We start from the raw sequence: 124,828 nt of genomic DNA on the forward strand, positions 1-124,828 counted from the left end.
CAGCTCCTTATATATACAATGGGTGGAGCTAGATATGGGAGTGGTGAAATATGAATACATTAAGTAGTGAAGAATAAGTTAACCCCTGATACCCTGGTCATGTACTATTTACATAATGAAGAATAAGGCATTTACTTGTGACAAATTTATTTTACTTTAAGTTCCTTGAAGTGATACCCTTAAAGTTTTGACTTTTTTAACCGTGTCAATTCATCTTGTCCATAGAACTCCTGCTTGGAAAGCAATTTGTAATCCAATTGGAATTTCACCTCTCTGAATAGCTTGATGTTTTCTTGGCCATCACCTTGAGTCTTTTATGAATGACTAAGAACATGGCTATTCTGATGTAAAATTTCAGTTGTCTGCCCTTTTTTCTTTCCTTCTGTTAGGACAACATTCAGTGTCTGAATGTCTTCCTTTGAACATTTTTCTTTCTTTTTTAAATCTACAATTAGAGAATGTAAACCAGTTTAATCCTAGGATGCCCATTAGGATCATGAATGAAGCAAAGAATATGTTTTACTTTCTTTAGAATGACGTTTAGCCAAACAATTCCAGTTGGGTCAAAATTCAGATCAAGAAAAACTGGAATCATTTATATGGTTTAGGATTTTGGCCAAATCAAATCCAGAACAGTTGTCAGGAGTTATTAGGGTAAAGTTGCTATGCCTTGCTCCTCCCTTTCCTCCTCTTGCAAACAGCCTGTGTGCCAACCTACATTTTCACACATCTTCCCCTTTACCTCCCCTCAGCCATCACTGTAGTTGAAATCAAGTCCACCCATTCCCCCGGCCCAGGCAATCTCAGATCTTCCTTTTCTACTGGGCTCCATTGTCTTTTTCCCATTTGAAGTAGCTCCTCTGTGATTGCACATTATGGACTGAGGGATTATACTGTTATTAAATTGCATGTTCTTTATTGTGAATGTTTTTAACAGGAGCAGATTGCAAGTCCCAATTACAGAGCTGAAAATGTTTCAGGTTCTTTAAATTATCAAAATATGTGCTACTGCATAGTTATCTGGAACAATGCTTTTTAAACAAGAAGTTTCTACAATAAAATCAGAGCTATGCAAGATTGTATGGGTGCAATCCATTATTAGCCAACCAAAATTAGCTTTCAAAATGTAAGTCTGCGCAACCAACCTTTTATTAATGGAGGAAAAAATGGAGCCAATATGAATTTCATATCGAAAAATGTTTTTTTTCCCTCTGCTCCTGATTCTCCTCTAGCTTTTTTCCCTGGCTGACACATCCCCATTCATTCGCCCTAGCCAATGGGCCACAGCCCCTCTGTCCCACATGCTTTGGTGCAGCCCATTCGACACCTCACTGTTCGTCCCGGGCTTTTAGCCTCCCAGGACGGTTAGCTGCCAGCCAATCAGCTAGTTGCCAACGCTGGCAGCCAGGAGCCATGGTGCGATCGACAGCAGGAGTGAGGGTGGGGGTTGGGGGTGTTGCTGCAGCCAAATGGTCTCAGGCGCTTGTTAGGAGAAGGAACAGGAGGATGGAAGCTCCCCTGCACCTGATTGTGCCTCCCTGATAATGAACGGGAAGGAAGGAGCGGGGGTGGGGGAGGCGGATAGTAAGCCGGCTTCATCCAAAGGAGTTTTTGTTTTGCATGGGTATCCTAACCTATGGGTATCCACCCTAGCCATGGGTATCCTAGAGAGAGGGAAGGAGGAAGGGAAGAGGGAGAGAGCAAGAGAGAGACAGAGAGAGAGAGAAGGGAGACAAGAAAGAAAAGAAAAGAAAGAATGAAAAAAGAAAGAAAGAAAGGTGGGAAGAAGGGTGGGAAGAAAGAAAGAAAGAAAGAAAGAAAGAAAGAAAGAAAGAAAGAAAGAAAGAAAGAAAGAGGGAGGGAAGGGGAGAGAGGGAGAGAGGGAGGGAAGGGAAGGGAAGGGAAGGGAGAAAGAAAGAGAGGGAGAGAAGAGAGAAAGAAAGAAAGAGGGAGGGAAGAAAGGAAGGAAGGGAAGGGAAGGGAGAAAAAGAAAGAGGGAGGGGAGAAAGCAGTGATGGGTTGCTACCAGTTTGCCCTGGTTCAGGCGAACTGGTAGCAGCAGCGGTGGGAGGCTCCTGCCCGGACATCATCAAAAGCATTCTGCGCATGCACAGACGTATTGTGAGCAAAGCAAGCACGTGCAAGTGAACTGGTAGCAAAGGTAAATGAAAGCCCTCCTGGGAGAAAGAAAAAAGAAAGAAAGAAAGAAAAAAAGAAAGAAAGAAAGAAAGAAAGAAAGAAAGAAAGAAAGAAAGAAAGAAAGAAAGAAAGAAAGAAATAACTCCCCCATCCCCCACCCCTGCGGTCGCACCGTGGCTTCCAGGGAGGCTAAAAGCCCAGGATGAACAATGTGGCATTGAATGGGCCGCACCAAAGCATGTGGGATGGAGGGGCCGTGGCCCAGTGGCCAGGGTGAATGAATGGGGGCATATTAGCTGAAGAGAGAAGCTAGAGGAGAATCCCCTAGGCGGAAGCCTGGCAGAGAAGTAGGCGCTGCCAAGGGTAGGAGGCAAAAAGTCCCATTCCGCTCTCTGTTTTAGGGCAAATTAACATGAGAATTTCCTTCTTATTTATCATTTTCAGAGTGAAAAATGGATAGGCTAGGAGAGCAAATTTGGTGTAATGGTTAAAACTCCAGGCTACAAATTGGGAGACTGTGAGTTCAAGTCTCTCCTTTAGCCGAAGGCCAGCAGGGTGATCTTGGCCAATCACTCTCTCTCAGTTCTAGGAAGCAAGTAAGAGCAAAGCGCTTCCAAAATCTTGCCAAGAGATTTTGTCCAGGCAGTCATCGGGAGTCAAAAACTGACTTGGAGGCACAAAAAACAAAATGTATAATTGAATGTTGATGAAGCTGCTTTATATGGGCTACACACAGAGAAGCTTAAGGTGCTCTTCTTGTCAATAAATAAAATAAGAAATTTTAAAGACCTTTATCCTGTGTTTGAAATCAAGAGTTCTTTCCACATGTTTGGATTCCCCAGGCTATGTATGCCCCTCCTTCCCAGATTTTCATTCTCCATCTCACATCCCACAGGGTTTCTGAAACCATTTTTCCTCCAAACTCCTGAAATACTTTTTCTCCCCATTTTCTGCTGATGGCTATTTTTTGGCACAGTAGGAACCAGACAGTTTGAGAATCCTGTGAGACAGCTTCTTGAAAGCAACATTTCTGTTAAACTTAGTGGAAAGCCTCTCCAAATCTCACTCCTCCCCAATTAGTTGTATGTATGCAGCTCTTGCAATTAAAATTGCTCAGTCAAATATTAGTTGTCACATTGTGTTAAAGGCATTCTCAGCATATTCCCTTGGAAGTGCTGGACTGCCCGCCGTCCCATCATCTGCTCATGGGCCCCAAATATACCCAGCCAGAATGTCTCATTGGCAGGTTTTGTGAAACAGCAACCTCTTCATTCTATGTGAGAAGACGACAAAACTTTTCTTGATAAGACAAAATATGGCAGCAAAATAAGAACTGGGGGTATAATAATTTCTAACAGAACCAAAATTGCATTTACTACTAAACATAGATAAACCAATTCAGTTTTCCCTAACTGGGTGCCCTCTGTATGGGTTAGCTAGCACTTCCTATCATTCTTCACACTTATGAATTAAAATTGCCAAACAAGATAAAAAGGAAAAGTTGTAATTTTAATATCATAATCTACTTAATGTACAAGGAAAGTGATTCTGTTAAGCCATCTTTCTCTTGAGGAATGCTGTATATGCATCACATAGAACTATAGTTTCTTTGTAGCAAGGAAAGTATAACAGGTACTCAACTCATATCTAACTATTGATATAGAAGAAGAATTCATTCTCAGGCCGTGAATAGATTAATAACATGTTGTTTTATATTCATGTTGCTTAATCACAAAATATTCCAAACATACTCTAATTAATGTATTAGGTGCTTGTTATATAACTTATATGTACAATCACTCACCACTTTGCACAGCTCTTCTGAAGGTATTCCAGGAACGTATTTACTTATTTTATTAGATTTGTCCACTGTCTGACTCCCATCAACTTCTTTACATCTTTTCCGAGCATAATTGTTTTATATGTTATTTATGACAGAGTCGCTTGATAGTGAGATGAGTAGCATATAAGTTTAATAAATAATAAATAAATAATGCTTCCACTAATATTGCCAAGCTTAATACATTTTTCAATACATGTTCCAGCTTTCATTCAGCCATGGCTTCTTCCAAGTTGTTCATATGTCCACATAGAGTCTTGTGCTGGCTCGCTGAAAAAAGAACTAAGATTAGAGATTTTCCCACAGGAGCTGGCATCAGAATCTTAAAATTACCAGAGGAACTCTTGGACCCAAAACTAGAAATGGGAGAGAATTAAAATGGAAGTGAGTTATGGCTGGCAGCTAAAATGGACCAAGATATTTCTGGCTATTGAAAGTTTATGATTTTAGTAATGATGGTGGTGGGCCTAAATGGGAGTGGGTAGTGTTACACTGCTGAAACTTTGTTGTTCTTTGAATTTTGCTTCAAGATGGGATTGCAACCCTCGGAAGTAGAGGAGAGGCAAGGATTGATGGGAACATTGGGAAGGGTGCACAAGGGTGTAAGGAGTGCACAAGAGGTGCTGCACAGATTGGGAAGGGTGTGTGGTGGTGACCAAGAAGTTGCTGTCAGAGGGGAAAAGACAATATTATACCTGAAACTACAGAACAGTCATGTCAGATATTGCCTGCATATGATGCACCAGAGACTAGAAGGGGTTAAGTCTTTACAGACATCACATGTGACTATATCAGCCAATGAACTCTCTTATTGGACTCTTACCTAGAAACCACTTGGATATCTTCCCTTTCTTTTCTCTCTCTCTCATCTATCTCTCAGCGAGACAACATGTGGACTTCTCTGTCCTCTCAACATCTGAGTCATACAGTTAGGGTAAAAATGTAACAGGGCATCCTGTTCATTATCGTATGCATGTATATATTTGTAAATAATAAAAACAACTTTTTGAACCTGAAGCTGTATTGAACAAATGACTTCCTCATAGAACCAAATGAGCACAACCATCAATATATATCTGATAAATGGTAGCAGAGGATGAAAAATTATTGCTCAGATCTATGATTTTTTTGTAAATTTTAAAATCATAGAACGATTTTTCCTAACATGGAATCCTTGAACCTGAACGAGCTATCTTTACAAGAGATTGATGCATTAACTGTATCCTTAACAAAACAGCACCAATCATTATCCAAAAGACTAAAAAAACTTTCTATTGAAGCTACGCAGCAAGTACAAACCTCTTTACGAAAGGACCCAACCTTTTTTTCTCCTCTTCACCCGAACACCGAAAGAACAGAACCATGCTTAAAACAACCTTGCTTCGATCTCAATTCTACTCCACCTCACATCTATCATCAAGAACTTCAACCTTCTGAATCCCTTGTATGTTCCAACCCTATAACTTCAGACCAACTTTTATTTTCTCAAGCTTCTCCAAAACAGCATTTATATCAAGCTTTATATGCAACAGGCCTATTAAATGCAGGCTGGACTCCTCAAAGAACTCTTGAACTGTTAAACACCCTTTCAACCTCACCAGACCTGGTAAGCGACAATTTTTTGCTTCAACCCATAGATTCCCAGACTGACTTTTTAAACACCCATTATATTGAAAATCCTCCCTCCCCACCTATTGACTTTATTGCTTCCAATATGGCTTCCACCTTCCCCGAAAGCATGGCTTCAAAAATGGCTGACAAAATGGCCATCCCCCACACTCCACCATGCGGTCCACAAAATGGCCGACAATTTATATGACCACACTTTAAACAAAATGACGTCTACCACTTGAGACCACAAGGTCTCAACCAACCCCCTTACCCCCATACATCCTACTACCCACCCCACAACTGGAGATATTCAGACTGATTCCCTACCTTCTTCATCCAGAGCACCAAGTTCGAATCCTCCCAATTTTTTTTTCAATTTTCAGAACTTTTCTATTTTTGCCGCCGCTGCAGACCTCCCCATCTATACCACTGCAGCTACAGTAGAAATATTTCTACTGCTATCAATATTGTCTCCAATGTAAAAAGATCTTTTTCAGTCTTTGCAGCCGCCGCCTCGCTCCCCCCTTATCGCCGTAGATGCCGCCGCTGCCACTGCCACTGCCGCCTCCAACATTACAGATGCCCCGTCCAAACAACAAATTCACACGATTTTTGCAGCCTTTGCATCAAAAGCCAACCTACCTTCTACAGCAGCCATCGCTGTCGCAGCAGCTCTTCCGAATCAAACAACAACCACCACCTCCATTACTCCTCCTATCATTGAATCACCTACAACATCTTCTCTCACACCAAACGGCTCCAATCAACAATCCGACGTTCAATTACCTATCTCTGCTGACAGTAACTCATTTCAGCCTCCTATTACTGTAAACTGTAATCATTTAAATATTGAAACTAATAATTCTTTGTCTTTATCTACTAATGTAAATTTATCTTTAGAAATTGAAACTGTTTTGCAACATTTTAAACAACATGGCCCATTACCTTTATCACCAAACTTCAAAAAATTACAAACCTCAGGTAATAATTTCCCTACTTGGGGACAAGGAACTCATTTACATCTTTTAAGAGAAGGCACATTTCTTATAATTGATTCTCCCCCTAATAAGCCTTGGTCATCTGACTTAACTTTTCTTCACAATAGTGTTTATGCCACTCTTATATCAACTTTAGAAAGTGATATTGTTCACTCTATACCTACAGGTTTTACTGCACAAGAAGTATGGCAATACTTACAAAAAACATTACAACAAACCTCGCCTGCAACTATCGCTACTCTTGCCGGTGACTTTTATAGCACCATATATAAACCTGGCACATCTATGGCCAAACATCTTTTCCACCTCGAATCCATGCGAAAACAACTGATTCAACGCAATCATCCTGTACCTGAAACTGCCATGATTGGTATCATTTTCAATTCTATTAAACACATCCCTGGTTGGTCAGGATTCATTAATAGTCTCCACTCCTTACCCCCCCCATATGTACACTGTCGCTGAAATCAAATCCAAATTAATAGATGAAGATAGAAGACTCTCTCATACTGATAGATACCCTACTTCTTTTGACCACCCTTTTTACCCTAAACATGATTCCCATCCTTCACATTCTTCACACAAACCCTTCTACTAAAACTGGCAGAAACACCCCTCTCAATATCACAATAATTTTAATTATTGTAACTATAGAGGACATTATCATACCTACAACTCCCATCCTCCACATGGTGACAACACCACCCACAATCATGATACAAGGGGATACACCCCTACAGACAAGACTAACAAAAGAAATCATATTATCAAAGAACATACTGAACCTAAAAGATCCATGCCCACTGAATTTTACATTAGAAAGGGTCCCACACACAAAGATTATAAAGACAGAAGGGGACAACATACTGAACAATCTATATATTCTAACTCCAAATCCCAAACATTTGGCATCTTTCCCAACACCCAACAATACCTGTGTGACACCACACACCTATGGGTCATCGATTCTGGAAGCATACACCATACCACCAATGACAAATCCATATTATATGATATTCACCCAACCAATATTTCTATTACAGCAGCAAATGATACTTCCAATACAGTTAAATATGAAGGATCTATCTTTATACCCGGTATAGGGGACATTAGTCCAGTGCTCTATACACCTACCTTTGGCCACAATATTTTGAGTACTTCAAAATTAGGTAAAATCGGTTTTAAAGTATCTCTTGATGATCAACACGGTTTTATAAAATCCAAACATGATAACACTATTGTTGCTAATATTTCTGTCATTAATGATTTACCTTTTCTTATTCCTTTACATCATCCACACCTACGACTCAACTACCTCAATCCTCATCGAGACCTGACCCTGACAATCATCCCGACCGTACCCTTGACACCCACCATGAAGGTACCACACCTCACCATACCAATACACATGACACTTCTGACTCACATAACGACCAACACACCACATCACACCTCTCTCCAATTTCACCCACATCACAAAACCAATGACCCTCAAAAAAAAAAATCATACTCATATAGGTGAACCTTTACAAGATAATTGTGCCCGTTTATTACACAGACGTTTAGCACATGCCAATACTGTTGCTGTATACAATACTCAAAATTTCTCCCAAGGCATATGCACTAAGGATTGCCCTATCCAACTTGACTGTGAGATTTGTAAAGCTGTAAAATCAAAGGCAGCCCCAATTCCCCACACCAGCACCAGACGATCAAAACACATATACGAATTGGTACACATTGACATTGTAGGCTCTTTTCCACTTTCTTTGGGCAAACACAAATATTTTTTGAACTTAGTTGATGATTTCAGTTCAGTCGTTTCGGACATATCTATACCCTTACTGAAAAATCTCAAGCCTTTCAAAAAATAAAAAAAATTTACACTCTCATACAAAACCAACACAACATCAAATTAAAGAAAATTCAATCAGATTGTGGAGCCGAATTCACATCTGTACAATTTCAAAACTGGATTGACTCCAAAGGCATTATACACTACATAACATCTCCTTTTACCCCCCCAGCAGAATGGGATTTGTGAAAGAAAAAATGGAATATTACAGACCATGATGCGCAGCACCATGTTAGATGCTGATGTACCACCTAGCTATTGGGCAGAAGTCCTTGCATATGTCAATTACACCTTTTGCTGCACATGGAGTAAGGTTATTAACCAAACCCCCTATTTTCTTGTATATGGCACTCAATCACACCTCACACATCTTCACGTTTTTGGCTGCTATGCATACGTCAATATCCCCAAACCACTCAGACGGAAGGGAAATGAGGTGTCCAAAAAATTACGTTTCGTAGGATATGCACCAGGTTTGAAAGCATATCAATTCATAAAAAACAACAACACAGTAATAACTTCCCGTTCAGCCACATTCATAGAAAACCACAACTGGACCAAAATACACTCAAATGACTCATACGTATTAACCCAAGAAACAAATACATCAGATACACCACAGAGAATTCAACATGTACAAACAACAACATCAAAAGTTACATCACGAACAAACAACACAGATACACAACTACCAATCAGAAAATCCAAACGAATTACACAAGGCATCCCACCTAAAAGATTTGACGTGAACAATGTGACACAGACAAACCAAATACCCATCACTCCAAAAAATTTTAAACACATGCTCCAATTACCGGAATCAGAACAATTAAAATGGTGGGACGCTATGTCCAAAGAAATGGACTGTTTAATAAATTTAAAAATATTCACAAAAACAATACCTCCGCAACACAAACACCCGATTGGCACTCGATGGGTTTACAAAATTAAAACACTCCCTGACAACACATATCTATACAAAGCACGCCTCGTAGCCCAAGGTTTTGCCCAACGCTTTCCCGAAGATTACGATGAAACTTACTCCCCCACAGTAAAACCAGAAAGCGTAAAAACGGCACTGACTTCAGCCATTGTCTCAAATCAAGAAGTCTACCAATTTGATGTCCAAACCGCATACCTCCATGCACCATTAGAGGAGGAAATTTATGTCAATGGGGCACCAGGATTCCAAGTTGAATTCGGCAAAACATGGAGGCTACACAAAGGGTTATACGGCTTAAAACAATCAGGCAAACTCTGGTTTGACTATCTTACCAAAACTTTAAAATCAATGGGGTATAATCAAATTCAATCTGACCAGTGTGTAATGACAAATCCTTATGAAGGGGGAAAAGAAATTATTTTAATCTATGTTGATGATTTGATTTATATCGGGCCCAACATACAATCCAGCGAACAATTTGCAAACAAATTAAGAGAACATGTTAATTTAAAGACCTTAGGTCATATAGACCAATATCTGGGCGTACAAATTTTTAAAATTGATAGAGGTTTTTGCTTCTCACAAAAGGATAAGATTGAAGACCTGTTACAAAGATGTGGCATGGAAGACTGCAACCCCACAGATACACCCATGCGCAGTGACTATAATAAAATTGCTTATCTAGACGGTAAAAAGCATCATGATAAAACTCAATATCAATCCATCATAGGATCACTCCTTTATATCAGCAGATGGAGTAGACCCGATATATCATTAAGTACAAATCTCCTATCTAGACAAGTAGATGAGCCTAAAGAACAACATTGGGTTGCTATGAAAAGGTTACTCGGATATTTGCATAATACAAAAGATATGATCTTATTATTAGAACCTGATGAAAGGTTCACCCAGAACTTATCTGTTATTCAGATGCTGATTGGGCAGGGGATGAAAAATCAAGAAAAAGCACATCAGGCTAAATGGTTGTCCCATAGACTGGCGCGTTTGTCGCCAAAACTTCATTGCTAATTCCACGGCCGAAGCTGAATATGCCAGTGCCAGTGCTTCTGACGCTTGCAAACTTCTCACATGGATATACGAATTAGTTTCAGATATTTGGACACAACCTTCACTACCTATCACTCTCCACAAGGACAATGAGTCCGTCATAACCTCTTCGGTCAGGGATGATGTCAGCTTCAGATCTCACCATATTGATATACGTTATAAAAATGTGAGAGACCTAGTTAAAAAAGGTTTTGTTGAATTTGTTCATTGCGATACCAAGGACCAAATTGCCGATTTCTTAACTAAACCTGTATCTTGTGAAATACATTGGAACCACTGCAAATCAGTTGGACTGTACTTATAATTTATTATACTTGTGTTTATTATTATTTTTGAACACTGTTCCATCACACTTGGCAATAGAAGGGGTCTGTCAGATATTGCATGCATATGATGCACCAGAGACTAGAAGGGGTTAAGTCTTTACAGACATCACATGTGACTACATCAGCCAATGAACTCTCTTATTGGACTCTTTCCTAGAAACCACTTGGATATCTTCCCTTTCTTTTCTCTCTCTCTCATCTATCTCTCAGCGAGACAACACGTGGACTTCTCTCTGCTCTCAACAACTGAGTCATACAGTTAGGGTAAAAATGTAACAGGGCATCCTGTTCATTATCGTATGCATGTATATATTTGTAAATAATAAAAACAACTTTTTTGAACATGAAGCTGTATTGACCAAATGACTTCTTTATAGAACCAAATGAGCACGACCATCAATATATATCTGATAAGTCATGGCTTTCCTGTCATGGGATCTCAGAATATTCTTATGTAAAAGGAAATACATGAGCTTAAATACATGAACTTAAAGGTGAATTCTCATGAATCCTGCTGGGATCAAATTTGTCATGGCAGAGCAAATGCCAGAAACAAAGTAGAGGTAGTACCAATAGAACAGAACAGAGTTGGAAGGGGCCTTGGAGGTCTTCTAGTCTAGCCCCCTGCTCAAGCAGGAGAACCTATTCCATTTCAGATGTGACTGTCTAGTCTCTTCTTAAAAACCTCCACTGATGGAATGTCCACAATATCTGAAGGCAAGCTGTTACACTGGTTAATTGTCCTCACTGTTAGGAAGTTTCTCCTTCATTCCAGGTTGCTTCTCTCTTTGATTAGTTTCCAACCATTGTTTCTTGTCCTACCCTCTGGTGCTCTGGAAAATAGGTTGACCCTTTCTTCTTTGTGGCAGCCCCTCAGATACTGGAACACTGCTATCATGTCATCCCTAGTCCTTTTTTTCATTAGACTAGATGTAAACAATTCCTGCAACCATTTTTCATATGTTTTAGTCTCCAGGCCTTTGGTCATCTTAGTTGCTCTTCTCTGAACTTTTTCCAACATCTCAACATATTTTTTGTAGTATGGTGACCAAAATTGGTTGTGGTATTCCAGGTGTAGTCTTATCAAAGGTTTTTTAAAGCGGTACTAATACTTCATGTGATCTTGATTCTATGCCTGTGTTTATACAACCAAGGATTGTATTATGATAGCTTTTTTGACTGCTGTTGGCTCATATTCAAGTGATATGAGCCGCGGTGGTGCAGTGGTTAGAATGCAGTACTGCAGGCTACTTCTGCTGATCACCAGCTGCCAGCAGTTTGGCAGATCGAATCTACCAGGCTCAAGATTGACTCAGCCTTCCATCCTTCTGAGGTCAGTAAAATGAGGACCCAGATTGTTGGGGGTAATATGCTGACTCTGTCAACCACTTAGAGAGGGCTGTAAATGTTTTAAACGTTTTAATTGGTAGTGAGTTTTAATTGGGCCAAATTTATATATCTTTTAATTGTTTTTTAATATTTGTCCTGCATGTTTTTTTAATTTTGGCTGTACACCGCCCTGAGTCCTCAGGGAGAAGGGCGGTATAGAAATTCAATAATAAATAAAATAAATAAAGCACTATGAAGCGGTATATAAGTCTAAGTGCTATTGCTATTGCTATCATCTACTAGGACTCCAAGGTCCCTCTCACAGTTATTGTTTTTGAGCCACGTCTCGCCTAATCTGTACTTATAACTTTGATTTTTCCTGCCTAAATTTAAAACTTTGCTTTTCTCCACATTAAAATTCATTTGGTTATATAGGACCCATTGTTCAAGTTTGTCAAGATCTTTTTGAATCCTTAGCTTGTCTTCTGAGGTGTTGGCTATTCCTGCCATTTTGGTGTCATCTGCAAATTTGATGAGTTCCCCTCCTATTCCCTCATCTAAGTAATTTATGAAGATATTAAAGAGTACTGGGCCTAAGACGAAGCCTTGTGGTACCCCACTGCTTTACTTCTCTCCATGTGGATATAGTACCATTAAGGACTACTTGTTGAGTACAGATTGTAAGGCAGCTATAAATCCATCTGGTAGTGATGTTGTCTATTCCACATTTTTCTAGCTTACCAAGACATCCTGGCACCTTACATATTTTAGAAAGTAAGTGCAGTCCTATCTATTCTTCAACAGACTTCTGCTAGAAATTTTTAATTAAAAATTTAAATTTTAAATTATATTATTAATATTAAAATTATAAAAATTTGCTAGATGGGATTGGTAAACTCAGAAATGGGGATCTTTCCTTATTCAGTTGTAGATAGGAATGGAACTATTTTTGCTTGTGATAAAGGAGAAAATATGCCATTTCCTTCCCATAGCTGCAATCTTATCTAATGAAGTAGACCTTTTAAGCTGCAAGTGCTGCTTGCTCTAGTTGTATACAATAAATACATCTATTAGGTAAAGTTACCTCTATTTTGGGATTTCTGGCATCTATCTCACTATGCCTTCTCTTCTAATATTATATGTTTCTTTCACAAGGTTCCCAGCTCTCTTTATGTGCTACAAAAATATGTGAGACATAATCGGCCTGAGCTGCCAGCAGGCAAGAGTCCATGACAAAGCCCTTGGACTATGTATGGTATTCCTCGTCTTGTGCCAAGGCATGGATTCACCTGTGTGGGACTGACAGTGCTGAATTGTTTTGAGCGAGCACTGTGCAATCAAGTGGGGATAGTGGAGGCAATGGGGTCAGGCCAGCTGCCTAGAATGTCTTTCATCTCAGACTTATATTGATGGCACATAAAGGGTGTAGGGAAGAGGCTGATGGGCAGGTGAAAGGCAAGCTTGTTCTGCTGTCTATCTACCATCTCTCTGAGGTCACCAGTTTCATTCAGGTAGCTCACTTCAAAGGCCTATGATGGAGCTTGATTTTTTTTTTAAGTTGGGGGATAAAAGCAAAGCTTTTGAAAAGCATTTTGCTCTGCAATAAAATCAAATATTTTTAAAAGCCCCGGGGTGGGCTAGCCACTTCAAGCAAAGGAGCTTCATAATGATGGCCAAAAGGAAGTCTGATGCTGATTCATAAAGAACCCACATTTTATTTCTCCTACATTATTAACTTAATTCAAAAGGTATCAGTGGCAGAAAAAATGGCATAAATAACTAAAATGAATATGTAGCAGATTCAAGTTCATTGTGTTTGCACCATTAAAGTCTTCCAAAGTGAAGATACCAGACTTCCGTTTTCCTTTTTCCATTATTTTTTTCTCCTAGATGAGGGGGGTCCCATTATTTGTGATTCCCAAGCTAGTATGCTATAGCTTGAACTCTTCTTTCCATTATTCTTCTTTCCTTCTTCATAGACATTTAGAGTGGAGAACTCTGCTACCACTCTCCCTTAATTTCCTCTCTTAAGCAAACCACATTTTTCTAACCTTCTTTGGGATGTTTAATCATACAACCTGCAGTACTGACAGATCTGATTGGGAATGCTTAACTTTTTAAATTCTTTTTTGTTTGATAGCTTGTGTAAAGAAGAAAAGCCAAAACAAAATATAACTGACATCTGCAGTCCTCCATCGAGAGTGCCCTTCCTTGCTTTCAGGGTTTCTACCTTTATCTGGTATTTCTCTTTTACAAATGGACACATTGCAATGGCAGCTATTTTGCAGAATGTCAAGCCTCCATTCACCCAAGCCTCCATTGACTCTAGCAGTCATAATTCCCCAAAAGTGTCCTCATAACTCAAGCACTAGCCCCAAAGTTGGGGACCCAGTCTTAGGTGATACAAACTGATTATGTGCCTGTTTAAGAATGGGATCTGCAGATGCTATAAATTTGCCTTTCTCACTGAATACACAATGGTATCAAAATGGAGCTGGATTAAGACATCAGCATGAGGAGAAAGATTAAAGAAATAGTCATCTTACCCAAATTGCTGCCCTAATCAAAACTGGAATCCTTAAAAAATATCCCAAAGTAGGATCATCGGAAGTTCCATCAATTCGGCTCATGTAGTTTGAACCTCTAGTCGTTTCTTTTTCTTTTTTGACCTCCAGCCCCCTGTGCAAAGAGGAGGAGAGGTAGCTCAGCTTCTTCCTTATTCCTCAAATGTATTTTTTGCCATATGGCATATATGATGAAATGTTTTGACTTATAGTTGAAGGAATGGCTTAGAAAAGGCAGTCCTGAACCTGAAAAGAATGAAGGCTGAGAAACCCTCTTTTATTCTGAGCTGTTCTTGACCTGCTTTGGTTCAAGAATTCCACAAAAAGAAATAACAGCAGAATTCTTTAGATGTGGTGCAGATAATATTTTAAGAGTCAGCTGCTTTCCTACATAAGTGATATAATCTATTGGTTACACCAAGATCAGGAACACTGATTCCATATTGTATTTTTATCTTTTGACCTGCACCAAGTGAAGTTTTTTAAAAATGTAAAGCATGTCTATTTTTCCTACAATTTATTGTTATATGCATGTTCTAAATATGATTTGTGAAGAAGTTTGTAAGAAGAGCCATGCTGGATTAGAACCAAATGTTTGTTAGGAAAGCCAAAATGAGAAATGAGAGCTCCCCTCCTCCTGCTGTTTTCCCCCAGGATTTGTATTCAGAAAAATATTGCTTCTGATTGTGGGGAAGAATATGTAGCAGTCATAACCAATATGTACCAATCATAACAACTGACATATATTTATGCATCCACACTAAAAGGGAAAATAATATTGATTTGGCTGTGTAAAAGTGCTTCCTGGGGTGGGGACAGAATCCAGAGTACTGTTTACACACCCATTTCTGACACAAGCAAGCCTTTCATTAATATATTTGAAATGCTGGTCTAAGCAGCATAATAGTACATCTGTCTTTCTGCCTGCCGATCATTCTTTTCCAGCAGGTGGAAGGGAAATTGGGGGGGGGGGACTAGCCCAATGCACCTGGTTTCATTTGAGCAAAGTAAGAATGCCCTACATTTTCAAATAGTAGCCTATGGTGATGAAAGAGAGCTACTGATTTGGCTCTGATGGAAGTTTCCCTATCCCCCTTGAAGACTTCTGTTTGACCAGCTACCTCCAAAGATACCTGTCCTCTAAAGGTTTCTATAGTCCAGGTTGTCTATAATATCTGGAGGAATGCTATGCTATTTTAAAAAAACACATGACTTGATCTATATGAATCTCATCTGAAGGAAGCATTTTTTGAGACAAAACCTAAACAGCCAAGCAAAATGTCCCTCTGTGGAAGTATTGAGGTCTTCTCCAAAGGGCTGCAACTCATGTTTAATGGTGCCTTAGCTTTGTACTTGCACTTTCGGCTGCCAATTTTTGGTTTTGTTGACTTCACTACAGGCAACTTCCCCATAACATGATAGTGCAGTCAAGGGGAATGGAGGAGGGAAAAGAGGTGTGGTTTTGTCATTGGCACATCTAAGTTTTGGTGAGGGAATATTTTCATAATCACATTATCTTGAAGAGAAAGTTTAAAAATGTGTTTCACAACATGCTCTAACTGGAGTATAGATCTTTACAGCATCGGACTTTCCTTTCACCACCAGATACATCCACAGCTGAGTGTCCTTTCTGCTTTGACCCAGTCGCTTCATTCTTTCTGGCACTACTGGTACTATCCCTCTGCTCTTCCCCAGTAGCATATTGGACACCTTCCGACCTGAGGGGATCGTCTTCCAGCGTCTTATCTTTTTGCCTTTTGGTATTGTCCATGGGTTTTCATGGCAAAGATACTGGAGTGGGTTGCCATTTCCTTCTCCAGTGGCTCACATTTTGTCAGAGCTCTCTGCTATGACCTGTCCATCTTGGGTGGCCCTGCATGGCATAGCTCATAGCTTCATTGAGCTATGCAAGCTTGTTCACCACAACAAGTCAGTGATCCATGAAAGGAAAAGAAGTACTATTAAATAAGAAATCTTCACATCTGGGTACTGATGAGTACTAAATAAGTTTATTGTTAATACTGGAGGTATCAGATAGCTTTAATACATCTTTGTGATTCAAGAGACAGATCAGATATTGTGTGCAATTGTTTTGCAAATTGTATAATGGCATAATTGTTTTGCAATCATATATGGAGTTGTGGCCAGAATTTTAATTTAGTCTTTGATCTATTAATGGATCATCATTACATTTCCAGAAACAATTCACTATCAGAAGTGGAATAGTCACTATACAAAGATACAGGAATTTAATTTACTTGTGACTTAGAGACAAATTATACAATGTTTGTCAGCTGCATATGACACACGCTCTTATTATTTTTTGATCCATAAGTAACTTAGTTGAGAAATGTTATATTGGTTCAGTAACAATTTCTGATAATGCTTCAGTAATAGTGTAATTTCATTAGCTTTCAGTAAGAAATAACGTTAGTTTGTTGGGAAAAAAGATTTTTTTCAGATTTGTAAATGTGAGCTTTGTCTCAAAATAATTTGAAATATTTATATAAGACTAATTCTCATTTCTTAGAAGAAAAAATATTAAGAACTATAAAGGAAAAAGAAAAGAAAAAAGGAAGGTTTAAATATTCATGCTAAAATATTAAAATTCATGCTTGGAACTGCATCATGCTTTTAATCTGTTAAACTGGAACTTCATCATTATAAGCTTTAAATGGTGACCATTAATTTAAGTGAATCATACGGTCATACTAGGAATGGGGGGAAACTGGTTAATTGCTAACTTCTTGACTGAAAGACAGTTATATAATCCTTCTAATAAGAGGCTCAATTCAGAGGGGCTATAACATAATTAATTATCATTTTATGGAGTTCTATTATGGTTATAGTCTATAATTTTAAAGATAGTCATGAAACATATGGGTAGCTTTTTGAATGGAATAGTTATTGTAAAAATTTTGCAGACTCATTCTCCTATAACTTTTCTGGAGATATATGACATGATTTAAGCAGTAACAAACAAAACTGAAGTTATGACGGATAGATGGGTGGATGGATGGATGGATGGATGGATGGATGGATGGATGGATGGATGGTTGGCTGGAGTGAACATACACCAATGAATCTGACTCCTGGATTGTTAGAAATACAATCTTTTGAAAACCATAATCAGAAGCTTCTGTAATGATGATTTTGAAAACAGGAAAGGGTTCTACAAATTATATTAGTCATCTTCCCATAATTTTAGTTAACTGAAATATGGGAAGACAACTCATATACCGTAATTTGAAGGGTGCTAAAGGTTTTCAGTGCTACACATTGTTCTGGTTTGTCAAAAACTCCTGAATTTTCATATTGTGCCCTATATTTGTGTTGTTTGAAAACTGATAACATTTTCTGATCTCCTTAATTATGTTATTTGTAAATATATTGCATAGCTTGACAGGGAGCCGTTGATGTTCATCACCTGGGTAAGGTTTTTCAGTCAGTTCTGTACCATCTAATTATGACAGGATCTAGCTGGTTTTCTTATATGTTCCTTGAAGCTGTCTCAGGTTAGCAGAAAACAGTGTTCCAATCTCATACTACTAGCACTTGGGAAATAGGCAGTAGTAGAATTAATAAACAGTCTTTCCCTGTCTTTTGACATTTTCTCTTCAGTTACATAACTCCCAATTCCAAGTCCTGTTTACTCTCACTGATCCTCAGTGAAACCATTCATTTAGATAGCTTTAAAATGCAATATAAGACAAATTCATTGGGGGATAAAAAAGATAGTATCTACTGACTACAATAATTAAAGTCAATACTGCATCCAGATTAATATTTTGAACACTAGTTACAATAAACACAAATAATTTGGATATGTATGTATGTATATAATTTATCTGCCACCCATCTCACCTAGAGGAGACTCTGGGCAGCTTATAAATATGTTGTTTTCTTGGCAACAGTATTCCCATTCTTGTTTTCAGGAATATTTTAACATGAAATAAATGCATACAACTATCATGCTGTTGTTTTTACTGAGATGACATTTTAATAACCTGTTTATGGAACACAAAAAGGCAAACCAAGTTGTTTCAGAGAGATAGGTAACTGACTTCCAGTGAATATGGCTGACTGACCAATTCAGAAAACAATTTTGCAGACCAAATCTTAGTTTTACAAAACAAGTGAACTGGATTCCCTGAATTTATACAATTCTCCTCAGAATCCCAGAATCACTCTTCAAGATCCTCCATACAGCGGCAGTTTGCAAAGGGACTCTGGAGCTCTGCTCCAAAGCAGCAGGTGAGCCATCCAGTCGGGAAGCAGGGCTGCAATCACTTCATTGTTGAAAAAGCAACCGTTCTTGAAGTTCAAAAATAAACAATTGTTCAAATGAACAATAAATCATGTCTTTCACTTCTGGAACAATTTGTTTGGTTACAGTGGTACCTTGGTATGCAGCTGCTTTAAAACTCATCTAATTTGGTACTCAATGTATTTTGACATGAAAAATTTGTCTGGATACTCATTGGAACAAGCTAGAACTTATCACTATCGGCTGCCTTGTGACTCACTACATTATTCCTTATGGAAAATTTTTGTTTGGTACTCATCATTTTTGGTACTCATCCCACCTCCTAAAACCAATTAAGGATGAATATGGAAGTAGTAATCTTCAACTTACAACAGTTCATTTAGTGATTGTTCAAAGTTATAACAGCACTGAAAAAAGTGACTGATGATGACCTTTTTTCACATGTACAACCATTGTAGCATCCCCAGGGTCTCATGATCAAAATTCAGACACTTGGCAACTGATTCATATTTATGACAGTTGCAGTGTCCCAGGGTCATTCACTTAACAATGTTACTAACTTAACAACTGCAATGATTCACTTAACAACTGGATCAAGAAACATTGTAAAATGGGGACTTCCGGTTTGCTGTTTGTCCCCGCCGGGCGCTCCTTCGGGATCGTCGAACCCACTGCCTGTAAGAGCCGCCTTTTTCAGCGGAATGGCGGCTCGAAAAAACTCCGTTTCCATTAGGAAACGGAGATAGAGCCGGCTGGGGTGGGTAGAGTCCTCTGCCTAATCCCAAAAGTTTTTTATTTACTTTTGGGAGGGAGCGGAAGAGACTCCCCGTATCCCCAGCCGATGCTCCGGGCCCTGGGAGATCTCTGCTACACGCAGAGCTAGGGGGCAAAAGCAAGCCTGCAAATCTGTTAAATTAATTAAAGAAGATGTGAGCTGGACCTCTGATCCTGAAGCGCAAGTATTCTTCTTATTTTAGAAAAGTTATTGAAGTTGTTTAAGAAGTGAAAGGAAAAAAGATTTTTAAAATGGCGATTGCTGCTGTGACTGCTGCGGCTTGAAGAGAGGCTGAAGGGGAAAGTCCTTCCGTTTTCTATTACAAAGTAGCGGAGTGAATACTTCTGGCTGTAATTGAAGGCAAAACCTCACTCTCACTCTTGTTTTTTTTCCTTTTTTTTTCCTGGGGATCTGATATTGATCTTGGTTGGAAAAAAGCTTTTTTTTTTTTCTCCTTTCCAGTAAATCTTGTCTGTGTGGAAAAATGGCACTGAGACTTATAAAGTTAGACAAACAGGCAGTGGGGGGGGGATTCCCCCATTAACAAATTACATCAACAAGTTCTAACTCTCCAGTCTCAGAAACCTGATTTTAATATAATAGAATTTCTTCTTGAGGAGATTGTAAGAAGGGATGAGATTGTGAATCAGCAACTTGAAAAATTTAAGCTGGAAATTAAAGAAATTGGTGAATTGGTGAAATCTAAATTTGACTTTTTGGATCGAAAGATTTTAAAAACAGCTAATGGTTTAGCAGACTTTGTGATTCCGTTGGATGCAAATATCAAATTATTAGAGTCTAAAATGAAAGAAACTGAGGAGAATTTGGATGACAAGATTCAAAAAATTAAAAAGGACTTGGCAAACATTCAGGATAATAGTTCAGAAGACAAACCTAAAATGGAGGTTGACCAAAAGATTGGTAATGAAGAAAATGTACAACAGAGGATTGAAAGAGAAGTTTTAATGATTCAATATAATTTTACAGAATATGCAATTAGACTGAGAGGTCTGCAGGAAAATGACGGAGATGATTTAAGGAAGATATCTTCTGAAATTCTGGCTGGGATTTTAAAGGTTCAACCTGATGAAGTGTTTTGCAGGATTGACAGAATTTATAGAATAAACTCCTGGTTGGCAAAACAAAGGCAATTGCCTAGAGATGTGGTGATTTATTTTACTGATAAAGGAATAAGAAATGATATTGTGCAGAACTCTTTTAGTTCTACTTTGCAATTTCGTGGAAGAAAGCTTTGGATTTTTAAGAAGCTCCCGCCCAAGATGTTAATGGAGAGGAAGAAATTTGGTTTTCTAGTGTCTGAGTTAAAAAAAAGAAATATCCTATTTAGGTGGGATGTTCCAGTTGGTTTAATATTCAGACACCAAGGAGTAAGATACCAACTGAACACTGTTGAAAAAGCGGAAGAATTTTATCAAAAAATCTTAAAAAAGAATTTAACATCTTTAGGCATAATACAGGACAAACAAAAGGAGTTGGAAACAAAGGGACAATATCAAATTATAGAGGCTGTGGTAGATAAATTGTCTTCGGACTCCCTGGATACCCCAGCTGGACTGTCTATAAATATGAGAGCAGTGTCATCTGATTCCAATGTGATGAATTATCAAGTTACAGACAAGTGCGTAAATCAACCAGTTGATATACAAATGATGGAAAAGAAATGCGAGATAATAAAACAAAACCAACAAGATCAACTAGCTGATACACAATTTGTAGGAAGGAAACCAGGATGGAAACTCAACCCGCAAAAGAAAAAGAAAAGAAACAGATCTCATAGAAATAGTAGTTTCTAAACTAAACAACAGCGAAGCCAGGGACTTTAAGAAAATGAACGAATATGTGAAAATAGTGGAGGCGAAGTATTGTTTAATACTATCTTGAGGATAGTGGCAGACCTCTGCAATGCCGTGATTTTGGGATGTGAAAAGAGCCTTACATTGTTGGATTTGAATTATCTATTTTGGATTTCTTTTACCGATAAATATATTATAACTATTTCGAGTTACAAGGCAAGAGAGTCATGCTGGGGCATGCAGAAGATCTGGCTGTTACCCACTAGGATGATGGGAATTAATAATCCTGATGAAAACCACAATTACAACTATATGGAATATAATCATAATGTCACTCGGGTGGTTGTTTTTACTTTTATATATACATGAGGATATTCATTACTGATGGGGGCAGATGATGATTGAAGATTTTGAACAAACTGTTGCACCAGGATGTTATGTTACCCAATTATGGATGATGGACTCAACAATCCAGTGGAAAGACGTCAAAGAAGATATTATATGGATTATAAATTTAAAGTTATTGTCTTTTTTTCTTTTTATAAAATGGAATGTATACATAGATATATGTATATTTTAGCAGAGTGGGCAGTGGTTCATATTTAGAATTGTAGTGCATGGTAATTTTACGGGAAACTGGGTTGAAATAGGTTAGTTTACTGATTGATTAGTTTAAGAAAAAGGATTTTTAAGTCATATATTTAGGGGAGTGGAGGAATTGGATAGAATTGAATAAATGTTAAATTTGGATGTGGGGAGAAGGCTGCTTCGAAATGTTATATTAATATATATAAAAGATTAAATGTTATGTTGTTGTAATAATATACTATAAGTTTGGGGGAGGAGAAAAAGGGCAGACTATTGCGAAAGTGGGGGTTATAAGAATATTATGCTAAGGGTCAGTATTTTGAGGAGGGAGTAAGGGAATGCTAAAATATTATGTAATTAGTTATGAATTAGCTTAATGTTGTGAAGAAGTCACAGGGGGGGATGGGTGGTGAGGGGGGGTTAGGGAAGAGGGGGGGGAAAGGGGGAAAAAACTTGTATTTGAAAACTTTTTCAATAAAAAAAAAAAAAAGAAACATTGTAAAATGGGACAAAACACACTTAACAAATATCTCACTTAGACCCTGTCTTATATTTTTTGAACCCCGAAATAAGTGCTTGGGCTTATTTTCAGGGAGGTCTTATTATTTTGGGGCGCATGGAGCAAGATGGGGATCCACTTGCTGTCTTACCTGATTTTCATCCTTGTCTCCCTAACCCTAACCAGAGGAAATGGCAGGGACTGGCTGCACATGCGTTTAAATATTTTTGGGGAGGGCTTATTTTCAGGGGAGGGCTTATTTTCAGGAAAACACTATATTTTTTGAAGATCTGTGCCATTTTTGGCATTATTATTGTTGAATACTCAGAAGGAGAATTTTCAGAGGTGAGCTAAAATAAGGAAGTGTGGGGTATTTTTTTTTCATTTTAATTTTTATGAAGAAACATAAGGATTTAAAAGATTGTGGTTTTATTTTGTCATTTTCATAAATTTGCCAACTTTATCTGACATAGGAAAGTAACATTTGCAATTTTGGATTGTTTGTTGTGGGAGGCCAAAATCTGATTTTAAAAAGAAATATTTATTTTTTGACCACAAAAAGGAGCTAAAGAACAGACAAAGATGAAGAAATACCAAAGGCATCTAAGCCAGAATGAGAATGCAAAAATTATTTTGGACCAGTATTTAAACAAAACAATTTGCTTTATAGATCAACTATGTTCCAAAAATGTTACAAAAGAGGAGCAAGAGGAACAAATCATTCAAGTAATTAGAAGAAAGATGAGTAAACCAGAAATTCAACCAAGTTCAGAAAGTTATCAAACCACTAAGGCTACTACACAAATATTTGAAAATTTAAAGGACATAACTGCAATTTTGAAATATAAATCTGACACCAACAGTTAACAGTTATTAAGATGAATTGAAAGAAGAAGCATTGTAATTAATCTACAAACCTCATGAGAACAAATCTGGGATCTCCACTTTAAAGTGAAAATGGAAATTGACTGTTTGTTTTAAAAGTCATACTGGAGAATCTCTTGAGAAAAAGAGAAATTTATATTCATTTAAAAGACATTCTGAAGAAGAAAATGATTTTATTTTATGAAGACAAGTTGAAGGGAGTGACTTAAATTCAATAAGTTAAATGGAGTTGTTATTATTATTATTTAATCTTCAATTCGATTCACAGTCTGGGACTGGTAAAAACTTAATAGTTCAGATCCTAACCAAGGATCTAAGAGCTGTTAAGGTAACATATAAGTATATAGGCAGTTATGAGTAGAGTGATATTTTTGCTAAGTCAGAATATTCAGGTCTAATAAGTTTGGGATTTTCATGTATCTAGGCAGCCCTTTGGGTATTGCTCCAAGGGCTCCTATTACTATTGGTACAACCATTGATTTCTTCCTCCACAATAGCTCAACTTCAATTTGTAAATCGGGACATTTTGTTATTTTTTCTAGCTGTTTCTCTTCAATTCGTGCATCACCTGGTATTGTAATATCAATGAGCCAGTCTTTTTCTTTTCCACAATAGTGATGTCAAGTGTGTTGTGGGCCAGATATCTGTCTGTTTGGATCTGAAAGTCCCACAGGATCTTGACTTGCTCATTTTCAGAAGAACCTTGTCAACTTGGTGTTCCCAGTAATTTTTGCTACATTTGAACCCAAACTTCTGGCAAAGCTTCCAATGTATGATTTTGGCAACTAGATCATGATGTTGTAGATAATCAGTCTGTGAGATTTTGCTGCAGCCACTGAAAAGGTAATCCACTATTTCATCTTTCTCGTTGCATAAGTGACATTTGCTGTTGTTGCTGACATGTTGAATTTTTGCTTTCATGGAATTGGTCTGCAAAGCTTGTTCTTAGGCAGCCAAAATGAAGCCTTCAGTTTCTTTCTTCAGCACTCTTGATCTCAACTAGCTCCATGTTACCTTTCATTCAATGTCCTTCAGGTATTGACTGTGCATAGGCTTCTTTTTTCAGTTAGGAACCTGATGCTCAATTGTTTCCTTTCGATTGTCAAGGTTCCGACTAATGAACCCAACCAATTCAGCACTCTGAGACTTTCAGCTTTCTCAAAGAACTGTTTTATTGAGTACATCATTTCAGCACAAATGAAAACAAAACCACCTCTAAATATTTACCATGGTTTCAGTATAATTAAAGAATAGATAATTCCCTCCCTCATGGTCACAGGTCACATTGTGCAATTAGGTGTTCTGGCATCTCTCCTCTCAGTCTCTGGCCAGCACCTGTTGAGATGACCTTGGTTCCCACAGGATCTGTTGTCTGGTCTGATATTCCAGACTTCCCACCCTCCCACACTGTGTGGCAAGCTGAGAAATGGAAAGATGGCTGCAACAGGCCTGATCCGTTTCGAAGTTGACATCAATATTCTGCTTTCAATCTTGTTTTCAAGAAATTTCCCTTGTTCACCTCCTTCAGCAGAGGCTCTTTTGTTTTTTTTTATGTAGTCATTTAAGCCGTGTTTTTCCTCTTCCATGGTTTGTTTCACCTGTAAGAGTTCTCTGCTACCCTGAGATCTTGGCAAAGTCAATCAGTATCACCTTTTGGGTGCAGAGCATGGTGCATTGTCATTAATTTTCTTGCCTTTCAATCCAAGTCATCAAGTTCTAGCTGAGTCCAAGCCAGGGGTGAAATGCTACCGGTTTGCTTTGGTTCGGGTGAACTGGTAGTGATAAAAACTACCGGTTCGGGCGAATTGGTAGTAAAAAAATGCTTTAAAAAGTAAAAAAAAAGGTTCTGACGATCACAGCTGTGCCACGCAATTGTTGGAATCTTTTTTTTACTTTTTTTTCCTCCATTCAGCTTTGATCTCAAGATTTTCCAGACTTGCTTTATGTATTTTGTTGAAGTAGCTTCCTTGACTTTGGTTGCACAATAGGTCAGAAGCTTCCAAAACTCCTAAGTACTTATACCCTTTTTCTGGAGTTACTGTTTTTATCAAATTTTCTGGAGTTACTGCTTTTATCAAATTTTAACAAATATCAATTTAAACATTATCAAGTTTGAATCCATAATCTTTAACATTTTTTCCTGTTTTAACAGCTATTTTGCACATTTATCAAACCAAACTGCTTTCCAATGTCCCTGCTAAACTACTCAGTGCTTTTCAGCAGTGAATTCAATTCAGCTTTTGTTTTTCCCAAAAAAAATTAAATCATACATGTAGAGCAAATGGGAAATTTGCAGCAATTTTTCTATACTTTGATTCACTTAGTCATTCAAACTTTGTTTTTCTTCTACAGTTTGATAGATTTGCAATAGCCCTCTACCCCAGTGGTGAAATGCTACTGGCTTGCACCGGTTCGTGTGAACGAGTAGTGATAAAAACTACCATTCGGGGGAACCGGTAGTAAAAAAAAAAAAGCTACCAGTTCCTCCCAACCAGTATTTCCGACAATTAGCTGTGCTGCATGATTTAAAATCTCTAGAAAGCAGGAAATCCTGCTTTCTAGTAAATTTAAATCGCGCAGCACAGCTGATCCCCCCCTTGCTGCTCTACTTACCTTCCCAAGCCTCCTTTTGGCACGTACCGTGCATGCGCACATGCACAGGACACGTTTGGTGTGCAATGCACATGTGCGTGCACACAGCACGCATTTGGCACACACAGCACATGCATGCACACAGTGCATAGTTGGCACACTGCACATGTGCAGCCAGCAAACCAGTGGCAAACCGATTCAGATTTTACGATTGCTCTGCCCACTATTCTTGTTGGCAGGTACAACCTGTCTATATCACTTCATGGATGTAAAGCGTGGTACATATTCAAAAGTTTGCATGTTTTCCGGTCCAGGTTTTCCAGCTCAGCCAAAGTCCAGTTGATAATTCCAGCTGAGTAGTGTATCACTGGAACTGCCCACATAAATTAATGGCTTTAATTATGTTTCCAGCATTCAGCTTTGGTTTTAATATTTTGCGGACCCTCCTGATGTATTCCTTTTGGGTTGACTCTTTGACTTTTCCATTCAAGATGTTATCTGCTTCCAATATGTCTAGGTATTTGTAAACGTCATCCTTTGCTAATGCTTTCACAATACTTCGATTTCCCAGTTCTATTCCTTCTATTTTTTCCATTTTTCCATTATTAGTATTAGTATTATCCACATATCTTGCCATAGGGCAGTGATGGCTAACCTTTTTGCCATCGCGTGCCAGGAGGGGGGGGTCGCGTGCGCACATGCCCACACGCATGTGTGCGCAACCCCCTCCCCCTCCCCCCCCCGCTCCTGGCACATGATGGCCTGGTAGGCCCGTTTTTCTTTCTTACCTGGTTCCAGATCCTCTCTGTGTATCTGGGAAGGGCGAAAACAGCCTTTCCTACTTCCTTGGAGGCCCTATGGAGGCTCAAAGGGCCCATTTCCCCACTCCCGGTGGGACAGGAAGTGACATTTTTTCCTGTCCCCAGCCTCCAGAACCTCTCTAGGAGTCTCTAGGAGCCTCTCTAGGAGTCTCTAGGAGCCTCTCTAGGAGTCTCTGGAGGCTGGGGACAGGAAAAAATGTCACTTCCTGTCCCACCGGGAGTGGGGAAATGGGCCCTTTGAGCCTCCATAGGGCCTCCAAGGAAGTGGGAAAGGCTGTTTTCGCCGTTCCCAGATACACAGAGAGGATCTGGAGCCAGGTAAGAAAAAAAACGGGCCTTCCCCACCCCCCCACAGGCCCTCCAGAGGCAGGAAACAGCCTGTTTCCCTACTTCTGGTGGGCCCAGAAGGCCCGAAAATCAGCTGGCCGGCGTGCGCATGCGCCCCAGAGCTGAGCTGACGTGCCCACTAATATGGCTCCACGTGCCACCTGTGGTACACGTGCCATAGGTTCGCCATCACGGCCATAGGGTATCCATAAAAATGAAAAAATAAAAAGAAGGTTAAACAAAGGAAAAGTAAATAACTAGAACAATAACATAAAATAATAAAACAATAAAACAAAGAAAAAGAAAAAACAACAACAATATGACTAGTAAAAAGATGGGTGAGTGGGGAGCAGAGAGCAGTGGGTAGAATCTGCTATCAATCTTGCCACCACTTCCAGAATAGAATTCCTCCATTGGGTCCCCACATCAACTTGCAGAGCCAGGTCTTTAGCTTTTACCGAAGGAAAGCAGATCTTACCCTAAGGGACAGATATTATCCTGGAGGGCAGGATGTTCCTAAGGGCGGGTGCTGTGGCAGAAAAGGCTCTTCTTCTGGATCCTGATAGTTTTCAGTAGGCACTTTGATCTGGACTTGGAGCAGACCTGTATGCAAAGCAGTTCATGGAGCAAAGGTGTAATATGAGCCATCCTAGAGGCTCCAAAGACTACTCCCAGTGCTGTGCTTTGCTCCAGTTGAAGCTTCTGAATGAATTTCAAAGGTAGCCCCAAGTAGAGCACATTCCAGTAATTCAGATGAGAGATTACCAGGGTTTTAGCATAGGGAGTCAAAAACTAAGAAAGGTCACAAACCTGAAGGGTACAAAAGCTCTCCTAGTCACCCACCATCACCTTCTCTTTGAGCAGGAGACATGAATCCAGGAGAATCCCTAAGTTGCAAACTGGATCTGAATGGGGAAGTGCAACCTTGTCCAAAACCAGAGATGATAAAAACTCAGATCCTGAGGCTCCATGCACCCAAAGCCACTCATTCTTTCCAGGATTCAGTCAAAGGCTATTCTTCCCCCATCCAGGACCCCACAGCCTCCAGGCATCACGAGAGGACAGAAACAGCATCACATGGGTCACCAAGCATAGAGTATCATCAGCATAATAATGATATCTCAACTGATGATGACAGATGATTTCACCAGTGGTTTCATGTAGATGTTAAATAGGAGAGAATACCAAGCCTTGTGCAACGCTACAAGTGAGTCATCAGGGTTTAGAACTTTTGCTTCCTATCAACTTTCCTTGAGGGTCCAACCTCAAGGAAAAGACCTGAACTAGTTTAAAACTATGCCACCCAGTCCCAATTCATGAAGCCACCCAAAAAGAATACCATGATCAATAATCTAGAAGGCCACTAAAAAGTTAAAAAGAGCAAGAATGATTGCACTGGATTTTCTATTAGTTTGATATATGCAATTAAAAGAAACAGGTGAGTTTCAGCAGGTTCTGACCAGTTCTGGAGAACCAGTAGCAGAAATTTTGAGTAGTTCGGAGAACCGGTAAATATCACCTCTGGCTGGCCCCGCCCCCATCTATTCTCTGCCTCCCGAGTCCCAGCTGATTGGGAGGAAATGCGGATTTTGCAGTAACCTTGCCCTGGAGTGGTGTGGGAATGAAGATTTTACAGTATCCTTCCCCTGCCATGCCCACCAAACCATGCCACACCCACAGAACCGGTAGTAAAAAATTTTGAAACCCACCACTGAAAAGAAATGCATTGCTTTGTGCTTATAAAGTGGGTTTGAAAATGATTATTGAAATTAATTTTGGAAAGTATTTATGTTCAAGAGGGAAAGAAAAAAAATTGATCTTTATTTTCTCTTTCTTTTTATATATAATCCTTGAATAATTCCTAAAGTTTCTAAAATATTGTTGAAAGTGAATTTGAAAGTATGTATGTTAAAAGGAAATTTTAAAAGATGCATTAGAATTAATTGATTTTACTTATAAAGATGAAATTTCTTAAGAAATATTTACTGTAAGAGTCTTAAAATGAATATAAAAGTGTTTTTCATTTAAAGCTAAAGAATTTGAAAGGGTATAGTGATTTTTGTTAATATAGATGATAGTTTAGAACAAACATGTCAAACACAAGGCCTCCAGGCCAAATCCGCCCGCAATGTGGTTATATCTGGCCCGAGGGACTGCCCTGGAGCCAGTGAAGGACCAGCCTCCAGTGTCCCAGCCCAGCCCAGCCGCGCACTGATCTATAACTTGATGGCAGCCATCAAGGGCCATGGTTAGCCTTAGATCCGCGGGGCTGCCCTGGAGCCAGTGAAGGACTGCCTCCGCCCTGCCCCCTAGGTACATGCTGCCAGCAGTTTGGGGAGATGAGGAGCTTGTGGGGCACCGAATTGTCCCCACATCAAGTTAGCCATTGAGACTTGTTCCATCCCGACCCAACTATCCTGAGTCAGCCACACCCAGTGAGCAGTGTTGAGCAGGCCACACCCACCCAGCCATGCCCACCTAGTCATAGCGACCTGGCTACTGGCCCTTTGAGAGCAACCATACTGCTAATGTGGCCCTCAATGAAATTGACTTTGAACCCCTGGTTTAGAAAGTTTAATAAATGTTAATAGAAATATATATCATTCCCCACAACAGGGGCAAATGGATTTGGTTAAGATAGCAGTGTAAACTGTTTTAAACAAATATATTTTATTTGGTCTTGTTCTATTGAGATATTGCTTCTAGTTTTTATACATAAAAGAGGGGGGGAATGAAAGTTAGAATTTAGTTAGAAGATTTAACAATTGTGCAGTTATAGTACTGGCTTGTAACAATTATAGATAATGTAAAACATTAAAGGTTGTTAATATATTAGTATTTTATTGTATTGGAAGGAGTCAGAGGTCAACACCTCTTTTTCCTCTCTTTTCCCCCCTCATCCTGTACTTCCTCCCTTTTTAAATCTTTATTTTCCTTGTATTTTATGCTATAATAAACCTTAATAAAACTATAATTTAAGAGAGAGATAGGTAGCTGCACCAGGTAGCTGCAACCACGTTCAGCTTTATGATACACACTTGTATTTTGCTGTTTATAATATCAATGTATAAATGTGTCTATATTAACATTTGATTAGTAATTAAAATATATATAAAAAGAGCACCCAGAGCATTTATAGAGATGAAGATAATTTATTAGGAAAAACAATATTGATATAACTAACTGGAATGTATTTATATTTAGAGTTTTCAAAGTTCTTTATTGTTTCATTCTCCAATGAAAACAATTTCCTACACTTTTAGATATTTCTGTTCCAATGGCAAACATACTTCAATTTTCTATAACTTTGTAATAACAAATATAGCAAAATCAACAGAAACTGGATACATTTCTATTATCACATCAATTTGTAATGAGAATAATAAACTGAAAAGCAGGATTATTGATGATTTTTTTTAAAATTTGATTTATATGCCGCCCTTCTCCGGAGACTCAGGGCGGCTTATAATGCGTTAAGCAATAGCCTTCATACTTTTGTATATTTATACAAAGTCAGCTTATTGCCCCCACAAACTGGGTCCTCATTTAACCTACCTTAGAAAGAATGGAAGGCTGAGTCAACCTTGAGCCTGGTAAGATTCGAACTTGCAGTAATTGCAGGCAGCTGTGTTAATAACAGGGTGCTTTAGACCACTGTACTACCAAGGCTCTTTTCTTGCTTTTATATCTTCAAATACTTTTTACCAGGGTATGATTAATTGGGTATTGTCCTGAAAGATGATAAAATGCATTAGTTTGCTTAAAACTACATTACTACAATTTTCAAATGTAATGTGCTCATTTTAAGATGTTTTCACTCAATGAGCCTGCCTCCATGCCTCATTATCCAAATTTTCTTGAACTGGCAGAAAAGTATATCACTTTATATCAGCCTCTATAGCCTCTGTTCTGTTGATGATGTGATTCCAGAGGTGTAAGGAGTATTAAGCAAAGTCACTGATTAAACCCTCTGGTTTTGCTGCCTCCACTTTTCTGATCATTATCAGCCAGTGGGAAATAATCTGTCAGCAATTATCCATACCACCCCAACCTATTTGCTAAAGTGGGCAGCTCCTCAGCTCAATGATCAGTTGTCCAGTAGAGTAATTGCAAGTGTGATTTTTGTGTGTGAGGGCTAAACTCATACTTGGTACAAGCACACTTAACAGCTGGTTGTCCAACCTTATGAACAGCTGCTGAGTTTAACAAACTGGGATAACGTTAGAGAGCCTCTCCTGCTTTATTAGACAGTCTCCATCACTTTATGGATCAGTTGAAAGCCTGCTGCAGTGCTGATTAATTTGATTGTAGAGGTTGCACAGTAAATCAGGTGAGGTTCTCCCCCTTTACCAGGCAAAGTTATTCTAGGTTATTGGAAGGAGAGCTAACTTCCTCCTTATCGTCTTGCTCCTCAACCACTGGTCAGCTGTGGAGAAGGCTGCAGAGAGCTACTGCTAGAGTAGCAGCTGGCAGTTATACCCCATTCTCTTTCCTCGGAAAAAGAAAGCATGGAAGCAGAAGAGAATGATCCCAGAGAAATGCTGATACCAACTGGAGTTGACAAGAGATGCCAGCTTGTTTCCACCAACAAAACAGTCAATGAAGCATAGGTGATGCCCCTGCATGGGTTGCTACCAGTGTAAGCAGAAAGCTTCAACATTAAAATGGAACAACTAAGAATGTCATAACTCTGTCATTCATGGGCTGAAGATAAGATGAAGGCAACATCATTGAGTCATACAAAATAAAAAGATTACTAATTTGTTTGCTCTTTATCATACTGTGTGCATGTCTGCAAAGCCCAATGCTAACATTCAACTAATTTCATTAAAAAAAATCATTCAGAATAGAAAAGAATATTCACTGCTAAAGTGAAAAGAATTATAGAGGGACTTCCTGGGCATAAAAAAGTGGCAGTATGGAAACCCCTATCCTCCACTCATTCACTCATTCACTCACTACATTCGTAAAGTATGTGGCAGTGCTACTAATATGCAAATAGTTTGTTGCGTAATGATGCATTATGAAGCAGCCTTTTTGCTTCACAATATTACAGTACTGCCTATCCATTCCATTACTAGATAACATAGTTTCTTTCAGCTTTAGCTTTAATGATGTCTAAATGAGCACTCCAAGCAGCACTAAATAACTTTAGGGATAAGTGCATTGTAGTTTAAAAGTGACTGAGTATCTTCATTGCTGGAATCTTTGGTCAATAATATTGCATCTTAATTAGATAAAGTTCACTCTCAGGCATACTTTTCAGCACTGATTGGCAGCTTCTATAACTTTCCTGGGTTTAAACAATGGAAGCAGGAGGTCAAGCAGCATGTCATCAATGCACTGATGAAACTTTATTTCATCTCTATGAATGTTCTCTTCTACAATTTCATGCAAATGTTAAAGAGCATGGGAGACAAGATGGATCATTGAAGAGTCCCATTCATAAGCTTTTTTTACTGCCTTGTAAATTATGTTATTTATTTCTGAAATGCATCAATTCAGTTAAATTTAATTGTTGAAAAACAATTATAAATATAAAATACTATTACCTGATTGTGCTACTGGATGGAAGGCTATTATTTCAAAAATTAAGAAAGAAGACTACCTTGGTTAGAATATTTAAAATTAATCTTTTAATTCCTGTGCTACATTTCATGGACCAAGAACTAGACACACATTTAGAAGAAATGAATAAATCTTTGTGCATGTTGCATCCATCTTCTGCAGACAAAGATCTCCAATCACTCAGAAAAAAATATTTTAAATCAATTGGGCATTGAAAGGATGGCAAGTTATGAAATATGATAATAGGGAATCTCCTTAAGGACAAATTGATATGTACATTGTTAAGCCCTGTCCTTTTAATGCTGCTTTTACTTACCTATTGCTTTGTTCTTGCCATCTTGCACTTTGCTTCCACTGACCTTTTCCCAAGAAACAGGATCCTTGTGAATATACAATGTTTCTTCTGTCCTTGGGGTGATATTATCAGGAGAAACTTGGCCTAGGGTGCACAGTTAGACAGCAGTTAAACTGGACCGGCTGAAGCAGACAAGCTAAAACAGAACCCCAATCTCCATTCAAAAAGGACACAAGGGTTTGTGAAGATATTTGAAAGTCAATATTGTAAATTGTTAGTATATTAGGTTGCCTCTTCTGAAAATTGTGTTTAAATTTATTTAGTGTGATTGTGTGAGCAAAAACATGCCTAGGCATCCATGATGGGGGCAGGTGGCAAGTAATAAAATTGGAGTGTGACATCATCACACAAGAGGCAAGACATAAGTAATTTCTTTTATGTTCATGACACTATCATACCACACATGTTGTCAGTTTGATACCATAATGTCTATGACACAGAAAGAGATGGTTATAGTATTGTTTGACTTCACCCTGATAATGCAATTTCCTAATAGCCTAGGGAAGTGATGGCTAACCTTTTTGCCATCGCGTGCCAGGAGAGGGGGGGGGCGGGAGAGGGTCGCGCGCGCACATGCCCACGCGCATGCGTGTGCAACCCCCTCCCCCCCCGCTCCTGGCACATGATGGCCTGGTAGGCCTGTTTTTCTTTCTTACCTGGTTCCAGATCCTCTCTGTGTATCTGGGAAGAGCGAAAACAGCCTTTCCCACTCCCTTAGAGGCCCTACGGAGGTTGAAAGGGCCCATTTCCCAACTCTCGGTGGGACAGGAAGTGACATTTTTTGCTGTCCCCAGCCTCCAGAACCTCTCTAGGAGTCTCTAGGAGCCTGTCTAGGAGTCTCTGGAGGCTGGGGACAGGAAAAAACGTCACTTCCTGTCCCACCGGGAGTCAGGAAATGGGCCCTTTCAGCCTCCGTAGGGCCTCCAAGGGAGTGGGAAAGGCTGTTTTCGCCCTTCCCAGATACACAGAGGGGATCTGGAGCCAGGTAAGAAAAAAAACGGGCCTTCCCCACCCCACCCCCAGGCCCTCCAGAGGCAGGAAACAGCCTGTTTCCCTACTTCTAGTGGGCCCAGAAGGCCCGAAAATCAGCTGGCCGGTGCACGCATGCGCCCCAGAGCTGAGCTGGCGTGCCCACTAATATGGCTCCGCGTGCCACCTGTGGCACGCGTGCCATAGGTTCGCCATTACGGGCCTAGGGGCAATCATATTCAAGTGCCATTATATAGAAATCACCTTCAGGCTTTCCTGATCAATGCAAAATTTGGGATTGAAGGATGGGAAGGAGATGCTGGAGATGGACCCATTCCTCTGCTTCCTGTCCTGGACTCACATTGTCATTCCTGCATCAAGAAAACACCTGCAGAAGGCTACTATTTGCTGATGAAATACAGGTAGGTGCAACCAATCAAGATAGCAAATTCTGGCCTGTTACCTAAATAAAAACATTGTTTGAACAAATTTCCACATTTGTAAGTAAGAATAACAAAAAAAGGTTTCAGACCACAAATAAATCTTTTACCCATTTTTCTGTCATTTTTGCTGAGAATGATAAACAGAACATACTTGAGGCTTGGAGTGGCACATTCTTTTAACAATAATTTATTATTTCCATTACATTTAAACACCTTACTGTAGAGATGGATTTAGGAGCAAACTACATAGACTCAGGTGCTATATATACACCAACTCTTTAAAAAAATAAAAGTTGTTAATTTTCTTCCTAAAACTAGTGACATTTAATTAACACTACAAATATTGTGTTAAAGGTCATTTTAAATACTATTCACAAAGAAGTGTATAGTATTCAACAGCATGAATTATTTTAATCAGAACCATGAATAATGATTATCTTAAATTGATATGCTAAGAAAATTGAACAAGGGTGCCATTTGATGTGTGGCAGAGCCGCTGCCTTTTCATCCACATAAAAATAAACATTTGTTAGCTCTTTGTGCCTTCCCTTCTTACCCTGAGGTGAATGGGCTGTGTGAGAACTGATACTCAAAAAGAAAAATCCAAAGAAACAGATGTGAAAACTGCAGGAGCTATTAATTAAATGATAGCTCCATCTCCTTTAATAAGCCTGTTTGCATTTAAAAGCATTCTGGAAAAAGTGATAATTACTTGATTGATGGTAATTTCTTTTCTAGTGGAAGGCTAGGTTATGGTGCCCTGAAGACTTATCAGTTAAGAAAGTAGTTGTCAGGCTGAACTGTAAGAATCATTTATGAAACAGTACTTATTATTTAATCAAGCTTTTCAAAACTGCCCCGTAATCATTCAAACTACCATTAATAAAATCAATGCATAAACATCACATAAAATTGGCAAATAGCCAAGGGGAAAATACCAGAGTAAAAAGAAAACACCTTTGTTTTTAAAAGAGGATTATACTAGAAGAATGAAATATTTTAGAAATATTTAAAAAGGCAGAATATTATATTTCCCCTAAAAGAGAAATGGAAATCTTAAGGGAGACAGAAACTCAGCCCCAGCTCCCCGCCCCCAGCAGATATCTGGTGCCCATTAAGAAGGACTGGGCCAGCCTATCTACAAGACAAAAGACATTCAGTTCCAGGGTGATGGGATTGAGATATGACCCTCCAGAACTGTAAGAAGAAATATCCATCTGGGTTCAGCTCCAAGTGGAGAAAAGACATTGGAAACATGGAGACTGCTTGGAAAGATGGTTTAATGGTAGACAGGATCACATGGTTTGAGTTCCTGGAACAGAAAAGGGGGTGAGATGCTGAGCGTGCCTTGGTTTTATGCCCTCTCTGGCTTTGAACTTCCTGGGGCCCAGGAAGAGTATTGGTTGCTGATTGGTTGCTGCCAGAAGTCATAGCTAGTCCTTTAGGTTGTCTGTGTGCCAAGTTTGGTTGAAACTTGGTGGGTGGTGCAATAAAGGGGAATTAAATGGCTCTGCCTGAAGGAGGTAGATCTTTGTTATGTAGAATAGACTGGCTCAGGCCTTAATGGCCCATTAACAAAAGTGGGGGGCTGAGTTTCTGCTTCTCTGAGTTTCTACTTCTCTTTTAGCAAAAATATTCTGCCTTTTTAGTATATCCTAAAATATTTCATTTTTCTAGGAGAGGGGTGAGTGCTAACTTCCTACAGAACATAATAGGATTATCTATCAACAGAGCTCAGCACACGGCACCATCACTGGGGGCATTGCATCACCCTCCAGGCTTCAACCAAACTTGATTCAGACAAACATGACCCCACATGGCCCCATGGGTAAGGTGACCAGATTTTAACATTGGTAAAGCGGGACACCCACCATTTTGTGGGTGTGGCTTGGAGGTCATGTGACTGGGTGGGCATGGCTAGCTGGTCATGTGACCGGGTGGCCATGGCTATGTGTATAGAAAAAAGTCATTTATGACAGGTCCTCGCACTTTTGACTGGTCCTCACACTTATGACCATCCTCACATTTATGCCCGTGCAGCATTCTTAACAACCATGTCACTCATTTCACAACTGCTTCTCTTCACCATGGTGATAAGATAGGGCAAAAACATAAAATGTGAGGACAGTCGTAAGTTCAAGGACTGGTCAAAAGTGCGAGGACCAGTCAAAAATAACTTTTACAGCCCTCTGAGTAGTCCATATGCATAAAAGGATACAGCAATAGAGAGGGATGAAGGAAGGAAGGGAAATTAGAGTAGGAGTGAGGGTAAGAGAGGGAGGAAGAGAGGAGGAGAAGGAGAAAGGAAGAGGAAGTAGGGAGGAGAAAAAGGGGGGAAGAGAAAGTAAGAAGGAAAGAAAAGAGAGAGGTGGTAGGTTTGAGGAGAAAGATTGCTGTACAAAAAAAAAAGATGAAAGGGAAGAAAGCCAACCCCAAACAAATATAAAGATATTCAGATAAAGAATGAATTGTTAAACTTTAAAAAATAAAAGAGAACAAATATGAATAAATAGCAATAATTAGAAACACACATACAAACATACAATGTATTTTCTTTGAACAGAATATTTGGCTGGTTCACAAATTTAAACAGTGTTTAGTCATTTCAATTAAATTTACAATTTCTATATTTTCTTTTTGCCACATTTATTCCTCATCTATTTTTTAAAAAAACTAATATTACCCTTCATCCAATATAGAATTAATAGTATCTCAATTATTACAATTCCCTAGTTAAATAGAGCTTTTTTTCTTTTGTGTTTTAAAATCTTGAACTCTCCTCTTTTGCCCTAAATTTCCCATTGTTTGCAGTTGTGCACCTACCTGTTTTGGTAAGGAAAAAGAAAAAGAAAAAGAAATCTCTCTCTACCTCATTTTGTCAAATTGCAGCAAAGACCCTGCTTTACTTTCAGTTTTGCTTTTAAAGCATAGTTAGGGGAAAAAAATCTGCAGCACTCTGCAGCTAGCAACTACAGAGCCCTGAGCAAAACAGCTGAGAGCAAATCAGCTGAGAGTCGGGAAGCCGATCTAATCAACTTGTGCTAATTAACCTATGCTGAAGCTTTAAGGGGCTGTTTTTTCTATTTTTGCAGGCATAGGTCTACTCATTTGTTTTCTTTTAATACTGATCAGCTGTAGGGTGGCCCTTTGAAGCCCCGCGGCAAGAGTTTAAACAGTTTTTTTCCCTCTAGCCATCAGCTGGGACTCAGGAGACAGCCGGGAGCAACCCACCATGCGCCGTGCATTCTTTCCAAAAATCGGGACTTTTTTAAAACGCCGCGGGATGTGGGACAAATTGTTCAAAAGCAGGACTGTCCCGCCAAAAGCGGGACGTCTGGTCACCTTACCCATGGGAGTCTGACTACAGCCAATAGAATACATTTCTGGCACAGGAACAGGAAGCTCAAGGGCAAGGCCCAAGAGAAGGTATAAATAACCCTCATTATCCATGGACCACAACTCCATGTGGGCAACTGCCCAGGACCTCAAACCCATATGGTCCTGTTCATCAATAAACCATCTTTCCAATCAGTCTCCATGTTTCCAGTGTCTTTCTCTCCACTTAGAACTAAACCAGATGGATATTTCTTCCAACACTGCTATTTTCAGAAAGTCTCTATCTTCTTTTTTTTTGTGATCAATATTGTGCCAAAATAAATCTATGAACAGATTCTTTCCATTCATATTATGATTCTATTGTGCCAAAATCCAGGAATCAGTGTGCACGATGAATTGTGCACAGTGAACAATAGAGATGGGCAAATCAAAGTCTGCAGATCACATCTGGCGCTCATCTTTTCTGGGAGGTGAGTGGGCATGTGCAATCTCTTCAGCCCTTCTGTAAATGGGAGGCTTTAAGAGGCAAAACGGGTGCTTTACATAACGCATAGTGTGCTTTTCTTCCCTTTCTGTTTTTCTGAGATGCCTTACATAATTTTTACACTCAACTAAGTCCCAAAGCAGAGTTCTATTCCAGTAAGGTGAAATTTTGATTTGGATTTTTGATGTTTTCATAGTCCTCAGATAGCATTTCTAACCAGAAAAATATCCAGTTAGTCTGCAGATCCTCTTTAGGGTCAGCACTGAGATGAATTCAAATGATTCCATTCCTAAGCTTCAAATTCTTAAGAGGTAGCTTAAAATATATGGTTAGTTTGACTAAAAATTTAAAATATTTATTTCCATATTATTTTTCTGTCTTTGTTTTTTATTCATATGATTTATTTATTTGTTTTTTATTATTATCATCACAAGTGAGCTGGGGAACGGAGGAGAGCATACGATTTTAAAAAGATCATTAACTAGAACTCCTGGCACTCAAATTCTTGAATGGACCTTAAGAAAGAAGAATACTCCTTGCTATGTAATTATCTAATACATATTCTTAGCAGTGTGAAACAGTCATACAGATATCCACCCACATGGGATTGTTCTACTTTGTCTATTGCTATTTTCTCGTTCATTCCATTCTATCTTTTGGTTAGATGCTCTATAATTTTTCAATTAATATAATATCAATCGGAAAAAAATAAAAAAAATTGCTTTTTCCTTCCTATCAGCAGCATCTAATCAGCATCCTTACCTGATCATCTGATATTCTGATGATTATTACACAGCTTCTGGAAATAATGGAGTCTTTGTTCAATGTTATAGCTGACACAGAAAGGTCAGAGTGCCCTCCTCCATCCTTCCTTTTCGTATGTTTTTGGTGGGATGAAACAGAAGGCAAAAGCTATGTGTTGGTGGAGACTCAAAGCACCCCATATTTATATGTTAGCTATTCTGTAGAGAAAATAGTAATAGAAGGGAAGCACAGAAAAAGTGAAAATACCAAAAAAATACCAAAAATACCAAAATCTATTATGCATTGTTATTTTCAGATTTGTATGGAACATGCAGAAGATTCTAAGTGTGTGGGTGGGTGGGTTTCAACTGGGCACAATACCCAAGTAGAGTGAGATTAACATACAATTGTTTGTTAGAATCAATAGGATAATACCTGCTTCACTCTAATTCTAGACCTCCCAGAAGTTCATTCCAATCTGTTCATTCCAATTCTCTGAAACTACAGGTTTCTCAAGATATGGCCATAATGGAGCCTGCTCATTAGGGTCACATGTCTCAATGGTTGTTAGGTGAAGCATCTCACCTAACATTCCCCCCCCATCCCTGCTCTCCCCAATGAATTGTTAAACAATTGCTGAGTCATTAAGTGGAGCCCAGGGTGCATCAGGCATGGGGAAGGCCCTTGGAGGCCTAGCACAGGCACAGGCCCACCTCCCGGCCCACCCAAGGCCTCCTCCACCAGAGGTCTGCTTCCCACCCTTTCGGTCCCCTCAGGCCTTAAGCCTAATTCCCACCCCACCAAGCCAATCACCCTCCTCGTCACTTACCTTTTGAAGAGCTCCGAGGCCTTTCAGAGCACCAAAATGGATTGCTTTTCTTATGCAGCCACATGGCATGGTTACAAAAGCATCCATCATTTTGTACTACCTTCAAAATGATGGCAGTGTTCAGTTCATCTCCACCAGCTGGGAGACAAACTACTTTATTTTGCTGCCTTGTCAGGGTCTGCACAGCACTGCAGAAACTTTCTGCAGCATTCAGAAGCTTTTGCAGTGCTACGTGGACCTCGTTAAGGCAACAAAACAAAGCAGTTTGCCAGCCATTTTATCCCAGCCCACAACAGGAAGGATGAAATGGCAGCCTCATTCGGGTTGCTCTGTGCGGCCCAGGGACATATGGACTGCCCTCCTTCCCCAATATGAGAACCAGAAAACTTCCAAATGTAAGTACAATGGGTGATGAGTATATGGGGAGCAGGCACAAGCACTGCGGCATCCTGGTGGGTTGGGATGGGAGAAGAAGCAGCTCTGTAGCATCACTATGGTTGGTCATAAGGGTGAATGACTTCAGGAGCACTGCAGGCATCATAACTTTGAAATAGGTCATATGTTGCAACTTTGAATGTTTGTTAAGTGGCCTGTTGTATCTCAAGGACTAACTGTACACTGTAATATGATATTCCCATGCCACAAAGAAATTTGTGGTGAAAGCAGGAAGGAAAGAAGGCTGGATTCATTGATCATATTGATTCATTTTCAGTTGGTGAAAGTCAACATTAGATTCCAATCTGCATTATGTGGTGGAGGGGAGGAAAAAAGCCGACCCTGAAAGTGTTTCTTGCATTTTATTCACTTTGTCACACACAGTTTCTCTTCCTGAGTGGCTGTGAAACAGTGTCTTATTAATATTTATTGCTAGGTGACATTTATGAAAAGGAGCCACAAATAATTGTTATCTGCAGTTGGCAACAATAGTCTCCACTGTATTCAAGAGTGTCAACCATCACATTACAAATGCTTATTCTGTACACATAAAATCTGCCTATCCTATTTACTGGAAACTTGGAATGAAAAGTTTCATACATAAAAGTTACTATCATTGCACATATTGTGCCAGTTTATCCCAAAGCAAACGAATTACAGACTGTTTAAAAACAGGTTTTAAATAAGGATATCTCCAAAACCTTGCCTTTCATAAAAATCTGGCATTTCATATTATAAAGGCATAGAAAATAAAACAACAATATATAGATATGACTTCCGGTTTGGAATAATATTGACTTAATTCTATGGCCATCTGGACCAGAAAGGATCATGATTGGATTAGTTGGTTGTGCACTTTGTTGATACAAGCTTTTCTAAAATTATTTGTTCTCCAATGGCTTCCACTATTTAAACTCTAATTAAAAACAATTTGCAAGACAATAACCAATTCTATAATCATTTCAAGGAAGATTTTAATGTCTATTAGTTTTAAGTAGTGTCTGGATTTCTCAGTATTTGAGTTCTAGATTTTCAGAAATTTAGATTTTACAGTAAGTTTTATGAAATTGGCATGTAAGAGGGATCAAATTAATTAATTAAAGAAAATATTTCAACAACATAAATGAAAACAAAGTAGAATGAGAGAGGATCTAACCATGTAAACCAGATGGATTATATCCCAGAGTTCTGAAGGAGCTCGTAGACATAGATGTGATCTTGGAAGCACTGAACCATAACTTTCAAAGATCCTGGAGCACTGGGGAACTATCAGAGGACTGGGAAAGAGCTGATGTGGTTTCCATCTTCAAAAAAGGAAAAAAAATTGATCCAGGAAACTACAGACCAATCAGCCTGACATCAATATCTGGGAAGATCCTAGAAAAGATAATCAAGCAACAGACCTGTAAACACCTAGAAGCAAGCAAAATTATAAGGAAAACCAACATGGGTTTGTCAAAAACAGATCTTACCCAAACTTGAATACTGGGCCCTATCTAACAAAATGAAATTCAATGGTGAGAGAAGTAAGGTTTTATATTTAAGCAATAAAAATCAAATGCATAGGTACAGAATAGCTTAATAGCTATAACTATGAGAGGGATTTAGGGGTCCTAGGGAATAACTGCTTAAATATAAGCCAGCAATGTGCTGCAGCCACCAAGAAAGTCAATGCAATCCTAGGCTGCATTAACAGAGGATAGAATCAAAATTAAGATCACATGAAGTGCTAGTGCCACTTTATAATGCTTTGGTAAGACCACAGTTGGAATATTGCAACCAGTTTTGATTGCCACAATATAAAAAATATGTTGAGAGTCTAGAAAAGAGTGCAGAGAAGAGCAACAGAGATGATTAGGGGGTTGGAGGCTAAAACATATGAAGAATGGTTCCAGAAATTGGGTATTTCTAGTCTAATGAAAAGAAGGACTGGGAGTGACATGATAACAGTGTTCCGATATTTGAGGGCTGCCACAAAGAAGAGAGAGTCAATTTATTCTCCAAAGCACCTGAACACAGAACAAGAAGCAATGGATAGAAACTAATCAAGGACTAAAAGACCTCCAAGGTCCCTTTCAATCCTATTATTCTAGTTCTATGTTCATGTTCCCATTTTAGTTTGGGAAAAATGGCATTAACTTTGCTAATATATACAGTGTTGGGAAATCATTAAAATTTGTAGTGGAGCAAATTCCAAGCAGTTCAATGAAAAGCATGGGGCAAGTCTTTTTGAATGTTATTCTACACTGCCCATTTAGAATTGGACTAAATCTTGAATAGCACAAAGGATAGAAACATGTTCTCCCAGCCATGCTTTGGCACTGCACACTTGGATCTAGTTTGGATAATCAGGCTGCTCCCTTAAGGTAATGAGGTCCTGAATAAATGAGGTCCCAACATACAAGCTCCCTTGAATCTCTTGCTATTTTTTCTGCAAACATGTTTAGATTAAAAGGGGGAGATGGTCACAAAAAAAGGTGAGAAACCTATTTCTAACCCATCAGTTACTGAGATGTGGACTGGTCAATATGACAGCCATCCCTCAGTGTAGTGAACAGTTCTTACTCACCTCTCCCCTATATTGTAGCTCCACTTGTTCATTATTTATTTGATTTATAAGACACCTCACTCCAGAGGCTTTAGGGCAGGGGTGTCAATTTCAAAACTTAATTTCATTATGGGACGCATCAACATTATGGTTGCCCTCAAAAGGCAAGTAGCTGTCCAGTTGTTTTGGGACCGCACCCAAGGCGCCTATTACTATTGGTACTACCCTTGCTTGCCTTTGCCATAGTCATTATATTTCTATTTGTAGGTCTTTGTCTTTTGCTATCTTCTCCAGTTTTTTCTCTGTCAGTGGCAGTGCTATCTCCAGGCACTGCCACATCCACTATCCAGACTTTTTTGTCTTTTTTATTGACAACTGTTATGTGGCAGGTGCCTGTCTGTCTGGATTCTGAAGTCCCAGAGCAATTTAACTTCTTCATTTTCTATTACTTTTTCTATTTTACGGTCCCACCAGTTCTTGCTTACAGGCAAATGATATTTCTTGCAGATCTTCCAATGCACCATTGTTGCTACTTTGTTGTGCCACTGCTTGTAGTCAGTTTGTGCAATCTTCTTGCAGCAGCTTACCAGGTGGTCCACTGTTTCTTCAGCTTTTTTGCATAGGCAGCACTTTGTCAGTCTCTGTCTTCTCAATTCTGGCTTTGTATACATTTGTCCTTAAGGCTTGGTCTTGTGCAGCCAGAATTAATCCCTCAGTCTCTTTCTTTAACTTTCCTGCTCTTAGCCATTGCCAGGTCTTGTTGTTGTTATTTAAAAAAACATTTGTAAAATGTTTCAAGAAACTGTTATTACCAACAAAGTGTGCTCTATTTTTGTAAGCAATTCGCCCCCCACTCCACCTCAGTGACAAGTGTAATCTCAGTTATAATACAAGTGAGCAGGGCCAATTCATACAGGTTAGTGCAGATCCTTGTATTAAGAGATCCACTCTTGATGCTTGGCACATACATGTCAAAGTGCCACCTTTCAGAGCAACCAGCAATTTATTCTTTCAACAAGATCCATGGTGAGAATGATTTCTACCACTCGGGGCTGCTGGATACTCATAGCAAGTAAGGAATCCCTTGCCTGGAATAATTCAGGCTTACAGAAACACTGCAGCATGATGACCCAAGGAAGGCCAAGAAAAGGCTAAGCCATCCCTTAATAGTTTATTCACTATTCTACATATACAGGCTCATGGTATTTCAACTTCAACCACTTTGAAATCACATGTTATGACTGTAAAACAGAGCTTTACAAACACACTAATGGCGATATGTTACATTTATTACATGAAAATCTACCACTCCAATTTGTGCACTGTATTTACCTCAAAAGAAAACAAATATGAGTTTATGATGATTTGTTCCCCAATCAAGAAAATGTAAATATAGGCAAAAATCTTTTGCAATACCCAACTTCTTTTATTGTTCAGCTAAGGATTTAACGTTTGCTAATATCAATTCTGGAGATTTCCCCACTTCAATAACTGTGTGCATATGACACAGTACAGTAATACAGTAGTGTGTACATTTATGTATATCTGTATACATTTGTCAGAAACTATTCTCCAAAAATGGGCATGACAAAAAGATGCATTAATATTTGGTATAGCAGTAAGGTAAAACATCTTTTATACAACGAAGAGTCACTCACAGAAGCATTTCCCTTTCTAGAATGTATAGAGCAGGAGTTTCAAACTCACATCATCACGGCGGCATCATGTGATATATTGGGACATTTTTTCCCCTTCGCTAAACCAGGCATGGGCATGGCCAGTGCGTGATGCATCTGGCCCATGGGCTAGGAGTTTGACAGCCCTGGTATAGAGGAAGAAGAAAGAGCAAATACCCAGGGAAGGGATAGTAAGAAGAAACAAAAATTGGTGATGAGATATGAAGTAAAGAAAACTGAATAAAGTAGGAAAGAAAAGAAAAGGAATTTCTGTTTAGATGTCAAGAAAAAATCCTCCCAAGGAACCATTTGCACCTCTGCCTATTTATTTGTTTTCAATCAATGTTACCTGTCTATTCCTCTGTCACAATCCTCCTATTCCTACACAATTCACTGATAATTGGAGAGGATTTATCATTTTCCTATTGATATATTTGAATGTTTCTATCTGGCCCAAACTATAATCTTAAAGCCCTTACTGATAAACCAGTAATCCAACTGTACGTAACACAAAGAAGGGCATAATAGTATTAAAGGTCTTCAAGAATTGATAATTTTGTTAATTTTTAGGCACTTTTAGATAGTAAAGAAAGTGTTGGTGAATAATGTAAAAATTTATATTAATTGATATAGTTTCCAATGACGGTAGACTGAAATATACTATCTTCTATGTTCCAGAGAGGTAGTACTGCTTGGCTCCTTGGCTCTCCAGTCTTTTTGTAATAATGGTGGCAGGTCAGAGATAGTAGCCACATAGTTGCAAAGGAGAATATGTTTTGACCATTCAGGTGAAATAAATATTACATTTCTCAGTTAATAGTGGCACATTCCATTCTTCCGAAGTCAAAAGAATTAGTCTTATGACCCTTGGAGTTCAACTGGATTCTGAATTCTGCGAGAAGACTTGGGCTTGCATATACATTTTGTCAATTCTCAGTTTGTAATTGGCTTTGTCTAATTAACTTTCCCTTCCCTTATTAATTACCAGTAGTAATGGAAGATAACTGTTTGAAATCAAATCTTGCTCTTAATCGATGATAATAGTAAAATTTTAAGTTCTCCATGAAACTTAAATCCCCACAACATGAATATTCTGGAGTTTGAAAATTTTCCATTGCTTTGAAAATTGCACTGATTTAAACATAGGACAATTCCTATGTTTAAGGTAAGTCTTGCCTCACTTTCCTGTAGTGCTTTCTCACAGAAAGGAATCCAAATCTCATTATAGAAAATGGCAATGCTCTTCTTGATTTTAATGAAGTTCCATTTTATGTATAAGTATTTATGATTACCCTGACATTACCATTTGAAAATAAATTTTAAGGAATTGGAAGTATCAAATTTTCTCCAGATGAGAATGGTAGGCTCTCAGCTTGCTCAATGTTCACAAAAATCCATTTTCCCATTCCATAAATTAAGTGCATTGAGCAATTCCTCAAATATGATTCACACAGAAAATAAAGTTATTTTTGTTGTACATTACTATTCTATTGTTAAGGATAAACCTGATGCAATATTAGGCAAGTCTGTGCCTTAAATATATAAGCATAACTTACCCCAAAATTTATGTATTACAAACTTAGTCACAACTTTATTTTATTTTTTTTTCATGGTAACTATTTCACATATTAAAGTTCAAAAGCTTCTAGTTTGCAATCTCTGTACCTGCATGAACAAGCAATGAGTGTTGTTTTGAACACATTTTTAGCAGTACTTATTTATTTCATTTTTGTTGATTTGTCATTTCTTATGAAAGGATTCACTTATTTGTATACATTGTTCTTCTTTTCCTTTGGCTTCAACAGTTATGATAAACCACGATACCAAAAAGTATGTAAAATGATGAGGATTGAAAAGTATATGCATTTATGGGGGTGGGGGGAGAATGTTTTACTTCATCAAAATTGGTAGTTTCAAGTCAAACTTTAAAACTAGGGAAATATCTTGTAGATACAGTCTCAATAGAAAATGTTTTTTGAAATTCACATTAGATACATCTTAACTTCAGAAGAAAATATTTTAATTTTTTCCATGCATGGCTTCTATAAATTGACTTGCAAAGGGAAAACAATTCTGAAACTATTCTTTCAAATATTCCTGTTTTTTGCCAAATTTTCCAAATGAGAAATGAATTTTAGAAAATTCAAATATGTGAAATATTCATGTGAATTTTTTTGCATTCTGTGCCTTCCTGATGAAAAAGTAAATCTCTTCCCATTTTTTCCTCCATATGACTTCTGTAATGAATCCAGCATTCTGTTTATTCATGACCTCAAATTCCTCAAGCTGTAAAGTAGGAGCTATGCATTGAGTACAGGTTATCAATGGGATTGCCCACTCTTGATTGTAAGGGTCCAGGTTCTGTAGATGCTAAGAAACAGTTGCTCTGGTTGCTGAAGGAGTTGTCATCGCTATCCATCTCACAAAAAACGGGCTCAGAACCTTCACAATAGAAAATAAAATGGTTAGTTGTAGCATCATCCTTTGAAAGAGACAAGTCATATTTGGAGCCACAAAAATGAGTCAAAACTATTCAATGCAACTGTACTCTAATACAATTTCCATATATTTAAATAATAGATAGAAAAGTTGTCAACCATTTCTGAATATCATGGCTGCTAGATGTGAAACTGCAAAAATCCATCTGATCACTAAATGGTGGAATTTTGTAGTATAGATCTGTTGGGACTATAAGATAAGATACTCAAACTGGCCTAGATTTGTACTATAGGTTGGAAATGTCTAATGATCAAATTTCCAGAAAATTGATAAAATGAACTCATACATATTTATTTATTTATTTATTTTATTCAATTTGTATACCGCCCTTCTCCTAGTGGACTCAGGGCGGTGCACAGCCAGAACTAAAACACATAACAATACAAAATTTAAAATTATTAAAAGAATTACATACTTTGGCCCAATTTAAAATAATTCGAATTTAAAACCCATTGACAGATTAAAAGCTAAAAAACTAAAAAACTAAAAAAGGGAGGGGGGGTTCACGCCAGCCCTGCTTGATGGAAAAGAAAAGTTTTCAGGGCACGGCGAAAGACCCGGAGATCCAATATCCTTCTTATCTCCGGGGGCAAATCGTTCCAGAGTGCAGGAGCTGTCACAGAGAAGGCCCTCCCCCTGGGGGTCACCAGCCGACATTGCCTGGCTGACGGCATCCTGAGGAGTCCCTCTCTGTGGGAGCGTACTGGTCGGTGGAACGCTATCGGCGGCAGAAGGCGGTCCCGCAAATACCCAGGTCCTATGCCATGGTGCGCTTTAAACCAACACCTTGAAGCGCACCCGGAAGACCACTGGAAGCCAATGCAGCTCACGCAGGAGAAGTGTCACATGGGAGTGCCCCCTCGCTCCCATAATCCCCCGCACGGCCACATTCTGCACCAGTTGGAGCCTCCGGGTACTCCTCAAGGGGAGCCCCATGTAGAGAGCATTGCAGTAGTCCAGGCGGGAAGTGCCGAGTGCCTGAGTGACTGTGTGTAAGGAGTCCCGATCCAGAAAGGGACGCAATTGGCGAATCAGGCGGACCTGATAAAAAGCCCCCCTGGCCATGGCTGTCATATGCTCTTCTAAAGACAGCCGTGCACCCAGGAGGACGCCCAAGTTGCGAGCCCTATCCGTGGGGGCCAATAACTCGCTCCCAATAGCCAGCGATGGCACCAGCTGGCTATATCAGGACGCCGGAAGCCACAGCCACTCGGTCTTGGAAGGGTTGAGTCGAAGCCTGTTACTCCCCATCCAGATCCGCACGGCCTCCAGGCATCGGGACATCACTTCAAGGGCATCGTTGGGATGGCCTGGGGTGGAGATGTACAGCTGCGTATCATCAGAGTACTGATGGAACTCCACCCCAAAGCCTGGATGATCTCACCCAGTGGCTTCACATAAATGTTGAACAGAAGGGGCGAGAGGACCGACCCCTGAGGCACCCCACAAACAAGGCGCCTCGGGGTCGACCTCTGCCCCCCTGCCAACACCGACTGCGACCGGTCGGAGAGATAGGAGGAGAACCACCGTAGAACGGTGCCCCCCACTCCCAACCCTTCCAACCGGCGCAGCAGGATACCATGGTCAATGGTATCAAAAGCTGCTGAGAGATCTAACAGGACCAGAATAGAGGAACAACCCCTAACCCGAGCCCTCCAGAGATCATCCACCAATGCGACCAGTGCCGTTTCTGTGCTGTGCCCAGGCCTGAAGCCGGACTGGAGCGGATCCAGATAGACAGCTTCATCCAGGTACCCAGGAAGCTGTCACGCCACCACACTCTCAACAACCTTCACCAAGAAGGGAAGGTTGGAGACCGGACGATAGTTAGCCAAAACAGCCGGATCCAGAGCAGGCTTCTTGAGGAAAACCAGTTTGGTGTGGTGGCTGAGGTCCTGAGTTAGAAACCAAGATGTGTTGCCCAAATTTATTATTATTATCTTATTTTAAGTCAACATAGTAAAATTCATATTCTGAAAGATACAGTATAAACCAGGTGTGTCCAACCCGTGACCCAAGCGCAGTATGAGGATCTAGACAGCTAGTAAAACAGCTCCACAAGATCATAAAAGTATTTTTTTTAAATAAAGGAAGTTCATTATTCATATACTACATATTTTGTTTGGCCCAAGACAATTCATCTTCCCTTATTGAGACCTAAGCAACTCAAAAGGTTGGACAACCATAGTATAAATTATTATAGTACAGAAATAATCATAATGAATAGGAATGGTTAGTTGCCTCTCAAAAAAAGAACAAGAAAAAGAAACCTAAGGCAGCCAGGAGCTGGATAGTACTCTCAAACCATCTGGAAATTGTTGTAAGATAACCTAGGAAGCCAAAAAATAAGGGGTCCTTGGTGCTCTCTGAGCTTGCTTGTTTTCATACAGATATTTCATTACCCAAACTTGCAGAAACATCTGCAAGAAAACAAGCAAACTCAGAGAGCACCAAGGACTCCTCATTTCAACCCTGAGCTACAAATATTCTCCTTTATTAGAAGCCAAAAAATGTAGCAAAAATGCAAAGGCAAACTATTTAAATATTGCTGCCAAGAAAACAACATGGAGAGTCCATATACTGTAGCTACCTGGAATTAAGCTCAAATTGAGGGAGTCTTGTCACATCACTTTAAACCTGGCTGCCCAAATTTAGCATAAATGTAGTCTTAAAGGGTTAGACATAGTTGTTAACTTTGGAGAAACTGAATTTTGAGCTTCTAGGAATTTAAGGATACTTCATGACATCCCAACTGTTAAGAGTTTCCCTTAGTTCAGGTGATACATTGCATCTACTTATACAGAAGAGGGTATAGGTGCTATCTGAGCTTTTCCAGTCCTTACCATAAGGATGCATGTGGTCCCCTGGCATCTGTGGGGGAGTAAGCCCTTGCTGGAAGGAGTCTGAGTTATAGACACTATGATCAATAACCAACATTTGTTGTGAGGCTGGTTGCAAGGTTGTGTATGAATTCATGATTCCTTCAAAATTAGTGCTGTTGCCATTGCTTGTCTGAGCTGGAAGACAAGGAAGAATGAAAAGTTTTAAATTTTATCTCACCTTTAATTTTGATCAACATGAGGTAGTGTACATACCTAATATTCCCATTTCCTATATTCCACACAACAACAATACTATGAGGTAACCTGACCTGAGAGAGAATGTCTGACTGAAAGTCATCCAGCCAGCTTTCATACCCAAGGGAAAACTAGAACTTACATCTTGGTTTCTAGCCCAGCACCTTAGCCACTACGCCAAACTGGTTTCATATGTATGCATTCATTTTATCAATTTTCTGGATATTTGATCATTGGAATTTTCCAACCTATAGGAGGTATCTAGGTCAGTTCTGATCTCTTATCTATACCCCTAACAGATCTGGATTACAAAATTTCAGATAGCTTCTAAATATCAGCAACAAAGTAGAGTTTTAAATATGTTTTTGCTACTATTTAGTGATCAGCTAAAATTTTGCAGCTCCCATCTAGTCATGATATTCATAAATGGATGACAATTTTTCTCTTCTTCCATATGTTGAAGGCTAGGGTAGCCATATTTCCTAATTCCTAATAATGACTTCTTAGGTAGATTACAGAATTTAAAAACTAAGGTGAATGGCATGAAATATTATGGTCCTCGGATAATCTAACAACATCTCCAACTCAAGAAGTTAGTTTTTATAAGAATAACAATGACAAAAATAGTTCACAAAAACTGAATCTTGGGTGAATAACAATCAAGTTAATAGCAACATAGTGGAAGAGAAACAGAATGAGTATCCTGGTTTATATTGTCTTTCTATGGCTTTCAACAAAGGGGAAAATATCCTGCTACCCACCTCCTGTCATCTTCTGATGTATAATAGTGTGTGTGTGTATGTGTGTGTGTGTGTGTGTGTTCAAGTCAGTGTTGGCTCCTCGCAACTGCCTGGTCATGACCTTTTGACAAGGTCTGATTCAATAAAGAAGCAGTAAAACCTGCTGTCTGGTAATTTGAATATAGCTTCCAAAGGTCCCATCTCTACAACCAGATTCTTGTGAATCCATGTCCCTCTACAACAGACCTAGGCATTGTACAGCCCATGGGCCACATCCAGACTGTCCAGGCTACGGCAGCATTGAAACATTGGCATGGGACAGGGCAGCGTCAGTGGGGGAGGGGGCAGCACTAGTGGGGGACAGGTATAGTAGCAGTGGCCCTCCATAACAATACCAACTTATCATGTGGCCTTTTGGGGAAATTAATTGCCCACCCTGGCTTTATAAACTACTGAATTTTCTTTTCTCCCTAAGTTCTGTCTTCCTCTCATCAGCCCCTGTCCTCCATCTGGATCCACATTGGAAATGTGGGAATTTCCACAAAATTTTAAAATAATCTTAATGTCAACTTGCAAAGCTTTCCAGACCAGTATCTTTAGGGCATCTTTCGGAAACTTCACACTTTATTGAACTCATGAAACTAAATCCTAATCTGTCATTGTGAGGAAAAATAGGAGGAGGGATTACTATATGTACTACCTTGAGCTCCTTAAGTAAAAACAAAACACATATCTACAAGTATAGCAGGGGTGAAATCCAGCAGGTTCTGACAGGCTCTGGAGAGCCAGTAGTAGAAATTTTGAGCAGTTTGGAGAACTGGCAAATACCACCTCTGGCTGGCCCAGAGTGGGGTGGGAATGGAGATTTTGCAATATCCTTCCACCAGGAGTGGGGTGGGAAAGTGGATTTTGCAGTATCCTTCCCCTGGAGTGGGGTGGGAATGGAGATTTTGCAGTATCCTTCCCCTGCCACGCCCACCAAGCCACACCACATCCAACAAGCCACGTCCACAGAACCGGTAGTAAAAAAATTTGGATTTCACCACTGAAGTATAGGTATGTACTACAGGCAACTCACTCAACCTGAGAAAATAGATGAACTCTTTGCTGATAAATACCAGAGGACTGGAAAAGAGTTGATGTGGTACCAATCTACAAAAAGGGGGGAAATGGTTCCAGAAACTTATAGGACAATCAATGTGACATCAATACCTGGGAAAATTCTGGAAAAAACAATCAAATGGTGAATTAGTGAGCACCTAAAAGCAAACAAGATGATTATGAAAAGCCAGCATGGATTTGTTAAAAACAGATTATGCCAGACAAAATTTATTGAACCATGGTGTCACAATGGTTAGAATGCAGTACTGCAGACTACTTCTGCTGACTGCCGGCTGCCAGCAGTTGGCAGTTCAAGTCACACCAGCTCAAGGTTGACTCAACCTTCCATCCTTCCGAGGTCAGTAAAATGAGGACCCAGATTGTTGGGGGCAATATGCTGACTCTGTAAACTGCTTAGAGAGCACTGTGCAGTGGTATATAAGTCTAAGTGCTATTGCTATTGCCTTTTTTGATAAAGTACCTAAATTAGTGGATCAGTGAAATGCTATGGATTTCAGCAAGGCATTTGACAAAGTAGATCATAACCTACTTCATGGTAAGATACAATAATGTGGGATAGACAATACAACCACCAGAAGGATTCACAATTGGCTGATCAACCACACTCACTGGGTAGTCCTCAATGGAACTACATTTATATGGAGGGAAGTATGCAACAGGATACCTCGAGGTTCGGTTTTAGTAGGTCCAGTACACTTCAACCTCTTCATAATGATCTAGATGAGGAGCTAGAAGGGGAACTTATCAAATTTGCAGATGACACCAAGGGGAGAATTGCTAACACTATGGAAGATAGGTTCAAGATTCAGAAGGACCCTGACAGACTTGAACACCGGGACCTAAGTAACAAGATGCAGTTCAGTGGTGGGAAAAGTAAGGTCCTGCACCAAGGCAAGAAAAACCAAATGCATGGGTACAGAATCAGTGGTATTTGGCTCAACAGTAGTAAATGTGACAGAGATCTAGGTGTCCTACTGGACCACCTTTTAAGTATGAGCCAACAATGTGCTGCACCTGCCAAAAAAGTTAATGCAGTCCTAGGCTGCATCAACTTAACTGCTATTTCTGTATTCTACATACTTGTCTATAACCAAATAAAGATTTGAAGATGATGACAAGAAGTGATAGTACACAACACTGTTGAGACAACACTTGGAATATTTCATCCAGTTCTGGTCAACATGATACAAAAAAGATGTTGAGACCCTCAAAACTGTGCAGAGAAGAGCAATAATAATAATAAAGGATCTGGAGGCTAAATCATATGACAAATGGTTGAGGGAGCTGGGTATGTCTAGTCTATCCAAGAGATAATTAGTAATTGATAATTACTTGAGGGATGTCACAAAGAAGAGGGGATTGACTTATTCGTTACCGCACCAGAAGGCAGAACAAGAATTAATGGCTAGAAACTTGTTAAAGAGAACTCCAACCTAGAAGTAAGGAGAATTTTTCAATGGAATAGCTTGCCTCCTGGGGTTGGAGATGATCCATTATTGGAGGTTTCAAAAATAGACTGGAAAACCATTTGACTGGGGTGGTATAAGGCTCCTGCCTTGAGCAGGGGCTGGGCTAAGACCTCCACTGTCCCTTCCAGCCCTATGATTCTATGAATGCTAGATGACTCATTATGATTTACGACTGGTCCTCATGTTTACTATCATCACAGCATCCCCACATCATCAAAATGGCAATCGGCATGCATTTATGACAATTGCAGTATCCCAGGGTCATGTCATCATCATTTATGACCTTCCCAGTTGGCTTCTGAGAAGCAAAATCAATGGAGGAAGCCAGATTTGCTTAATGACTAAGCTTAACAACTGTAGCGATTTGCTTAACAATCACAGCAAAAAAAGGTCACAAAATTGGGCATCTCTCACTTAACACCTACTTTTCTTAGCAGCAGAAATTCTGATCCCAATTATAAGTCGAATATATGAATAAATATTTTGCAAAGAAAGAACAAATTGTGTATGTATCTGTGTGTATATGAAAGGAAAAACAAGAGTATGGAGTATGCTTAAAGAGTGTGTATATTTCTGGACATGTATTTTCAGGTTTACATATCCTCAATAGTAAAATCTTCTCCCTTCAGGCTAGAGCTGTCCTACCTGGTTGTTTGTGACTCCAGTACAGTTGCCTGGAACTCATTCAGGCTTTGGCTGAAATAGGTTAATCAAGCATTGTAATAAAATATATACAAAACCTGAATTTGTAAGGAGAAACAGTTCTAATATATTTTCCTTTCTTGATTAATACTTTCACTGTAAAGAATTTATATCTTACTTTCAGAATGGCAGCAGGTGATGCATTTTCAAGAGAGAGAGTTTCCATGTCAAAAGAAAATTAGAGACCAAATCTTACTTGCAGTGAATCTTTGTATGTTTTGCTGATCTTGCTGTTGCTGTTGTTGTCGCCTTGCTAATTTCTTCATCTGTGAGTAAAATAGGAAGAAAATTCAGAACAACATAATAACTCTCCTTGGTTATCTTGAATGGTAGAATAACCTCAGAGAAAATTGATGAATAGTTAAACAACTTGGATGATTCCTGGTGATGTTACTATGGTACTCTGATATCCTTCATCTGTTGAATTCTATGAAGGATTCACTGGGAGAAGCTCACAAGCTTCCTACACTTATAAAATGATGAGACATTCCTGCCTCATGTTTATTCATGTTTATTCAATCATCTTTACCTTTCTACATAGAGATAGCCCTCGCTTACTGACCACTTGTTCAGCAACTATTCAAAGTTACAACAGCACTTCATGAATGAGGGGTACTTACAACAAATCCTCAAAGTTCTGAGTGCTACAGCACCCCACAGTCATGTGATCATAATTTGGGTACTTAGCAAAAAGCTTGAATTTATGTTCGTTACAGCATCTTATGGTCCCCATCTATGCTAGTTTCCTTAAGCAAAGTCAATTGGAAAGCCAGCAAAGAAAATCACAAGTTGCTCTGTAAGTCCTACCACCGACCTTCCAGCACACCACATCACACATTCTTTCTCTGGGCTTCCCTGCACTCACACACATCCCCTCCCCCAACTCTCATGTGGTCTCTGCTATGCTCCTTACCTGGACTCCTGAGACTTCCCAATTGTGGTTACAATAGCAACTGAGGCTACCTGAATTGACCTTTCTAAGTGATACAGTCACATGACACCACAATTTATGACTGCATCCCAGTTGTTGCTGTAATTTGAGTACTACCTGTACTCTTAGCTCTGGTACTGCCTACAGCTGCTGTTCATTTTTTGTACTCATCCAGCTCCCCTCTCTTTGTATTAATATTAATATAGTACAAAAGAAATAATTGCAGTCAAATTGAATAAACTCTTATGTAGCTTTGTCCAAAAAGTTAATGGAAATATAATTTCCCCAAAGCACCTCCTTCTATGTATACTCCTGTCTTGGATAATTTCCTATACTAAAGAATATACAAAACAAACATTTCCACACCAAATTTATTTTCTGTAGAAATATCAGTCTTAGATATTTTCAAAAGTTAATTTAAAAATCATACTGAAAGTTTTAACTTTTTATATACCAGGTTCACAAACTATTTTTATGTACAAATACACTACTTTAAAATTTTTAGCTGGAGCCTCCTCTATGTTATACATTACTTTTTTACCTGACAGAAAGAAAAACTAAATGAACAAACCATACACACACATCTGCCCCCAAATCTCTTAAATAGAATGCCAGTCTGGTCTAATGGTGAAGATGCCAGGTCAGAAACTGGATGACCATCACTTCTTGTCCTTTTTTAGTTATGGAAACCAGCTAGTGACCTTGGGCCAGCCACTTCAAATCACTTTCTCTAAGCCCAACTCACCTCACAAGATGATGTTGATGAAAGAGGATTATTAGATATGTTCACTGCCTTACATTATTTACAAAAATAATACAGGCAGGATTTTTAAAAATTGTTTTTCATTCCTCAAACTTTTCTGGCTCCTCTTTTTAAACCCTAGACGTTTCATAGCTATGGATACATCTGGGATGTATAATTTTCATATAAATTGCTGAAGAAATCTTGACAAGGGGAGTGGTGAAAAGATCTACTTGCCCCATGTATAAAATTGAAGATGCCTTTTTCATAAAATCCTTCTGAAAAAAATCTTATTTCTTAGTTCCAATTTCCATGTTGTATGTTGTTTGATTACTTTTGCCACCAAAAATTGGAAATCTAGAAGGGGGGAATTTCCTCAAATAGGAAACACTACTCTGACACAAAACAAACCAATTGAGAACTTATTAATATGAAAACTTTGAACCTACTGACATAAAATTAGGAAAGAATTCATATGTCATCGAATTCTTCCAAGAAATAAATATTCCCTTAGTTAGGCAAAGCTTTGCAAAACTTGCACTGAGTAGAAAGGTTTTATTGTTTTAAAAAAATCCTTAAAATTATAGCACTAGATATTCTTTTTTTAAAGCGGTATTTCCCTAATACTCTTTTTAGAGCTGGAAAAACTTTTTATTAAAATATTGACAAAAAAAAGATAGTTGTATAACTTGAGCTTACCATAAAAGTATTAGTAACTTTATGCCATTGTTTTGAGAATGTTGGAACTTAATGTTTTTCCTGTGCATATTAAGTATTCTGTGAGGTATGATAGCTGAATTGTCAGTTTGCACAATACATATTGGAACTCTAGTCCATTAACTCCTATTTCTGACATTACTGGGGAAAGGGTATACACGGCTGATTAGATAGGCATCCTCTCCTAGCAAATATCATAATATTTAATTATTAATGTAATTATTACCTTAGCTCTTTGATTCTGGAACCAGACCTGTACAACTCGGACACTAAGACCTGTCTCAGCTGCTAATGTTTCTCTTACCTTTAAAAATGTAGAACATGTAATTATATTCAGTATCATAAGACAAATGATCAGCAAAATGTAAAATATGTCTGTTTACATAACATTTTCCGCTTTCAACCTGCCCAGTATTTCAAAATGTCCAAATATATTGCAAGGTCTCTCAAAATGTGAATGGCAAGAATGTTTTGTAAACCTGTGCTCATTTTAAATTAAAAAAATAAATTTAAAAGCTCCATAATGCCTTAACTTTTCTTTCTACTGTAAATGAGGTGTCTGACCACAGCAGTTCTGTTTTATTGGTAACCCATTACTCCAGATCTCTAGCTATCTAGGTGGTTTTCAGGGGCTCTGAAAAATATATATTATTGCCTGCAAAGTAACTGCCATCTGCATTCTAGAAAAACATGACAGATGAATCCCATTATGATTAGCAGATCAGCATTTGCCCTAAACAAAATATTTTTTCCTGATTTTTTTTTTCTAGAGAGTGATGGGAGAATGGGGTTGAATGTTAGTGTTTGGCATAAGAGTACTTGGATTATTTTTTTAAAATAAATCTGTTTTTGAAATGTTTAATGGCTCTTTAGGTCTTATTTATTCTGAAGCTGGGTTTTCTTCAAGTCAACATTGAAAGTTTTGGAACAGACAGGAGTGAATGAGTGAGTCAATAGTCTTCTGGTAGTGAAGAGACTGACCCTAGAACTGGTATTTTGGATGTGCTCATCATGTTTCCACCAGGGAAAATGAGGCCCAGTTCATTGTGGTGCTGGAAACTTACATAAAATTCTGCTACAGTTGACTAGGATGAGTCATGCTGGAAGGGAAGCAGATGTTCTTTATGATATTGTGGTGGAGAGACAAGGTAGTGGGTTCTGAATTGGTTGGGGGTAAAAGTGTCAGACTTGTCTGAACATTGCAGCTGAGCATAGGCCCCATAAATACACCTAATGGTTTCTGCCCACAGGTTCCACGCTGGACAACATTTTCCACTTGACAGCTTGCAGAGCTTCCCTGCTGGACTGGTCATGTGATTCATAACTAAGATCTTTGACTAGTTTGGTATTGCAGACTAGAGTATATGATTTAGTATTATTCCAGCAGCTGATACTGATGGAATTAGGGGCTAGAAAATGTGTCAGAGATGTGTAGGATAATAGTAAGAACGAATGGGGATCTTACCTAAGAATCTGGCTTTCCTTTGTCTGCTGAATGCAGAAGCAGTGTGGGAGCCTGTTGTGACTGATGGTGGGATGGAATAATTGTGAGTTGTTGAGGGTGTTTCGAGTTGCATGGTCCCAGAAATTGGGGGAGAAGGGATGGGGGAGGGGTGACAGAGGGAATAGGGCAGGCAGTTCCATCTGAGTGGTGATCAGCAGAGAGAGATATGAGAGGGAGCTGGGAGTAGACTATACATGGGGAAGACAGAGTCAATATTTAATATTGATGTCACCTTCCAGCTCCTAAAAATGCTTTTTCAAAATGGAAACTGGACTGTTTTTTCTTGAGAAAGGAGAAGAAGATGTTTCACTCTTCTTCTTCAAAACTTTATCAGTTATTATGGTGGGGAGATGGAAGGCTAGGTTCTGACAGGATGGTGCAGGGGGGATGGAAGGATTGTATTTCTTTGCAGTCATCTGGTCGTTAGCACTCTCTCAGAGAGCCATTGAGGCCACTTGAGGGATTATTTGTGCCATCAGGATCACCTGAATCAGAGTGATTTGATTAAGGCCCAGTTAGAAACATCTGCTATAAGACAGCACATTAGGCAACAGAACTAACCTCAGCCCAGATCACATATGTGCCATGTTGGTAGTGGCCTAACCACTACCTATTTTAAATACAATGAAGGTTTCTACAGACAAAAACCCGGTTGCACCATGGGTTCACCTGTGTTCCCCATTGTGGCCAATCTCTATATGGAAAAGGTAAAAACCAAAGTCCTAAAACCCTTCACAGGTTTTCTACTCACTCACTGGTATACTATACCAGTGGTATAGGTATAAGGACCATACTTGGGTCAAGTTTGAAACACAGGAAGTGGAAGCCTTCACTAAACATATCAACTCGGTGGACATATACATTACGTTCACATGGGAAGATGTCAAAGAAAACAGTCCTGCTTTCCTGGACTGTGCAGTGCACATTAAAGAAGACAAAAGCCTTAACTTTGAAATTTACAGAAAACCCACACATAAATCAGTATTTACATTTTGATTCTCACCAACCACAGGAGCACAAAATGGGAGTGATCAGAACCTTACACCACTGGGCTGAAAGTCTGCCCACCAGTTAAGAGGGAAAAGAAAAAGAACTGAAACACATTAAGGAATTCCTTAATTATCCTCATAATTATATGTGTTTATTCTAACTGGGCCTTCATCAAATCCCCCCCCCAAAAAAAAGACCCAGCAGGAGCTCTTCCATTACAAGGAAGAGAACAACACACAAAGCAACTTTGTCATTCCATACTGTTGCGATATTTTCAGGATCAGACTCAATAAATTGTTCAAGAATTAAGAGTTCAAATATATCTCTCTTTATTTACATAAGGCATTCTATATTCACTGAATATTCACAGATAGAAGCACAGAATGAACGTATGCAGCTCCTTATATATACAATGGGTGGAGCTAATTATGGGAGTGGTAAAGTATGAATATATTAAGAGGTGAAGAATAAGTTAACCCCTGACACACTGTTCATATATTATTTACATAATGGAGAATAAGGCATTTACTTGTGACAAATCCCCCTCTAAATGCCGATTCGATATATTACAACAATTACATTCAGATTCAGAACAATATAATACATGTAACTTGGAAGTCAAATATTTATGTTGCTTAGATGGCAAAGGCTTTGTTAATATATCAGCTATTTGCTCTGATGTTTCGCAATGAACTGCTTTGATAAATCCATCCTGAGACAACTGTCTCACGTGTTTAAACTTTATATCAATATGTCTGGATCTTTGTCCAATAGCATCAGATCTAGATATTTCGATAGCAGCTTTGTTATCTTCATGCATGATAAAAGGTAAAATGGGTTTTTTCCAAATGTCAGAGAGTAAATCATTGAACCATACAAGGTTATTTGCTGCCTTAGATAGACAAACATATTCTGCCTCTGTTGTTGAGGTAGCTACTAAATCTTGTTTACCGGTATACCAGTACACTGGACAGTCATTGAGAAAAAATATATAACCAGATGTGCTTTTCCTACATGAGGTATCTCCAGCCCAATCCGCATCGGCGTAACATGTGAGGATGGGCTCTTTAACATTTTTAGGCTCCAACAATAAACAAAAATCTAAACTATTTTTCAAGTACCTTAATATCCTTTTGACTGCTTCCCAATGATATAGTGATGGTTTGCTGACGTGTCTGGACAATAAATTGAGAGGCAAAGCAATATCAGGCCTAGTCCAATTGGAGATGTAAAGAAGTGAACCTATGACAGACCTGTAAAATGTATTATCTTTGAATTCAGGAGATGATTCTTCTGTATTCTTCAAAAAATCAGTTTGCATGGGAGTGTCACAGGGCTTAGCGTTACTTAAATTACATTTATTCAAGAGCTCAATGATTTTGTCTCTTTGAGAGAGTTTAAACCCTCTTCTAGTTTTACTAATTTGAACACCAAGATACTTATTTAATTTACCCAAAGATTTCAATGAAAAATGTTCATTTAGTTTTGTTACAAATGCCTCTTTCCTTTCTTCATGTTTACCTATGTATAAAATGTCATCCACATAGATTAATACAAATTCCAGGGAATTATTATCCTTTTTAACAAAGAAGCAATTGTCAGCAGTAGTAGCATTGAAATTCATAGTTTTGAGAACTTTTACTAAACAATCATACCATTGTTTACCAGATTGTTTCAGCCCGTATAAACTTTTATTTAATAACCAAGTCTCATTTTTGTTTGTGTATTGACTGTGGGGTGCTCTTACATATATTTCTTTATCTAACTTTGCGTGTAGGTACGCAGTCTGTATGTCATATTGAAACACATCGAGGTTGAGTGCTGATGCTATAACTAGAGCTGTTTTGACACTCTCTGTTCTTACTGTGGGGGAGTATGTGTCTGTATAATCCTCGGGATATTTCTGTGCATAACCTTGTGCAACTAATCTAGCCTTGTATAGAGTATTGCCTCCTTCTAAATTCTTAATTTTATATATCCACCTAGTGCCAATGATGGTTTTGTCCTTTGGTGCAACTGTAGGGGTGAACACATTTAGCCTTCGTAAACTATCCATCTCTTTAGTCATTGCTGCTTCCCATTTTTTCTTTTCTTCAGGAGGAAGTTTTAACACTTCCTCATATGTGTTAGGTGTTGATAACTCTCCATTCATATACATTACATAATCTTTGTATTTGTTTGGCATTTGATTTCTGCTACTTCTGATTGCTTTTTCTGGTTTACTATCATTGTCATGTAAATATCTTGCTTCTTTTTTGGTTAATGAATCTGTCTTTATTTTATGTTGACTGTTTGTCCATGTTCTAATTTTATTTTTATGTGTATTGTTACTGTGCTCTTCTCTAATTCTTTTTTCTTGGAGTTTGGTATCTGGATTGGTGTTTGGGAATATTTCATTAAGATGTATTTTTGACCAGTTGGCCTGTTCATGGAACACAGCTGTTCTGGAGACTATAAATTTGTTATTGTTATCGATAAATCTGTATCCTTTTGTACCTGTCTCGTACCCCATGAATCTAAGTCTCCTGGATACGTTCTCACCTTTGCGCCTTAGTTGTTTAGGTATGTGTACATCTGCAGTGACTCCAAATATGTGCATGTGTGCTAATTTTGGTTTCCTATTATACATCACTTCGTATGGTGTCTTATTTATAATGCTGGACCAAGTCCTGTTTTGTGTGTAATTAGAGTATTGTAGGGCTTCTGACCAGAATTGTTTACCTAAGCCAGCATCCTCTAAAGTGCATCTAATCATGGTTTGTAATGTTGAGTTCTTTCTCTCTACCACTCCGTTCTGGAATGCGGAAAATGGACTGGATGTGTAATGTAACATTCCTCTGTCCTTTAGCCATTGGGAGAATTCTTTAGACATGAATTCACATCCCCTATCTGTCATGATTTGTTTTATTTTAATATTGTGTTGTGTCTCTATACGTTTGTAAAACTCTTTAAATTTCTGAAAAGTTTCATCCTTATGTTTTAATGTGTAAACAAATCCATAACGGCTATAATCATCCACAATTGTTAGAAAATAACGCTTTTTATAAGTAATTGATGGCGTTAGTGGACCAACTAGGTCCATATGTACCAAATCAAAAATTTTGTTGGTTGATCTCATTGACTTTCTAGGTCTGGGACTAGTTTTGAGCTTTGTAGATTTACATACTGAGCATTCCAAATAGTTTTCACAATTTTTTATTTTAACACCTTCTGCATGTTCAGTCATCTTTTGTACTACAGGAAAACTGGCATGTCCTAATTTCCTATGTAAGATATGAGCACACTCATCATGAATTGGTTTACCTATCTTAGGTTTTTTTTTAATGTGTGTATCTTTGTGATTATGGGTTACCTCACGTTCTTCATTGTCACTATTACTATTGTCTCCATTATCTACTTCATTGTCATTTTCCATATTTGAATCAATGTTGTGTAACCATTCCTCCTTTGTCATTAAGTAAGGTAGACCTCCTTTGGTTATTACTGTACCTACGTTTATATTGTTTTTTTTCTAATGTTGCTTTTCCTTTTGAGAACACAATGTTGATGTCAGAATCTCTGCTTAGTTTTATAGCACTAAGTATGTTATGAGGAATTTCAGGTATTAGTAATACCCCCTCTATTTTTCCTAGGCCAGGCAAGGTTACATTCCCTCTACCTATAACTTGAACTTTTTCTTGGTTAGCTACCTTGATTACAAATTTATCTTCTACAAATGAAGATAATATATTTTTATTATTAGTAGTGTGATTAGTTGCTCCAGAATCAATAAGCCAATTATTGTTCTCTGGTTGTGGTGTGTTAATGTTGTCATGTTTGTTTAGCCCATTCAGTGATCCAGATTTTCTATCCTTTGAATTATCTCTACCCCCTTTATGTTCTCTATAGTTGGGTGGACTTCTATGCCTAAGTCTATCAATGGAAGACTGTCTGTTTTTGTACCTATTTCTATATTCTGACCTATGTCTTTCTCTTAGAATTTTGGGACAATCCCTCCTGTTATGTTCTTTGGACCCACAATTGTGGCACCTAAATGTTTCATGATATCTTTCTTGAAATGCTACCCTTTTAAATTGTTTGTGTTCTATTTGGTTGTTATAACGACTTCTCCTTGAATTGTCTTCAGCTATTAACTTATTGGATAGACTTTCTATGGATAAGTATCCTAGATTGATTGTGTCTAAGTGTGACATATAATTATCCCATGATGGGTCAAGTGAATTGATGATAACACTTTTCATCATTTGATCTGAAATCACCTCCCCCCTTAAATGCAGTTCTGCTCTAATCTTGTTTAAAGATATTAAATGTTCACTTATGGTAACCCCTGGCTTTATCCTAGAAGAGAAGAAATCTTTAGACATTCTTGTGGTAGTGGCTACGCTTTCACTGTGAAACAAATTAAACATGCATTGAATAATTTCTGAGACAGTCAGATTTTGCTTAATACTGTGATACATGGCAGGAGACACACTTGAAATTAATAAGAAAAATGCTCTATGATGTAGGCAATCTATCTTTAGAGTCCAAGGTCTTTTTGGGGGGTTAGTAATAAAAAACAGTAAGTTTTCTTTCATAAAGACAACCTGGAGCTGCTGATACCATTCTTGCAAATTAATGCCATCTATTCTCAGCTTTGGGAAGTCATTGGGTAAATTCCCAACATTGTTGGGTCCATTACTTACAACCGGGGGTAGTCCGTGGTCTTGCAAATGTCGAAAGTTGCAAAACGGCGTGGGGATGCTCGCAACGAGTCTGCATGGTTCTCTCTGTATCTCATGTCTTCCTGGGTTGTCTGCGTAGTCCCGCGCATGCGCGTTGCTCATTTCGTTCCTGGAGTCATCGTGAGAGGTTCTCGCTGCTGCAGCTCCCTCGCTTCGTTCTTCTTCCGATGAATCAGTCTCCGGTTCGATCTTGGGAGTCCTGGCGATAGCAGGCATTCGTCTTTTTTTGTTGAAGGCGCTGTTTCTTGGATCAGTCTGCGGCGTGGGGTGGTATCTGCAGGGCTCTCTGGGTTCAGGTGTCGGTGCTCTCGCCGTCTGGATAGGAGCGGGTAGATTTTGAGGCGTTGGCTCGCTTGCTTGTCTTTTTGTTGATTTTTTAGTAATCTTCAGTTTCGGTCCAAATGCAGCAAAAAGCGTTTTCATTGCTGACTTTACTTGCATGTCCATCGAATCTTCTTCGTTCTCTGTTTCTGATTCTTCTGAGGTATATACTTTTTCATTTTTTGTATCGAGTAAGGCTTTTCGCGCCAGACATTTTGAATCTTGCTTTCTGATTGGCTCTGCTTCGCTCATCTTAGGAGTCTGTTGAAACCAAGATGGCTGCCATTCGAAATTTTGCGCGGGATTGTTGGTTTTCTTCTTCGCTGCATTTTTATCTGTATTCATATCACTTACTATTTTTGAGTCTTTTGGTTTTTCAGTAGCGATGTACTTCTCTCTCGCTGCTCCGTTGTTTTTTAGTATATCTTGGAGGTTCGCGATAAGACTATCATCGCTCTTTTGGCTTTTTAAGAGTTTTAGTATCTCTGACCTGAGTTCGTTGTTTTCTATTTCGTTTTCTTCTAGGTCATCATCTTCATTTATTATTTCTTCGTCTTCTGTGGTGTATTCTTCGGATTCTCTCGAAATTGCATTCGTGGACTCATCTATTATTTCTTGATCCGCTTCCATTTCTTTGCTGTATGCCCTGGTGTTGGGCCTATCTCTTTTAGACATATTTAAGTTTTTATTGAGTCAATTTAACCATCCTCTGCTACCAGAATGTTGCGATATTTTCAAGATCAGACTCAATAAATTGTTCAAGAATTAAGAGTTCAAATATATCTCTCTTTATTTACATAAGGCATTCTATATTCACTGAATATTCACAGATAGAAGCACAGAATGAACGTATGCAGCTCCTTATATATACAATGGGTGGAGCTAATTATGGGAGTGGTAAAGTATGAATATATTAAGAGGTGAAGAATAAGTTAACCCCTGACACACTGTTCATATATTATTTACATAATGGAGAATAAGGCATTTACTTGTGACACATACATTGTAGGAATATCTGAAAAACTCAGGAGGATTTTCAACCAACACAATATACATGAACACTTTTAACCCAAGAACACACTAAACTTATCCACCCCAAGGATAAAACACCCAGATACAAACTGAGCAATGTGATATATGCAGTACAATGTAGTGAGACATGCGCAGAACTGTTCATTGGTGAAACAAAACAACCACTTCACAAGTGCATGGCGCAATATCAAGACAAGATTCAGCAGTCCATCTGCATTTGAAAAACAAAGGTCACTCTTTTGAAGACAGCAAAGTCCACATTTTTGATAGAGAAGACTATTGCTTTGAAAGAGGTAAAGGAGTCCATCTATGTTAAAACTGAACAGCCCTCTCTCAACAAAGGTGGAGGAATACGACACCACCTATCTCTAGTCTATAATGCAACCCTTTCAGCAGTTCCAGGAAGATTCCATAATCATTTGCACTCTGATTCAGATGACCCTGAGGGCACAAATAAACCCTCAAGTGGCCTCAATAGATCTCAGAGAGAGTGCTAACAACCAGATGACTGCAAAGAAAAACAATCCTTCCATTCCCCCCCACCACCACCACCATCCTGTCAGAACCTATCCTTCCATCTCTACACCATCCAGTCTCAACTGTCAGTACCTATCCTTCCATCTCCCCACCATTATAACTGATGAAGCTTCTTGGATGAGGAGCGAAATGCCTTCTTCCTCCTCAAGGAAAAAACAATCCAGTTACCTTTTTGAAAAAGCACCTTTGAGACAACTATGACCTGGATGACTGAGAATCTCCATAGACATTTTCCAGTTCCTAGTATCATCCTGTTGCCAGGTCATTAGATCCACAGTGGTCCTGTTTAAATGCCAGGTTTGCTGGTATGTTGACTACTACTACAAATATGTACCAATAATGACTTATATTTGGCGAATGACAAAACCAAAAAGGTGGCTTCATTCTGGCAATTTAAAGTTTGATCTAGACATAGAAGAGACTCCTAAAGAGGTAGAGAGGTTCTTTGAGACTGTCAGTAAGGCCACTTATTTATTAGATCCATGCCCTTCCTGCTTAGTTAAAGCCTCCCAGGAGGTGATGTATGGTTGGATCCATCATTCTTGAGAGAGAGGTGGTTTAATCTCCTTGGTGCATCCCCTCGTCAAGAAGCCATCATTTGATCTATTTTAATTCAATCTCCAATCTTTCTAGGCAATATTGAGGAAAAGGCAGGCAGGCTATAACTCCAGATGACTGTTAAAGAATTAGTTATTCTACTTATCTAAATAGAAAATCTAGACCAATTTTGGTTGGGTTTCAGATTAATGTGGAGGAGAACTTACTGCATTTTTAATGACTTCTTATGGAGCCAGGACAGAAGCGGTGCATTAGATTTAATTGCATGCTGCCCAGAGTCTGCGCTGAATGGAGTGACCCTTATAAATTAAATTAGAAATATAAAGAAATATTGTTTTTGGATCAAAATATGCATGAGTTATGGAAACATCAATCTCTATAAGTATCTTGGGATACAAAGACCTTAGTTAGTAAAAACTGCCAACAATAACAGATCCTACATATAGGATTCCAATCTCTTCTAATTATTAAAATGTACCTTTCTACATGGCTTAGAAGATACTTCAAATGATGCTTTAAATGCTCGGCGTTGCTGTGTGGTTAGGATTGTCCGGGGCCGCTTGGGCCGTTTATGACCCCTGATCTCCTCAGATGCTTTCCCAGTCTCTTCCATTTTGCAGAAGCTTGCTTCATCATCACTTTTACCTTATAATATGAAAACAACCCATTGCAATAAAATTCACAAATCGTTATAATTAAAATCTTTAGCTTGAAAATGTTGCACAATAACTTTAATAAATGAACACAGATGTAATTTGGGAAGCTACTTCCAATAAAGTATTGTGCAGTACATGTTGTGTGTACATGTTGGTATGCAGCCGCCTCACAGGTGTGTTGTTGTCAGGGAAACAGGAGGAAGAAAGAGTATTAAATATGTTTATCATCTTATAAATCACTTTGTATTATGACTGATGTCTACATTCAGAGAATGTAGTTTTAAACAAACACATGACACATTCAAATTTTAACTCCAACTTGCAATCTAAATTGAGTACATTCCATTGTACCATGTTAATATCACTTTAAGTCTATGTAGACAAAGTCTGCATGGAATCAAAAATAGCATTGTAAAAATTACAGAATATATGAAAGTATTGGTAAAATGAGATTACTGTTTTAATTTTAAAAAATAGCTTTTTAAAATGTGTTTTCAGACATTCAATTTATTTTGAATGCAAAACACAGAACAACATGAGGCAACTGGAAGTAAAAGGAATTAGTGGTTTTTCTCTTCCAATTCTTGATCTTGAAGAATTACATGGCAGCCCTACCAGGAATAACTGGATATATCGCATTCGTTAAATGAAGGTAAATAAGAATTTAAAATTAAGTTGCATGTTAGGATTAGTGGCTCTTCTAATTTGAATTTAGAAATGCATACACGTGTGGAAACTTTAAAAAAAAACTGAATTGCACTGAAATCCCTTTTAAAAACCCCAATGCAAGGCAGGGATAATTTTTTGAAGCAAATGGCTGTAGGTAGGAAGTTTATTCTGGCCTATTTGCATACAGTTATCTCATTTAGGGTCATTTACTTTTTTAAACTCCTTCTCTTTTAAACTCTTACAAACTATTTGCAAGTTTGTAAATGTGTTTTTGGGGCTTATCCTGTAGCTGTTTTAATACAATTACCAGGTTTTAAAGTAAAACAAATAAACACTTATCCTCAGTATTCTTTTAAAAATTGGGCTTTATTCCTGCTGTATTTCCTTTGTCCAAGCTTATTACCCTGCAACTGTGCTGATTTGGAATTCCCATCACTCCCAACAAGCCTAGGAGATTGTTGAGAGCTGGAAAATGGAAGATTGAGGAAGCTCAACTCAGAGAATTAGAGTGATAAAATATTTCCCACCTCTGACTGCATTTGAAGCATGAAACAGAGAAAGTTTAAAATGACCAATTGGAAAAATGGTGCTGAGAGAATCCTGTCCAAAGAAAAAAAAGTAGCTTCAACACCCCCAAACACCTGCTTACCAAATCCCCTCAAATAATGGAAAGTTGATTCTGCTTTAACATAAGCAATACTTTTAATTAACTCTGTCTTTCAAGTCCTCCTCCACAGACAGGGCAGGAATTAATTAATCTTTAAAACTCCTCCTTATGTCACATGGAAAAGGACAACAGGCGGTGTACATTGTCTGCACTGACCTCAAGGCTCAATAGGGGAAAGCAATGAAATACTGGATTCATGAAAAAGATGAAAAAATTCTTTGGTTTGAGAGAATTAGGGGAAGGAGAGATGTTAGTGCACTTTTAATTGGAAAGAAGGTGTTTCTTTCACAGGCCTCTGTTTGCTTAGGCTTGGCCACTGGGGGTCAGAGGAGGGAATCATTGAACGAGGGGCTTTACAGATTATGAACATATGGCTTCCAGTATTTTGTGCTTTATCTTCATTTTCTCACAAAGATGGTCCTGAGTTTTCATGCTGCTACTTGATCCCTTGGTTTCAAAATGGGATTGTAAAGAAAGATGCTGACCAAGCAGGAATCTGCTGTCGTATCATAGCCTGGGGAAGCTGACTAATCATCCTGGAGAAGGTCTATTCTTGCTTGCAGATATGTGCATTCCTACTTTGTTTTGAGTTACAGTCTGCTGCTAAACTAAATGTGCTTTCAACAGTGTATGCAACAAAATAAGACAATCTGTGGAAATGCTGAGCCTCATACAGGAATCTGGAAAATTCCAAGAAGCTTTCCATTTAGAACCTTAGTGCTTTAGGATTTGTTAAATTATATGCAAATAATTCCAAAATCAAGTGGGTATTTTTAAGTAAAGAATACCAAATTGGCAATGGTGACATACTGCATAAATTGAAATCAAAATTCTATCCAGTGGGCTGATCTTCCACAAGGATGAGGGAATACCCGGTGAAACTGGGAATGATGGAGATCAATGGTTGTTTATATTATAATAACAATGTTGTTTCTGATCACAAGCACAAAGATGAGAGACTCTGCTCAATTATTGTGAAAACTTTTTTTATTTGCATTGCATTAATTAGCATAATTAAATCTGGATGGATTTTATATAAAATGGCAAAGTAATGGATAAGACAGTAGTATCATTAAGAAAATCCTTTACCTAATATGGAATAGGAATATTAATGCTGGCCCTAAAGACCAATGAAGTGGTAAGATGTTACAGTGAACATCTTCACTCTAACAAGTAGGATGCAATTCCTGTTCAGAGTTGGCAAGAGATGGCTTGGTACAATTGTATTAAAGTAATTTTTAAAGTAATTTAAAAGTTTAGTTTTAAAGTATTTTTTGCAAACCAGGCTACTAGCAACTGAAAGAGTCTCAGCCAGCACCGGGGGGAAATTATTCTATTTCTTCATTGATTTTTTTTTTTAATTTTTAAGCTATCCTATTACTTTATTTTGATAGCCAGAAAACTACATATTTGCCAGAAGATGGCAGTATTTTGCTGATTCTGTTTTAGATGGGACTATTATTTTCAAATAATGCATTCCTGTTAAAACTGGCATTTCCAAAGTAAGCAATAAAACACAACTCATCTAAAAACAGGAATCCATATTTACACTTTCTTTAAAATGATTCCAGCTTTGCTGAAAAGCTTCTATTGACTACGAGACCCAAGTTTTTACTTTGCAGCTCTTAAAAAAGAATATGCATCTTCTTATCTCCTCCTGGTTTCCCCTTCACCTCTTAAGATCCTAAACCAGAGACAGAATTCTAACATAGGGGTGAGTAGGAAACTCAAAAGGATGACAGGCAGTAATAGGAGATGCAGATGATGGGTGTGGCCAGCCTCTAGCATCAAGTCCAATAGCTAATAACATCTGAACAGGAAAGCAGCTCTAAATCAGATTCTTCTTTCATGGGATTGAAATACTTCACATTAACATCTCAAATATTTCCAAAGTTACTTGCAAATCTGTCAATAAGGAATTAACAGTGAGGTAATGGGGTGATATTTCCAGACTCAGAAGTCTTTTCCTTCTTGTCTTCTGTGCTCCATAGAAAAGAATAAGTTACCCAGAAGGGGGCATAATGATTTAGATAAGTACTATCTAAATTAGATAAGTACTCATCAAGAAAGCACCTGATTAGTTCAAGAATCTAAAGAACCATTTGTAAGACTGAACTTCCTTTGTCCTTTGGCTCATTGTATTTTGCTCTTGAGGTTTGTGTCACACAAATTGTGTGGATATATAAGATTTATGCCCTAGAGACAAGCAAAGTTATAATCAGAAGCCAACACGAGTTTGTCAAAAATGGACCATGCCAAACAAATCTTATTATATTTTTTTGACAAAGTGACTAAATTAGTCAACCAAAGAAATGCTGTGGACTTCAGTAAGTCATTTGGTAAAATAGACCATAACCTACTACTTGGTAAGATAGAAAAATGTGGGTTAGACAACATCACCACCAGATGAATTCATAACTGGCTGACCAACCGCACACAACGTGTAGTATTTACAGGAACTATATCTATATGGAGGGACTGATACAGTGGAGTACCTCAAGGTTCTGTCTTAGACCCAGTATTCTTCAACATCTTCATAAACAATTTCGATGAGAGGATAAAAGGGAAACTCATCAAATTTGCAGGCAACACCAAGCTAGGAGGAGTAGCCAATACTCCAGAAGATAGGCTCAAGATCCAGAAGGATCTCGACAGACTTGAACACTGGGCCCTATTCCACAAAATGAAATTCAGTGGTGAGAAAAGTAAGGTTTTACTGTTAGAAAAACTAAATGTACAAATATGGAATATGTTGTACTTAAGCTCAACAGCAGTAACTGTAAGAGCGATCTAGGAGTCCTACTGGACAACCACTTAAATATGAGCCAGCAGTGTGCTGTAGCTGCTAATTGGTAGCATTAACAGAGAGACAAAATCAAGATCATGTGAAGTTTTAGAACTGCTTTATAATGCTTTGGTAAGACCACAATTGGAATATTGCATCCAGTTTCGTTCACTACGATGAGAAGAGCAACAAGATGATCAGGGAGGCTAAAACATATGAAGAACAGTTGCAGGAATTGGATATGTGAAGTCTAGTGAAAAGAAGTACTAGGGGTGAAATGATCAAAAATATTATTTCAACTACTTCTGGTAACTTCTTTGCCTCTAGAAATGTGAATTCAAGGAACTGATGTCTTATTTATAAGATCAGAGCTAAAAGCAAAAATTCTGACAAACTGTATACAAGTACTGTATGCTGACATTAACAGAAAGAAAAAAGAGGGTGAGAATGTTATTTGCTTTATTACCAGCCACCAATGTGCCTTGGTAAGACCACATTGTAGAAAGTTTGGAATTATTGATGGATTAAGCAGGTAAAGAATTAATCATACTTTAATTTTAATCACATTTTAGGCATGAAAACCAGTTGGGTGACTTTGGGCCAATCCCTTTCTCTCAGCCCAACCTACTTTATAGGATTGCAGTGGGGAAAGTAGGAGGATGAATTAGGTGCATTGGATGCCTTGAATTGTTTATATATAAAAATAAGGTGAGATAAAAATAAATAAATTTTATCCCTTGGTTTTAATTCTTTCAAGTGTTGTTTCCTTAAACTACTAGAATAATATGAACACCTTAATAAAGCATACTTTTATATTGTGGTGAGATCTTTAACCTCAGGGACAGCTATTTCTGGGAAATATTAAAACCTTATAAACAGCATGATACTAACAAGAAACTTTGCTACCTCATCAATGCTCCAACAAAATAAGTGGTTCTGCCTTACCAGAATCTGATGGGGCTGGACTTCCAATGCTGAGCCTTTCACGTTCCTTCTCATAGTCATTCCTGCACAGCAGCTGGCCATCCTTAAGGACAAATTCATCTCCCTTCTGAAGCTGTTTCTCACAGACACAACAGCAGAAGCAGCCTACATGGTATACACTTTTCTGAGCTCGCATAACAAACTCACTGGGTGTAATTGCTTCCAGACAGTTATTGCACTTCACTGCAAAAATCCTGTGACAAAGAAAATCAAAAGTAGATAGGTCAGAATTGTGCCTTGATTATGTTGATTGCTTAGGCAATCAGTTAGGAGCCCGGTCTTGATGACTTCTACTACAATTGTATACTTTACAGAGGTAAGCCCTCCTTAAGAGCTGTGGTGGCACAGTGATTAGAATGCAGTATTGCAAGTTACTTCTGCTGACTGGCAGCTACAAGCAGTTGGGCAGTTCGAGTCTCACCAGCTCAAGATTGACTCAGCCCTCCATCCTTCTGAGGTCGGTAAAATGAGGACCTAGATTGTTGGGGGCAATATGCTGACACTGTAAACTGCTTAGAGAGTGCTGTAAAGCACTAGGAAGCGGTATATAAGTCTAAGTGTTGTTGTGTTAAATTTATCTTTACCGACAAAGAAATAAAGGGAGATTAGTATAGCTCTATTTCAAGCTATTTAGCAGGAAGTGGAAGCAGTATGCTCCATCCCATATTTGGGTAGATCAGGTTGTCCTGATAAAAAATATCTAAGTGCTATTGCTATTGTATTGGTAATGAAATACAGAAATTGTTTTAATTTCCATTTTGTTGTTTGGGAAACTATAGTCATCTCTACTATATACATGCTCTGGCAACCTCTTTTTTCTTCCATACTCTTCTGATTCATGGCATTGCCTTCATCTCATCCCCAAGTCATACCTGGGACAGCCTAAAGTTCTCCTTTACAGTATTAGTCACTTTTTTCCTTTTAAGTAGCTACAAGCCATGGCAATTTTGATGTTCATCACCAACTTTTGATTAGGGTCAGAATCAAATGCTTAAGGAGTTGTGATCCTCAGAACACCTATTGGCCATCCTAGGCTGGGGTAGGCATTCTCCTCTCTTTCAGTCCCAAGGCACTTTTTTCCAGACCATTTTTGCTTTGATCAATGGGAAGGTCTTTCAATGGAAGAGGCCAATTTGAAAGAAACAAGCCAATCTCTGGCACAAGTATTTCACACAATTATCAGCTGATGAACCCATGAATTACCCATGAAGAATACTTGTACCAAAGCAGAGCAAAATTTTACAGATGGATGGCACCAACTACAAATCCTGGTCCACCAAGTGCAGTCTCCTGTTGCGCAAAGGAGGGCTATGGGATGTAGTGCAGAATCCACCAGATTCTGCACTACAGATTCCTAGAATGCTGAGGATGCCAGGAAGATAGCCAAGTTCCAGAGGAAGAATAGAGTGCATTGTGTATTACTGTAGACAGATAGGTATGTCTACAATGGGAGCAGAGTTTTCTTGTTTATCTTTGTTATGTACGGATTTGATCAGTATTAAGCAGCTGATGCTAGATTTGGGAATAGATATATAAGATCCTATAATAGTATACGAAGATAATCAGGCAGCGATAAAAATGGCGACAAATATAGCTGTAAAGACTAGAACAAAACATACAGATCTTCGGTATCTCAATGTAAGAGAATGTATACTGAACAAGATGATAGAACTTGTATATTGTGCATCAGAAGACAATGTGGCTGATCATTTCACAAAAGCACAGGGAAGTTGGAAACATATAGATACATGTGAACAGTATGGTTTAAGATTGTAAATATATTAGTCTACCCAAGGGGAGAATGTTGAATGCTTATCCTACGGTTGGGTAGATAATATATAGAAAACTATGTTCTGTAACTTTAACTGCTACAAGATGACTAATTGGCTGTGCTAAGCAGACATAAAAGAAGGCAGGAAGTTCATTCACTTCTGCTCCTGCTATTAGAAGGTTGAACTGCTGAAAGGAACTGTGTCTGTGTTACTGAACTTTTTTTTTTTTACTTTTTTTAAGCATTTTTTTACTACCTGTTCGGGCAATAGGTAGTAAAAAATGCTTTAGAAAAGTTTTTTAAAAGGTTCTGACAATCAGCTGTGACAATTAGCTGTGCCATGAGATCCTCGGAACTTTTTTTTAACTTTTTAAAGCATTTTTTACTATTCCAGGAGGCTTCCCTGAGGCCTGCTAGGCCAAAAACGGGGGTGGGGGGGTGCTGGGAAAGGAAGGAAAGAAGGAAGGAAGGAAGGAAGGAAGGAAGGAAGGAAGGAAGGAAGGAAGGAAGGAAGGAAGGGGGATGGGAGAAAGAAAGGGAGGGAGGGAGAGAGGGAAAAAGGAGAGGAAGGCAGGACCACAAACCTGGCACTAGATGCAACTTCAGAGGATACCTTGAAAGAGCACAGCAATCCAGTGCTGGAAGGGACCCAGAGGTCATCTAGTCCAACACCCTGCTCCAGCAGGACATTGTTAAAGTGAGTTTCTGTCTTTTGATCCCTCAGTCACATGACTACATAGCCATTCCCACTAAGCCCACAGAACCGGTAGGGAAAAAAATTAGATTTCACCACTGCCCTGCCCCCTGGGAGTCTGACCACCAATCAGAGTGTGTTTCTTACACAGGAATAGGAAACTCTAGGGTGGGGCCCAGAGAGGGTATAAAACCAAGGCACTCTCAGCATCTCTGCCCTTTCTGCTCAGGAACTCAAGCCATGTGATTCTGCTCCGGAACTCAAACCATGTGATCCTGTTCATCATTAAACCATCTTTCCAAACAGTCTCCATGTTTCCAGTGTCTTTTTCCCTACTTGGAACTGAACCCAGAAGGATATTTCTTCCAACAGTTCCAGCAATAAGAACACAGTAGCTGCATTATCACCATACATTGTTTCTTACTTTCATTGCAGTTTGAGTTTCAGAATAAGAAAACATCAGGGACAGGAACATTGTAACCCTGGAGATGAGATCAGCCGTCACCCTCTTGGCCTTCCAAAAGTGTCTCAAGACCTGGCTCTGCCAAGTAGCCTGGGGCCCTGATGGGGGATGTGCCACATTGGAGGTGGTTATTGAACTAGGAAGACGAGCCCATCTCCACCCCATTGTATTCTGGTTCTAAGCTTATCTAATTTTTGTTAATTTTAATGTTTAATGTTTTGTTTTGCATTTGCATTTTATCATATTGTCAGTCATCCAGAGTCGTGTAACAGTGAGATGGGCGGCATAAAAATTTTAAAAATAAATAAAACAAAATATCAGACCAGCGACAGGTTAACAGGATAAAATGAGGCTGCTATAATCTAAATACAGCCTTGGACATGATTTGAGAAGATTCCACATGTTTTTATACATATGTTTTCTTTAAAACAAAGAAATAATTCTTAGGTTTCATAAAAGGGCAGCTGAAGGGCACCAAACTCCCTCTCCACCCAGAAGATAAAGGAAATTCATGATCACTGGCCATTACGGAATGTCAGAGAATTCTATGGCCGTCATTACTTCAGTTTTTGGTGGAAGTGGACAGGAATATATCGTACTGAGAAAAGAAGTGAAAGACTTTACACTCCTGGATCCATATTCTCTCAATTCACCCCCTTCCCTCACAGGAGAAATCTCTAGCCTGGAACTGATAGATATGCTTTATTTCTTTTGAAAAAATGTAAAAGGGGTCATAGGAGGGGAGAAAGGAGTTGCATTTCAAACACCACAAACATTATTTTTCATCTTCTTCCTCCACCTGATTACTCAGTTCCAGGCTCTTCACATACCATACCTCACTGAAGCAAAACTTCAGTTTGCCATTATTGATTACCTGCAAAAGGCAATAGTATATCAAATAATAGAATGGCCTGCAACAGAAGAATACAATGTCACATTTTAAATTCTTCCTTTTATTAAAATATTTGCTTTCTATTTATAAGGAGGTAATTGTGATTTTTGTTTAACAAAACAGTATTAAAAATGAGCTGTCCTACAAATAGGCTGGCATCATTCAGTCCATTTTATCTCCCTTCCTCCTCATGCAGATATGCTTTAGTGTTGTATCGATCTATAGCAGAGGTGGGTTTCAGCAGGTTCTGACCAGTTCTAGAGAATTGGTAGCGGAAATTTTGAGTAGTTCGGAGAACTGACTGGCCCCGCCTCCATCTATTCTCTACCTCCCCCCCGATTCCCAGCTGATCAGGAGGAAATGGGGATTTTGCAGTAACCTTCCCCTGGAGTGGGGTGGGAATGGATATTTTACAATATCCTTCCCCTGCCACGTCCACCAAGCCACGCCCACAGAACCAGTAGTGAAAAAAATTTGAATCCCACTACTGATCTATAGGCATGCAAGTTCTTTATTTTTAATTAATGTGGTTTATTACCATTGATAGAACTGACCTCCTCCATGGATTTATCTAACCCTTTTTGAAAATCATCTGGAGGCAATACTCTGTGCAATGATTGATCACACGACGAAGCATTTTCTTTCATTCATGCATAATTGAAATTCATGATAAAGTGAGGAATATTCTTTTCTACATCACGTATTATATTAAATTATGAACCTTATTCTTCCTTATAAATACACGGCCCAATGAGAAATGATATTAATATTGCGCAGCTGAACAATTTTAGATAGTTTCAACTGGACTAAAAGCATTCCCATTGAATTAGAAACCTATTCAATCCTTTGTCACAACACACAGTATTTAATAGTGGAATGCATCTTTTCATTCTCCATTAGTTTTGGAAAAGAAAATGGATATACAGTGGTACCTCGGTACTCATCATTAATTGGTTCTGGGAGGCATGATGAGTACCAAAAATTATGAGTACCAAACAATTTTTTCCCATAAGGAATAATGTAGTGAGTCACAAGGCAGCCAACACTGATAAGTTCTAGCTTATGCAAACAAACAATGAGTACCAGGAAAAAACGTTCATGTCAAAATGTGTTAAGTACTAGAATCAATGAGTTTCAAAGCAGTTGAGTACCAAGGTACCACTGTGGAAGAGGAATTACACTAGAATTCAGTTTCTAGTCTCTTACTCTTCAGAAATATAGAATATACAGTGACCACTGGAATGGAGGCATAGGATCACATTCTATATTTGTCCTAACAAACATTCACTAAGTCTGTACAGTCCCTATGATTAAATTAACTTTACTAGTATAAGCTTGGTCCTAAAATTCAAAAACTCAAAATAAGTTTTTTGAAAATTCCTGGTTAGATGTATATTATCTGATATATACAACTTGTTTGTATAATTATATGAATAGGTCAGAGAAGCTACACAGTATCTTTCAAAAATTCAAATTAAAGTTCATAGCCTAGTTACCACAAGGGGGCAGTAGAAGGTAAAACAGAGAAGGATTTACTATGTGTGTCCTTTCTTGGCTATGACTTGCCTGCTCTTTGTCTAAAAGATGGCCAATCTCAGATCACTTCTTTCTGCACTTCTTCCTAGGCATTCATGTGTTCTTGGATGCTATCTAAAGGTCCTTCCTGTAAATAAGTCTTCCTATCATAACTATAAAACCGTCTCACCAATTAGGTCAGGGTCCTACTCTCAGGAATGCTTGGCTGCACACCCACAATGCTTCAACTTCCAATGGTATCTGCCACCAGCAGATGTTCATCACTTATAGTGCAAACATATGAGGACACTGTTTTTCTTAAAGTGGCCCTAGACTCAGGATGGACAAAGAAGCTGTAAAATTTAGTATGGTGAGATTTAGTCACGTGGAGATTCTCAATCATCCAGGTCATGGTTGTCCAAAAGGTGCTTTTTCAAGAGGCAATTGGACTTTGTTTTTTCTTTGAAAATGTTTCACTTCTCATCCAAGAAGCTTCTTCAGCTCTAACAGGCTAGTGGGGAATAGGTGTGGAAGTAGGAATGGATTTCCAGATGAAAAAGTAGTCTGCAATTTTTCAACTGTCAGAGCTGAAGAAGCTTCATGGATGAGAAGCAAAACATCTTCAAAGAAAAAACAAGAAAGTCCAGTAACCTCTTGAAAAAGCACCTTTGGGTCACTTGTATAGGGGTTTGTTTTTTTTCTAAAATAAAAAACAATTCCTATCAGGTTCATTAGATGGTGTTTATTTACTTCAATTCTTCAGTAGAAAATTCTGAGTTTTACAATTAAAAGTTCAGTCTTTTAAATCTTTATGTTTTCTTTCTATAAATAAAATATCTTCATTGTCATCCATCATTTGAAAAAAAGACCTTGTTTTTGGTGTTGTATGCAAAGTCCTTTCCTCTCTCTGCTTCTTATCAGACACCCCACCTCCCATCCCTACACAGTGGTAGACAAGAGTTAGTTTTACTGCCTGGCAACCAAGTTGGGGCTAAGCCTACTAAACTATGAGTGGTTTTTTTGGCTGGAGTACTGGAGGGCCTGCAGCCCTACCGAGAGAGAAAAATTAAACACCCCATGCCATGGCTCCAGAAAGGGGAAGAATTAGGTTTCATACCGAGCAGGCTGGACCATGGCATTCTTTAGCTAATGCTTAACAAACCCCTTGACAAAAGAAACCAACTTAGCTGCATGTTTGTGAAATGTATTCACAGCAGAATTAGGCTTGTCAGAGAATGCTGTGATCTCCTGCAGTGGCTGAGGAATCCATGCTCACTTCTGTCAACTGAACACTTTTAAGTTTTAACTACCTGGACAATCAAATGCCTCGTTATGTATCAAGTGTATAATGATCATGAAATTATATCTGATGCTCCAATAGAAATGAAATTCTGCACAGAGTGAGGCATTTCGTTACTTCTGATTTGAAATAAGGTGTACAGAGAAATGCAAGAAAGCAACTGACCCTAGGACAAATTATGGAGACATGCTCCACTAGATCCTGTACAAGCCACACTTAAATTCAAGGGCAAGCAATAGATTTTAAGAGATGTGACAGACAAGCCATATTGTTTGTGTTAGAGAGGGGGGATATCAGTTTTTCATTAACATAAATGGTTAAGAATATAGTGATGTTTTTCAAAGCAATGCAAAGATCTAAAAATCCCACCAGGATGATAGTAGGAACAAAAGATTCAAGACTCTACACAAACTTCACTTTCATTTAAAATTATTTACTATTATTTTTCTCAATGTTTTAGCAGCAGTCTAAATGCTAAATGTATTGGAAACTTATCTTCAATAAATTGAAATTCAAGCACCATACTTGTACCATTCATTTCAACGAAACTCCTCAAAGTGTATTTTTAAACTCCATCATGGCCTTCTTGAATGGATCCTCTTCCAAGAAAAGGAAGAAGACCAGAGACTTGACATGGCACCAATAGGCCAGAATCTGGCAACCAGGCCCTAGAATCAGCATCCCAGCATAAGCCTTCAGCCTGAGAACAATAAAGAACAGTCTACACAGCAGTTAGCCAAGCCAGTGCTCTGAGTCTTGCTTCTTTACCTGGAAATCCTAGCTTTTGCCTCAATCTGAATCTGGACCTTGATCGCCAAGACAGAATTTTATCTTTATTTATGGTAGCAACGATACCATGAATGTTTCTAATAATACTAACTTTGGACAATTTGACTACTGGAGGCAAAGAGAGAGAGAAAAATTAGCAAACTAAAACCTCTGACTGAAGGCATGATCTGGCTTTAAATGTTAAACTCAGTTTTCTCCTAACACTGCTTTCCAAAAGCAGGAAACAAAATTGCAACTTAATTTTACAGAAGAAAATCTCCAATAAAACAAAGCTAAAAAAAAATATCGCCAATCAGGTTTAATATCAGAAAAAAAGAGGTATGATAATAAATATCAAAATCAGTAACATCCAACCAAAATTCAGCATAATATAAATAAATGAACTTTACCTGAGTGGTGAGGGGTTGGACTAATGTAAAACAAGACAACTATTCATATATCATAAATAAATCCTCATTTTAAAATACTCACCAAGTTTTTAAATGCTTTTCTTTATAGGTTTTGCTTATTGTTACATTTATGACAAGAGAGTACTTATCAAACAAGTTCTCATTTACTAGTATGGAAGATATTTTATTGACAATCTGGATGGGCAATACCCAGGAATTATTCACAGATATAAAAATAAAGATGCCATAAGACTTCTTGCTTTTTTGCTGCAACAGATTAAATACTATTGCTACTTATGTGGTGGGTGGGTGGATGGATGGATGGATGGATGGATGACAATATTAGTCTATTAGCACAATAATAAGAAGCTTGTGACACTGAAAAGCCTAACAATTATGGGATAAATCAGTTTTCTTAAAACATGGGTACATCTGCAACTTTATTTTCTTGATCTCAATATTTGTTCAAAGAGCACTGCATCTTCCCAATTTCCTTGTTTTTACTTATGAATTTGTTTTCTGTTGGTGCTCGTTTCCTTGTCTCTAGTATTTGGCTCTGTAATTAGCCAGGATTTTGCAATTCCCACTCTGATTTAGGCATTACTGTTTAGTACAAGGGATACTTCTTTAGAGATGGCATTTAGTACCGAATTGGGGAAAAAAATCTAAATTTGATTTGCAAACCAGCTGTTTAGACTATTTGAGAGACCCAGAGTGGCTGGAAAAACTGGATTGTCAAATGGAATTATCTAATTTTTCATCTTTTCATTTATCAACTCATCCCCTTGTGGCAGGTGGGAAATTATTTTTGTTGATCCTTCAGTTTTTAAAAAGTACGTATAACTGAGGCGTGCAATCCACTGGTTTTCAGAAATTATAAAATGAAAAACATCTGTTAAGGCAGATGAAAATCTTCTGAACTCCAACTGGATAGTGGATCTGAGTCTCAAAAGCATTTTTGCTTCTCTACAGCCATGTGTTCTAAACATGTATACAAAACACAGCTCAGCAGAAGAGCAATCATCAGTGAAATATGCTGCAGAATGAACTGATATGTCCTGCCCAAAATAAATGTGCTGCAAATCTTTGAATACTGATTTACCAAACGCAAAGACCAAATGAATGTAATTCCAAATAAGCATGCTTATGTGGTTCTTGGTGAAATATATTATTTTAATACAGACAGCTATTTCTTTATGATACTTGAGAGTTTTTTTGTATAAACCTTTACTCAGAGAAAACAAGATAACAAGCAGAATTTTATGAAACTTATAAATGTGCTCTATTTGAACAATGTTGTTAAAGATCCTAGCACTTTATGTTGTCTACTCTAGAATGTACAAGTAAAAAGAAAGCAGAATGGTATGAATGAAAATTTTATAACTACCTATATTTTCAATAGATATCAATACACCATTTGCTTTCTATTAGGGGTAAAGTAGAACATTCACAGCATTTTTGAATAAAGTTCACAACAGGCCCTTATATGGAATGTTGGAGGTTACACACCCAATAAGCAGACAAAGATCAGAGAAAAAAGTGGATGGAGGCTGGAAGAAAGCTAAATTTGTTTTAATGTAAGATAATTTGCAGGTAATTGCATTTAATATTAAAATTAATCTCTGTGTATTAAAATTTTCCCTGTGTATTAAATATTTTTTTAAAAAAATATTAGTGTTTTGGGTTGGGTTACATGCAGTGGTGGAATTCAAATAACTTAACAACCGGTTCTCTGCCCTAATGACCAACTGGGTAGGTGTGGCTGGGTAGTCATGTGACTGGGTGGGTGTGGCCAACTCAACGTTACTTATGTTGAGGGCTGCCTCTCCTCACCTGGCCTCTCCTCACCATGCCTGGCCCTGCCTCACCCCTCCCCTCCCAGCCACTCCTTGTCATGCCTGGCCTTGCCTCTCCTCAACCTACAACCACAATTGAGCACAAAATTTATGTTGCTAAGTGAGAAATTTATTAAGTGAATTTTGCCCCATTTCATGACTTTTCTTGCCACATTTGTTAAGTGAATCACTACAGTTGTTAAATTAGTAACACGGCTGTTAAGTGAATGTGGCCTCCCCATTGACTTTGCTTGTCGGAAGGTTGCAAAAGGGGATCACATGGCCCTGGGAGACTACAACTGTCATAAATGTGAGATAGTTGTCAACCATCTGAATTTTTATCATGTGACCATTGGGATGCTGCAACAGTCAGAAGTGTGAAAAATGGTCATAAGTCACTTTTTTCAGTGCCATTGTAACTTTGAAAGTTCACCAAATGAACTGTTGTAAGTCAAGGATTACCTGTACAAAAATACAAATAGCTTCTTTGCTTGCAAAAAGCTGCCCTAAATACCAATCATTAGATTAGAAATGGGGGAATACACACTGAAGTCACAGCCATCATGGAAACCTAAACCATTCTGTCCGAATACTTTCCTTTTCATCAGCAATACCTGCAATCTGGAGTTACAAATCAGGCAGGGTACCAGAGCACCTTGAGGAATTAAAATTAAAATTAAAATACAGTGATAACTATCAGCAGCCAACTCTTGCTCATAAAATGAAACCCTTTAGCAGAGAGGTTATTAAGCTCTCTAGAAAGTGGGTGGGCATACTTGGGCTATAAAATGCTGAGCTAAAGAGACAAATTAACAAAGTATATAGGGGACCCAGGTTCAAATCTCTGCCCTCCCAAGCTTGTCAGGATCACAATAAAATTAGTACATGCCACAGATATCTAAATAAACTTCAAGCCTGGTGCCATGTTACTACGCCTTATTATCATGAGCGAAAACTAAAACAAATTGGAGGGACGATCCACACCCCTACCCCTATTTTTTTTTTAAATCTTACTGTCAGTGAGCAATCATGTGCCTTGGCCACTCCAAAGCTATGCAAGAGACTCCTATCCCAAAGGTGCTTTTTCAAGAGGCAACTGGACTTCTGGAAACCAAGAAAGTCCAGTTGCCTCTTGAAAAAACCATCTTTGGGACAACCATGATCTGGATGACTGGAGAATCCCCATAGACAAGAGACTCCTGTACTCAGTGAACTGACAAAGCATCCTTTTCCACCCAGGAGAAGCAATCTTCAGATCCATTTGCACCACTTAAAGATACCAGCTTGTCTCACTCACCTCACAAGATATCCAAAGGAAATCATCCAGATTTAAGGAAAGATTGTGTTGGAGGGAAGAGGGAAAGACACAGCTTGAAAAATATATTTTTTTCCTAGGCAGCATTGCTTAACTCGATCAGGCAGGTAGTGGTGGTCCGAAAAGATTACCTCATCGCTTTTCCATCAGTGGGGGAGACCTCCCAAAGCCCCCCCTTTTTTGTAACAAGCAAACAAAGAAGCCAAAGACTAGCTAGATCACTCCATTTAGAGAAGATTATGGATCCAGGGAAGAAAGAGGTCCGCAATCGCCTCCTCCCACACTTAATTGGGGACGGAGGAGGAAAGGAGTGTCTGGGAGGGGATTCAGCCATGTTGCAAATACATCCCAAAAGTACAGTGCCAGGAACCACTAAAGCAGTGTAAAAAGCTTAAAACCACCCTTCCCCTTTAAAAAAGTCAAGACCTGGAATAAAAGTACCAGCAAAGGGGAAAAAAACCTCCAGAGAAGCCTCTCAGGCTATAGAAAATCTGGACATACTGCCAAGAACCATTAACAGCTGTTACAATGTAAGAAGGTTTTACCGAAGAGGCAATTTCTGAAAATACTTAAGTGGGGGAATAAAGATAAGCAGGATTAGGCTAGAAACAACACACAGAGGCACACTAGAATATCTCCTTCCTGTCTTCCTGACAGGATTAACCCCTTAAAGTGGAAAAAAACAAAAGGCTGTTGGAAGGAGATTTCTTCCAACAGCTGTTTTACCAAACTGCTCAGAAAGTTAACAACCGGATCTCTTGAACAGGTGCAAACCAGCTGAATCCCACTGGTTACATGTGCATTAGAGTAGATCCTCTTTTGCTGCAAAAAATAAGATGAGAAGTCCTGTGACTGAGGATCGATAAAAATCAACCAACTTTAAACAGTTACCTTGGGGGGGGGGAATTAGCTATATTTTTTTCAAGAACCTAAATATAAGGCAGATAGCTGTCAGATAAAAAAGGCAAAAAGTCTGCCAGGCGAGATTATTATACAGATCCTGGGGAAGTGGCATTTCTCCCAACATGGGACAACCTGGAAAGGCTAAATACTGAAGGGCATCCAAGGGGATCCTTTTAGATGAAGCCAAATTTTCTGGCTCTAAGCCACAATAAAGATAAAGAAAGGTAGAGTCAAATGCATATAATTTGCTGCCCATCCTTCTGTCTTGTGAAGATCCTTAGGGTATTTAGAAACATTTAATATGTTTTAAAAATCCTGAAAAGAATCAGTTATCTTGCAAGAAATTTAGTTCTCTTCTGAGACAAAAGATTCATAACCTCCATCATTTTTGTTATCCAGTTAGATATAACAGGTATAGATAATGATGCCTCATATTTTTCTTGAAAACAAAGGCTGTAAGCACTATTGCTTAGTTCAGCTCTTAGAAAGGATTTTAGGTTGTGTACAAAGTTAGCACCTACCCACCCTCCTAGAAGAATGAAATATTTTGAGGAATATTAAAAAAGGTAGGATAAAATATTTCCCCTAAAAGAGAAATAAAAAAATCTTAAGGGAGACAGAAACTCAGAGCCCCACCTCCCTGCCCACATGCAGATACTGAGCTGTGGCAGCTTTTAGAAATGCAGATTTGGTAATCCATTACTCCCTGCAGCAAATTCTGAACAAATGCAGATTAGCCCTCACCGAAGAGTCAAAACAGGGCAAAGCCATTAATTATTGCATCACCTTCAGAAACTTCAACCTAACTTAGCTCATATAGAGCCAGCTATGACCTCTACATAACCGCTACAACAGCCAGTAGAATAAATGTCCTTGCACAGGAACAGGAAGCTCAAGTGCAAAGCCCAAGAAAAGGTAAAAAAATCCCTCACTGTCAACTCCATGAGGTCAGCTGCCCAGAATCACAAACCCATGTGGTTCTGCTTCATCATTAAACCATCTTTCCAATCAGCCTCCAGCCTCCATTTTGTCTCCAGTGTCTTTCTCCAGGCTTGGAACTGAACCAGATGGATATTTCTTCCAGCAGTTGTGATTTCTGCAGCAAAGAAATTACTCTCATCCCTACTCTATAACTTCTGCTGAAGAGAACCTTACAGAAGGGGAAAAGGCCCTAGGAGGGTGATGGCTAACCTTTTTGCCATCATGTGCCAAAAGCGTGGGGAGCTTTGGGTTGTGTCTCGTGTGCACGTGTGTCCACACCCATAATTCTATGCACCCCGCCACCTCGTGCATGCGCATGACCCCACTTCCCCCGCTTTTGGCATGTGATGGCACGGTGGGCCCGTTTTCACCCTCCCCAGGCTCCAGAGTCTTTCTAGGAGCCTGGGGAGGTCAAAAACGGCCTTCCCCATCCCCCCGAGGCCCTCCAGAGGCCAGAAACAGCCCGTTTGCTGACTTCTGGTGGGACCGGAAGACCATTTTCGCCCTCCCCAGGCTCCTAGAAAGGCTTTGGAGCCTGGGGAGAGAGCGAAAAATGGGCCTTCCCCACCCCGCCCCCGAGGTCCTCCAGAGGCTGGAAACAGCCTGTTTCCCTACTTCCGGTGGGCCCAGAAGGTTGGAAAATAAACTGAGCTCACATGCCCACCGACATGGCTCCATGTGCCACCTGTGACACGCGTGCCATAGGTTCACCATCATGGCCCTAGGGCACCCATTTACTTATTTAGGCCTACCCCCAAAATTTCCTCAAAATGGAAATGACCAGGAATATACTTTGTAACCCTTGGAATCTACTGTATTTTTTGGACTATAAGATGCTCCAAAGTATAAGACACACCTAGGGGTCTTATACTATACCTAGGGGAGGAAAACAAGGGAAAAAATCTGCCTCTGCCTCCTGGCAATTTACCTCCTTGCAGCAAACAGCAAACAGCGTGGTCAGGTTCAGCACAGCCTGATTTAGCACAAGCAGCTGATTGGCATTTGGATCAGCCTCCTGGAATACCACCTATCAGGGATCGCCACCGCCCATTGTCACCCTGTTCTGTCCCCAACCACATGCACACACACCAACAGACGTTCAAGAGTTAAAGACCAAACCAGCCGGCAAAATCCTTTTCCTTATGATAACGGAACTTGGCAACAACCTAGTGGCTGCCTGCCAAGAGTTTATTATTTACGAAGAGGAGAGATAACTTCTCCCCACTTCTGATACATCAAAAGAAACAGCTCAATATTTATGGAGTTAATCAAGTCCAGAGATAATCCTGCTGTTGAGCGTCAAGAAGCACTCGACATCATGTCCATGCACCGGCAGAACATGGATACCCGGCTGGAAGGGGGGGGTTGAGCCACATGGGTGATGGTGGTGGAATAGGCTTCCGAGTAGGCGTTTATGTGCACGGGTGCCTTATGGGGTCGCGTGGGGTTAGCTTACTACTCTGAGAACACTCTAGAAAAGTGACGGCATCCCAGTACGTCCGAAGGAAATGAGGAAGTACGAGACCTTCCAGCTGAATGTAATCTGAAAGGAACTATATAAGGACTCGCTTGCAAGGGCGTGACAGCTGCGTCTTTGTTTTGCTAGCTTTGCATTCCGGTTTCTGTAAGCGCTGATTGCCACGAATAAATGAAGATACACCAGCTTGGCTTTAAGCGTGTTCTTTGAGCGTGGACACGGTCCTAGGGGAGCCGAGAGGAAGACGCAGCTCTCCCTTTTCACAAGCCGTTTTGGAGCCGCCCCCCCGTGAAGGAAGGAACGGGATGGCAGAGGGCGTAGCGGCCGACGTGCTGCCGGAGGATACAGCGGAGACCGTGGGCGAAGCGGAGGAGGAGGTTGATGCCGGGATGGATGGGGCGGCCAGCCCGCCGGTGGTGCGGCCGAAACAGCATGAGCCCGGGGTCGCCGGCGCCCCTAGTGAACGAAAGGAACGCGAATGCAACGCCCGGGAGACGCCCGGCCCAGAGACAGGTGGGATGCGTCTTCAAACCCCGCCCTATGCCGGTTCCCAGTTTCAGGATTGGAGGGAACGGCGATGGCTGGAAGACGAGGAAGGGGACTGGAGCCACTCCACTGGCCTGGGGCCTTCCACCCTAGAGATCCTACGCGACCGTTTTGGCGAGGCGAGCTTTCGCGACGCGCCCTCCTGGCAGCCATGGGCGCCCAGCATGGAGGGACCCACCTCCTGGTCGGGAGGCGGTACGGCGGGTGGGAGTTCTGACAGCAAATTCCGCCTTGCCAGCCCGAAGCTGAAGTTGGAGGGGCGTGAACAACGCTGGGTGAGTGGAGAGCGGAGACAGGCTGTACATTCATACGGTGGGGGCGAGGGCAGCCACGCAACTCCCGGTGCCGCTACACAGCCCGGGAGAGAGAGGAGAGTAGATCCCGTGAGAGACGCCCCTCGACAGCTACCCGGCACAGGAGATAGGCCACCACAACAGCGTTACAGAGACCCGCTACCGGCATGGGGCCACGGTCCCTGGGCACCCCCCCTCCAGCAACATCCCTGGGGATTACCGCCTGTGCAGGCTGCATTTGATGGAACTGCAGGAAAGGTGGCACTGTTCCTGAGTCAGGTAATAAGCCATATGGACCTTTATGGCAGATTATATCCTTCGCAGTGGTCCATGGTCGTGGCGGTCACAGCAGTGCTCACGGGGGAGGCAGCTGAATGGGTCGCCGATTTACATAGTGAACACGCCCGCGAGTTAACAGATCTGGGCCTGTTCCTTGAGGCATTACGCAATAGGTTCGAGGATGAAACTCGGACCCAGGTCATCGAAGGTGAATTGGTCAACCTACGGCAGCGTGGTCGCCCTGCCAAGGATTATGTCAAGGAGTTCCGTAATCTGGCAGGAAAACTCCATTCGTGGCCAGAGCGATTACTTATCCACCAATTCCAGGCAGGGCTAGATAGAGAAATAAAACAGGCCTGTGTATACCGGGGTCTAGGCCCACGATTGTCCGAATGGTACAAGGCAGCGGTGAGCCTAGACGTTGGTTTACGAGAATTCAGGCCTCGGAACACACCACCGTTCCAGTCCCGTCGTGGTCCAGGTGGCAGATCCAGTGACCGCGGGGCGTTTAGAGGAACCCCGGCATTCGGGCCGACCGCTACCGAGGCGAACAGACGCCCGTTCCGGTGCTTTCGATGCAACCAAGAGGGTCATAGAGCTGCGGACTGCCCCGTCGCAGCCCCGCGACTGTCAACTTCCCGGCCATCCGTTCCGACTACCACGCCACGTGACCGACCCCTACGAACACCAGAACGCTCTAGGGCGGCCACGCAGACGCCCTCGTTAGAACCGACAACCCGGTCCAGTAATACCATGCCAGGGACGGCTCGTGTCCCCGACGCATCCGAAGAAAGCGACAACGGAGATGAGTTGCAGGATCCTATGGTAAGTGACCCTGTACACCCCTTCCTGATACCAGTGACCCTTAGACATCCTGTCACTAAGAAGGAGTGTGAACAAAAAGCCTTAATTGATACAGGCTGTACTCGATGCCTTATGCGGCAGTCGGTAGCTGAGGGCTTGGGCCTTCGGATCCTGACTCTTCGTACCCCCATTAAATTCGAGCAGATGGATGGGTCCATCCTGGGAGGCACACCTACTGCCAGTGTTACAGAACCCGTATTCCTGCAAATAGGAGCCCATCAGGAAATGATCCGGTTCATTGTAGTAACCCAGTAACCCAGATGATCGAACCCATCATTCTTGGGCTCGCGTGGTTGGACAGGTGGGAACCTCCCACATATGGTGGGAGGGGGGTTATCGTAGGCTCAGACTGCCATGTACAAAAGAGAGGGTGGCTCTCCAGCAATAAACAACAAGACAAGGTACATACCCCCAAGCATATAATGACCTCGCCCGAGTATTTAGCGAGGAAGAATGTGACATCCTGCCCCCCATCGGGATACGGATTGTGGTATCGAAATACTTCCCGGAGCCCGGTTGCCAAAACCCCGTATGTACTCGATGACACCACAGGAACTGAAGGAATTGCGAACGTATATAGATAAAAACCTGGCCCGGGGATTTATTCGTCCCAGTCGTTCGCATTTAGCGGCACCCGTCCTCTTTCGAGGTAAGAAGGATGGCGGCTTACATTTATGTGTTGACTACCGGGGATTGAATGCTGTCTGCGTAGAACCGTTGTACCCCCTGCCGCTGATAACTGATTTGTTGGCTACCCTGGCGTCAGGGAAAATCTTCACGAAATTGGACCTCCGCGAAGCCTATTATCGGGTACGGATACGTCAGGGAGACGAGTGGAAAACCACATTTAACACTCCCCTCGGCAGCTACCAGTTCCTGGTGATGCCTTTCGGTCTACAAGGGGCACCAGCGGTGTTTATGCAGCTTATAAACGGTATTTTACATGAACACCTATATCGGGGCATCTTAGTCTATCTGGACGACATTTTGATCTACTCTGATACAATGGAAGAACACATCCAGCTGGTTAGACAGGTCCTGACCAAGTTGCTGGACGCACATCTTTTTGTAAAACTCTCAAAATGTGAGTTCCACCGGGAGGAGATCGATTATCTAGGTTTTCGAATTAGTCGTACTGGTATCCAGATGGACCCGAAGAAAGTAGCTGCGGTCTTAGAGTGGAAAGCTCCGCAAACTCGTAAACAACTGCAAAGTTTTTTAGGTTTTGCAAACTTTTATCGACATTTCATTCCGTCCTTTGCAACAACAGCATTACCATTAACGGAGCTATTGCGAACAAAAGGTGTGGTGGCCCCTGGGAAAAAGCCTAGGCCGGGATACAAACTACAATGGTCATCTGAATGCCAACAAGCCTTTGAAAATCTTAAACGGGCTTTTGCCACTGAACCCGTATTAATACACCCTAACACGTCACAACCGTTCGTAATACAAGCGGATGCTAGTGACGTGGCAGTAGGAGCTATTCTAATGCAGAAAGATGCGAACGGTATGTTAAGGCCTTGTGCATACACCTCCCGAAAATTTACAACCGCAGAAAGGAACTGGGCAGTGTGGGAGAAAGAGGCCTATGCCGTAAAATGGGCGTTACAGACATGGCGGCACCTACTGGAGGGTAATCCCATACCGTTCGAGGTCTGGACGGATCACAAGAATCTACAGGCCCTCCAAACACCTCGGAAACTGTCCCCAAAACAGGTGAGATGGGCACAATATTTTCAGCGGTTCCGTTTTGCCCTCGTGTATAAGCCAGCTAGAGGAATGTTTTTAGCAGATGCGTTGTCACGGATGCCGCAATATCACAGTAAACGAGATGAGGGTTTACAAGCAGTAATCTCACCCCTAAAAGCGTATGTATTGACAGCCCCGCAGACCGAGGATTGGCTCACGCTTTTACGGAAAGCCATTCGGACGGACGCATGGGCACAAAACAATGCGGCATCCCTAACCCACCATGATGGCCTAGCGTGGTGGGGAGATAAACTCTATATTCCAGCAACATTGAGACAACGAGTGTTACTCCAGTGCCATGATAGGAAAACCGCCGGACACTTCGGGTTCCTTAAAACCCTACATCTGACGCGCAGACAATTCTGGTGGCCTAAAATGAGGAAAGACATTGACCAATACGTCCGGGGATGCCACACATGCGCGGTATCCAAGCCACAACCAGGGAAGCCACTGGGCTTATTACAAACCGTAGCCGAACCAAACAGACCATGGGAGGAAATAGCCATGGATTTCATTGTAGACCTTCCCAGTAGCAGAGGTTATACCGTTATTTGGACAGTAGTCGATCTTTTCTCAAAGCAAGCCCACTTTATTCCATGTAAAGGCTTACCCTCTGCCCGACGCCTGGTACGTTTATTCCTACAACATATTTACCGTTTGCATGGAGTGCCTAAGAGGATAATATCAGACAGAGGGGTACAATTCACCGCCCGATTCTGGAGAGGGTTTCTCCGTGATATAGGGTCAACCCAGGGCCTTAGTTCAGCCTATCACCCTAGTACGAACGGTGTTGCTGAACGCACGAATGCCATGATAGAACGATACTTACGCTCCTACGTTACCTACCAACAAAACGATTGGGTTGATTACCTTCTATTTGCTGAAACGGCATACAATAACGCAGTACATCGGAGTACCGGATTTACTCCGTTCCGGGTAGTCATGGGGAGGGACTTCCCTGCTATCCCGGAGTTAGACCTTTCCCTCCAAAAACCTATGACTCCCAACGACTGGGCTACTAACGTGAATGCTGTGTGGCCTCACGTAAAAACCGCTTTGACACGGGCAGCCGATGAATACAAGCTCCAGGCAGACAAAAGGAGGGCTACATGTCCATCTTTTCAGATCGGAGACCTGGTTTATTTGTCAACAAAATACTTAAAGCTACGATTACCAAGTAAAAAACTAGGACCCAAATATATAGGCCCATTTCCTATCATTAGAGTAATTAACCCCGTAACATTCATGCTAAAACTACCCCCCTTATTGGGAAAGACCCATCCGGTTTTCCACTCTAGCTTGTTAAAACCGGCCACTACACCCACTACAACACCAAAACCACCTCCTGGCCCGGTAACCGGTGCCCACTATGAAATACAAGACATCATCGATTCCAAACTACGTAGAGGCCAGTTATACTATTTAGTCCGCTGGACAGGGTATCCTGATCGTGAAGCATCCTGGGTACCTGTAAAAGACATAAACGCCCCCAGATTACTGAGAAAGTTCCACAAAGCAAACCCCCAGAAACCACATCCCTTACCTGACCATTAATATCATCTCTTTTTGTCTCCTCCTCTTAGACGGACGCCTGGTAGGGGGAGCCGCCTGTCGAGCGTCAAGAAGCACTCGACATCATGTCCATGCACCGGCAGAACATGGATACCCGGCTGGAAGGGGGGGGTTGAGCCACATGGGTGATGGTGGTGGAATAGGCTTCCGAGTAGGCGTTTATGTGCACGGGTGCCTTATGGGGTCGCGTGGGGTTAGCTTACTACTCTGAGAACACTCTAGAAAAGTGACGGCATCCCAGTACGTCCGAAGGAAATGAGGAAGTACGAGACCTTCCAGCTGAATGTAATCTGGAAGGAACTATATAAGGACTCGCTTGCAAGGGCGTGACAGCTGCGTCTTTGTTTTGCTAGCTTTGCATTCCGGTTTCTGTAAGCGCTGATTGCCACGAATAAATGAAGATACACCAGCTTGGCTTTAAGCGTGTTCTTTGAGCGTGGACACGGTCCTAGGGGAGCCGAGACCTGCAAAGTCTTATAGCAAAAGTCCGGCAATGCAGAATGGCGTGGAAGCTTTCAGCTTTGTTCGTCACAAGGTTTGACTGGCCACCACACTCCCTTTTATATCCTGTGGGGTGTAGTCCAGTGACTCAGCCTAATCTCGGGCACGCCTTTTCTTCTGTTGCACATGCTTATCTCTGCGACGCTGGCGTGGATACAGCCAAGACTCATTACCCTCATCACTGTCCATCTGTGGCTGCGTGGACGTGCTTGACCCCGGCCCTATCTCTTGCCCTTCAGCGGACACCGAAGGCATTGCCAGAGAGGAGGGTCCTGGAGAGGGAGGCCTTGCCAACTCCTCTTCTTCACTCTCAGAGTCCTCTCCTGCCGATGACACAGGCTCAGGTAACGGAGCCACAACACACCCATTGCTACTGCTGTTGCCCATCGCCACCTCCATGCACCCCATATTTGGCCTCCGCATGTCCCATTTTTGGTCTCTGCGCACCCCATTTTCAGCCTCTGCTCATCCTGTTCTTGGCTCATTCCAGGTGGTGGAGATCACCGCCGCTTATCCCCGCCACCTGGAATGGGCCAAAAATGGGATGCGGGAGGCCAAAAATGGAGCACACAGAGGCGACTATAGGCAGCAGTGATGCGTGGCAATGGTGGCGACAGGCAGTGGCAATCCCTGCAGCCTGGAACAGTTGATAAGTGGTATTCCGGGAGGCCGATCCAACTGCCAAGCAGCTGCTTGTGCTAAATAATGATGTGCTGAAGCTGACCAAGCTGTTTGCTGTTTGCTGCAAGGAAGTAAATTGCTGGGAGGCAAAGGCCAAAGGGTGGGGGCTGGCGGGTGAGTGGGGCTTCAGCAACATTCGCTGTATAAGACGCACTGACATTTCCACCCACTTTTTTGTGGGGGGAAAATGCTTCTTATACACCAAAAATATAGTATATTACATGTTTTTGATTGCTAGAGAACAACCTCCTCTCCTCCCAAAAGCTTATCCAGAAAACATGGGTTTTATTTCCTCTCATGCCTGCATCCTAGATTTGAAAGGGGGACATTTTTCTGTATCCTAGCTGTGATGGAGGACAAAGGGCTCCTACCTGACCACATCTGAACCTCTTTCCTTGGGAAGCCAGGCTGATAGCATCTCTAGAGGTTTTTTCCCAATTTGTTCAAAGTTGTTAAGAGTATTTATTTAATATAAAATGCTATCTGCTGTCCCTCTTTGCGTTCACTAAATAATCTAATTCTGTCAATTCTGTGTCTTGTATTTATTTTGTTTTAAAAATATTTGATACTGGTTCAAATTATTTCCATTCTGAATTATCTGTATATATGCACTATGAAGACAGGATGCACACATTTATATGAATAAATCAAACAAGTATAGGTTGAGGGCACAGAGGGAAAACAAGAGGCAGCCTATAGGTCTTTTAGAATAATGTATAGATAATGTGAGCATGTTCTCTGTGTGTGCACATTGTCTATTATCAGTTCTGTTTTATGGCAATTGAGCGATACAGCATCACAACTTCCATCCTTATTTTGGAGGTTATTTCCTCAAGCACCAATGTTTTAGGAAGAAGAGATTGTCTCTAAAACTTCATTTGCACCAAAAAGAACAGGTTTATTTACTTTTCATATACATGTGTGACTTTAACTCCACCATTGACCATGAAGTTGCTAAACTCATGCACATCAAAGGGTTTCAGGCAATGTCAGAAGATCTCAACAAACACACTGGGTTTTTAACCAGGGGTGAAATGCTCCCGGTTCAGACTGGATCACCCAATCTAGTAGCGATGGCGGCAGGTGGTTCGGAGAACTGGTAGCAAAAATCCCTGGGCCCCCCCAAGCCCAGCTGAGCCCCGCAATCATCAGAGGCTTTTTTTTATTTTTAAAAGCATTTTTCTACAACCTCTTTGGCTGAAGAGGTTGTAGAAAAATACTTTTAAAAGCCTCTGACAATCCCAGCTGAGTTGCTGATCATCAGAGGCTTTTAAAAGCATTTTTTTACAACCAAAGAGGTTGTAGAAAAAATGGTTTACAAAGTAAAAAAAAAAAATGTTGGCCATACCCACCCAGTCACATTAAAAAAAAAACCCACCAAGCCACGCCCACAAAACTGATAGTAACGAATTTTACATTTCACCACTGTTTTTAACACATTACAATTGTTAATTGATAAGGCACTTGCACTTAACCTGCATCTGATAACAAGCCTGTCTTCTTCCCTTCTCCTCACAATTTAAATCCTACATCAATCAAGTTGCATTAGGAATCCAATGAATTTTTATACCTTTTAATATTGTTGGAAAACATGCTGCCAATTTCCTTCTGATTTTATCTTCCACAAAATCTATTGCAATGGACTTCTTTCACTTCTGCGTCTGTTAATGTTGACTTTCCCTCAACTATACTTAACAAATAAATACTAATCATAACAACTACTTTCTATTATGTCTAAATAGTAAGGTGATCAGTAGTGGGTTTCAAATCCCAGCGCTAATGGTTCACTATCAGTAGCGTACTGGCGCACGCTCACAGAGCATTTTTGATGACATCTGGGTGAGTGGGCGGAGCTTCCCGCTGCTGCCACTACTCGTTTGCCCAAACCGTGGCGAACCAGGAGCAACCCACCACTGAAGGTGATCTTTAAGAAAGCCCCGAAAAACTAATTTCATAAATACCCCCACAGTTAAACTAGCCCCATAAGTACATTTAATGTCATCAAAAATCATTCAGTTCGAGACTTCCGGGTTGGCTCCGCAGCGCCATTGACGGTCTTTTTAGACCGCCGCCCCCGTGATTCCGTTGAGCCGTTCTGACAGCGTTAATCAGCTGTCAAACGGCTTGAAAATCTCCCCTTCGGGAAAAGAAGGGGAGGAGAGCAGGTGGGTGAGGGTAGAGCTCCCCGAAAACCCCTGGATTAATTCCAGGGGTTAGGAGGGCGAGAGCTCCCCGTTCAGCCCACTGAAGCTCCGGATCCGGGGGGACTCTGTTTTTTTTTTTACAGAGCTAGGCGTTGCGTCCAATTTCTGCTGTCAAACAGAAGATTAAATGATTTCAAAAAAGCAGGCGGAACAGAAGCAGGAGGACAAGCTTTTTGCAAGTATAATACTTAACTCCGGGGATACAATGTTTCTAATTGGATTTTCTGAGCTGGAAGTTAAGATGGCGTTTCTTTGTTGCGATTTTAAAATTGAAAGTTAGAAAGGAAAGTCTTTGCTAATAGACTCGTGCTCAGAGACTGGCTTTAAGTTGCTGGAATAGATTTTGAAGAGCTGTTTGGGAAAAGATTATTTCGTTTGGTGATTTATAAAGAAATTGCTGAAAGCTGCTCAAAAGGATGGCTCTGACTTTATGATTTTATGGTTGTGGGAAGAAAGAAAATCTTATTAAAATAAAATGGCTTCTAAGAAAGGAGATCTTGAAAGTGCTGGAAGCTATTTGGAGGTGTCAGAAACGAAACAGTTGTCTGATTTACAGAGTTATAAGGATTTTGATGCAGAATTTACAGAATTTATAAAAGAAGCCATGAATAATCATACTGCAGTTATAAGTAATCAAATAGCAATTCTTAAAGGGATAACAACAGAAATGACTGAGGAGACAAAAACAACTACGGAGCATGATGACAATTCAGGAGATATTCTGATTGCAGCAGAGAGGGTGGAAGAATCTTCTCAAGAATTTTCGAGCTTATTCTCTGCTCTTTTCGGAAAAATTGATAGAATCTTTCAAAATTATGACTTGGTTTGGAAAAAAGTAGTAAATGACCAGACTTTCGAAGTTTCAGAAGATGAAGGAGATTTGCCAGTGGCATTTATACATTTAATAGAAAAGAAACAACTGAACTTCTTTTCACAAACTCTTGACAAACTTTGGTTTACAGACGAAGGAATGAACTGATTTATATAAGCATGAAGAGGCGATTTGGGGGCTCTAAATCAGAGGAAATTTTCTCAAAAAGGGGGCAATCTTTGCAGTTACATCAACCTCAAATTAAAATGAAAAACCTCCTCAAAATAGAAGTAGGAGGGATGCAGAAAGACTGGAAAAAATATAAAAAGAAAGCAAGAATGGAAGATTGACCTTTTCTTTTGGCTTTGTAGTTGTTCTAATCATGGTTAAAAATGATTATGTTTTAGGTGTTATAACTACTGAGGGGGGAAAAGTATAAAGTTAAATATTGATTTTTAAATATGATGTATTAATGGTTGATTAATCCTTTTTGGTTTTCTAGTTCATGTATTAATGGTTAATTATGTTGATGATTATCTTTCAAAATTTTAAGAGTTGGAGGGAGGAATAATGAAGGGGGGAAATTTAGAAACTTAAAAAATGTAGAAATTTAATTAGTGAATATCTAAGGTTTATTTTTTGTTATGAGATTTCAAAATAAGAAAGCAAGAATGGAAGATTAACCTTTTCTTTTGGCTTTGCAGTTGTTCTACTCATGGTTAAAAATGATTATGTTTTAGGTGTTATAACTACTGAGGGGGAAAAAGTATAAAGTTAAATATTGATTTTTAAATATGATGCATTAATGGTTGATTAATCCTTTTTGGTTTTCTAGTTTATGTACTAATGGTTAATTATGTTGATGATTATCTTTTAAAATTTTAAAAGTTGGAGGGAGGAATAATGAAGGGGGGAAATTTAGAAATTTAAAAAATGTAGAAATTTAATTAGTGAATATCTAAGGTTTAGTTTTTGTTATGAGATTTCAAAATATTTGAACTTTGAGAAAAGTAGGAGGGGGAAAAATGTTTTTAGGTTTGAATGTTTAATATTTATTAATGGTTTTAAAACTCTTAGAGTTACTGGATTACATGCTACTTTGAGTCTATAAAAAGGGAGGTTGATGAAATTGTAAAAGGGGAGTTAAGGGGTCTTGGGAGTTATTACATCTTGCAGTTAGCTAGTTTATTTTAGCGAATGTTTTGGTGAAATCTATGCCCTGTTTTTGTTCTGGGAAGTCGGGGGTGGGGGGTGGTGAGGAGGGGTTGAAGACTGAGTTTACCAAGGATTGATTTTTTTTTTCTTTTTCTTGATGATAGTTTGAATGATTGTTTATATTGTATACTTGTTTGATCAGAAAATAAAAACTTTTTATTTTAATAAAAAAAAATCATTCAGTTCAAGTAAAGAATGGAAAAGATACCCTTGGAAGTTGCTTAGCAACCACTTTCTGGATAACACCAAAGCTGATTGAAGCTTATCTTATGGTCTTTTGACAAAGGCAAATACCTTATTTCATCTAAGACTAGGAAATATTATGCAGGAGAGGCCTCTTTATTATAATGTTTAATAGACTCATCTAGATTTCAGATGGCAACCTATTTATTTTCCAAATAGGTCCCAAGATATGGGAGAGTCAGAAATCCACTACAGGTAGTCCTTGATTTATGACCATAATTGAGCCCAATGTTGCTAAGTGATAAATTTGTTAAGTGAATTTTCTCCCATTTTACAACTTTTCCTGCTACATTTGTTAAATGAGTCACTGCAGTTGTTAAATGAGTATCATGGTTGTTAAGTGAATCTGGTTTCTTGATTGACTTTGTTTGTCAGAAGGTCGCAAAACATGATTACATGTCCCCAGAACAATGCAACTGTCATAAACATGAACCAGTTGCCAAGCATCTGAATTTTGATCACAAGAACACGGGGATGCTGCAACGGTTGTTTGAAAAGGGTCATAAATCACTTTTTTCAATGCTGTTGTAACTTTGAACAGTCACTAAATGAACTGTTGTAAGTTGAGAACTATCTGTACTTCATAAAACCGCCCTGAGTCTTCAGAGAAAGGCGGCATATAAATTGAACTAATAATAATAATAATTGGTCAAAAGTCTATTATGAAGTTGAGCTGCTTTAAAAATAAGTGATTAACATCTTCACAAAACCTAACAGATAAAAAAGTATTTCTCAGTTACACACTGCATCTGAAGTTCTCTGTATTTTTTATGACTTGGAATTGGTTTCCTTTCTCCCACCCCCACCCGCACCCCTAGAATAAAGTTATAGCCATTATTGGTATGAGTGGTTGGACTTAGTATCCTAGTCCTATTTAAATATTATACTATTTTTCTTCCCATTGGAGAAAGCATTAAATGGAAGTATAAAAACCTTTGTGGTTTTGAGTTGTGGAAGTATAGTTTTAAAAGCGTTCTATTAAAATGGTGACCATTGATAAGCATAAAAAAATAGGTGGCAACTCTTCTGTTTCACAGACTTTTTAAAAAGTCATTATTTTAGTAATGGAATACTATAACTATACCACCAACAGAAAAGCATATAATATAGTTATACAGGGAGGGAGGGAGGGAGGGAGGGAGGGAGGGAGGAAGGAAGGAAGGAAGGAAGGAAGGAAGGAAGGAAGGAAGGAAGGAAGGAAGGAAGGAAATCAGGGAAATAATTCATGTAATATCAATGCAGAATTAAGTCAAATCTTAAGCTTACCATAAGGAAACATGGCTTCACTTTTTATTTTTGAAACATAAAGACTCTTAAAAGGTAGATAATTGGCTCATATTCTGAATCCATTCTATACTATCCGGATGATCAGTTTCTTTTCATTTAAGTCACATTGTCCTCTTATATAAAGCCAAAGCTACTCATAAAATGACTTGGACTGAGAAGATCTAAATTCATCTCTACATTCTAACATGAAATTCACTGGAGGAGTATAAGTTAATCAGCATAAGCCTCATCAATTGTACTATGGTTATTTAAGTATAACAAATTATATACTTATAACATAATATTAGTACCCTTTTTGCTGGGAGAGTAATAGGCAAGGCAAAGTATAAATCTCATACTTATAAATTGTCCAACCAGCTATTCATTTGTTTATTGATTTATTCATTTTTATACAACTCCAATCTCACAATTCTGGTCCAGATAGAATTATGAAACTGTGTAAATTACATTATCTGATAAAGCCAATTGAATTGATGAGAATAGTTTGAGCCTTCTCAGTGAAGCTCAAATATATTTACAGCTCATTTTGTAAAACTGTTTACACAGAAGTAAATTTACGGTAGTTGAAATTCTATGGTTCTATATTTTAAGTATGAATAAACCAAGAAAAACAGAATAATGGATTTGTTCTGCATAAAATAGCATAATTATTTTAAAAACATTATTTGAAAGTTGCTTGGATAGTGGACTATGTACAAACAGATCTGACAATTGCTTCAAAACACTGGGCAAAAAAGTTGACAAAGAAAGGAGAAAATACACAGTTACAGGGAAAGTCTGCAGTGAAAACTTAATTTATGTTTGGTACAAAATGCTGGAATAAAAGATATTGTGAATATAAAAGACAGAAATGACTGCGAAGATGGTGAACTTAGTTTAATCCAGACCACTCTAACAAAAGCCAAGCAGATGTCCTTTTTAAAAAATAGTATCATTAGTAATATTAATACTTAAAACATGGGATAATGACCCAAATACAGATACAGCTGAATCTTGATCTATTAACAAACTTGCACTTTCTTCTGGCAACTACAATGAAACACAGGATTAAAGCTGCTGAGAGTATAACTTGGTAACAAAATATATCCTTTGCACTTATAGTTTTACATTCAAATCCATTCAGAGTCCCCTGTTACGGGTCTGTTAAAAACTGCAAGAGTAATTTCATCTCAGCATTTAAACTGAAGGTGCTACTCCACCTTCTTATAAAATATGCTGTTAGAAGCATAAAATGTTGGAAGTTATCTCTATCTACTGAGAGAAATGTGGCAACATTTTTGTAATTGAACGTTGTGAATGTCTTAGCGCCATTCAAAAGAAGCAAGGAAACGTAAGAACACACTGCTAAATATGTATAACTTGTGTCAAAATTCACAGCACAGTTCAAAGTTGTATTTGAAGGTTTTAAAAAAATATTGTAACTAAATTAGTTTCCAGAAATAGAGGACATAAAAAAGCAGGAGTCTAAACTGAGCAAGGAAACTTTATTGGCCTTGAAGACCCCAATTTCTGTCTCTTGTCTTACACACACATACACAAACACACACACACCTGGGTACAGACTGACCTGGAGACAAACTGTCTTTCTTGTCAAATTAAATCTTGACTCAGTCCAATATTTAATTTTCATCTGTAACTTTATTAGGTAAGGGACAGGTATTATATAAAACAATTGAACAGTGTGGTGGCCTAGTGGTGAAGAGCCTTTCAATTCTGTTATTCTGCCTCCCACTTGGAAGGTTGAGAAGGTTGCCAGTAGGTAGTGGCAAATGTTTCTCTCATAGGGTGCAAAGAAAAAAAATTTCTGCTGTGAATTCCACATGGCATTATTAGGAAGGATATCCCGCCAGTAAATGCTCAGCTCCATCCAGTCACCCCATCTCTACCCCAAATTAAGGGATTACAAGGTCATAAAAATGGAAATTATTATATAAAAATATTAAATGATTCTCCAGGTTATCCTGTATATAGGATTTTCAAGTTACAGGCAAAAGGAGGACATGTTCTCCTTTTTATCGTCATGTCTTCCATCTGGCAGGTCTAACCTTAAAATCAAATATTGTGCAGCTTTCTGAGTATCTAACAAGCTATCTCTTTCTGAGATGCTTTTCTCCATGGTCCAGCACATCCTAATATATGCTAACTACAAATTAACAAATCCACTCTGTGACCTTAATTAGTCAATTAGTATCCTCTGCTGCTAGTGCTGCTGCCTGAAATTAATAAAACCTTAATCAGTTATACCAGCTCTGTGCCTTTATTTATTTATTTATTTATTTATTTATTTATTTATTTATTTATTTATTTGTCAAACATGTACAAGATAGCAGGTGTGAATATGAACATGGACATGAGCGAGGGAAATGAATACAAATAAATGGGAAGACAGGGAAGGTAGGCATGCTTTATGGACCTCTTAGGAATGGGGTGAGGTCCACGGTAGACAGTTTGAGGTTGAAGCTGTGGGTGTTTGAGGATGTAACAACAGAGTCAGGTAGAGCATTCCAGGCATTGACCACTCTGTTGCTGAAGTCGTATTTTCTGCAATCGAGTTTGGAGCGGTTTACCTTGAGTTTGTATCGATTGTTTGCCCGTGTATTATTGAGGTTGAAGCTGAAGAAGTCATTGACAGGTAAGATGTTGTAGCAGAGAATTTTGTGTCTTAGATCAGACTGCAGGCAGCGCAGTTCCAGATTGTCCAAGCCCAAAATTTAAAGCCTGCTGGCATAAGGGATTCTATTGTGAGTAGAGGAGTGGAGTACTCTTCTCGTGAAATACCTCTGGAACCGCTCAATTGTATTAAGGTCTGATATATAGTGTGGATTCCAGGCAGACGAGCTATATTCGAGAATTGGTCTGCCTTTGTATGCCCTAGTTAGCAATACAATATTACCGGAGAAGAAGCTACACAAGATTAGGTTAACAACTCTTAATGCTTTTTTAGCAATGCTGTTACATTGAGCTGGGGTGCTTAGATCGTTTGAGATGAGAACTGCAAGGTCTTGGAGAGATTGAGGGTCATCTACTAGGTTGTATCCACCCAGCTTGTATTTTGTGTTCTGATTTTTTTTTGCCAATGTGTGAGACAGAGCATTTGTTGGTTGAGATTTGGAGTTGCTAATTGTTTGACCATTCTGACACATGGTCAAGGTCACTTTGTAGGGCAGCAGCATTATTTAACAGTGGTGTTAAATAATTTTATGTCATCAGCAAAGAGGACGCAGCTGCTTTTAATATGATCGCATAGGTTGTTGATGTAAAGCAGAGAGAGTGTGGGTCCTAGAATGCTGCCTTGGGGAACACCACTGTTAACTGGTGCCGAATTTGATAGGTCCCTCCCTATTTTGACTACTTGTCACCTGTTTGACAGGAATGCGGCTATCCATTTGTGCAGGGATCCGGAAATGCTGTAAGAACTTAGTTTTAACAGTAGTTTTTCGTACACCACTGAATCAAAGGCTTTGAAGAAGTCTATGTAAATTGCATCTATTGTTTTACCCTGATCAAGATATGTGGTCCAAATGTTTCTACAGTGTAGGAGTTGCCGATTACAGGACAATTTTTTCCTGAAACCAAACTGCTTGTTAGAAAGCAGGTTGTTTGCCTCTAAGTGGAGGGTGTTGGATTGGTTTATAATTGATTCCATGACTTTACAGATGATGCAACACAATGAGATTGGTCTTTCTACCAGACCTTTGTTTTGCTATGGTAACATTATTGGCTTCCTGAGATCCATAGCAGTAGGTTAGTGTACTGTGCACTACCACTTGAATGATTCTGGATTAGTGTTTTCGAAAAGTGTAAATGTTCTAAAGCAAAAAGGAAACATTATCAGATTATATTTTGTATATTGTTGAAATATTTTCCATTTTGAAGTCCCCTAAAATTTGGCACCATATGTGATTGCTTAGTTTGGCTAGGTCTAAAATCAGCCTTATGTGTGCCTAATCTAAATGGGGGATAAGAGCATTCAGACAGTACACAGGCCAAGCAAGAGAAAAGACAATGACAAATTCTCAGAGTTATTATGCAAGCTCATACCTACACATACTCGTGAAAATAGCCCAGTGTAGCCTAGTGGTGTAGCAATAAATGCTAGAGGATCTCTCAGACTGGCTGCAGACTGTTAGCAAACAAATGACAAGTTGTGAATAGGCAAAAATGGTTCTTTCCAGGCAACATAACAACTCAGGATCTAAAATAATATTAGACAGCCAGAATTCAGACCTAAAATAAGAAGAGGTTCCAATTTAAGCTGCTGATTTTCTTTTTCTTTCTTTTTCAAATTTTTAATATTTTTATTTTTTACAAACATGTCAAATCAATGCATGAACAATGTGGCACCTGGTGTCATACATTCTAATACAAATATAACTAATAAAATTAATCATAGTTATTACATTCAATCAACTTTTATATTTCTAATAATGATACACAAATATAATAAATTGCAATCTGTCATTATTCAATTATTCCATGTTTTCTCTTGTTATTACTTTTATTTTATTATATAAAAGTGTATATACTAATATTCCCCCTTCTCTTATTTCTATCACTTATTCTTTTAATCATGTCACCCTTTACTAAGAAAAATTTCTTTCTATCCTACCTAACTTCTAGTCATGTCACCTATCTAAAAAAAAGAAAAGAGAGAGAGAGAGAAAAGGAAAAGCACATCAGAACAACAACAAAAAAGAGAAATTATCTATCCATCGTCTCTTGCCCGCTTCAATACTTTAATTGCTATGCTTTTTTTGACTTGCCTCCCAAATTCCTCTCTTGAATATTTATCCCTGTCTGCATCTGCTTCTTGGCTATTCAATCTAGGTATTTCTCCCACCTCTACCATCTTCCACTGCCTAGTTTCCACAATTCCTGCCCAGGCCCCTATCTCCCTTTCAACCATATCTTCCAACTCTCTTAATATATTTTTCCCCTGGTTTAATTCATCAATTACTGTTATTTTCATTGTTGTCTCCTCTTTGCCTTCTTCTTCCTTCATTTCTTATGTTGACTCCTCCCTTTCCTGGGTGTCTTGGTCTTTACTCATCATCCCTTGTATAGTATTTTCCATTTTTTCCATAATCTCCTTAAACCCTTTCTCCATGATGTCTTTTGTGTTTTGAAAAAGTAGCACCATCTCCTTTGAAATTCCATTAATTTCTTCCTTATAAAGTATTTTATTTTGTTTTAAAGGAATCAGCTTTTGTCCAGCAGTCCAAGAACTATTTATTCAGTCCTTAAGTTACCCTTCAAGGAGTGCATTAGTCCCAGTTCTTTATATTCCATAGGTAAACAGTCAGTTCCATTTGGATAACCTGAGAGGTTATTAAAAGCCTTTTTACGTCCCCTTTACAGGTTCAATCTTCTAGCATAACATTCCTTTTAATTAAAAAATGTCCTTATTTTCATATTTGAGTCTCCAGTAGTCATAGGGTAGTTAAAGATAATCCAACAGATATTTTCACAGTCCTTCATATAGGTATTCCCAGATTTGTAATTTTTCCTTTCGTCAGCAGGTGGCACTCTCAACATAAATTTCAGTATTGCCACTAGTTAAGCATTAGTTGTAAAACAATTATAAAAGCAGAATAAGTGTTGTAGGTAAATGATTCCAGCATTTTAAAATGCCTTCCCAGTACCATGTCTTCTCAGTTTAAGAGTCCAATTTTCTCTATGTTTCCAAATTTCTCATTTTTCTCTCCTCTACCTTTCCAGTCTGGTATTTTCTCAGAATGCTCAGATGCTGCTTTAACAAGTAATTCTGAGCAAATAGTTCTAAATTGTTCCTTGGGGTTAAATTTAAAGCAAAAGGAAATCCTCTCCCCCAGTTCCAGTCACTGTTCACCTACTTCACTCCAGCACCAGTCTGAGTTGTTCCTCAGTTGTCCCAGCTTTGTGGCAGCCATCTTTAGGCTGCCTCTTCTTCTTGCCATGGCTAAGAGGGAAAAAGAACTCTGGGTCAGACAGGAGAGCTGCAATTCTCCTCGACCTGACAGGGTGCCCCTCTTTGCTTCACCACCCCAACAAGGTGGCTTTGGCTCCTCTCAGAGCCCATAAACAGGGAGAAGTCAGCACAGTGAACGCGGAGACCCGTTCACTATGTCTGAAATTGCTGCGATATCAACCGAAAGTTTCAAGCTGCTGATTTTTATACATGTCTGAGACTGGCTTACAACATTATATATCACATAATATTAACAGCAGGAGCTTTTCTGACTTAAAAACCAAATTGGAGGGGATATATTTGCAGAGAAACCTGAAAATATTTTTTTTAATTACATTCACTTAAATTCTATAAAATAACTCCACATAGTGAAAGTTATCAGAGTGCAGCAAGCAGTGGTAGTGGATTCATTCTGATGAAATAAAAACTGCAATTTGTCACATAATTGTGGCACATAATTCATCTCCTGTCCTTTTCTACATCCAAAGGTGGAATGGGAAAGAATATTACTGTTGCAAGGTTAGAAAAAAATTGGACTAACTCCAGAAAAAGCATGAGCTACTGCTGCTGTTTCAAACATTCCACTCAGAAGAAAGTAGAATCTCCAGAGTCCTTGCTCTGTTTAAAAGTAATTGTAAGTATTATCTAATAGAATCTAATCATTTGAAGTGTAAGAACATCTAAAAGACCCTGGCATGCTGCAGTGGCATGTTGAAAGGTTCTCAGAAAGAATCTGTAGCCAGAAGGTTTATTGCAAACTATTATCTAATCCATTTCCATACATCACATTACTTAAGGATTTCCAGGGAGCACCTCTGGCTGAAATGGCTTCTGGTAAATTTGTGGAGAAAGTGCTATTGCACCCTCTAGTTCAGGGTCAACAATACATTAACAGCAGTTAAGCACTTCTCTATGTTTGTTTATTCACAAACAAATTATTTTATTTATTTATGTGTATTAAATTCAGGAACCAATTAATAGCTGCCAGAAAGGCAAATTTGTCTTTCAAAAGATCAGCTAAGGTGAAAAAAGTTTGGAATGTTTTCTGCTAAAAATTGCAATTATTCAGAGACCAATCTCTACTCCCACTATGCTCAATTGGATTTATTCCTAGTAAGTTTACATCTAAATTTATAAATATTTTGAAATTTGAGCCAATTATAGTACTTTTTTATTTCTCTAGTCTTTCCAAATCACTGCAGCCCTTTGACATTATGTGGGGTAATTCAATGTCATAGATTTAAAACCCTGTGCAGATATAATTTCACCAGTCTTTCTACAGGGCTATTGGAGAACCTTAAGAAACTTCTGATACAGTGTCCTAGAAATAAGCAACATGAACCACATATAGAACAGACCAATAATCATATCAATGACATAATTCTATTTCATAAGAAAAGAAAAGGCAGGTCACAATTGCCAATAGCTTTTCAAATGTTGAATGCAGCTTTGATTCAAAATTTATCTCCAATGTGTTTTTGCCCCACACATTAGGGCAGGGCACAAATCTAGAAGTATCTTCAGAGAATCATAGATCAAGTACACATTGATCATACATCATGTATAAAGATTTTAATGGTCCCAGGGGAATTCTTGCCTCTATACAAGATGGGCAGCACACAAATCTAATAAACAAATAAATAAAAATAAAAAACATCAATTCCCCCCCCCAAAAATGCTTATTCCTCAGATTACTGTTGCCCTCTATCTTAAAAAAGATTGAGAACAGCCAGCCTTGCTAATAAAATGCCTGAATATTTTGGTATAGTTAGCCGTGGTATTTTCAGTCTAGAAATGCTTCCCTTCTCAGATGGTAGTAAGTGTGTAAAATTAACCTCTGCAGAGAGCCACAGAGCAGCTTTTTTGTTTTTTACATTGCCAGAGGAGCAAGCTGTTCTTTATGTATGATTCACACAGAAATTCTTGTGCAGGAATCTAGAGAAATATAGTGGTGGCTTGCCCAAAATTTCACCTATTTTCATTTCATGGTATGATATATACTAATCCATATTTCTCCTTTGCAGAGACAGCCAAATTCCTTCCATTCCCTATCAACTATTATTCCATCTTTTTTTACATTTTACATTTTTACATTTGTGTTGTATATGAGAAAGAATGTGATAATTTTAAAAAGGTGCAGTTGAAAAATTTTACATGGGGCATTTGAAGGTTTTCATTTCATGTTTTCTTCATAGGGTTTCCTATCTGAGGAGGAAGTTGGACTAGAAGATCTCCAAGGCAGAGGCAGCAGTGGTGGACAACAACTCAGAAACATTTTATTGACTGAACTTGTTGACTGTTACATCCATTACTTCTGAGAGAGAATAATTCCCTTAGCTGATTAATGTTTCAAGAATTCCTAACATTGACTTTAGGAAATTGTAATTGCAGAACTGTTTTACCCCCAAATCCTTTCCCAACTACTGAGTTCCAATGCTATTTACCCATCCTTGAGTGGGATGAAACTAATATTGGTATAAAATTTGTTGTTCCCATTGCTACAGTTTCTGGTCCTGCCTATACTGCATCTGTCCCAAGTCACTGCCAAATATTGGTATCCAATTGTGAATGTCTCACAATTACTGAAAAGATCATTGGTTTTCTTGGGCATTGCTATAATGCCATTTCAGCATCAGCCAACAACAATGTCAAGTAAATCACCGGTCTACAGATTTTGGAAAATTATCAACCTCTGAGATAAAATGTGTTAATTTTACATATTTTGATTAGATGAATTAGAAAACAGGTGATAAAGGTGCTGGTTGGCTAAAGTTTTCAAGATATTTCACACACAGGCAAGTATACTTGCCCAAAAGGGAGGGAGGTGTCTAATGACCATGATGCCTCGTAATGTCTCAACAAAGTATGGTAGAACAATGAAAATGGTACCACATGAAAGTATATAAATTTATCTTCACTTTGAGAACAGCAAGGCAGATGACTATAAAAAACACGTGGAAAATTTGCTTAGGTCCGATAAAGAAACTGTCACTGCAAGTGCAAACATGTTGCATGTAAGAATTCACTTCTTACACTCGCATTTAGACTATATCCCTTTGAACTGTGGGGCAGTGAGTGATGAGCATGGGGAGAGATTCCACCAGGATATCAAAGGCCTGGAGAAAAGATACCAAGGGAAATGGAGTCAGTCCATGCTTGCCGATTACTGCTGGAATCTCCCCAGGGATGATCCTACTGCAGTTCACAAGAGAAAAGCATAAAAGTGCAGTTTAGATACTGAATAAAAATGGAACCTTGTTGTTTAATCTGGTATTAGAGCTTGTCAGTTTTTCATGCAAAAAGCATGAAGCAAAAAAGCATGGAAATGTTACATGAAAAAACCAGTAAATTAATGGAAAGTTATGTTATTGGTATTAATAAAAAGATAAATTTATAATAATTGGTGTGGCACCATTCTCATTGCTATATCACATTTTGCAGAAAAGTTGTGGAGCATAATCGCACATCCCCCTCATAATTTTGGATTATTTTGATGCAATTTTGACCTGAAGCTGTATCTTGGAAACTGGAGCCAAGGACTTAATTTTCAGGACTTAACTTTCCTTTATTAGTGACCCAATTATGGTAAAATTAAGCTACTTTCATTTCCAAGGCTTTCTCCTTGTAGACCAGTGATATCTATCCAAAAATAACCTCTATATCTGTTCCAGTCCAACCTATTCCAACTCATCCACTGGTACTTGTCATAGCTGGTTCCACTGTACAGGCTTTTCTGCATCACATGCTATGTGGATTGCCCTAACTTCCACTTGGAATGAGATCAGACTGCCATGTCACACCAAGGCCTCTATTTTCAGGTGGAAAAATATTATTACTAAGGCTCTAGCACTACCTTGGACTGAACTGCATTGCCATAAGAACTTTTTTTTTTAATGGCTTAGAATCCCTACAGTTTTGCTGGCAAGGTTTCAGATTCATTTGTCCTTGCCTGCTTCCTAGGGATGAGAGAGGATGACTGCCTCGAGGTCACCCAGCTGATGGTGTGCCTAGGGCAAGAGTAGAACTCAGGGTTGCCCGGTTTCTATCCTGGTGCCTTAACCAATACACCAAACTGGTTCTCTTAAGGTCTCCTAAACTGGCTAATTTCAATCTTCCCATGTGCTAAATTTTATGACACAAAATAATCCTTTAGTTTAAAAAAAAAGTCTACCACTAATCTTTCCTGGTTTTATCAATCTGGTTTTCAGAAAATTAAAAAGTAACATCATCATTAATACTTGGTAAGGTTACTAGGCATCCATTCAGCCCTATTTCCCACAGTAGCCCCAGCACCTGAAATACTTTAAATGTATACTACTGCAGTTAGAGAAAGTTAAAGGTATTTTATGAAGATACATAATATGCCACATTCATCAAAAAATAAAGCATCAAAACACAACAAAATAGGAAGATGTATTGAAATTATGTGGAGAAAGAGGTACTAAATTAGGTATCCCACCTCCAACACTAAGTTGGGTTAAACATCCTACTAAGCAGGGGTGAAATCCAGCAGGTTCCAACAGGTTCTGGAGAACCAGTAGCAGAAATTTTGAGTAGTTCGGAGAACCAGTAGCAGTAATTTTGAGTAGTTCAGAGAACCAGCAAATACCACCTCTGGCTGGTCCCAGAATGGGGTGGGAATGGAGATTTTGCAGTATTCTTCCCCTGCCATGCCCACCAAGCCACGCCCACCAAGCCACATCACACCCACCAAGCCACATCATACCCACCAAGCCATGCCCACAGAACCAGTAGTAAAAAAATTTGAATTTCACCACTGCTACTACGCCATGGTTTACATAAGTGGTTCAACATGGTTTAGTGTGAGGTGGTTTACACTAAGCCATAAATCTTAGTTTATGAACTATAATGGGTGGGTTCACTTATCATATTGGTTAAAACTATGGCTTATAAATCATAAGGACTGGATTTACCCACTTGCTAAATCAAAACCAAAGTAGTCACATTATGGCTTACTGCAACATATGTATCCAACCTGTTTCCTTGTGCCATGATTATAAATATTCTATCGTGAATCAACCATAAAAGAAACATCACAAGGATGGCAATGTATTTTTTTCAAAATTAGTCAACCCAAGGGATATATATTACATTAAAAATGCTGCCTAGCGTTGTCATCAGGCAATCTCCTAAGAACCAGTGTTCTTAGGAGAAGCTTGTTTTTACTTCTTTATCCAAAGAATCCCCTTCTTCTGTGTAATATTTTGAGGGAAGCTGCTCCCATGCCAGGCAGACAGAGACATGGGGAAAACATTCATGGCACCAGCAAGGAAGAAGTGAAGGCAAGAAAGAAGAGTGGGAAGAGGAAAGATGTCTCTGTTCATTCAATTCAAAGGGATTTGTTCCGCTGTCAACAAGAGAAAGATCCCCCTAAGAGCTTCATGAGCACTGGAAGGAGGGAGGGAGGGAGGGCAGGCCCTGTAGTGTCAACCAGGATGGGGCAACAGCTGGGCAGAATCGATACAGAGCCCAGAAGGCTTGAGAGAGTACAATTATTGCTTTCAGGACAAGTGGCAAATGGGTGTCTTACTCACCAAATTCCTCTCAGAAAAGAGAGCATGGGGAGGATTACTTAGCATATGGAGAAATGTCAACTAATGCTGCTTTTTCCTTCAACAAAATAGCTATCTACTTTTTCCACACCTCAACTTGAAAGAACATGGGATAAGCAGGAATAAGGAAAAAGTGGTAAGAATCAATCATGTGGCATTTGCTCAAACAGAAAATACTAATCACATGCAATGTAATATTAGCCTGCCAGTTGCAATTTGAACTATCCAATAGAAAATAAAACATTGCAAAATTCAGTTTCACATGAAATGCAAACAATGCAACGCAATGCAAGGAAGCATTGCAAAATTTTCCACCTGAGTTTAATGCAGAATTATCTGCTATGTTGTCTTCCACAGAATATAAAAATCAGAATATTATAAAAGTATCCCACCTTGATTGGACATTCTGTCCTCAAGACAAATAAAATACATTAGAGCTACTCCTAGTAAATTGGAGTAATTGTGTAATATTTACTACTGATGCATTGCTGTCAGGTATCCATAATACTCAATATAATTAACTCCATATTTCTGCTAAGTCCATGAGGCAGGTTAATTATTTTATCCTCATATCAACAACAACAACAACAACAACAACAACAACAACAACAACAAAAAAGCTGGGAGAGTAAAATAAATAGCTGTTGGAACAGTGGTGGTATGGATTCATTCCAAGGTACAAACTAAGGATTAATTTTGCTTTTATAATATAACATTGAACAACATCATGCTCATCCATGTTGCAATTTCCAAGGAAAGAGTTATACAAAGAAGGGGAGACATTTGCTGCTCTTTCTTCTTCCTATCTCCCATGCTTATGGTTTTGGAACTGAAGAAAGGAAAAATGGGGGGCTGATCTCTACATTTATATTTTCCAAAAAGAAAGCCTTACAATAATTGTCTTATTTTAAGGCTGCTTTGGGAATGGCTCTAGATACTGCCTTTGCATCTGATATGAGGGATTCTTGATGCTCTCTAAGCTTGGCTGTTTTCTAGGTGATGCACCTGCAGTTCACTGATGATATTACCTAGTTTGGGTAATGAAATCTCTGCAAGAAAACAACCAAACCAGAGAGCACCAAGCACCTTTCATTTCAACCCTGAGCTACAAATGTTTTCCTCTGTCAGTACCCTCTGATATGTTTGGAATCTTCCACTCTCTGTTTCCATCTAAAAGCATGAACCGCTACAGAATTGGCAGAAAGACCAGCCACTTTCTCTTCAGACTTTAACCAACTTCCCTTGGAACTAATATAACACCTCAGTTGACCTAATAAAGATGCCTCCTTACATTTTGGGGCTATTTCCCCTGGAATTGTAATCAGTGAAGTTTGTGTTTATGTGTATTTTATTTTGTTCGCTTACATCCATTTTTAAAACCATAAAAAGCATAGCTAGTAGCAATTGAGTGTGGAAAAAAATTTATATTTCAGAGACTGACTGTTTTTTTTAAATTAAGATTATAGCCATCCCTGTTAAAATTTCTCAAACTAATCATCTTCCCCCCAAGAAGCTGCTGAGTGAATCACTGTAATTGTTAAGTTAGTAACACAGTTGTTAAGTGAATCTGGCTTCCCCATTGACTTTGCTTGTCAGAAGGTCATAAAAGAGGATCATGTGACCCCAGGACACTGCAACCGTCATAAATATGAGTCAGTTGCCAAGCATCTGAATTTTGATCATGTGACCATGGAGATGCTGCAACGGTCATTAGTATGAAAAACAGTCGTAAGTCACTTTTTCAGTGCTGTTCTAACTTTGAACAGTCACTAAATGAACTTTTTAAAGTCAAGGACTTCTTATAGACTGGCCCCTTGGAAGCTCTGTGGATAAGGAGAGGACAGGAAATCACCTAGGATGGCATTTTCTCATGTCCTGAAGTTGTCTGTGGGTTTGAACAATAGAAAACAATGGGATATATAATCTTGCTCATGACCGCAATAGACTTTTAAAGGACACTAATGCAAACCTCACTTTCTAATCTCTTTTGGAAATTGCTCATTGATTATTTCTAAGCTATAAAAATCTTAGAATGAAAATTTAGGAAATGTTGGGTGAATCATCCTAATCCTGAATGATAGAAAAATAATAATTATAAGATATGTATGTATGTATGTATATATATATATATATATGTGTGTGTGTGTGTGTGTGTGTGTGTGTGTGTGTGTGTGTGTGTGTGTCTGTGTGTGTGTGTGTGTGTGTCTGTGTGTGTGTGTGTGTGTGCAAAAAATTAAAATCTCGGGTGTTTTCCCGCGTCATGTTAAATAAATTAGTTAAAATGTTTAAAATTCTGGTTAAAATCCTAGCTTAAAATCTTCTAATAATTCTTACAGAGCATTCTGCAAGGTCCTTTAAAACCTTAGCTAAAATCTACCAGTACCTTAAAAGTTTTTCTAATAGCAACATTTCGACAGGCTCACAACCCTGTCATCTTCAGGCTCTTATCTACTTTAGAAGCTGTGGGTTCTAAATAACTAGATAAGAGCCTGAAGATGACAGGGTTGTGAGCCTGTTGAAACGTTGCTATTAGAAAAACTTTTAAGGTACTGGTAGATTTTAGCTAAGGTTTTAAAGGACCTTGCAGAGTGCTCTGTAAGGATTTTTAGAAGATTTTAAGCTAGGATTTTACCAGAATTTTAAACATTTTAACTAATTTATTTAACATGACGCGGGAAAACACCCGAGATTTTAATTTTTTGCATATACACACCCGCAAAAACTTAAGAAGACATATACATATAAATGTATATATATATATACATTATACATTATAAGCTTATATAAAGAATCTGAAATAAACAGCAAAAAGCTAAATAAGATTTTTGATGTCAAGAAAGTTATAAATAAACTAAGGGTCATGATAAAATTGAAATATTGAAATCTTACAATAAAATTTTGAAATTAATTATAAAGTATACATAGCTTCTTGTGGGGAAATAGATCCTCTTTTGGATTTTAGAAGACCTAACATAGATAAATATTTTCATGATTTCAATAGGTAGACACTAGAGGAACTAAAGAGTTTAGTTAGAGGAAAGATATTCAGGGCCGCAAGGGGTACAAAATGGATGACAATAAAAATAGGAGACTTCTGAAGAATGGAAACAGAAAATAGTAGCCAAAATACCAGCATTGTCAGTAATGATATCTGCTTCTATGGATTATGTACGAAATAAGTTATTGAAGAAATATCAGCTGTAGAACAAATCTTATCTGACAAGATAGAGATGGCATTGAAAGTGGATTTAAGCTAACCGGACAAGGAGATCATTTAGAAAAGGTCTATTGGTTAGGCACCAGGCTAGAAACCAGGAGACTGTGAGTTCAAATCCTGCCTTAGCCATGAAAACCAACTGGGTGACCTTGGGCCAGTCATTCTCTCTCAGCCCAATTCACCTCACAAGGTTGTTGCTGTGGGGATAACACAGGAAGAAGGATTATTGGGTATGTTCACTGCCTTGAGTTATTTGTAAAAATAATGAAGGCAGGATACAAATAAATACATAAAATACATTAATAAATGTTCCACTGGGTCTACAGAAGGAACTGGCTGAGGTATTAAAATTTAAAAAGGAAATACAAATGACAAACCAATAGAGTGACCTAGATAATGTTTTTCCTACTAAAGTTACTGTTAAATATTTGAAGAACTCTATCTTTCTTTAAATTTAGTTTATATTGGATGATACTATTATAAATATATAATGTATATTTTATTATATCTATAGATATGAAAGAGAGAGAGAAAGAGAGAATGAACACATTTCTATTCCAACCATGGTAGAATACCAACTTGCAGAGAAAAAAAGTGTTAAAATTTATACTATTGTAGTATCCGGTATTCTGCCATTAAGACTCATTATATGGGTTTGTCTGATTATACAAAACTCACACCAACTTTGTTCTTCCCATATATATTTCACTTTAAATATCACATTATCAAATGTATGCATCTGCTATATGAAATTTGAAGAACAAAAGTGCAAAAATCCCTGAGTAACAATTAAGCTTGTCTGTTACAGATCCATTCAAAATGACTGAACTTTCTTTGCACTTTTAATCCTCTCTACATTTCCTAGCACCTGTTCAAGGTCTCTGTGCAATCTGGCACTGCAAACGAATTTAGGTCAAGAGGTACAAACCAAGTAATGGGATGAGTTTTCACCAACATTGTTTGGTGAAACAACATGACAGTTTGCCAGTTACACAGAACTTCTTAGCAAAACAAACAAAAAAAGCCCTAAATCTTTTGCTATAAAAGGTTATTATAAAATGCAAATATATTAAAATAATCAGTAATTTTATAACACCTAGTTTTTGTTTTTTTTAAAATTTGATTTATATGCCGCCCTTCTCCGGAGACTCAGGGCAGCTTACAATGCGTTAAGCAATTGTTTAGTTCAGTAAATATGTAGCCCCTTTCATATTTGTGGAAACATGTAGATTTATAAAACTATGTCAAATTCATATAAAAACAAACTATTTTAACCGAATATTAAGAAAAACCAAATAGCCTGAAATTGTTGCTGGATTACAAAAAAAAATTAGGATGACCAAAAGAGGGCAGCAAAGATTACCGTTTTTTTCCCCATATTACTTTCCTGCCTTCTAGTGATAATTTGATTGCTTGCAGCCCTACCTTTTGTTCTTCCCATTTATATATTTCATCTTACTAAAAATTGCACTCAAGCAACTAGTTTCCCTGGGGGTTTTCATCTGAACAAGAGCGGGGGTTCCTTCCCCGGCTTCAGAAGGGAGGCTTTTCCTCTGGGCTCCTAGTGAGCCCCGCGAAGACGGCGGACTTACTTCTCGTAGTCCAGGCGGCAGTAAAGCTTCTGCTCCCGGTAGAAGCAGCTGCTCTCCAGGGGTTCTCGGCAGGAGGCGCAGCGGACGCACCGCTCGTGCCACAGACGGTCGTTCAGGCGCAGCAAGAACCGCTCCGAGATGACGCCTCGGCAGCCTTCGCACACCGAGCGCGGCCTGGCGGCTCTCCCTGCAACGACCCAGAAGGACGGTGACCCTCGCGGCAGCCGCCGCCGCCCCGCCCAACCCGCTGCTCTAACCCTTCGGACAAGTTTCTCGGGCATTATATTGCCCCGCACGTCTCCGATTCGTTTTCAACGTTTTGGGTTCTCTTGAAGGGTGGACTATTAGAACCAGGGAAATACCCAAGGTGGGTGTCCTAATGCCAATCATTCGGCCAGCCTTGCTTTCCCTCTCCTTCCAGGTTTTTCCGCAACGTTAGCCTCCGAAATAAAGCAAATTGGTCTTACGGTTGCAGCTGCGACAGGCCCGCCTTAGGCCCGTTTTCCCCACAAGGCCTTCTTTTCCCAAACATTATGGGTGGGGGGGATCTTGAGCCCCCCTCCCCCCCTAAGGGACCCTACTGCCTCCTGTTCCGATTTGCCTCAAGCTCAGGAAGGTTTCGGTATTCCTCCCTTTTAGATCAAGGCTACGTGGGAAAACTTTGCATAGGTGGCGGGATTCATTGCCATTATAACCAGGGAACATCCTTTCCAGCCTGTCCCGCCACAGCAATGAATTCTTGTAAGTGGCTGGTTTTGAGCTGCGGCACCTATTGTCCACCCTAACGGCATGACCTGGAGGACCAAACCCGGGGAAGCTCGAGTGCCGCAGCAGAGTGGCCTTCAAGAAATACTTTCCCTCTGCCCGCCCACCCCCAAGATTCTCATGCCCATGCCTGCCACTGAACATCTTGCCCCAGAGGCAACTTGCAAAGGTCCCACTGCTGGCGTTTGACATCAGCGACAGCTTCACTGAACTCAACCAGCTGCCAGCCCAGTTTCTATATAGTGGGGTGCTAGGGAATCCTAGCCCCCCATTATATAGATCTGAAACTGATGCTAGGCGGCCTGTCTCCTTTCCCTGCCTCCAGTTAGCCGGAGAGCCTTCCCTGGGGCGCGGTTTCTGCGCCACGGCCGCCCATCTACCCTAACTTTAAACCAATTTCCGAGCTCTTCGTTCTGGGAAGAAATGTGAAACTGTCTCTCAAGGCTTACAAACCACTCTTGCCTTTCCTTCCTCTTGGCATAACATAAGATGTTGAAATGCATTCCCTGCTTCTCCTGCTCCTGGTCTTTTTCTCTAGAAATAGAGGTGCTTTCCTCTCTCCCTTTCAATTCCATTTTTTTGTTGTTGTTTTAATTTTTTGTTGTTGTTTTAATTTTAATGAGAGGCTCCATTGTAAAACTCTGGCATGGGAGCGATTTCCCTCCTGTTGGTGTCACAAAACTAGGTTTCTGGTTGCATTTTAACTATTTGAATTTCAGATGGTGACCGATTAGGTGGCCTGGACGGAGATGCTTTTTTTGGGGGGGGGGTTAAAGAGAGGTTCTGGCGCTTGAAGACCGAAGGCAGGACTCGGTATTGGCCAGGGCCAGGATTGGTAGCCATTTGAAGCACAAACTTTCTCTCTCTCTCTCTCTTCGTCTGAAAAATATCTGTGTGTCCATTGTGAAATAATTATTTATTCAAAATAGTTAAATCTTGCTTTTCTGCTCAAAGGCTCAAAAATGTCAATTTTTATTTAGGGAAAACCGGTTGCTTTCAAATGAACAATTAGAAGCATCCCCTCCCAACTATCTTTTTTTTTCTTTTGGAGTGGAGAATAAAATAAAAATTTAAACAGTAAAAAAGGAGGAATTAAAAAGAAAACTGAACCCGTTCTAATGCAACCCTAATCTTAAAAACTTGCTAGAGAGGCGCACTATCATTGCCCGTTTTTTGTCTTATTGTGCCTTGTAAATCGCCCTCATTATAAGGAGTGAATCCGCTGTGCATCTTCAGAAGAGCCTTGCAAAGCGCATCCACAGGAAAACAACAGCGCCGAGGCTCTGGACAATCCCTTTCAAGCCTGCCTCAAAACCTGCTATGAAACAAATCTGGAGAGAGGGCCTTACTTACTTTTATTAGCTACAATAATTATGATGAATATCTGTCCAATCCGACCCCCTTTATGCTTAATTTAAATGCTGAGATTTGATTTCAGTTATAATTTTCCTTCATACATAATGCGTTAGTTTAATCGTTAATTAACGATATTAATTAGAACGATCTGTACATATAGTACATGCACGCACACACATAAGTATCTGCTAATTATTATATTGTATTTTCTTATCTGTCTGTTGGGATGAACAAATGCTGAAGTCAGATGAAGTCTGACTTCAGTGTCAGGTAATTCTTGAACTTTTGTTTTAAAACTGTTAAAGGGAACAGCTGTCTGTCTTTTTGACACGCGCGGGAGAGAGAGACCCGGTTTCTCTTTCTCTCTCTCTCTCCTCCCCCGCACCCACATTTGTTTTCCTGGGGATGAATTTTGAGGCAAAACCGGATAATATAATCCTGTTCCACCATCACATCTAGCTGTCGGCTTCTCCGCCGGCGTCACGTGCGGAGAGGCGGCAGACACACTTGGCACTGCCTTTCCTTCTTCTTCTGGGGGTTTCTTCGTTGAGGAGGGCAGAAGGGTCCTGCCCTCAGGCTCTACAAAGGAGGAGGAGACCCGCAACGGTCGGGGCCGGCCAAGGCTCAGAGACTCATCCCAAATCTGGCCGAGGTCCGAGCCTACTACCGGTACTTACCCAGCAGCGGGGGCTCCAGGGCGTTCTGCAGAGTTTCCTCCATTTTCAGGCCGCCCAGCCTGACAAGAGAGAGGGCGAAGAAAAGCGCTCCGATTCCGCTTGCAGAAAAGAGAAGAGGTCGGTAAGGCAAGAAGTCCCCTAAACGGTTTCCCAGCAAACCTCCCCATCAGCAGCACAGCCAGCCCTACTCCAGGCCCCAAGGGACACCCCAGGCCGGCTGGCGACTTGCGCTCCTCTTGCCTCCCCAGGCACCTGAGCTGGAGCCTCCGGCGCTTACCTGCCAGCCGGAGTGGCCCCGCGGCGTAGAATCCAAAACAAGCCCTGTCTTGATCGGCGGCGCAGAAAGGGCTTAGCATCGCGGGTTCGCCCGAAGGCGGCTAGAGCCCCATCCTTGCGCCTGCCTAACCCCGGGTCAGGCATTGACAGCTTTGGCCGTCTTTGCTGAGCTTCCTGCCCTCTGGGCGGGTCCCTCCGTCGAAGGCCAGCGGGTGCTTTCCTCGGGGACAAGCGAGAGGCATCCCTGCCCCAGCCCGTGCCTTGTACTGCTCAGGTAAGCCCGGAGAAGGGCCAGAGACAGCGGGGGCTTTTCCGCGGCGCCGAGGAAACGGGGTCAGATGTCAGGGGCAGGAAGGGGTGGTCCTTGGCCCCCAAGCTCGGTAAACGGGAGGAGCAGCGCCACTCCCGGCCGAGGGGAGGTGGGGGTGAGGGTCGGGGCTTGGCGTTCCCCGATATCAGCTTCCCACTTTACAGAAGAGGGATCGAAAGCGACTGCGATGACGTCGCTCCGCTGGACCTACCCGGTCACAGGATCAAATCTTCGCGGCTCCTACTTTTGCAGGACTTGGGTCGAGGTTTTCTTCTACCGCCTCTTGGGTCAGTCCCCGCTACCTGCTGCTTCAGGTCAGCCGGCCCGGGCCAGGTTGGGAGCCATTCGCAGGGAGCATCTCAGAAACGCGCGTTTCTTTCCGCTCAGTTTCCCTTCGGGCAAACTCTTGTCTGCCGGCAGGTCTCCCGAACGAAATCCAGACTCGGGCAGAGGTTTTCGACCCGCCGGCTACTTAACCTGAAATTGACTCGACGCCAGGACGATTCCATGCGCGCGGGGTGGGGGTGATTATAGGATGGCTTCAAAAATGCCATTCAAGAAATAAGGCCAGCGAGCCACGTTGATCTTTGGCCCTCATCTCGGAAGCCACACGTCCAGCCCACTGCGCTGCGCGGAATAACTTAAGAAAAGTTCGTCTCTGCCCCTTCGCCTCCCTCAAAATGACATATTAACCTAGGCATGATTGAACAATCAAACTCCAAGGATGAAACCTAGAATCCTTTTCATAAGTTACCCAGGGAAATTGTTTCCGAAGTGAACAACGCCTAGCCCTAGTCCCACAGTACCGCCCGCTTGATTCCGTCTTCGCCTTGCAAGGCAAGCCTATTCTGACCCCTTGGTGCCGCCAGGATATCGTTACCCCAGTGGGATCGAGCCACTGTGCCCTAATTCCCCCCTTTTCCTCTCTAGCCCGACACATATTTGCCTGGAGCTGCGGCGATCCTGTACCCAGGCGTCCCAGTCGCGTTTCTAGCAGAGTTGGCCGTGGACCGCAGTGCCCGCCATCCCGGAGGGGGTGGGGGCTGCTGTGAAGTCCTTAGCTGGCAGGGCGTTCTGTTGGAAAACTCAGGACGGAAAGTTTCGGGACAATGAAATCGTCCCGCCCGCTGTCCCAAATATCGCCTCGGCACTTCGCGGTTTCAGATGCAAGGTGGGACGAGCAGGTGCGCTTTGTCTTGGGCATCATCTGGTCTAATTAGTTTGGAAAAGGAGTTTGAAGACAGACAGTTGACTACCAGCGACTCCAGGGAGGCTGCTCTCTTTCTCTTTCTCTTTCTCTCTCCCCCACCCCCGCTCCAGTTCTGCTCGGCATTTCGAGATGGCTTGCCGGTTGAGCCAGAAGTGAAGGACCGAACACCAAGCGTAATAAGGACATTCCTTGCTTCGGTTCCCTTGGGAGGGAGGGCAGCGGGACAGGTTCGCTTTCCAGGCATTGCATGGAAGATTGTGCAGATGTGACCCAAGTGTCCCGAGGGGCTTCTTCACAGGATGATTTGACAGGAAGAAATGGGAGAACTTTGCACCATGGCCTGGCCTGACCAGATGGGTCAGGTTTGGGTCATCTGAAGAGCACTCTAGAACTCTCCTTTGGTATGACTGGTGGATCTCTTTTGGTGATGTTCATTACCATCCAATTGTTTTTGTAGTTCTAGAGACCCTCACCAACTTTTCCGGCTGCGCACTGCCTGTTTTACTAAATGATGAGGGCCTTTTCCCTTCCAAGTGGGTTTGGTGGAAGAGTGAATCACAGGCTTCAATATAACCCAGTACCTGTACCAGTAAGAAAACCGTTGGCTTCTAAAAGACCTAAGTTTTCCTGTTCAAAATGCTCTTGATATTAAACACATTTTAAAAAAAATAATCAATCAATAATCAATCAATAGTCAATCAATAAATACAATGACTGGTTTTATATTCCAGGATGTCATGCACTTTTTCAGAATTTTCTAATCAGGTCTTCTGCAGATGTCTGAGAGCTCTCAGAAACCCCACCCAATATTATAAAATGGGATTTAGGGAGCCCAAACTATTGGAGAGGGCTTGGCTGGGAAAACATAGTATATTCTCATTATATTCATAGAATAGTAGTAACAAATATTGCTTCTGAGGGGGAAAAAACAGAAAAGAAAGTTGAACTTCATTGTATTTTAAGCAAATGTTTGTGGATTAAGAAAACAAAATAAATCTGTTTAACCGAAAAAAATTACTGGAATCCAGAACTTCTTTGATGTTCTGTGCAATGGAGTTTAGAAAATAAACTTGAAAGTTAAGTCACTGTTAGCAGTGCTTTTGTTCCAGTGAATTTTTTGCTGATTTATGTTCAATAAATGTTTAGATCTAAAACCGGAAAAAATAACCTGCTATTGTTTAAGGTCAAAATAGGCATTCGAGCACTGTATGTTGAACAGCATATTACACACAGGTAGTCTTTATTTAGCTACCCCAACTGGGACGAGGAACCTGATTAAGTAAAATGTTTGCTAAATAAAACATCACAATTTTACAATTTTACAATTATACTTCATCTTTCAATTTGCTTTACAGATCTGAAAAGATGACAATTGGTCATAAAGTTACTTTATGTTAAGTTACATCAGTGTAAATGTGAATGAAATATAATGTTTCTTCCCCAGTCAGATCTCCTCTAATTGTTTGTGGCAAGAACTCCCTGAATCCCATTTAATGATATTGGTTATTTAGCAGAAATGAGCTACTGCTCATTTCTCTTGCCACTGGGTACCACTATGATGCCCCAAACTTTGTGGCAGAGCTGGGTACAGCTGGGGGCCAAAGGGAGTCCTGAATGAATCCTGGGACGATAGAACTTGAATGTATCCAGCTTTCTTCCTCTTCCTTTATATACAGGTACCTGTGAAGAAACCCCATTAAACTAAGTAAGTTTTAATAGATCTGCTGAGTTATGCACTGAGAATATGTTTTGCCTTTGATGAACCTAAATAATATGAAAAAATGCATCTCTATTACATTTGCTCCCTCCATGGTATATGAATAACAACAAAATGTAATTTCATTATCGCTTGGTTCATACAACATAATAGACTAGAAAGAAATAAACTGGGCTGCTTGAATGATGATGTTCTCCTATGGACATGATAAATCCATTGTTTGGGGTTAACAAGTTATGTATTATGTGTTTATTAACCTGGATGTACTGTAGGAACCCAGCCTTGGTAATCTTTACCTCTCGTCCTTATCATTAGTCCCTGTTGGGAGTGGCAGAGTTGGCCCACTGTATTTGAACTGGAGGAGTCAGCTGCTGTTTTCTGCAGCTATCAATCCTTCACTTTTCCGAATATGGCCCTTCATTTGTCTGCTTAACTCGAGGATGGGCAACCTGCAGCTCCTGGACCATAGGCATCTTTCTGAGGCCCTTTTCTGCAGCCTTCAGCATCTTCTCTGAAAATGTCAGCACATTTTTGGTGGGGAAACTCATGAAAATTGAAGTGAAAGCCCTAAAATTATCACTTTCACTCTCAAATTCCCCTTAAACTGCAGCTATCAGATATACTATCAATGTCTTACCAACTCTGCAAGTTCTGTTGTTTAATGCCATCTTTGCCATTCAGGGCTTTGATTGATTGATTGATTGATTGATTGATTGATTGATCTATTTATCAAACCTGTAGACTACTTGACTTCCAAGGATTTTGGACAATTAGCAACTCTCAACAAACAAGGAAATTACAATAAAACTAATTAAAATGGAGAGAGATGAAGTATGGCAAGGATGACAGACCAGATGGAAACAAAGCAAGCGGCCCCACTCTCCCTCCACAAAGGCCTGGGTAGAGAGAGCCAGATCTTCACGACCCTTCTAAACAGCAGCAGAATGGGGTCACCAGAATCTTGGGCAGAATCTTACTTGAGAGGGCAGCACTGCTACAGGGAAGGCATGCTTCATCCTGATCAATGACATTTTTTAAAGAACCTAGAGCATGCCAATTGTAATGGTATGTGGGGAATTACTTTGGGAAATAAGAGTAAGAAATGCAGACTAGACAATAGTCAGATAAGAGGCAGCTCAGCCATAGAAGGAATGTCTCAGAAGGGACATTGTAACTAGGTGCTTTCAAAACAAGTCCAGCTAACAGTTGGCTGGGGTGTGTAGGGGAAGGTGGCTGGTTGCATAGTAGTGCTCTTGCCTTACTGTGCAAGCCTACCAGCATTGGTAAGACTCTGTTTCTTCCTGCTTTACCTATCCCTTTTCTGATCCCAGGGACCAGCTAATTAGTAGGCTCAGTGTCTTCAGAAGGAAAATGGCAGACTTAAAAAAGAAAACTTATCAAGATTAGAGAAGTGGCAGGCAAAGGTGTTTGGGGCTGACTAATACTGGGGAGGTCTCACTCCTTTTGAAGACTAATACTTTTTCTCCCACAACACACTAAACCCACCTTCAAAAGGAGCTAAATAACAGTTGACTGCTGGTGGTGATGGTAAGGTGTGTGTGTATGCTGTGACACAGAAGATACTCTCTTATGTCATGGTGCAGACTTCATCATCTTTCCCAGTGCCAGTTAGTAGTTAGATGGACCAATCTATCTTCAAAAATCAGATATCTAAATTAGAGATCAGCTGGAGACTTGATAGATTCTGGGGGAGAGGTTGATTGGAAAGAATCAAATTTTCCCATGGTACAGACCTCAGAAACAATGCTCCAATAAGAGCTGGACTGATCCCACCAACCAACAACAACCTATCAGATTATCAACACAAACGCACGGAGAGTGAAATATTGATTTGGTTGTATCCATGTGAAACTGCCACAGTTTGTTACCTGTTTAAGGCAGAAAATATGACATTAACATCACATCTGCTAAGAATGATCTTCAAGCTGCCCCTGGCATAGACTGGGAACAACATGAAATAAAAAAGACTAGAACACTAGAACATAGTTGTTGAATAGTTAGGTGAAAGGATAACAAGGGCAAAATGGACACAGCCAGCTTGCAACCACCAAATCATCTCTGCAAACTCACTATCACCAAGTTGTAGCAGAACAAATCAACACAGCCAATTCAACACAGAGACAGCTCCCTCCAGCTGCCCACACCGAGTTGTCTCTGTGGTGAATTGGCTGGGTTGAATTGTCCTGCGACAACTTGGAGGCGATGAGTTGCCAGAGGTGACTTGATAGTGGTAAACTGGTCATGCCAAGCTGGCTGTGTTGAGCTGACTGCACTGAGTTGTTCTAGACCCAACAAGGGGTATGTGATGAGAACTAATTGGAAATCTAGGTGTGGAATGACCAATTCCCAATTGGAGAAATGGCTATATTAAGATGAATCACCAACTGTAGGATTCCTTGACACAGACCTGGAAGAATCTACCTCTTAACTTGTGATGAAGCATGTGGCATTGAGGGAAATTCTGCAAAGTTCAAGTTGTAAGAGACGATATATATACATGGGCTAATAGCCTTGTTTTAGATACAAAGAAAAAAAAAACACCTGAGTCCTAGGAAGGAAGGGATTTCTGATTTGATGCAAATCTCAATAATAATTGGTTCAAAACTTCAGAAATGACTGAATGGACAAATGCTGAAACCAAAAGCAATCATATCAAATCAGTTCATATCCTGTGCTTGGATCCCAGGTTAAAGACTTTATTGTTCTTATTGAGAAGATTTGCATCAAATAAGAAATCTCTCTCACACGCATACAGTGTATATGTCAATGAAGACTCAATCATCCACGTCAAAGGTGTCTAAAGGTTGAATCATGGGAACTGGACCAAACTTCATTGATCTGAGATATTTTGTTGCTTATCCAAGCAATTTCTTCAATCAGAGCAAAATTGGTTTTCAGGAGACACCCCTGAAGTTCGTGAGAAAAATGTTGGTACATTCCAACAACTCTCTGAATCTCTGCCTAACTAATTTTGCTCTGACTGATGAAGTTGCTTGGATGAGCAACGAAACATTTCAGATTAACAAAGTTTGGTCCAGTTGCCATGATTCAACCTTCAGATGTAGTATATGTGTGTGTTTTTGTTTATAAAATTTCATATAAGGAAGGAGGCATATTCTTCAACAAATTGAAAAATTCTATAGGATACTTGTACTCCAATTTCTTTTGATATTATTCCATTCATATTACATATTTTGTTTATGTATCATACAATACTTAACTGTGCGGTGGGCCCGGAGCTGCTGGTCTCCCTCCCCCACCATCGGCCTTACCTTCTCAGGGTTAGGAGTAGCTGGGAGGGGAGGGGCAAGGGGCACCCACTTGCAGGCGGCCGCCCATAAAGAGGCCACCCGGGTAGCCGCGCAATGCCAGCAGCAATTTGTGGATCATGGCACCATGCAGGGACAGGGCCTGAGCCCCAATGACACCCAGGTGTCCTTAGGGCAGAGCTGGTTCCAGGCGCTAGATTGGCCCCCTGCAAAGCCCGTTGTCTGCCAAGGAGCCCAGCCGAGGCCTCACTCAATGCCCGCTGAGGCACCTGGTG

General features: G+C 39.7%; 1 protein-coding gene across 1 annotated transcript; it reads right to left on the minus strand.

Moving 5' to 3' along the window:
* Nucleotides 1-46,909: 46,909 nt before the first annotated feature.
* LMX1A (LIM homeobox transcription factor 1 alpha) lies at nt 46,910-118,106 on the minus strand. The gene is made up of 9 exons (XM_070941043.1): nt 117,910-118,106; nt 117,747-117,809; nt 114,953-115,135; nt 72,016-72,248; nt 66,772-66,938; nt 56,854-56,931; nt 54,434-54,503; nt 49,971-50,144; nt 46,910-47,070 (listed from the first exon to the last, which is right to left on the minus strand). The coding sequence occupies exons 1-9, from the start codon at nt 118,104-118,106 to the stop codon at nt 46,910-46,912; spliced, it is 1,326 nt and encodes a 441-aa protein (XP_070797144.1).
* Between the last annotated feature and the right edge of the window lie 6,722 nt (nt 118,107-124,828).

Source organism: Pituophis catenifer, unplaced genomic scaffold (assembly GCF_029215685.1).
Source record: "Pituophis catenifer annectens isolate HBS135680 unplaced genomic scaffold, rPitCat1.0.hap2 SCAF_3, whole genome shotgun sequence".
NCBI classification, from domain to species: Eukaryota; Metazoa; Chordata; class Lepidosauria; order Squamata; family Colubridae; genus Pituophis; species Pituophis catenifer.

Excerpts from the sequence above, each read along its gene's own strand:
- LMX1A (XM_070941043.1), bottom strand. The coding sequence starts at position 118,106 with ATGCTAAGCCCTTTCTGCGCCGCCGATCAAGACAGGGCTTGTTTTGGA. Across the intron at positions 72,249-114,952 it reads TGCCGCCTGGACTACGAGAA|GATTTTTGCAGTGAAGTGCA; the intron begins GTAAGTCCGCCG and ends TCTTTGTCACAG. Across the intron at positions 56,932-66,771 it reads CTTCTAAGCCATGTAGAAAG|GTAAGAGAAACATTAGCAGC; the intron begins GTACATTTTAAT and ends ACATTTTTAAAG.